The following is a 144,179-nucleotide window of genomic DNA, read 5'->3' on the forward strand; positions in this document are numbered from 1 at the left end:
TACATGGATATAGTAGTATTGCCCGAGTCCGACTTAGGAAATCGTTATGGTCTGGTCATGCAAGACGACCTAACTAGATATTTAACTGTCGCACCTATGGAAAACCAAGAAAGCCAGACGGTAGCGAGGACTTTTGTAGAGAATTATATTTGCAAATTTGGCGTACCGTTGGAGTTAGTTACAGATAACGGTGCGAATTTTGTAAGCACACTCATGAAAGATGTGTGCAAAATTTTGAAAATTAAGAAAATAACGACGAGTCCGTACCACCCACAAGCAAATTTGGTGGAACGATCTAATCGGGAGTTAAAAACTTACCTAAGGCAATTTATTGGCGGAAAACCGCACACGTGGGATAACTTACTCCCATTTTTTACGTTTCAGTATAATACTTCAGTAAACTCATCAACGGGGTACACCCCTTTCGAATTGTTGTATGGACGTACAGCACGCATTCCCACCTCCATTTACAAGCGAAATGGAGTGGACAATTTGACATATGAAACATATACACAAGAGATGAAAAAAATATTTTTTGACCTCCACGCGAACGCACAAGCCAACCTCAAAAGGAGTAAAGAGAACCGCAAACAAATTTACGACAGATCATCTAATGATTACAAACCCATGTGGGGTGAACAAGTATTAGTGAAGGCCGTAGCGACTGGTGCAGGCCAAAAGCTTCAGAACATATGGAGAGGACCATATGAAGTAGTGGACATTCCAAGCGAAATGACCACAGTAATTAGAAACGGAAATCGTTTAGAAAAAGTTCATAATAACCGGCTTAAGCGTTATTATGACTGAATATATGAACTTAAACTATGCTTTCAAGGTTAACGGACAGAATATATTTAATGAAATACGATATTGGAGGGCATGAGTTATAATAGCAAGCACCTAAAACTGTATGAAAAAGTAAGGTGGAAGTAAAATATAGGCGTGAAAAAATACGAAAAGTCGCCGAGAAAGATGAATGATTTTATTGAAGAAGCAGAACCAAACGAAAAAATATACTGAAGTTAAGGCGTGAAGAAATAGAAAAAGTCGCCGAAAATATCAAGAGCCTTTCAATGACAGGAATCAAAAGGCGTAACAAGGTTTAAAAAAAGGAAATGACGTGAAAAAATACGAAAAGTCGCCGATAGAGATATACAGCCTTTGAGGATACCGGTCAAATGGCATAACACAATTGAAAAAAATTAAAATACGAATGTTAAATAAATAGAAAACTTGGGGAATTTGAATGACTAGAATGACCTGGAATGTGGTGATGGAAAATTAAAGAGTTAATAGAAATTGAAACAGCATTTGTTTGTTTTTTGAAAAATGCAAATGTAAACATGGGAAAATTATATAGTGAACAAAGACCTCATGAAAACGAGGTTTGATTAATTTAAAATAGCTAATGGCCCAATAAGAAATAGAAGAAGAAAATCGATTGATGATGTATTGGGAAATTTTGTGTGATGGAGATAACTTAAATGACGGAAAACAATAGAACTAGGAGAGACTTTGGACAAGAAGGCAAAACCTACCGAACAAGGAGACTGCTGACTTTAGGAGATTCAGACTATTCTAATTTTAGTTAAGGACGAGCGAATGTAGACAACGGGGTGGTTACCCAGAATGATTGGCGGGAGTGCAAATTGGGTGAAAGAAAAACAAGGGAATAACCGGCCCAGGATGATTGAGTGTGCGAGTTTTCGTTTATTTCCTAACCTTCTTATCTTTCAGGAATCTCTAAAGCGGGCGGTCGCACCTTCGGACGGAAGGGGGAGAGGTATTATGCAGGCAACTGCATACTAAGGTGAAGTGTAAGTAGTGTAAGTATGACAGTATGACAGTAGCAAGAGACAAATCGAAATTTAAATAATAACAGATTCAAAAAGAGATGCAAAAGATTAAAGAATAAAGCAGATGAGAAAGTGACGGGACATTTTAAGTGCACATAGAAGATGATATGAGGTGTTAAGAACACGCCAGTTATTAGACGAACATTGTAAATCAAGACAGAAGAAAACGATAAATATTTAATCAACGCGGTTTGTACAATGAAAAGATTTATTTATGAATCAGACAGGAAATACTTGACAAAGGACAAGAAAAGATTGAACCAATGCGGTTTGTTCGATGAAAACATGATGAAACAAAAACAGAGAGATGAAAAAATAATACATTGTGCGGAAACAGATTTATTTTATTGAAAACTGTTATTAGAAGAAGGAGGAAAATATTTGGAAAGAACGCAAAATGATGAAAATATGTAACCAAAGCAAAGCTACTTGATAAAATTGAAGAAAGTTATTTGAAGAACATAAGCACATTTGATGAGAAAAAAGCTAATAATGAGCCACAAGACAAGTTAAACTGATATTTTAACGCGGAATAAAGAATAAGAAAGCCTAATACAGATAAATGGAATTGATACGTGACGCAATGATTTGTAATGTCAAACAAAAAAAAAACATCGAATACCAAAGTTAGAGAATGTATGATAAAAAAAAAGTAAACGATGCACATTTGAAATGTTATGTTTGTAAAATTGAATACTAATAGAGATGAACAACTTAGTAGGGGAAGAGAAACCAGATTATGTCATCCGAAAAGAAGAATAATACGGGCCTAGATTGTAAGCAGAAGCGTAGGGTAGAAAATAGAATGTAAGAAGCCCGTACGCGAGTGAACAGTAGTTTTAAACAGCAAGTGGAAAAAGTAACGAAACCAAAAAAGAATTGATAAAATAATGGCAAAAAAATAATGCACCACTTGCTAAGTAGGGCAACTAGCATCTAAGAATTGACAACGAGACGAGTTCCTGATCATCGAAGACGACCGGGGTGATTACAACGGATGTCGAGATGGGGCATACCATGATGCCCAGTACAGCGCGAAAAAGGAAGCAGACGGTTGCGAGGGGAGTTGAACGGCGGGTGTCTATGGTCGAGATGGAGGTAAAGCCAAACGATATTACCAAGAGGAGACGAGCAGTATCCAGTTTTTGAAGAGGCCAGATGTGCAACAGAATTCAATCAAAGCGGCTCATGGTCGAACCTGAATCGAGACTTCAGCGCGAAGACGAATACATCAAACTATGCAAAGAAGGGAGTAATAATTTGCTCCAAATATATATTACTCATAGAGAGTTATGGACTTCTACAAATAAGGATTCGAGGTCAAAGCCAAACAAGTAAAATGACGCTATAAAATTTTGCTCGTGTTTAATCAACTATGTTCTTTCCGCACTACGATCTGAAAGTGTGCGCACATATGTTAGCGGGTAATTGGACACCCCGCGCAGACAGTTAAAGATGATAAACCAAGTGACTGCATTATGCAACAGAGCCAGTGGCAATCGCAAATCTTTTCGCCACACGGCGCGTAACAATACTATCAGCCAAACAAAAATACAGCCGATCTATGTCAAAGGGACACGGCTAACCCAACATTAAAGTTCAACAACACATTCTGAACAATCATAAAACAACCAGCTGAACTGCAGCCTTAAATTAAAGTTCAATGATAACCATTGAACTATTGCAAATAACCCGATGAAGCCTTAAAGATGAGTTCGCGAGGATTACATCACAAACAACCGATGAGAACCTCTACTGCCAGACGCACCCTCCCGTTTCAAACCCCCTATAACCCGTCGCTTGAATCCGACAGCCAAGCAGCGGATATCTACAAGGCGCAGCGCACCAGGCGAGCGAACATTTGTCAATTTGTTATGACAAAAATCCATGTCTGAAAACGTTAATTTATGTAGAAATGATATGTATCACTATTGTAATTAATTGATTTTTACGTGCAAAGGGAAGAAGGAATATCATGAAAACGAATATGTATATAGTAGCATAAAAACGCGAAAAATATTTGTTATGAAAAACACACCTATCGGCCGTCAGAACGGACCATGTGTCCATTGTCTCTTCTAGATAATGGCCAACTAGGCGGGGTGGCAGATGTGACGTCACACCCTGCGAAGAACCCAATGCTCCGTCACGAGCCTTATAATTAAAGTTTAATTTTGTTCCTAGGAGGGCATAGCCTTCTGCTATGCTTTAGTCAGGCGAAACATTTGGTTCCCTTGACAGAGGACCGCGAACGTCTCTGTCAACACTCTATGTATCAACAGATTATGCCACAGGTGGCAAAGAACTTCGCGCAGCCTTCTGCTGTGCTACAGGCAAACAAACTCGAATAAAATAAACAAGTTTTGTGTTATAAACAAAACAGAAGTCGCCGGTTCAACGGTGTTGATGCTCTCGCATGCGTTCTATCGTACATGCGGTACTAGATTATAGGTTAAGAGATTAGTAAGGTAAACAGAGAGTGGAGAAAGTCTCTCTCTCTGAGTTACCGGTAGGGTATATTTAAGTAGTGATGTACGAAAATAAAGTCAGTTAGTCCACCGTTATCTTGTGTATTAATTCCGCGCCAAAGGTGCGTACAGGGATATTTATTAGAAGAATTCCCTGGTAGGTTATAACCTACACAATAGTAATAGTAATAGTAATAGTAATAGTAATAGTAATAGTAATAGTAATAGTAATAGTAATAGTAATAGTAATAGTAATAGTAATAGTAATAATAATAGTAAGAGTAAGAGGACAGGTTGGATTCGATTATCGGAAACATCAAAAAAAATTTCATTCCGGATAATAAAGTTTTCCGGATAATCGAATCACACAAAAAATACTGAAATTTTACGATTAACGAACATAAAATAAATATTTCTTTTCTTAAATTCACTTGTATGATGCAGTGGCGTAACCAGAAATTATTTCTGAGGCGAAAAGCGGTAAAATCTTGAGAAGCAAATAAAAATAAGTTGGACATTGATTATTTTCACTTAATTCGAACATTTAACAAACATGCCGGAAGTGACTTAAATGGTAACAAATATGCCAGAAGCGATGGTAAAGGCAAAATTTCGGAAAATAAACTGAAAACGGACGCCAAAAAACTAAAATTCCGGATAATCGAGTCTAAAATTCCGGATAATCGAATTCCGGATAATCGAGTTTCCGGATAATTGAGTCTCCGGACAATCGAGTCCGACCTGTAATACTAATAGTAATAGAAAAAGTAATAGAAAAAGTAATAGTAATAGTAATAGTAATAGTAATAGTAATAGTAATAGTAATAGTAATAGTAATAGTAATAGTAATAGTAATATTAATATTAATAGTAATAGTAATAGTAATAGTAATAGTAATAGTAATAGTAATAGTAATAGTAATAGTAATAGTAATAGTAATAGTAATAGTAATAGTAATAGTAATAGTAATAGTAATAGTAATAGTAATAGTAATAGTAATAGTAATAGTAATAGTAATAGTAATAGTAATAGTAATAGTAATAGTAATAGTAATAGTAATAGTAATAGTAATAGTAATAGTAATAGTAATAGTGATAGTAATAGTAATAGTAATAGTAATAGTAATAGTAATAGTAATAGTAAAAGTAATAGTAATAGTAATAGTAATAGTAATAGTAATAGTAATAGTAATAGTAATAGTTATAGTAATAGTAATAGTAATAGTAATAGTAATAGTAATAGTAATAATAATAGAAATAATCATAATCATAATCATAATCATAATCACAATCATAATCATAATCATTATTATAATCATAATTATAATCATAATCATAATCATAATAATCATAATCATAATCATAATCATAATCATAATCATAATCATAATCATAATCATAATAATAATCGTAATCATAATCATAATCATAATCATAATCATAATCATAATCATAATCATAATCATAATCAAAATCATAATCATAATCATAATCATAATCATAATCAAAATCATAATCATAATCATAATCATAATCATAGTCATAATCATAATCATAATCATAATCATAATCATAATCATAATCATAATCATAATCATAATCATAATGATAGTGATAATGATAATGATAATGATAATGATAACGATAATGATAATGATAATGATAATGATAATCATAATGATAATGATAATGATAATGATAATGATAATGATAATGATAATGATAATGATAATGATAATGATAATGATAATGATAATGATAATGATAATGATAATGATAATGATAATGATAATGATAATGATAATGATAATGATAATAATAATAACAATGATAATAATAATAATCATAATAATAATAATCATAATAATAATAATAATCATAATAATCATAACAATCATAACAATCATTACAAACATAACAATCATAACAATCACAACAATCAGTAACCTCCCGTTAGGCTACAAAAATAGTTTTCTAGAATATTTAATTAAATACCATAGGATACATCTTATTATTGCAACTTTTCATTTATTTTTAGAATATTACTTGTTCATTTCATAATAACTGTTATACTTTCATCCAGTAAAATTAGATTTTGAATTTCTCGTATAAAAATTCCCAAACCCCCTTGATCCCTATTTATCACTTTCCTATCCCTCGACCGTAAACATTAACCATCACAAGCTGGGCGCATTTCACGTGCGTGCTGTCAAATCGTGCTCAGATGTCAGCTCGGCCCAGCAAGGACATCACGGTATATATTACCCTGGACAGGCCGAGGACCGGCCTCTCATATTATCTACTCTTGGCCAAGTAGCATCTCCGGCTGATTAAACCTTCGGGATTAGTATCCCCGCTCGCTAAAGTGAAAAGTTAAGTGAACCGTTGTTGGAACAGTGTGGTAAGTGTCCCCGCCTGTGGACGCGTGAAGCGCTGGGATCCCCAGCTGGACCGTTCTGGGTTAGAAAAGGCGCTTCTGTCAACGTCCAAGGGCTGCGTACGTCAGCTGGATCCTGGGATCGTTCCGGACAAACTCCCCATTCGAACCTCGACGAGACTATCCAAGCGGAGTTAATTGCCAGGTGCTGTGATCAGCGCTTCCGACCATGGACAACTTGCGGAGAACGGCGGTGCTTATTCCGTCTCAATAGTGGACCACAACCAAGCAACTCCAAGATGTCTGGTGCTATCATCGTAGAGCCGGCCACTAGGGTGGTGCGCGGCATCATCGACAAAATGTAAAGCGGTTCGTAAATCCTTGATTATATTATCCAAACCATTCCTTTCCAATTTTGTAAAAGTAATTAAAGTAAAAATAAAATGATTTTGTAGTGAAATGAACATAAGTTTAGCTTTATCTAATCAAAGGCCACGTGATTATAATCTTCCTCGTATTGATTTCTTCGCCCTGAGTGGTTCCTAAAGGAAAAAAAAATACTTACAATTGGCGCCTAACGCAAAAAATTCTAACAAAAGATTTTCAATTTTTGGTCAAAAAGTTGAACATCTTTTTCCCGTAACTCCGGGAGGAATCGTAATTAGAAGACCTAATTCCTATCATATAACTATTTTTCGATTGTGAATTGCATGCTTTGAAACACGTGTGTTAAGCTATTATTTCGGATGATGAGAATAGATGATTGTATGATTTTTGCATTACCCTACAGTGACTGAATTCTATCAACAACGCAGTGATTAACTAACCAATAAGTGGAAATAATTAAATATTTAAATAGTTTACTAGGTGCTACAGAACATAACGTTTAGTATAAAGATAGTATAGTGTAGTGATTCGGGAAAATTTAAACATGAGTGAAGCAGTGGAAAACTTGATCCCAATGGCGGGAAAAATTCTAGCGTGGTAACATGACATACACGTGGACCACTTACTAGAAGACGAGCTTTTATTTGAGCTCTCAATACGAAACATTATTATTAATGACGACCCTTCTTTTAGCCGGAGGCGGCGAAGCCTAAGAGAACATATAAAAACTGAAATAGTAGATAAAAAGTTTATCAATGCCGATCTTAACGTCGATCTAGACCAAGAAGTAGAATCCTGTGAGGAGAAATTACGGGAAATTTCTAATCTCGTTATTAGTGGAGATAAATTTACGAAAGCGAAATGCAAATCCAGACTTTTGCATCTAGCTCATAAGTTGTATCATTTGGTACGTCATGCTCAAGAACAAGATGTAGTTGAAATTTTAAATTCTTTGCTTAGTAGATGTGTTATTAGATTAAACAGTTTTTATTTAGAACTTTGTGATGTTGATACCCAAGTTCAAAACGAAGGTTCGGTGGATGATGAACCATTAGCCGACATCAACCCGACTGACGAAGATAACCCAGACATAAATCCCAGAATTCTAAACCTGATTAGCGATTACAACCTCAAATCAAGGAACTAGAAAGAGAGGTTACGCGAAAAGCCATTGGAAAAGACATTTGTTCCCAAACGGAACCGTTTCAAACGCAAGACTTTAGTCGTCCCCATACGACACGTTGTTCCACAAATTTAGGACACAGTTCTCTCAACCAAACGCTTTTCGATACTGATGCTGGTGATTTCTACCCAGTGTCAGTACACAGCAATCCGATGTTGGCTACTCACCCTCAAGCTAACGCTACTGTCTCGGCTCCCATCAAGAGTACAGCGCCCATCACGAGCTCAGCTCCCATCACGAGTACAGCTACCATCACGAGTATTCCAGACAGATTTCATAATTATCCCGCGGCTAATCTGTATTACCCGCCACAACCTTGGCCATCTCATAACTACCCAACGTTCTCAGCGACAGCTGGAAGAACAAGTTTCATGAGCATGGGCAACGTGAACCCTGTATCTCAGTCGAATACCTCTCAAGCCAACTTTAATCCATTTCCCAACCCAATACAAACTCCAATCAATCAAGTTCCACAGACAAATCAAAGTAGGAGAAGTTTACCAGTTTCGAAATGGTCTATAAGAAAGTACGATGGTGAAGATCAAGGTTTGAAGCTGAACGAATTCCTTGAATTAGTACAGGCTTTAGCGTTAACCGAACAAACCAGCGAAATGGAACTGTTTGAATCAGCGGTGCACCTTTTCACTGGTGCAGCTCTCAAATAGTACATGACAACGCGTACTTCTGGGCTTCTTCTTAATTGGCAGCATCTAGTGTCGGAGCTAAAACGTACGTTTATGCATCCTGATTTAGATGCGCTTATAAAGAAGAAAATTTATCGCCGTAATCAGAACAAAAACGAATCATTTCATGAGTTTTACTATGAGATAGAAAAGCTTATTTTCGTTATTATCGCATATTTTTCACACAAACTAACTACACCACAACGTAATTATCACGCGGCCGAAAAAGAAGCGCTTGCGGCGATACTCGCGATAGACGCGTTTCGCGGATATATTGAAGGGTATCACTTTACACTTATCACCGATTCTTACGCGTTGACTCATATATTGAACACTAAATGGAAAGTGGGATCGAGGTGCAGCAGATGGAGCTTGGACCTGCAACAGTATGACATGACGGTTGTGCATCGTAAAGGAAAAAGATAATGTGGTTCCTGATGCACTATCACGTAGTATTGCAATGGTCCAATCGTCCACTACTTTTTGCTGGTACGATTCTTTGAAGCAAAAAGTTTCCAAACAACCAGATAAGTACGCGGATTTTAAGGTGGAAATGAAATCTTATACAAATTCAGAACCGCTAAAGATGAACCGTACGACTGTCGTTTTGAGTGGAAGCTCGTTTCACATCCCGATGAAATTCCCAACATTATACAAAGTACGATGGTGAAGATCAAGGTTTGAAGCTGAACGAATTCCTTGAATTAGTACAGGCTTTAGCGTTAACCGAACAAACCAGCGAAATGGAACTGTTTGAATCAGCGGTGCACCTTTTCACTGGTGCAGCTCTCAAATAGTACATGACAACGCGTACTTCTGGGCTTCTTCTTAATTGGCAGCATCTAGTGTCGGAGCTAAAACGTACGTTTATGCATCCTGATTTAGATGCGCTTATAAAGAAGAAAATTTATCGCCGTAATCAGAACAAAAACGAATCATTTCATGAGTTTTACTATGAGATAGAAAAGCTTTTTCGAACCATGAGTGTGCAACTCAGCGAGTACGAAAAACTAAAAATATTGGAACAAAATATGAGACTAGAGTACAAAAAACAGTTAACCTTCGTCAGCATTACGGACTTAACTACCTTAACTTCAGCTGCAAGGAAAGTCGATGCCTTATTGTATCCCGCTTATAACAAAGTTTACGGAGACGAAAGAACGGTTCATTTACTGGACACTTCTGAGTCAAAGAATAAGAAAAATTCTAACCAGCGAACTAACCGAAAACCTTCAGAAACCGAAACACAATCCGTAAGAAACAACCCCGCGAAATTTCGCACGCTCAATCAAACCCAACTTCACAATCAATTCCCAACTCAGGCCAAACCAGAGCTCAACTTACTTTGGAACATCTCATCGATACTCACTGCCCACCTTCAAATCACCACTGCTATAACTGTGGCAAATATGGTCATCAAATTAGTCAATGCAGACTGCCTAGAGGCGTGGTATGCGAAAGGTGTGGCTTCAGAGGTTATCCAACTAACAACTGTCCATACTGCATAAAAAACTTATTACCAGCGAACGAAAATCGCCGTTTGCTGAACTCAAACCATTAAACGCGTGCCCTAAAAATAAAAAAATACTTACCATATTTAAACCAGCCATTGATGAACTTTATGCTAAAGACCCTAGTGTAATTTCGATTTCTTACCCAATCGATAATGATAACAGACCCTATATTACCGTTAAAATTTATGGAATAAAAATCCGCGCATTACTTGACAGCGGAAGCAATTTAACTATTATTAGCAGCTCACTTTATTATAAACTTAATTCAAAAAAAATTACAATCGTTACGCACACCCATTGTGTTACGAACGGCCAATGGAGTGCAATTAAATATATTGGGTCAGATAGACTTACCTTTTTCTGTAAATAATAATATCAAAATTATTTCCACAATAGTAGTTTCGGATTTAACTATAAGTTGCGTGTGTGAAATGGACTTTTGGAATAAATTCAACATTCACCACACCGTGCAAAGTCGAGATTGCTGACGAAACCATGATAAACCCGCAACCACCCACCGTTTTGACCAAAACGGAGGAAAAAGAAATAACTGAAATTAAAAAGCTTTTTCTCTCCTCTCGCCAAGGTCAGTTATCATTAACTTCTCTGGCCGAGCATAGGATTGAAATCCAGGACGAGTGGGAAAATAAACCCCCAGTCCGACAATTTCCCTACGTGATGTCTCCAAAAACCCAAGCTTTAGTTGCCGAAGAGTTGCAAAAACTACTAAAGGCAGGGATAATTGAACGCAGTTATTCTGATTGGTCCCTCAACTGTGTACCAGTTATAAAACCTAACAAAGTTCGCTTGTGCCTCGATGCACGAAAAATCAATGATCGCACCGTACGCGATGCGTATCCCCTACCTCACCCTTGTCGAATTTTGGGCCAGCTTCCTAAGGCCAGATACCTCTCGACTATAGACTTGTCCGAAGCATTTTTGCAAGTGCCGCTGGAAAAGTCTTCCCGAAAATATACAGCTTTTAGCGTTCAAGGCAAGGGGCTCTTTCAGTATACCCGCATGCCTTTCGGATTAATGAACAGCCCAGCTACATTGGCCAAGCTTATGGATAAAGTCCTGGGTCATGGGGCGCTGGAACCTTTCGTCTTCGTATATCTTGACGACATTATTGTAGTCACTGAGACGTTTGAGCACCACGTGCAACTTTTGCGCGAGTTTGCTCGTCGTCTTACCGAAGCGAATCTCTGCATAAATTTAGAGAAATCTAAGTTCGGAGTTGCGGAAGTTCCATTCCTAGGGTATCTTCTAAGTACGGAGGGTCTTCGTACTAATCCTGACAAGATAAAACCGATAGTAAAATACGAGAGACCCAATACCATCACCCAACTTAGAAGATTCCTAGGGATGGCTAACTATTACCGAAGATTTATACCCGACTTTAGCGGTACAACCGCAGCTTTAACAGATTTATTGAAATCATCGAGCAAAATAATCAAATGGAATGATGAAGCTGAGAAAGCATTTTATGCTATTAAAGAGCTTCTCATATTCGCTCCGATATTGAGCAGTCCCGACTTCCAGAAAGAATTTACAATACAAACCGATGCTAGTGATGTAGCTGTAGCTGGAATACTTACCCTACAGCAAGACGGCGAAAAAGTTATCGCATATTTTTCACACAAACTAACTACACCACAACGTAATTATCACGCGGCCGAAAAAGAAGCGCTTGCGGCGATACTCGCGATAGACGCGTTTCGCGGATATATTGAAGGGTATCACTTTACACTTATCACCGATTCTTACGCGTTGACTCATATATTGAACACTAAATGGAAAGTGGGATCGAGGTGCAGCAGATGGAGCTTGGACCTGCAACAGTATGACATGACGGTTGTGCATCGTAAAGGAAAAGATAATGTGGTTCCTGATGCACTATCACGTAGTATTGCAATGGTCCAATCGTCCACTACTTTTTGCTGGTACGATTCTTTGAAGCAAAAAGTTTCCAAACAACCAGATAAGTACGCGGATTTTAAGGTGGAAATGAAATCTTATACAAATTCAGAACCGCTAAAGATGAACCGTACGACTGTCGTTTTGAGTGGAAGCTCGTTTCACATCCCGATGAAATTCCCAACATTATTCAACTTAATCATGAAAACATGCACATAGGCTTTGATAAAACCCTAGCTCGAATCCAAAAACGCTATTATTGGCCTAAAATGAGAGCCGATATTCGTTCGTACATAGAAACTTGCCAAACATGCAAGGAAATAAAGCCACCATTTGTCATGGTTACACCTGAAATAGGACAAATGCGCTGTGCAAAAAGCCCTTGGCAAATAATTTCTATCGACTTTGTAGGTCCACTCCCACGCAGCCGAAAAGGAAATCAGCATATGTTGGTAATCTCCGATTATTTCTCAAAATGGGTTATGATTCAGCCTGTGAGAAAATTGGACAGTTCAGTCATGTGTAGCATTTTGAAAGATCAGTGGGTCTATCGAAACTCCGTGCCAGAAATAATTATTTCCGATAATGGTACGACGTTCACCTCGAAAGAGCTTAAAGCACTGGTTGATCGTTTCAAAATAAAACACTGGCTGAACTCCCGATATCACTCACAGGCGAATCCTGTTGAAAGAGTTAATCACACCATTAACACTGCGATTCGATCGTATGTAAAGGATGATCAGCGTTCTTGGGACACTAAAGTTCCTGAAATTGAACTTATGATTAACACGACGGTTCACTCGGCGACCGGTCTCACGCCGTTTTTCATTATTCACGGTTACGAAATTTCCGAGTGTTCTTCAGATCACATCGGCCTCCAAAAACACGAACAGCTTTCCGCAGAAGAAAAGGAAGAAAAACGTAAACAAACTCTTGGCCAAATTTACGAAATGGTCCGGAAAAACTTTGCTAAATCCCACGAAAACACACGCGAGCAATACAACCTCAGGAGTAGGAAGTTTGCAAAGCTCTTCACGATTGGGCAACGAGTGTAGCATAAAAATATGAAGCATTCGGATGCTGTGGAGCATTATAATGTCAAATATGGCCGTCAGTACATCCCATGCACTGTAAAAGCAAAGATTGGGACCTTGAGGATTTAGCTGGCAAAAACAAATGCCAGCTTCCCACCTCAAACCCGGTTAAAATAAAACACTCAAGCTTAGCAACATCACATTGCTTAATTTATTTCCACTTATCAGCTTCCGATAAACCTAAAAATAAAGAAAAAGGACCAATTTAGCGCCAGAGTAACATTTACCACGAGATCATCTCAGCTTTCCCGCCACTGAATAACGAACACCGTCTGACAGTTTGACAACGTCAACAAACCACACGAAAAAATTCAAACGTCAACAAACCACACGAAAAACTCGTACAGCTTTGTGAACGCTCCCCTTTTAGAGCTTGCGCATCGTTAAAAATGAGTCTCGAGCAGAATAAATTGTTGTTGCGACGGTAACAAAATTAATTATAAGAACAATTACGTTAGGGCGCCCTAGAATTTTAAAACTTGTAGCATAAGTCCAGTGTGAATGATGCGTATGAATGAATAGCGTGACTGGAGTTGGTACCTATGAATGGACAGGAATGGAAGGTTTATAATTAAATTTCTTTAATCCAAGCAAACACATTTGCTGGAGATTGTACGGTGTATACAGAAACTTAATGATTAAACAAATAGTTTTGCCTTAGGAAAGTTGGCAGTAAATCTCCGGTTGTTGATAGAAATTCAGTTAGTGGAGCTGCAAAATGTATTCATTTTTTGGACCAACTCTGATAGCTAAATCACCCAATTTCAAAGCATGAAAATTTTCACATAAGAGGGTGGCGAGTCTCACCCTCAAAGTTTAGCCAACATGAAGAGGAAGATCCTTCGGGAAAAATCACCGCTTCTTGTTGCGACATAACTTTGAAAACAGCAGGCCCATCTAACATATCCCAATTTTTAGAAAATGTGGCGAGTCTCACTCCTGAAGATTGGCCAATATGAAGTGGAAGATCCTTCGGGAAAAATCACCGCCTCATGTTGTAGCATATCTTTAGAAGCAGTAGGCCCACAAAAGCCTATGGCAATGTAATTCCCAAGTGGCGAGTCTCACTCCTGAGGACTGGCCGATATGAAGAGGAAGATCCTCCTGGAAAAATCACCGCTTCATATCGTAGCGTGTTCTTAGAAGCAGCAGGCCCACAAAAAGCTATCCCTGGTGGCGAGTCTCACTCTCAACGATTGGCCAATACAAAGCGGAAGATCCTACGGGAAAAATCACCACTTTTTATTGAGACGTATCGTTGGAAGCAGTAGGCCCATCAATCCTTACATGTCTCTCTTCCAAAGATTGGCCGACATGAAGAGGAAGATCCTTCGGAAAAAATCACCGCTTCTTGTTGAGACATAACTTTAGGAACAGAAGGACAAGTGTATGAAGCGTTATAGCGTAATTAATGAGTAGATCTCTAACAAACAATATCGCACGCTTAGCCTTGGGGCTAACAGCGGTCTCGATCAACTAGATTAGTTGAGAGAATTCGTTATCGATATTGTTTTTGGCACATTTTGCATGTGTAGGATAAGTACAACGATACACCGTGCCCCAGTGCTGAGTCGAGAAAATTTCCAGCTCGAAAAGATTCTCGACTCGATCGGGAATCGAACCCGATATCACAACCGTGTGGGAGAGCTAGCCGATCGACATCGCCAACCACAGAACCACGGGGACGGGAGTAGATCTCTATTAAAAGCATAAATATAAAATTGATTCCTGTGACGAGTCTCACTGTTAAGGTTTAGTCCACGCAAAGAGGAAGATCTTCCGGGAAAAATCACCGCGTGGTGGAGGAACGTAACCTTGAGAGAAGTAGGGTTTGAAAACAAAAAAAAATATTTTAACATTTTTTTTTATATCGGCTCGGGGAAGATTGTAACCTCCCGTTAGGCTACAAAAATAGTTTTCTAGAATATTTAATTAAATACCATACGATACATCTTATTATTGCAACTTTTCATTTATTTTTAGAATATTACTTGTTCATTTCAGTTCGTGCTCATCTTCCAGCCAGAACAGACGCAAGTGCTCTTGATCGCGAGAACAATACGCATTCGATACCCTTTTGTTCGATTAAGATTGCCGTACGTTGCTATATTTGCTATTATTTCGCAGTGGTTTGCTCACCGCCTGTGACTTATGGAAGTGAACAATAGTCAAAAAATGCGCGGGGATACTGTCTGTGTCGATTTCAGAGTATGCCCAATACGACCGCCAATTAAAGAGGTAGAAAAACTCCTCAGAGACAGAATGAAGTTGGATTTTAGTCTGTGCAAGGCGATACAGATGCACCATGTACGGCACTGTATTCTGATAACGTTCCACGGGGGACGTGAAATAGCCGAACAGTTCGTGAAGCAGAATAGCTTTAAACACGCTATCTCCCATCAACAAACTCGATACACCATCCCAGTGCACATTGAAGACGATGCCATCGAGGTTCGAGTGCACGATTTGCCGATTCATGTCGAATCAAACGCGATTTGTAAGCAAATGGCGGCATACGGAGAAGTTGTATCTACTAGATACGATAAGTGGAAAAACTTTTTTGGTGGTGTTTACAGCGGTGTACGTATTTTACGAATGCGCTTACACCGACCAATACCGAGCTATGTTGGCTTTGTATTGAATGATTTCTCGGAGCCATTTCTGAGTCGAGTTTCCTACGAAAATCAGATAGCAACTTGCCAATATTGCACTAAGGAGGTGCATTTTGGAAAATCCTGCACTGAAGCAGCGAAAGGCAATTCACCACTACCATCCAATGTGCAACCGCACACCACTTCAACCGCTCCCATTCAACTAGCCGGTACCAACAACGAAGCCGATGCTCCAACCGCGAAGTCATCAGCAAAGACACCACCACTAGCGGAGACACCAACAATGACGAACGTAGCAGAAGCAGCAGCTGGAACGAGCCCGTTACAGCTAACCGACAAATTCACCACCGGGGACAAAAAACACAACAGACCAAAGAAGACACAAGGGCAAGAGCAGAAACCACCGCAAATCGTACCAGAGAGCAGTGAAGATGAAAGCGTTAACTCGGATATCCTATTTTCTGAGGAAGTAAGGGCAGAGGCTGCCTCGCCACCCCGGAAAAAAATTTTAGCCCGTTCGAATAAACAGCAGCATTCTTTATAATTTTGTATCTGGCACCGTTAAGCCGAGTTGCATTGTGCCGTGTCAAATAAACAATTTATTAAAAAAAAAACTTGTTCATTTCATAATAACTGTTATACTTTCATCCAGTTAAATTAGATTTTGAATTTCTCGTATAAAAATTCCCAAACCCCCTTGATCCCTATTTATCACTTTCCTATCCCTCGACCGTAAACATTAACCATCACAAGCTGGGCGCATTTCACGTGCGTGCTGTCAAATCGTGCTCAGATGTCAGCTCGGCCCAGCAAGGACATCACGGTATATATTACCCTGGACAGGCCGAGGACCGGCCTCTTATATTATCTACTCTTGGCCAAGTAGCATCTCCGGCCGATTAAACCTTCGGGATTAGTATCCCCGCTCGCTAAAGTGAAAAGTTAAGTGAATCGTTGTTGGAACAGTGTGGTCAGTGTCCCCGCCTGTGGACGCGTGAAGTGCTGGGATCTCCGGCTGGACCGTTCCGGGTTAGAAAAGGCGCTGCTGTCAACGTCCAAGGGCTGCGTACGTCAGCTGGATCCTGGGATCGTTCCGGGCAAACTCCCCATTCGAGCCTCGACGAGACTATCCAAGCGGAGTGAATTGCCAGGTGCTGGATTAGCGCTTCCGACCGTGGACAACTTGCGGAGAACGGCGGTGCTTATTCCGTCTCAATAGTGGACCACAACCGAGCAACTCCAAGATGTCTGGTGCTATCATCGTAGAGCCGGTCACTAGGGTGGTGCGCGGCATCATCGACAAAATGTAAAGCGGTTCGTAAATCCTTGATTATATTATCCAAACCATTCCTTTCCAATTTTGTAAAAGTAATTAAAGTAAAAATAAAATGATTTTGTAGTGAAATGAACATAAGTTTAGCTTTATCTAATCAAAGGCCACGTGATTATAATCTTCCTCGTATTGATTTCTTCGCCCTGAGTGGTTACTAAAGGAACAAAGAGAATACTTACAAATCATAACAATCATAACAATCATAACAATCATAACAATCATATTAATCATAATAATCTTAATAATCAAAATAATCATAATAATCATAATAATCATAACAATCATAATAATCATAATAATCATAATAATCATAATAATCATAATAATCATAATAATCATAATAATCATAATAATCGTAAGAATCATAATAATCATAATAATCATAAGAATCATAATAATCATAATAATCATCATAATCATAAGAATCATAATAATCATAATAATCATAAGTAGAGGAGCCAGCAGAAGAGATGGCTACTCCAGAACCAACAGTGAACCAGGAACAACAGCTACGAGACGAACTAGCTTTCCATATGGACGCGGCGGTTACACAGTTTCGGGGAACGGATCCCTTATCCCGACACAGGATACCAAAGATTCAGTATACCTACCGGCTGACGAATGCAGTAAGCATCCTTAACCAGGATATACTGCCACAGTATTCGCACTCGCCCCAGCAAACAAAAGCCTGCATGGATGCGACGATTGGGATCCCGAGTTGCATCACTACGGACAAAAATTGGTCGGTTAACGCAATACACCAGGGGAAACCGATCAAGAAGGCTGGTTCGTCAAGTAGCTGAAATTGTTAAGCCCGCAGAGCTCCGTGATCTCAGTGAACCTAACCTCACAGAGATCCTCGACACCCACGTACAGCGGTTAAGTGCTCTTGCTAAACGAATGCGACGTTATAGTGAATGTTCGAAGCGGAAAGAACAAAATCGGATGTTCAGGACTTACGAACGAGAGTTCTGCAACCGCATTCAGAACAGAAATCCGGACTACAGCGAGGGACTCGCTGAGATTGGCTAAGTAACACAGTCTTGGGCCAATTTATGGGAGAACCCCGCTCAACACAATAACGACGAGATGTGGTTAGTAGACGAAGAGAAGTACAATGGTGGAATTGAACGCATGCCCGCTGTGGCAGTTTCCGCTCAGGATATTCGCGAAGCTACACGGTACACCAGGAACTGGGCAGCACTAGGACCTGATTTTGTGCACAATTTCTGGTATAAAAAGTTCTCCACAGACCATGGACGCATAGCGGATTGCTTCAACAGGGTGCTGAGAGATCCCCAAGAGCTCCCTGAATTCATCACTAAAGGAGTAACTTTTCTTTTACCCAAGGACCCTAATACAGCTGACCCAGCCAAGTACAGGCCAATAACCTCTTTGTCAAGCTTGTACAAAGTGCTCTCGTCGGTAATTACAAGAAAAATACAGGACCATTGCGACGCCAACCAGGTGATGACTGAAGAACAGAAAGGCTGCCGGAAAAACACGCAAGGCTGCAGAGAACAAGTCATCATTGATGCAGTAATTGTTAGTCAGGCAAGCCGGAAACAGAAAAACCTTGGTATGGCGTACATCGACTATAAGAAGGCATACAACTCGGTACCCCATCCGTACCTCATCAAGGTACTTGAGTTGTATAAAATAGACGACGGCGTCATCAGGTTTATGCAGCACGCGATGAGACGATGGAATACGTCGCTCCACGTTACCGACGGGGCAACGGTGTTGCGGTCCAGAACTCTCAACATAAGAAGGGGGATTTTCCAAGGCGATACCCTTAGTCCGCTTTGGTTTTGCCTTGCGCCGAACCCCCTTAGCAGAGCACTCAACCGATGCAGCTATGGCTACCAATTGAAAAGTGGGACAACGAGTACAACAGTAACCCACACTTTCTACATGGATGATTTGAAGCTGTTTGCGGAAACTAAGGAGAAACTGCAACTTATACTACTGGTATCGACGTTCAGTAACGATATTTGTATGAAGTTTGGTATCGATAAATGTCGACTAGTCAACCTCCATCGAGGTAAAGTGGTGGACGCCGACAGTTTCCGCATCAACGAGAGAGAGGAGATACGATGTATGGTTGAAGGTGAATCGTACAAGTACCTTGGATTCCTGCAACTGAAAGGTATTCACCACACGGTGATCAAGAGAGCTGCAGGGTAGGTTCTTGCATCGTGTCAACCGTATATTGAATTCCCTCCTCTCCGCCGGCAACAAGATAAAGGCGATAAATACGTTTGCCATGCCCTTGTTGACATGCAGCTTCAGGGTGGTCAAGTGGACCAAAACGGATTTTCGCCTCCAAATCGAGCGTTACGAGTGTCGCTCACCAAACACCGTTCGCACCATCCAAAATCAGCAACCGAATCGCACTGTTTGTCGAGCAGATCATGGATTCAGCGACCTGCATCTGGCGCAGGAGAAATATCAGCTGAACTGCGACCTGAAAACCGTAGAAGAGAAGGTCGCATCGTGGAAGCAGAAGTAATTGCATGGGACGCACCACCATCAGTTAGAGCAAGCGCATATTGATAAAGTGGCATCAAATACGTGGCTGGTGCAAGGTGAGCTCTTTTCGGAGACAAAAAGTTTCATGGTAGCTATCCAGGACTGAGTCGTCGCGACGAAGAACTACCGCAGGTATATATTGCACGAAAGCATAGAAGACCGCTGTCGTAAGTGCAATTTAGTAGGAGAGTCGATCGAGCACGTCGTCGCAGGCTGTCAAGCGTTGAATGAGATAGCCTATCTCGGTCGGCATAATACGGTTGCCAAGATTGTGCACCAACAACTTGCACTGAAGCACGATCTGGTGAACCAGTACTTGCCCTGCTACAACTATCTGCCAGACCCGGTTTTGGAAAATAGCTGCATCAAACTGTACTGGAATCGCGAAATCATAACGGATGTCCTCATACATGCCAATCGCCATGATATTGTAGTCTACGACAAAAGAATGAAACGGGTAACCATCATCGATATCGCTGTGCCGTTAGATCGCAATTTTCAGTCGACGTTCTCAACCAACATAACGAAGTACCACAATTTGGCTGAGGAGTTGAAGCAGATGTGGCAACTTGAGGAAGTGCGTATAGTTCCAGTTATTATCTCCGCCACTGAAATATTTCCCTGTACTCAACTGCGCTCTCTTGATGAGTTGGAACTGCGAAGAGAACTACCCAACATCCAAAAAGCGGTGATTCTTGGGACCTGCAACACAGTTCAAAGGTTCCTGAATCATCATAACTGATCAATCGAAGCAAACGGCGTTAGGATGTAAGTTAACTGGTCAATGAGATCCACAGAGCCTAACCCCTTTGGCATAACAGATAGCCTGGGGTAGATTAAATTTCCAGCAAATCTGCTGAGAAGTGTCAAAATTCTATAACAATAGTAATAGTAAGAGTAACAGTAATAGCAATAGAAATAGCAATAGCAATAGTAATAGTAATAGTAATAGTAATAGTAATAGTAATAGTAATAGTAATAGTAATAGTAATAGTAATAGTAATAGTAATAGTAATAGTAATAGTAATAGTAATAGTAATAGTAATAGTAATAGTAATAGTAATAGTAATAGTAATAGTAATAGTAATAGTAATAGTAATAGTAATAGTAATAGTAATAGTAATAGTAATAGTAATAGTAATAGTAATAGTAATAGTAATAGTAATAGTAATAGTAATAGTAATAGTAACAGTAATTCGGCAACATTGTTGTTTGGTTGGCACGAACTCTTTTTACTGTCCGCGAATTGTTGTTTAATCGTGTTTATTTACCAATAAATTAATAAAAAAGTAGTCTGTTCGATAGTGATAACGTTACTCGCGGCCAAGTGATGCTGTTGTGAAATTATATTTTTATAAACACACAAATAATCAATTTTAATTCTCTTAGTGCGTTTCCAGAACCGGTCTATTGTTTGAGCTCTTGTCAAGCTGTGATGAAGTGAACGAGTCTATTGGTAAAATTGAATTGAATTAAGTAGAAGTAAACGTGAGTACACCTATAGATGCTTTGCGACATCGCAAATTCTCTTGAGAGCTTTTCGTGCTATCCACTGCCGCCAAAACGGTTACTTGACAATCGTTAAGCAATTGTTGGAACGCTTGCAATAAGTTTGATATTTTGTGATACATACCGCCGCCCAAACGGTCACTCGACGAGCAATTATCACGTTATTGATTTGAGTGAGTTTGTCTGGTAGGTCGGAAAACACACTTCAACGTTCTGTCTATGAGTAACAGGCGAATTTAGATCCGACTCGCAGTATCATCTTAAAAAAGGTTTGCTAGGTAATTTATTGTTGATTGCGACAAATTTTCTCGCGAAAAATTCTTGTAGAAGTGCGCGGTTACGTCCAATCGCGGAAATATCTTCTACCAAAAGTGCGGAAATTGAATTTGCGCACTTTTTGTAGAAGACACCAACATGATTGGTAATACCCGAGCACTTCTACGGCGTTTTTCATGCACCTTGCGAGATAAATTCTCCCGCAATCAACAATACTACAAATTTCATACCAGTTAGACACAACAACGACTGTTTTTGGATTCGTCCCAATCCGCATCTTTAACTTTTGTTATTTTTGTACTGCAATTCCAACCAAATCATCTTGGTCGTGTCTTTTTTCTTTTTCCTGTGTGACTGTGTTGCATTTAATACAACTGTTTTGTTTACATTCCTGTTCCAGCTTGCTTTTAGTTTTTTTTTCACTCAGAATGGATGATGAATATTTTTGTGTTGCTTGTAATACTAAAGAGTCTGATAGTGCTAAAGTCTTGATGTGCTTGTACTGCTTCTCGAGTATTCACTTCAAATGTAAAAAATAGTGGGAAATGCCATTCGTCGTATGAAAGAAGTAGATTACTTTTGCACACCTGATTGCTCCGCGATATATCAAAGAATTGTTATGATGCAGATTAGCAATAAAACCATGTTGTCTTCTTTCGCTGAGGAAATGAAAGTAACCATTTCAGCCTCGGTCACGAAGGAACTACAATCGATTTCTAATGACGTCAAGTTGATTACCACCACTATTGAAAAATCTCAAGAATTTTTGTCCGCTAAATTTGATGAAATTGTTGTTGATTTTAAAGACCTTAAACTAGAAAATGAAAACTTAAACACCGAAGTTGAGCATTTAAAAAGGTCACAAAGTCATCTTTAGAACACGGTTCATAAGTTGGAAGCTAATGTCGATCGGTCAGACAAAGCTGCGTTGGGGAATAATGTAGTTGTTTGGGGTATCCCTACAACTAACGATGAGAACATGAAGCAAATCATAGAAAAATTATTTTTCTCCCTAGGACTTACAGATAAATTTAATAGTGTAGCATCTGCTGAGCGGATCTTTTCCAATAACAAGCGTAACAATGCTTTGATTCCCATTAGAATTGTATTTCATGATAGGAAAACAAAAGAACTGGTTCTTAACAAAAAGAAACAAATTGGAAAACTTCTCTCAATTTCAATTGACTCGAAATTCGTCATTAACGGAAAGGCAATGAATATTACCATGCGTGATGAGTTAACACCTTTATCGTTGGAATTATTAAAAGAGCTTCGTGAATCTCAGGAGCTACTCAATATCAAATTTGTCTGGGCCGGTGAGAGTGGCGTCGTGTTGATTAAAAAAGATGAAAATAGCAAGCCCGAATTTGTAAAAAATAGAGAGGATCTAAGTCGTGTGATGAATCATTACATGAATCCTGTACATGCATTGGAACTTCCGACTGCTTCTGCCAATTCTCCTTCACCCAAACGTAGAAAGAATACACAATAAAACTATGCTTATCGATTATCGCTTTATACAGTAATCTTGGGAATGTACATGAATTAAAAATGGATTCTGTACCAGTTACTATTTTGAATAAATATCATGATAACTTGCACGACTTTAATACAAACTTCGATGCGGTAGGAGCAACCACGTTGAATATTATTCAATGGAATGTAAGAGGAGTCAATTTTTTTTTTTTTATTCTCGCTTATTTTCCGTCGGTCTAGTTCCGCCACTGTTGTGGCCAATCACCGACGCCCAGGGAGGCGACTCCACACCCAGGACCCTAACTCACGACCCGTTTATTAACGGACCGGCGCCAACGGCTTTACTTCCTCATGCGATGGAAGGCGTGATCCCAGAGATTTTTCGCCTCAGAAAATCTCCCGGTGTCGACTAGGATTGAATCTAGACCAGTTGAGTTGGTTGTGAGTGGATCACGCCACCTCACAACCATCGACACCTATGTCGGCGGTGGGATTCGAACCCAGTCGAGCGTGGTTGGCGGAGACGTTACCAACCACACTAGGCCCCCGCTCGGAAGAGGAGTCAATGATTTTGAAAAATTTGATGAAATTGTATACTTTTTAAAAGAATGTAAGATGAATATTGATGTTATAGTTGTTGGAGAAACTTGGTTAAAGTTGGAGAATAGCTGCATTTACAATATTCCAGGTTATCACGCATACTTTTCTTGTCGAGACAATTCTTCGGGAGGTTTGGCTGTTTTTGTAAAAACATCTTTAGAGAACAAATTGATTGATATAAAAACCGTGAATGGTTTGCACCATATTCGCTTAGAAATTAAATTCAGCGGTCGTTTCTATAACATCATTGGCATTTACCGTCCTCCCTCGTTTGATTATAATGATTTCCAAAATATTTTAGAGGGATGGTTGTCTGCTGCTACTCCCTCTAAACCTTGTTTCATTGTTGGCGATGTGAATGTTCCAATGAACCTGCAAAATAATAACGTGGTTACCAGATACAAAAATTTATTACATTCCTATGGCTATATATGTACTAATACGTTCCCAACTCGTCCAGTAACATCGAATATATTAGATCATTTCATCTGTCCGATCGATTTTGCTGCTAAGGTTAAGAATAATACTATCTTCAGCGATAGTAGTGACCACATTCCTATAGTCTCGTCCCTTGCTCTGGGCGACAAGAAAGGGCAACAAGAACTGAAAATAAATATTGTTGATCACTTAAGACTCCATGATCAATTCACAGTGTTCCTAAATGGTTTTGAAGTCACTGATGATATTGATACTTCTTTAGAGACAATTATTACAACATACAACAACTTGATAGCGGATTGTACTAGATCTTTCACTAAAACAGTTAAATTGAAGAGCGAGCTTTGTCCCTGGATGACCTATGGGCTTTGAAGATTAATACAAGTTAAAAATAATTATCTCGAAAAGGCTAAACCAACTCATGCAAAGGAAATGCTCAAGCATGTCTCAAATAAAGTTCAATCGCTTAAGAAACGTTGCAAAAAAACAATTTTATGAAAATATAATTCAAAACTCAAGTCTTTCTAATGTATGGCAAAAGCTCAATGAAATCTTTGGTCGTTCTGAATCTTGTGAACAATTCAAGCTGAAAATTGATGGCAGGAACCTAGACACAAATCATGAAGTTGCCGAAGCGTTCAATCACTATTTCTCCACTATAGGGAATAATTTGGCCAGCAAAATTCCGAATAATAACTTTGACTATCTAGAATCTGTTAAATGCGTTAGAAATTCTATATTTTTGAGACCCGCTAGTGTTGGTGAAGTCTGCATCCTAATAAGCAAACTTAATAGTAAGAAGAGTGAAGGGCATGATAATATTCCCGTTGATTTGTTGAAAAGACACGTTAGCCGGTTTTCCGAGATTATTGCAAATCTCTTTAATAAAATAATAGCAACCGGAAATTAGCCAAATGTATTAAAAATTGCTAAAGTCTCACCTGTTTTTAAATCTGGTGATAGATGTGATCCTTCCAACTATCGACCAATTTCGACATTATCTGCCCTAAATAAAATTATAGAGAAACTTTTAACCTGCCGTCTTGTGAGTTTTTTGTCGGCTAATGATGTTATGTACAATTTTCAGTACGGCTTTCGGGAAGGCTTTGGTACATCGACTGCTATTACCGAACTTGTTGATGAATTGATCTGCGAAGTTGATCAAAAGAAAATCGTGTGTGGCTTATTCATCGATCTCAAGAAGGCTTTTGATACTCTAAGCCATGGTATACTGCTTAGGAAGCTTGATCGCTATGGGGTAAGAGGAGTTGCCAGCGTTACTTATCAAATCGACAACAATTTGTAATAATTGAAGGTGTGCGTAGTAGTTTACGCCCGATTGATATAGGAGTACCTCAAGGAAGCAATATCGGTCCTTTATTATTCTCAGTTTTTATCAACGACTTCGGAAACCTAAAGCTTCATGGAACATCAAAGCTTTTTGCAGATGATACAGATTTGTTTTATCCCAGTTCTAGTGTTCAAACGGTTGTTACTCACATGGAATCCGATTTATTTACGAATATTTTGATGGCAATTATTTCTCTCTGACCCTCACGAAAACAAAGTATATGATATTCCATTCGCTGCGCAAAAAAATTCCTCAACATCCCGATCCATGTGTGAAAAATTTGTTCATCTAAAAAGTGTCTTCTTTCAAATATTTAGGGCTTCACTTAGATTCCTGTCTTTCATGGGGAATTCATCTTGGAAAAGTGTCATGTAAAATTTCCACTCTATGTGGCCTTATGAAAAGGGTACGACGGTTTGTGCCTATTAAAGCATTATTAAACTTTTATTATGCGTGCATTCATTCTATTATCCAATACTTAATTATTGTTTGGTCATGCTGCTAAATCAAAACTTAAAAAAATTCAAATACTTCAGAACAGGTGTGTAAAAGTAATTTTCAATTTGCCTCACTTGTACCCAAATGAATTACTCTACACAAACTTAAACCATAGAATAATTCCTATTTTAGGACTACGTGATTCTCAAACAATTATTTTTGTCCACAATACATTACACAAACAAAATTTTCATCACAACATAACTTTCACAGCTAGGATTAACCATCAAAACACCAGAAATGCATCTGAACTCTTGAGAAGTAGAGCTAGCACGAACTTGGGTTCAACACGAATCATGTGTTATGGCCCGTTAAAGTACAATTTGCTGCCTTACGAACTAAAACTAATATCTAATACACTCCTGTTTAAAATCAAACTGAAGCAACATTTAATAAGAAATGTAAACGAATTTATATTTTAGTTGCGCCAACCTTTTTGTAAATGTAGGTTTTTCTGGCTCCTGCTGGTTTTTTCCTGCATCTCTAATTGTTAACTTGTTTAGTTTGTCCTTATCATTGTAGCCGTAACGTTTATCACTACATCTTAAATTTTTGTGTTATAGTATGTGATTCCCTTCAAAGGAACTTAGTTCCACTGGGTTATCACCTAGTTGTTTGCTTATAATTAATTTCTCCGCGTATTGTTTTTCTTTTTGCTATAAGTCAGTGTCTACTACCAGGGGGCTCCTGTGTGAGCTTTTTGGTGTGGGGTCAGTGGAGGGTATTATAAAAAAAAAATAGTAATAGTAATAGTAATACAGGCGAACTTCGATATAAGGTACCCTCGTTATAAAGTACCTTCGATATAGCGTCACTCGATATAAGGTACATTTAACCTCGATATAAGGTACATATTTTTATTATGTTACAAATAACTCCGAAATTGGTATAGAAACTTCTATAAACAATATATTGGTTATCTTGTCAACGTCTCTGGTTACTATTGATCATTTGAGGAGTGTCCATAAAATACTCCAGACATAGCGGAAGTTTGAAAACCCGTCCGAAAAGTTTAATGTTGCTGAAAAAACATGATATAGCATGGTTTAACATGGATGGGAACGGAGGAGCTGATAAAAAAAATTAACTTAAAGTTTGATCCCTGGAGAATTTGTTTGAAATTTCAAAAGACAAAATTTTATTAGAACTCGGATTGCTAGAAATGTTTAAAAAATGTGCATTTTTTTATCAAAAACATCATAAAACCTATAAAAATGTGAAAATATGCTTAAGGTATCGGCAGAATGATGTATTTCTCAAATATGTAAATATGTTCAGAATTTTGGGCCTCTGAAATCACACCCAAAAAAGTTGATTGGTATTTTTTAATTTCCAAACATTTTAGGAATGTGTGTATAAAACTACCTGTATGTGATCAATATTCAAGAGATAGCATCAAAGCGTCTCCAGCAAAATTTTTCTGCATAAAATAACCTACAACTTTGCTAATGTCTTAACTTTGATTTAAGGTTTAATTTAGTTTATTTGACACGGCACGATACATTTTCTGTTTTACTGAGCCAAGTACAATTCGTATCAATTCTACGTTAGCAGGGAAAAGCGGGAGGCCTTTTCTTTATTCTCGCGGCCGACTACGAGCTAGTGGGGATTTAAGGTGAGAGGAAGGGAGATACAATTTTGACTTAAAACTATTTTGGAACTTTGTTTTTCAACTGGTAGAGCAAGTGTTTTCTTGTTTGTTGTGGGTTCAAAATATTTGTGTAAGCATAGATGCGGGCTCTTCGTTTCCGTGTCTTCAGCATAGCATATTTGTATCCTTAATCTGACAAATAGACAAAGAAAATTTTAAATTTTAATGCCAGCGTTTTTCAGAAAGCAGTATAGCTGTGTCATGTACTGGAGATCACCGCTTCCCAGAATGTCTCTAACGGGTACGTTCGGTTGTTTTCCTCGGGCCCGAAGGGAATCTATAAGCTCGGACCTAACACCACAGTATTCGGTACACGACCAAACAACATGCTCGATGTCATGGTAGCCATCGCCACATATAAAGTCTGGACATCACGCGAATGAAGTTCCGACCGACATCCAACCCCTTGAACCATGCTTTCGTCGATACCTTAGGAAAAATGGAATGTAGCCACCGTCCCAGTTCATCTGAGTTCCATGATGATTGCCAACTGTTGAGTGTTCTCTGACGCAAAATGCTATAAAATTCATCATAAGCAATTGGTCTTTCATAAATATCGCCATCAGTAGCACCCACCTTAGCAAAAGAGTCAGCCTTTTAATTACCCGGAATCGAGCAATGAGAAGGGACCCACGCTAAGGTAACCCGGTAATTTTTATCTGTTAAAGCACTTAAAAACCGCCGTATTTTCCCCAGGAAATACGGGGTGTGCTTCACAGGCTTCATCGATCGCAGAGCCTCAATGGCACTGAGACTATCTGTGAAGATGAAGTAGTGGTCTGTGGGTAGGGTTTCGATGATTCCAAGAGAGTACTGAATAGCAGCAAGTTCTGCGACGTACACGGAAGCAGGAGCATCGAGTTTGTAGGAGGCGGTAAAATTTTCGTGGAAAACACCGAAGCCAGTGGACTCATCTAGATTAGATCCGTCAGTGTAAAACCTTTTATCATAACTAACATGTTTGAACTTATTCGAAAAAATCTTAGGGATCTCTTGGGGTCGCAATTGATCCGGGATACCAGAAATGTCTTGTTTCATGGTGGTGTCGAAGAATATAGCATTATTAGAAGTATCTAAAAGTGCGACATTGGAGGAATCGTATGAAGAAGGATTAATATCTTGAGCCATATAGTCAAAATATAAAGTCATAAATCTGGATTGAGATTGAAGGTCGACCAACCTCTCGAAATTTTCAATTACTAATGGGTTCATAACTGTGCATCGAATCAGCAACCGGTAAGAGAGATTCCAAAAACGATGTTTCAACGGAAGAATACCCGCTAACACTTCAAGACTCATCGTATGGGTCGACTGCATGCAACCCAAGGCAATACGCAAACAACGATATTGTATTCTCTCTAATTTTATAATGTGCGTGTTCGCGGCGAAACGAAAGCAGAAACAGCCGTACTCAAGAGCTGACAATATCGTTGTTTGGTAAAGCCTTAGAAGGTCTCCTGGGTGGGCTCCCCACCAGGTTCCGGTAATCGTACGAAGAAAATTAATCCTCTGTTGGCATTTTCGTGTCAGATACCTAATATGACAAGCCCAGGTGCATTTAGAGTCGAACCAGACCCCGAGATATTTAGCGACTAAAACCTGAGAGATCGTTTTACCCGTTAGTAGGAGCTGCAGCTGAGCTGGGTTATGCTTCCTAGAAAAAACGACCAACTCAGTTTTCTCCGGAGAGAATTCGATACCCAGCTTAAGAGCCCATTCAGACAAATTGTCTAAGGTATCTTGCAATGGTCCTTGCAGATCGCTAGCCTCGCTACCAGTAATGGATACAACGCTATCGTCTGCAAGTTGCCTTAGCGTGCATGAATTTGCAAGACATTCATCGATGTCATTGACGTAAAAATTATATAAGAGAGGACTTAAATATGAGCCCTGGGGAAGGCCCAGGTAACTAATTCGGGAAGTTGTCGAATCGCCATGTGAAAAATACATATGCTTTTCTGACAACAAATTGAGCAAAAAGTTATTCAGATTTAGTGAAAGTCCCTGCGAATAAAGTTTCGCGCTTAAAACTTCTACAGAGACAGAGTCAAAAGCCCCCTTAATATCTAAGAACGCAGAAGCCATTTGCTCTTTTCGAGCAAATGCGAGTTGAATTTCAGTAGAAAGCAACGCTAGGCAATCGTTCGTCCCTTTGCCCCGGCGAAAGCCAAATTGAGTATCTGAAAGTAACCCGTTTGTTTCGACCCATTTGTCTAACCGTAAGAGGATCATTTTCTCCATTAATTTCCGGAGGCAAGAGAGCATCGCAATCGGCCTATATGAATTGTGATCAGAGGCAGGTTTCCCGGGTTTCCGAATAGCAATGACTTTTACCTCCCTCCAGTCATGCGGAACAATATTTAGCTCAAGAAACTTGTTGAACAAGTCCAACAAGCGTCTTTTTGCAGAGTCGGGTAGATTCTTCAACAGGTTGAATTTTATTCTATCTAACCCTGGAGCCTTATTGTTGCACGACAGGAGAGCCATTGAAAATTCCAACATCGAAAATGGAGGCTCTTCCGTAGTTACTATAAACGCGTCGCGAAAGGTTTTCTGTTCCGGTACAGAATCCGGACAAACCTTTTTGGCAAAATCGAGTATCCAGCGATCTGAATACTCCTCACTCTCATTCGAAACGTCACGGTTCCGCATGCGCCTGGCGGTATCCCAAAGAGTGCTCATCGCTGTTTCCTTCGACAACGCGTTTACGAACCGCCGCCAGTACCCGCGTTTTTTCGCCTTTACTAAGCTCTTCATCTGCCTGCCCAGTGCCTCGTACTTTCGTAGTAGGTTGACAGTGCCGTACTCCCGGTAGTCCTTATACGCCGCGGACCTTCGCGCGTACAGCTCAGAGCACTCTTTGTCCCACCATTTGTTGGGAGGGCGTTGTCTAATCGTTACCCCGGGTATCGGTTTCGTCTGAGCTTGCGTCGCGGCGTCGATTATCAAGCCAGCTAAGAACGCGTATTTTTCCTCCGGAGGAAGTTCCTCGTGAGTCTCGATAGATTCCGCTGTAATAGAATCATAACGCTTCCAATCAATATTACGTGTAAGGTCGTAGGAAATATTGATTTGGTTCGGGGGAGTTGAACCATTAGCAATTGATATAACGATTGGAAGATGATCACTACCGTGGGGATCGTTGATTACTTTCCACCGGCAATCTAACGCTAGTGATGTCGAGCAAAGGGATAGGTCAAGCACGCTTTCACGTGCTGGAGGATTAGGTACACGTGTCGCTTCCCCAGTATTCAAAAGTGTCATATTGAAGTCGTCGATCAAGTTACAAATTAAAGAAGATCGGTTGTCGTCGTACAGCGACCCCCATAGCGAACAGTGAGAGTTAAAATCTCCCAAAATCAAAAAAGGTGCGGGAAGCAATTCTGCTATATCAAGGAGTTGCTTCTGTTTAATCCGCGCGGATGGGGGAATATATAACAAAACAAAGCAAAGGTCTTTTCCATTCATATTCGTTTGAATGGCAACAACTTCAATATTCGAGATCGAGGGGAGGTCGATTCTGAAAAAAGAATAGCACTTTTTGATCCCTAAAAGTACCCCTCCACCGTGTGAGTCTCGATCTCGACGAATGATGTTAAAATCGTGGAAATTAAGTTGGTCATTTGAATTGAGAAAAGTTTCACAAAGCGCGAACGCATCACAATTGTATGTGTTTATCAAATGTGAAAATAAATCAAATTTGGGGATGATACTTCTGCAGTTCCACTGTAACACAGTGACAAAATTCCTAACCTCTTTCATCGTATTAGTCATCGAAAGAAACGATAGCTGAAATGAGGGGCCAAGTTGCTGTGAGTTGCTTCAAAAAGGTTTTCACTGTTGGGAGAAGGGCAAGAAGAATGTTTTGAAGGGGATCTGGTATGTTGAATGTTTTAAATATCCAGTCCACAATATCAGAGAATTTTATGAACCCTGTTTCTTTTTTTTTTCTTCACCGCTTCCTTTTTGTGTTGTCTTATTGGTCATTCCGCTAGGGGTTATCTTACGACCTTTACGAGAAAGATTAGGAGAGTTGAGCATTCTCCTCTTCCTAGATCCCTCTGGCAAGGCATAGGAACACCCTTCGACGGGATCGTCAGATGTACTCTCATCGGTTGGCAAAAAGGAAAAGATGTTTCCTGTCGAGGGTGGCTCAGCCCTCTTAAGCATTTCTGCAAAAGAGCGCTTTGATCGTTCCTTAAGGGAACGCTTAATTTTTTCCTCGCGCTGTTTGTACGCGGGACATGCCGGATGGTCATGCCGAGTTCCCTCGCAATAAAGACACTTTTCAGTATCCCCACTGCAAGTGTTCTCAGCATGATTGCCTCCGCACTTGCTACAGCGTGCCTTGTTGCAGCAGTAGGTGGCTGTGTGACCTAACTGCTTACAGTTTTGGCAATGCATGACCCGCGGTACGAACAGGCGTACAGGTAGACGAACCCTGTCCAAGCGGACGTAGTTCGGCAGTGCGGATCCGGCGAATGTTACTCGGAAGGAATCCGAAGGGAGGAATTTCTTCTTCCCTTCTTCGATGGATACTGAATGCAATTGCTTGCAATCCAGTATCTTTACACTTTGCATCAAGGGGTTTTTGAAACAGCCAACTCCATGACGCAAAATGTCATCGACAGTGAGATTCCCCTCGGTAACCACACCGTCGATTTCTACATCCTTGGCAGGGATGTACACGCGATACTCTCTCGTGAAGAGCTCGTAGCCAGCAATTTCGTTTGCTTGCTTCAAGCTACTCACGACAACTCGCAGTTTGTTCGGCCTCACCTTCGTAATCTCGGTTACGGCCGAAAAATGTTTTGCCAGGTCTTTGCCAATTTGAATAATATTCAATGGCTTCTCTATGGGCCGGAAAAAAACAACGTAGGGACCACCAGCGGCATCTGGGTAAGCTTTTACCCGTACTTCCGGTACTCTTGGTACAGGACTTGGCAAAGGGGAGGGCACAGGGGAAGGTAGGGGTGAGCTGATGGGAGAAATTTCAATTTCTTCCCCGTTTGTTTCCACCTCCAGGAAAAGTTGCACTTGTATGTCGTCCATTTTGCGGGAGCGTTACGCTCTACCGCACACAAACGATAATTATTCGAATATGAGGGGGGGGTTCAAGTAGTTGATATTAAATTTTAAAAACAATTTTTCAATCTACAATGGATCAAATAAAAAAAAAGACAGTAATACTAATTCTAATAACAATAGTAATAATAATAATAATAATAATAATTATAGTAATAATATTAATAATAACAATAATAATATCAATAATAATATTAATAATAATATTATAACATAGTAATAATATTGATAATAATAGTAAAAATTCTAAAGGTAATACTTCACCGAACGTCTAAGTCACGACCTCACGGCTGATAGTAGAATTAATCGAGCGTCTCCGCAGAACAAACAATGACGATCCAGCTTCGTGTTGAGACGCAGTGGCCGTGTCCTACACGCGACCTTGTAGATGCCACTTGTAGTTGACTTCCACTCGCTCGATCGTATGATGGTCCGTGCTGCTAGCGGGGTAACAGCGGTGCGGGAGAATTATTCTTGCTGATATATCAGCTGCGTATCGAATCACTGGCGGGGTAGCCTGCCCCTACCAGTGTGCAGATGTTTCTGCCGATATATAACAGGCTATTGTTATCGCGCAGCACAAGAACTAATCGACAAAAAAACACCCGTACGATAACTCGTGTATTGTTATTTTGCGAACTCAAACGGAGATAAACAATTTGCGTCTAATCGAGACGAAAGCAAAACAACGAATGATAACTTTGATTTGATAAGTTACTAAAAAAATTAAATTCATTGGACTTTTAGGCAGGTTAATAAAAAATCTATTTGCATCAGAAGTTTCCCCTTAAGATAAACAAAAACTTTGTCGAATACACTATAGCATTTAAATAGCAATTTCACACTCAAAAGGTTGACGACCACGTTTTTCACGTTTTAAACCAGTGTGCAAAGTGCAGCTTTAGGTCACCCTTATGTGTAAAGAAAAGTAAGTTCAAACGGTCAATTTTAAATGCAATGGAGAAAAATGCACTTCAGAAATCCTGAAGCACGAGGTAATTATTGTAAAGTTGTCAACCCTTAAGCAGATATTCATTGTTCTTATACAGCGGACCAAAAAATAAGTACCAACGAGAAGTAGAAAACAAGCGGTTTAATAAATAGTCTATATGAATGTAAATAAATATTGAAAAAAAAGTAATAATAACGTAACGGCTTGATTTTTTTCTTTTTTTTTCTAGATGACATACTTTTTGGAAATAAACTATCACACGCGGCTACAGGTCTCCTAAAAAGCCAAAAAACTCTGTGTTTCAAATTGTACTTAAAACAATTTGATGATCACTTATAGTTGGATTCTATTTCCAAAATAAACTATACTTAGACAAATGACAACAAAATGAAGTATTTGGAGCCCTATTGTTGAAATTGTTTCATGATTCGATATAAGGTACAATTCGATATAAAATACAACTTGTAAATCTAAATGTACCTTATATCGAAGTTTGCCTGTATTTATCTATAATCCATGTTTTGAGGAGTTTTTGAAATTTCTACAGGACAGATGCGATGCACTGGAAATCTTTTCTGCTCTAGCAACAAAATCGTCGCACGTTAATTTGGATAGAAAGGACAAGAGTGAACAACAAAGGCAGCCACCAGCAAAGAAAAAAGCCTTTCAAAGTTTTAAAACAGTTTTACAACAGTGCGCGAAATGCGAGGCAGAAGATCGTTCGATATACAGTTGTCCAGTCTTTCGGACCCCCGACAAAACTTTTCGAATGTTTTGGGAAACAGAGGAGTTACGAATGGCGAAACCTTTCACAGTAGAGGAACAGTGGGTGGTAAACCATTTTAAATCGACTTGCAAACGAAATTCAGACGGGCGATTTGTGGTGCGACTACCATTTAATGGAAGTAAGGATATTGGCGAGACTTTATCAGCAGCAGTTCATCGATTACGTGCGATGGAGCGCAGATTCGAACACAATACAGACTTGGGAAAACGCTATCCAGATTTTATGCAAAAATACATAGATATGGGTCACATGGAACGCATTCTTCTATCGGACATTGATGTGGGCAATAATGGTTTTTTAGCCTCATCATGCAGTTCTAAAAGAAGAAAGTTTTACAGCAAAATTACATGTCGTATTCGATGGATCGCCTTCTTCATCTACTGGCATTTCACTCAATCAAACGCTACACGTAGGGCCCAACATTAATCTAGATTTGTTGGCAGTGCTCACGCGTTTTCGATGATATTCAGTGGTGTTCGTGGTGGATGTAGCCAAGATCGACAGGTGCTAGTCGGTCGTTCTGACACAGATTACCAGCGAATCGTTTAACGTTCAAATGCAAATACTCCAATAGAGCATTCTCGGTTACTGACGGTAACGTATGGAACTGGTTGCGCTGCATATTTGGCAATAGAGGCAATTGTTCATGCAGCAAAACACGTCGAAGAAACATAATATATAATAATATAAAAGCGATGAAATAATTATGAAATCTAATTATATCCCGAAGCCGCAGAGTGCATTATTAAGGATCGTTACGTCGATGATTTATTGTCCGGTGCAAACGAGCTGAAGAAGGCAAAGCTTTTGAGATGTCAAAAAAGCGATATTTTGGAGAACTCTGGATTTCATTTGCGAAAATGGGCCACATATGTGCCTGCTTTGCTTGATGCTGTGTCAGAAGTAGCTACCGAGTCAATTCCTTTGCAATTGAATGGTGAACCATGTACAATGAAAACACTTGGAGTACAATGGTCCCCGCGAGAAGACGTGTTTACATTCAAGATTTCGCTTCCAGATGAAGCTGGTGTGACCAAGTGACAGCTTCTTTCTGAGTCGTCAAAGTTATTCGATCCTAATGGATGGTTGGCACCAGCGATTGTCAAGATAAAGCTCTGTTATCAACAAACCTGATGTATGATTTGGAGTTCGATGACCCACTCCCCCAGGCTGTTCTTCTAGAATGGCACGAGCTGAGAGAAAATCTTCACCTTTTAGAGCAAGTACGGATTCCACGATGGATACCAAATCACAAAGAGCGTTTGCAATTGCATGGCTTTTCCGACGCGTCGGAAGTTGCATATGCTGCTGTAGTCTATGCAAGGTCGAACACCGACAGTAGAAAGGTGCAAGTGCAGTTATTTGCGGCGAAAATCAAACTTGCACCAGTAAAGCAGAAAACTCTTCCGAGACTGGAATTGGACGCGGCAGTTCTTTTGACTGATCTTATGGAAAGGCTTTGCACTGGTTATCATTTGTACCTGAAAGATGGAAAACATATGTGGCAAACAGAGTCTCAACCATTCAAGAATTCCTTCCAAGAAACGTTTGGAATTACGTCTGGAGGAAAACCCTGCAGATTGTGCGTCTCGTGGGATTTTCCCGGCAGAACTGGTGAATCATAGCTTGTGGTGGACAGGGCCGTATTGGCTCCGTGAAAGCTCAACGGCATGGAACATACCGACACCTGATTCGGTAACAGAAGAAGAGTTACTTGAAACACGTGATAATCAAGTGGTTGCTCTTCAGTCAACCAAGTCAAGTCAGTAAATTACATAGGGTCTACTTTCTAATTTAAGAGCAGCATATTAATGAAATTTTCACGGCTTACTAAAGCAACTCTCATATTGGCTTACACGTTCAAAGCATTGCAGCGGAGATGGCGTTCATTCGAATGGCCCAACACGATGAATACAGTGCCGACATTGAACGATTGAAACACGGAAAGAAGGTTTCTCTGCGACGAAGTCATTTGAAGGAAGTGTACCCTTTCATTGATGGTTACGGGGTATTAAGAGTTCTAGGACGGCTACAGAATTCAGACGTTTGCTACGATATGAAGCATCCAATAATATTGCCTAAGAATTATCGTTACACTTTGTTACTTTTAGAAAGGATTCATATCCATAATTTGCATTGCGGTCCAACCTTGCTTACTGCAACAGTCAATCGAACAAGATGCTTTTGAAAGCTAGATGCTTTTGAAAGCAGTGCCAAACCCTGCCGTCTAAACTTAAAACGGTTAGTTTTTTTAGTTTTAAATAGTTTATTTGACACGGCACGATACAATTTATGTTTAACTGAGCCAAGTACATTTTTTTTTAAATTCTAAATTAGCAGGGAAAAGAGGGAGGCCTTTTCTTTATTCTCGCGGCCGACTACGAGCTAGTGGGGATTTAAGGTGAGAGGAGGGGAGTTACAATTTTGATTTTAACTATATTGAGTTATACGATTTATTTATTTGTACATGGCTAAGCAGTGATGTTCTATTTGAGCAGTTTGGACTGAGGTGTCTGCGTGAACATAAAGATGCCGAGTCTTCGTTTGAGTGTCTCCAGCTTAGTGTGTCATCTTCTTTCAGCGGGTAGCGGGAATGGTAATCTAACAAATAGATAGAAGAGTTTCATATTTTAATACCAGCGTGTTTTATGAACACGTATAGCTGTGTCATGTACTGGAGATCACCGATTCCCAGAATGTCTCTAACGGGTACGTTCGGTTGTTTTCCTCGGACCCGAAGGGAATCTATAAGCTCGGACCTAACACCACAGTATTCGGTACACGACCAAACAACATGCTCGATGTCATGGTAGCCATCGCCACAAACGCAGTGATTACTGTCTACAAGCCCTATACGAAAGAGATGCGTGTTTAACGTATAGTGATTGGACATAAGTCTGGACATCACGCGAATGAAGTCCCGACCTACATCCAACCCCTTGAACCATGCTTTCGTCGATACCTTAGGAAAAATGGAATGTAGCCACCGTCCCAGTTCATCTGAGTTCCATGATGATTGCCAACTGTTGAGTGTTCTCTGACGCAAAATGCTATAAAATTCATCATAAGCAATTGGTCTTTCATAAATATCGCCGTCAATAGCACCCACCTTAGCTAAAGAGTCAGCCTTTTCGTTACCCGGAATCGAGCAATGAGAAGGGACCCACGCTAAGGTAACCCGGTAATTTTTATCTGTTAAAGCACTTAAAAACCGCCGTATTTTCCCCAGGAAATACGGGGTGTGCTTCACAGGCTTCATTGATCGCAGAGCCTCAATGGCACTGAGACTATCTGTGAAGATGAAGTAGTGGTCTATGGGTAGGGTTTCGATGATTCCAAGAGAGTACTGAATAGCAGCAAGTTCTGCAACGTACACGGAAGCAGGAGCATCGAGTTTGTAGGAGGCGGTAAAATTTTCGTGAAAAACACCGAAGCCAGTAGACTCATCTAGATTAGATCCGTCAGTGTAAAACCTTTTATCATAACTAACATGTTTGAACTTATTGGAAAAAATCTTAGGGATCTCTTGGGGTCGCAATTGATCCGGGATACCAGAAATGTCTTGTTTCATGGTGGTGTCGAAGAATATAGCATTATTAGAAGTATCTAAAAGTGCGACATTGGAGGAATCGTATGAAGAAGGATTAATATCTTGAGCCATATAGTCAAAATATAAAGTCATAAATCTGGATTGAGATTGAAGGTCGACCAACCTCTCGAAATTTTCAATTACTAATGGGTTCATAACTGTGCATCGAATTAGCAACCGGTAAGAGAGATTCCAAAAACGATGTTTCAACGGAAGAATACCCGCTAACACTTCAAGACTCATCGTATGGGTCGACTGCATGCAACCCAAGGCAATACGCAAACAACGATATTGTATTCTTTCTAGTTTCAAAATATGCGTGTTCGCGGCGGAGCGAAAGCAGAAACAGCCGTACTCAAGAACTGACAATATTGTTGTTTGGTATAACCTTAGAAGGTCTCCTGGGTGAGCACCCCACCAAGTTCCGGTAATCGTACGAAGAAAATTAATCCTCTGTTGGCATTTTTGTGTCAGATACCTAATATGACAAGCCCAGGTGCATTTAGAGTCGAACCAGACCCCGAGATATTTAGCGACTAAAACTTGAGAGATCGTTTTACCCGTTAGTAGGAGCTGCAGCTGAGCTGGATTATGCTTCCTAGAAAAAACGACCAGCTCAGTTTTCTCCGGAGAGAATTCGATACCCAGCTTAAGAGCCCATTCAGACAAATTGTCTAAGGTATCTTGCAATGGTCCTTGCAGATCGCTAGCCTCGCCACCAGTAATGGATACAACGCTATCGTCTGCAAGTTGCCTTAGCTTGCATGAATTTGCAAGACATTCATCGATGTCATTGACGTAAAAATTATATAAGAGAGGACTTAAACATGAGCCCTGGGGGAGGCCCATGTAACTAATTCGGGAAGTTGTCGAATCGCCATGTGAGAAATACATATGCTTTTCTGACAACAAATTGAGCAAAAAGTTATTCAAATTTGGTGATAGTCCCTGCGAATGAAGTTTCGCGCTTAAAACTTCTACAGAGACAGAGTCAAAAGCCCCCTTAATATCCATGAACGCAGAAGCCATTTGCTCTTTTCGAGCAAATGCGACTTGAATTTCAGTAGAAAGCAACGCTAGGCAATCGTTCGTCCCTTTGCCCCGGCGAAAGCCAAATTGAGTATCTGAAAGTAACCCGTTTGTTTCGACCCATTTGTCTAACCGTAAGAGGATCATTCTCTCCATTAATTTCCGGAGGCAAGAGAGCATCGCAATCGGCCTATATGAATTGTGATCAGAGGCAGGTTTCCCGGGTTTCCCAATAGCAATGACTTTTACCTCCCTCCAGTCATGCGGAACAATATTTAGCTCAAGAAACTTGTTGAACAAATTCAACAAGCGTCTTTTTGCAGAGTCGGGTAGATTCTTCAACAGGTTGAATTTTATTCTATCTAACCCTGGAGCCTTATTGTTGCACGACAGGAGAGCCATTGAAAATTCCAACATCGAAAATGGAGGCTCTTCCGTAGTTACTAATAACGTGTCGCGAAAGGTTTTCTGTTCCGGTACAGAGTCCGGACAGACCTTTTTGGCAAAATCGAGTATCCAGCGATCTGAATACTCCTTGCTTTCATTCGAAACGTCACGGTTCCGCATGCGCCTGGCGGTATCCCAAAGAGTGCTCATCGCTGTTTCCCTGAACAACGCGTTCACGAACCGCCGCCAGTACCCGCGTTTTTTCGCCTTCACTAAGCTCTTCATCTGCCTGCCCAGTGCCTCGTACTTTCGAAGCAGGTTGACAGTGCCGTACTCCCGGTAGTCCTTATACGCCGCGGACCTTCGCGCGTACAGCTCAGAGCACTCTTTGTCCCACCATTTGTTGGGAGGGCGCTGTCTAATCGTTACCCCGGGTATCGGTTTCGTCTGAGCTTGAGTCGCGGCGTCGATTATCAAGCCAGCTAAGAACGCGTATTCTTCCTCCGGAGGAAGTTCCTCGTGAGTCTCGATAGATTGCGCTATAATAGACTCATAACACTTCCAATCAATATTACGTGTAAGGTCGTAGGAAATATTGATTGGGTTCGGGGGAGTTGAACCATTAGCAATTGATATAACGATTGGAAGATGATCACTACCGTGGGGATCGTTGATTACTTTCCACCGGCAATCTAACGCTAGTGATGTCGAGCAAAGGGATAGGTCAAGCACGCTTTCACGTGCTGGAGGATTAGGTACACGTGTCGCTTCCCCAGTATTCAAAACTGTCATATTGAAGTCGTCGATCAAGTTACAGATTGAAGAAGATCGGTTGTCGTCGTACAGCGACCCCCATAGCGAACAGTGAGAATTAAAATCTCCCAATATCAAAAAAGGCGCGGGAAGCAACTCTGCTATATCAGTGAGATGCTTCTGTTCAATCCGCGCGGATGGAGGCATATATAACGAAACAAGGCATAGGTCTTTTCCATTCATATTCGTTTGAATGGCAACGACTTCAATATTCGAGATCGAGGGGAGGTCGATTCGGAAGAAGGAATAGCACTTTTCAATCCCTAAAAGTACCCCTCCACCGTGTGAGTCTCGATCTCGACGAATAATGTTAAAATCGTGGAAATTGAGTTGATCGTTTGAATTGAGAAAGGTTTCACAGAGCGCAAATGCGTCACAATTGTATGTATTTATTAAATGAGAAAATAGATCGAATTTGGGGATGATACTTCTGCAATTCCACTGTAATACAGTGATAAAATTCCTAACCTCTTTCGCCGTATTAGTCATCGAAAAATATGATAGCTGAAATGAGGGGCCAAGTTGCTGCTAGTTGCATCAAAAAGGTTTTCACTGTAGGAAGAAGGGCAAGAAGAATATTTTGTAGGGGATCTGGTATGTTGAATGTTTTAAATATCCAGTCCACAATATCAGAGAATTTTATGAACCCTGTTTCTTTTTTATCTTCTGATCGAGAAATGGGTGCACGAGGGGTTTTTGGTGCCCCAGGAAGCGGTGGGTACTCCTGGTTTGATTTAAAATTAAAACCGGGAGGTACTTGCTTCGGTTTTTCTTCACCGCTTCCTTTTTGTGTTGGCTTATTGGTCATTCCGCTAGGGGTTATCTTGCGACCTTTGCGAGAAAGATTAGGAGAGTTGATCATTCTCCTCTTCCTAGATCCTTCTGGCATGGCATAAGAACACCCTTCGACGGGATCGTCAGATGTACCCTCATCGGTTGGCAAAAAGGAAAAGATGTTTCCTGTCGAGGGTGGCTCAGCACTCTTCAGCATTTCTGCGAAAGAGCGCTTTGATCGTTCCTTGAGGGAACGCTTTATTTTTTCCTCGCGCTGTTTGTACGCGGGACACGCCGAAAGGTCATGCCGAGTTCCCTCGCAGTAAAGACACTTTTCAGTATCCTCACTGCAAGCGGTCTCAGCATGATTGCCTCCGCACTTGCTGCAGCGTGCCTTGTTGCAGCAGTAGGTGGCTGTATGACCTAACTGCTTGCAGTTTTGGCAATGCATGACCCGCGGTACGAACAGGCGTACAGGCAGACGAACCCTGTCCAAAGAGATGTAGTTCGGCAGTGCAGATCCGGCGAATGTTACACGGAAGGAATCCGAAGGGAAGAATTTCTTCTTCCCTTCTTCGATGGATACTGAATGCAATTGCTTGACATCCAGTATCTTTACATCTTGAATCAGGGGGTTTTTGAAGCAGCCAACCCCGTGACGCAAAATGTCATCGACCGTGAGGCTTCCTTCGGTAACCACACCGTCGATCTCCACGTCCTTGGCAGGGATGTACACGCGGTACTCTCTCGTGAAGAGCTCGTAGCTAGCAATTGCGTTTGCTTGCTTCAAGCTACTCACAACAACTCGCAGTTTGTTCGGTCTAACCTTTGTAATTTCGGTTACGTCCGAAAACTGTTTTGCCAGGTCCTTGCCGATTTGAATTATATTTAGAGGCTTCTTTATGGGCCTGAAGTAAACTACGAACGGACCTTTCGAAGCATCTGGGTAAGCTTTCACCCGTGTTGCCGGTACCCTTGGTACGGGGCTAGGTAGCGGGGAAGGTAGAGGGGAATTGATGAGGGAGATCTCAATCTCTTCCCCATTTGTTTCCACATCCAGGAATAGTTGCACCTGCATGTCGTCCATTTTGCGGGAGCGTTACGCTCTACCGCACACAAACGATAAATATTCGAATGTGGGGGGGGGGGGGGGTCAAGTAGTTGCTATTAAATTTTAAAAACAATTTTTCAAACTACAATGGATCAAAATAAAAAAAAGGCAGTAATACTAATACTAATAACAATAGTAATAATAATAATAATAATAATAATAATAATAATAATAATAATAATAGTAATAATAATTATAATAATAACAATAATAATAATACTATTAATAATAATGATAAAAATTCTAAAGTGAATACTTCACCGAACGTCTAAGTCACGACCTCACGGCTGATAGTAGGATTAATCGAGCGTCTCCGCAGAGCAAACAATGACGATCCAGCTTCGTGTTGTGACACAGTGGCCGTATCCTACACGCGACCTTGTAGATGCCACTTGTAGTTGACTTCCACTCGCTCGATCGTCCGTGCTGCTAGCGGGGTAACAGCGGTGCGGGAGAATTATTCCAGTGTGCAGAAGATGTTTCTGCCGATAAACTGCCGGCTATTGTTATCGCGCAGCACAAGAACTAATCGACAAAAAAAAACACCCGTACGATAACTCGTGTATTGTTATTTTGCGAACTCAAACGGAGATGAACAATTTGCGTCTAATCGAGACGAAAGCAAAACAACGAATGAAACTTAAAACGGTGTTTTATTCAAAAAATACGTTTTTAATTCCGCCTAATTTTTTTGAGTATTGCAATGATATTATACATTATCCAATGATGAGGATTTGTTCTCCACTATTTAACAGACAACTTTTCCATAGACGTCATCAAGATACAAGTTACCCTTGAGGCTCCAGCAAATTTCGCAACATTGCATTTTTTTCAAGAAAAACGCTTATTCAGTACACTTTGAAAAATAAAAGAAAATTGAAATTTTGTCGTAATGCTCTAAAAATTTGGATTTTGACACTTCAATAGTATACAACTATAGGGAAAATATAATTGAAATGAAATTCGCATTTTCATTTTTGGGTCGATGGCCAGCGATTCTCCACTGTGGCGTTGTCCGCTGCCAGTTGTTCACCGGAGGAATACTTTAAAATATTGTTTCTGTTTCAGCCGCGAAAAAAAAAACAAACATTTACATCTAAATCATTTATTCAGAACCCAAATAATTAATTTAAGTTTAAATTGCTAGAACATTACAGAGATGTGCCGTAAGCGACTAACACTAGGAATGCTGTCGGAGGTATCTTACGCTTACCCTCGTCCATTGAGAGTGGTTATACCTATGCGTTATTTGAGGCCATTACTATATCACAACTCGAAAACCACTTCTAGTCGTTCAGGATGCTGAAAGCCATACCCGGAAGGTAAGCAAACGAGTCTCAAAATATCAGCAGCAACGCCGGATACTACGCTGGATGTTTGAAGTCGAACACTTCGTTGACAAAGATCTGAATTTACTTCCAAGACCCATACAAAGACCTGTGAAGTGAAAATAATGAATTATACACTTTTATCTAGAATCTCGTTTCTAATGCAATGAAAACTGGGGCATTCTGAATTGAATGAAACGATTATTTAAATAAAACTCAGGGCTTATAACTATATAATGTCAGTTCTTGCACTAATACCATCTGAAATGTTAGTAATCATGATTTATTACTTTAATTCAAGTTGTACTGCTACTGAAAATAATACACATACGAGTATTTTGTTTAGAAATTCCAATATAGATAATGCTCCGACATTAGCTCTAGATTCTCCGAGCTTTTCTATAGCAAACGATCTAAAAATACAATTGTGTTTTATTTGAATGTAACTTTGCACACGTATTTGGCTAAGCAAATTGAGTATTTTTCAGAAATAGGGGAACTTTTTAGAATCAAAGTAATTTTCAAAAAGGGTAAATGTTTTTTGGCACAGATTTCATAAGGTTCACCTCTAGTTGTCATTGTCATTGTTAAGTGTATAGCCCGTGCTTTCCGCTAGGTCAGCATATCTAGGGACTAACCCCCTGGTCTATACACTTATTTTAATCCTTCCCGTTGCACGTGTCGGCATGTGCGATACTCTAGATCATCGGTTCTCAACCTGGGGTACGTGTACCCCTGGGGGTACTCGAAAGCTTTCAGGGGGTACGCGAAAGAAAAACCAGTAATGGCAGACAAAGCAATTTTTTTATAATACTTCATTTGTTGTTCAATTTTGCTTCTAAAACATGACTGTAGCAATCAAACAAACCATAGTTCATTTTGAAACCTGAACTAAACTAACGGGTGACAACTAAAAATTTGGAATTTTTTTCTACAGCTGTCAAAAGAGGTGGAAGAAATTGAAGAGAAACTGATTTAATTCTCATGAAGATACATTCACTATGAGATAACAAAAAATATTGAACATTTGAGAAAGGTCCGTTATCGACCTCCCGACGAAGCTTTCTTTTGCTGCCGAAACAAGAGCGTTGTACGGCCTTCAAGTCCGCTTTTTGAATGCATCTTTTGATTTTACCAATCAACTGTTCACAATTCGTTGATTTCCAGGTATTTTTGCACCAAAGAAACTCAAAATCCCAAGGAAATCTTCGATTGAACGACACTGGGGTGGATTTGTTGGGTGGCGTATTTGAGGTATAAATGGAGTCGAGTGGTTGCTAGGAACGTTTGTGTTTTTAACGTACTGTGATGATATTTTTCCTGGCTGAATCACATACCCAGTTCATCTGTATGATGTTTTAAAAGAAATGGTACCATAATGTTGTTCAAACATTCGTTCTGGTATAAATTTTAATTGATAGCCGAACCACTAGGCTTGAACCATAATTTAACAAAAAGGGAAAAGTCCTTTTCTGTTCACTACGCAGGCTGGTCTTTAGCTTTCTGCCTGGCGGATTATAGTTGAGGTTTGCAGGAAACTATAAACAATAGAAACCGGAAGATTTTCGCTTTCAAAATGGTTTACTCACCTCTTGTCAAAATTGTTTTGCAGTTCATACCGAACCGTACAATGCACTTGCGGAATGCTCCTTGTTTGGACGCCATTTTGAACCGAATTGAGCATGTGTAAACAAAACACAAAATACTGACATAAAGAGGAGAGATAGAGCTTTCATATACATATTTTCATTTCTCTCTAAGTGTTGTTGTGGAGTAAAAGAGCCCCCCAAAAATTCCAGGTTTTTAGTTACCACTACTCTCTCCACTATGCGAGAGCATTCCGAGCCAGGGGGTACAATCGATATGAAAAATATCGTCAAGGGGTACGCGGACAAAAACAGGTTGAGAACCGCTGCTCTAGACTCACATGGGTGGTCGTATCCGGGTCCTCCCGGATATTTTGTTTGTATATTTTGTGTGCTTTTTGTTTTTTATTTTTAAGGTTCTTCAATTGTGGATTAAGCCACACTGGATATTTGTTGGTGTTCGTTCGTCTTCTTTTTTTAGTGGTACATTTTCTGAAATGCTTCATTTTTCCAGATGGGGACAATGATGCATCTACACAGAAGTCTTCAGTGCAGTTTGTGAATAATGGGTCTAAATATGCATTTTGTTTGTTTTTGACATGATTGATTTGGTATAGACCGAGTTCTGAGGATTTGCCAAAAAGATACTGAAGTGTTTCGTTTTCGCCTACGAGAGGGAATGAGATAGATTCATTTTCAATGTCTACAATAAAGTCTGCAGTACGTTGGTTGAAGTCGCCATAGACATGCAGTTTTACTTCTGGTTTCATGTTAGACATAATAGATTCTAGAGTTTTGAAAAATAATTCATATGAATGTTTATGAGCATGTTCCGGTTGAAAGTGCACGGAACAGAAGATATGTTCTTCGCCAGCAATAAATGCTTTGGCCCATACGTGTTCAAATTCTTTATATTTGTCGGATATTATTTCTTCAAAAAATAAAGTTAATGGCAACGAGGACTCCATCGCCTGACTTTTTTCAACTGGTAGACAAATTCCGGTCGTGCCGGAATACATTATAATTGTTTCCAAATACATCTACGCTTCTTACGCTTTCGTCCCAGCTACTTTCAGTTCCTAAAATTATTTTAAAAGATAATAGGTTTCGCTGAATTTCATTCATTTTGCTTGGGCTTTTCATGCGATCTAAATTCTGACAGTAGATAAGAATTTCAGTCGCATTCGGCCGAGGAAGCTGTTGTGAATTTGAAAGTTTTTGGAAAAATATTAGGATTATAATAGGGATTATTATATTTTCTTCTTCCGCAGAGGGTGTCAGTCTAATTGAAAGTTCAGCATTCTGTTCATATTCCTGATGAACTTCGATGAAAATGTTCCGTAGATGGTCGGGAGATGTGGGAAGACCTTCCGATGCTAAAAGCATTCTGATGCTGGTTGGCGTTAGCCCTTCTACACATACTGATGACGGTTGGTCGTTCATCAATGCCAGGCACAAGCGCAATATTTTCATTCTATGCGGGTCGCGAAGTCTCACGTTCAAGAAGCGCCCATCGCCGTTTGTTGATTGCTGCGTTAAACGCACTATAGGAGGCCGCATTGGATCAAGGTCGAATTGGCTGTCGTGCGGTGATGATGACGATGAAGGTGTACTATTGTTGTTTTTTTTTTCTTCATCTATAGTTTATTTGACACGGCACAAATACAATTCAATGTTTAACGGCGCCAATTATATCTGGTAGCTTACTTTCTAAAGTATCTTAATAACTAAAAGCAAATTTTTTATCCTTGCTGCCGACTACGAGTTGAAACTAAATCTAACTTAAAGCTAGAATATTTTGCATTAAAAGCACAGGTTTGCTGTTTGATGGTTTTCATTGCCATAGGTAAGCAGCATATTAAATTTGTTCCGCTGCTGGGCCAAGATATTACGGACTGGCATATTGGGTTGTTTCCATCGGGCCTTGAGAGTATCGTGCGGGTCTGATTGCTGTTTCCGGATCCGGGGTCTTAACGTGTTCTTGTCGTTTGGTTGGATGTAGGCGGAAGGGGATAGGACTAAAAAGGGGCGTGGATGGATTTCAGGAAAACGTATATAAGGGACATGTAGGATAGGTCACGGCTCGCCAAGACATCACGAACAGGAACAGCCGGCTGCCTACCTTCGGCCTGCAGGGAAGCTATTAATCTAGACCTGGCGTCACGGTGTACAGGGCATGACCAAACAACGTGCTCTATGTCGTGATAACCTTCACCACAGGCACAGATACCACTCTCCCCGAGCCCAACACGACGGAGATGCGCGTCAAATCTATAGTGATTGGACATAAGCCGGGACATCACGCAAATGAAATCCCGACCTACATCCAAACCCTTGAACCACGGGTTCGTCGATACCTTGGGGATTATGGAATGTAACCACCTTCCCAGTTCCCCCTTGGTCCAAGAATTTTGCCAACTGATGATCGTATTCTGAAGTACAAATGCGAAAAATTCATTAAAGGCAATTGGTCTTTCATAAATATCACCGTTTGTTGCGCCCACCTTAGCCAGAGAGTCCGCTTTCTCATTACCCGGTATCGAGCAGTGAGAAGGGATCCACGCTAAGGTAATCTGAGTAGATTTTTCGGATAAAGCACTCAGATGTTCCCGTATTTTCCCCAGGAAATACGGAGAGTGCTTAACATCTTTCATCGAACGGAGAGCCTCAATGGAACTGAGACTGTCCGTAAAGATGAAATAATGGTCCTTGGGCATTTTTTCGACAATCCCTAGGGTGTACTGAACTGCAGCTAATTCTGCGACGTAAACAGAAGCAGGATTATCGAGCTTATGGGAGACGGTTAAATTGTTATTGAAAATACCGAAGCCAGTGGACCCATCAAGAAGTGATCAAATGTGTGTTTGCTGCGGAGCGGAAGCAGAAACACCCGTACTCAATAACAGACAGTATCGTTGTTTGGTAAATCGCCGTGCGTTTGGTTGCCAAATCGCCGTGCGTAAAATGCATGTGCTTTTCGGACAACAAATTGTGCAAAAAATTGTTCAAAATTGGAGAAAATGCTTGTCGGTGAAGTTTACCCGAAAGAATGTCAATAGAAACGGAATCAAAAGCCCCCTTAATGTCCAAGAACGCAGACGCCACTAGGCCCCCGCTAGACGCCATTTGTTCTTTGCGAGCATACGCCAGCTGAATATCTGTTGAAAGCAACGCAAGACAATCATTCGTCCCTTTGGCACGGCGGAAGCCAAATTGAGTATCTGATAGTAGACCATTGGTCGACGGAGTATCATTTTTTCCATCAATTTCCGGATACAGGATAGCATTGCAATCGGCCTATAAGAGTTGTGATCAGAAGCTGGTTTCCCTGGTTTTCGGATGGCGATCACCTTCACTTGCCTCCAATCCTGCGGTACAATGTTTTGCTCCAGGAACTTATTAAACAAGTTCAACAAGCGCCTCTTGGCATTGCCAGGTATATTCTTCAACAAGTTGATTTGATTCTATCTAACCCAGGCGCGTTATTGTTACAGGACAGGAAAGCAACTGAAAATTCTGCCATCGTAAAAGGTGATTCTATCGCGTCGTGGCCCGGAGACGCATCGCGAACAATGTTTTGCTCAGGAACAGAGTCCGGACATACTTTCCTGGCAAAATCAAATATCCACCGACTTGAAGACTCCTCGCTTTCGTTGACCGTTACGCGATTCCGCATTTTTCGGGCTGTGTTCCAAAGAGTGCTCATCGATGTCTCCCCCGACGTCTCGTTCACGAACCGACGCCAATATCCGCGTTTCTTTGCTTTAGCCAAACTTTTAAGCTTGGTATCAAGCTCCGAATACCGTAAATAGTCGCCAGGTATACCTCCCTTCTGGAAGGCCAAAAACGCGTCGGATCTTTGCGTGTAGACATCGGAGCACTCTTGGTCCCACCACGGAGTGGGAGGCCGTTCTTTGATCGTTACGCCGGGATATTTCTTCGTTTGGGCTTGCAACGCGGCGTCGAGAATCAAGCCCGCGAGGAGGTTGTATTCTTCAAGTGGTGGATGATGTTGAATCGACTCGACCGCTTTTGAAATCATTTCCTCGTATAACTTCCAATCGACATTCCGTGTGAGGTCATACGGAATGTCAATTGGTCGCATGTGAGTTGACCCGTTATTAATTGAAATAAGAATAGGCAAATGGTCACTACCGTGAGGATCGAGGATTACCTTCCATGTGCAATCCAACCGTAGCGACGTCGAACATAAGGATAGATCCAAAGCGCTTGGGCGCGCTAGAGGTTTCGGGATACGTGTCATTTCACCGTTGTTTGAAATAGTCATGTCGAAGTCATCGCAAAGGTTATAGATTAAAGAGAAGCGGTTATCATTGTAAGGGGAACCCCAAGCCACACCATGAGAGTTGAAGTCTCCCAAAATCAAACGTGGCGAGGGAAGTCCTATTAAATCAAAGAGCAGCCGTTGCCCAACCTGTGCTCTGGGAGGAATATATATTGAGGCAATACAAAGCTCTTTACCTTGTATTGTCATTTGACATGCGACAACTTCGATGCCTGGAATCGAGGGGAGGTTAATACGATAGAAAGAATAGCACTTTTTAATCCCTAAAAGTACTCCTCCATATGGGGTGTCTCGATCAAGGCGAATAATATTAAAATCATGGAAGTTGAGAACAATATTTGAAGTAAGCCAAGTTTCACAAAGGGAAAATGCATCGCATTTGTTTTTATTCATCAAAACTTTAAACGAATCAATTTTTGGTAAAATACTTCTACCATTCCACTGTAAGACAGAGATAGAATCCTTCATATACGCAGTTGAATTAGGCATCGAAGGATACAATCGCTGCAAGGAGGGGCCATTGGGCAGTCAACTGCTTCAAAAATGATCTAACTGTTGGGAGAAATGCTGTAAGAAAAATTTAAATTGGATCGGGTACATTGAAATTTTCAAAAATCCAGTCCACAAGGTCCGGAAATTTTACTAATACAGAGTTTGTTTCATCAACTGGATGTGCAAAAGGAACAACTGGGGTTTTAGATGTTCCTGGCAGTGCTGGGAACTCCTTCTGGGCTTCAAATTTGCAAGCCCAGGAGGAGTTTGCTTCGGTTTTTCCGCAGCACTGTTTGGTTTGTTCGTACTTTTCATTACACTTTGGGAAATCTTAGGACCTTTACGGGGAAGTTTAGGAGAAGAAACATTTTTCCTCTTCCTAGACTCCCCAGGATTGGCATAAGATGTTCCCGCTGATGAATAGTCAGAATCGGTTTCATCAGAGGACAACAGATCAAAGGGGTTCGATGTTATGGTAGAAGTGGTCACGGTCTTCTTCAGCATCTCAGCGTGAGAACGCTTTGAACGCTCCTTAAGTGACCGCTTGATTTTATCTCTGCGCTGCATGTACACCGGGCATGTGGAGAGCTCATGCTGGTTTTCCCCACAGTGAATACATTTTTCAGCATTAACACTGCAAGAATCTTCCGCATGAGTCTCTCCACACTTGCTACATCGTGCCTTATTGCAGCAGTAGGCGGCTGTGTGGCCTAACTGCTTGCAATTGGTGCAATTCATAACAAGGGGTACATACAATCGCACAGGCAGACGAACCCGGTCGATCGAGACGTGGCTAGGGAGTGCAGATCCGGCAAACGTAACGCGAAACGAGTCTGACGAAGTGTAAACTATTTCACCGCCGACGAGAGACATGGACCGCAATTGCTTACAATCCAAAATCTTCGCCTGTGTTTCGGTATTTTCGAAGCAACCGGTTGCGCTTTTTAGAATACACTCGACAGACAGACTCGAATCGGTTATGACACCGTCGATCTCCACGTCACGTGCGGGTATGTAAACGCGATACTCGCGTGTGAAGAGCTCAGAGCAAGCGATAGCATTGGCCTGTGCCAGATCACTGACCACGACACGGAGCTTGTTAGGTCGGACCTTAAAAATTTCGGTCACGGCCTTGTACCCCTTCGTCAGGTCTTTAGAAATTTGCAGTATGTTTAATCGCTTTGAATTCACTCCTGCCTTTGGACGAAAATAAACAGTATAGCTGCCCTGTTGAGATCCGTCCGGGTAAAGCCTGGGGCGAGGGGGGACTGGAGAATGAACAGGGGAGGGGGTAACAGAAGGGTCAGGGTCAGGGGGGTTCGGGGATGGTGGCACGGGAGGCGAGGGATCTATATCCATCGCGCTAAATGTAGCGCACTAGCGCACTTGCGCCGACAAGAACACGTACCTCTTTACTTCTTCCTTCCAGCAGTGGTTGTCCGATCGTTCGAAGCTGCACCCAAAGCAGCCAGCAGCACCAGTACAGCAGCACCAATACAGCCACCAGCAGTGAGCCGGGTGTGAGATCACTCAGCACAGCGACACGACTCGACTGTCAACTGATGGCCTTGAACTCTAAAGATCTATTCACTGTGCACAGATCAAAACTGCAGCTGGTATTTTGCACCAATACAGCCAAAGTTGCGAGCCGGGTACAGAACGTAGCGACACAACTCACAATCTAGTTGGCCTTTAGCGCGAATAATACACTCTTTTGTTTGGCTATTCGTACACACGGACCGGATTGTAATAGAACGACCACTTTGCACGTCCGTTTCTGTCGAGTGTTCGACGCGGAATGACTATTGTTGTTGATGCTGTTGTTATTTTCTGTCTGGTCATTACAAGTCTTTTCAGTTCGGTACGCGTTGATAGTTTCGCCTTTTTGAAAATTGATGAATTTTGTTCTAATGTACTTGTTTTGTTGTCCAGAGAAATGTATGCGTGCTGAGGCCAATAATTCCTTGTCAAGAGGTAAAAGTGAAGGTGGTGTGTTGCGCTGCGTGATGGTTCCAGTTTCGTTGCTGTTGCTGTTACTGTAGTTGATGATATTATTGTTGCTACTGTTGTTGTTATTCATGCGGATGTTACTGTTGTTTCTGCTACCAATAATGTTATTATTGTTGTTGTTCCACATCAATGGACTATAAGACTTGGGTTAGAAACGTGAAACCCGTGACACTCAAAGTTTGTTCACGATTCCCTGGCTGGATTAATTTAGAATGGACTGTATACGGTTGATCGATCGATGGAATACACGTGATTAACACTTAGCAAACTACCTTTATTAAATTTAAATTATATTTATGATCGCGCGGACTACGAACTGAACACTTCAATGGTCGTACATAGAATGAATGGGAATAGAATCGATAAAACGGTGCTCATTCTATTGAGCTGATAGGTAAAGAGGGATGTATGTACTCATTTTGCCTTGTCTATGTATTCGCGTTCTTATTGTTGCTGTCGTGACGAATGGAACATTCTCCTCCCGGTTGAAATATTGTATCAACAGAAAGGACCGGGGCAGAGCAGACGTTGTCCTCGACTGGAATTATCGAGACCTTGTTGATTGGACGATGGTATGTTGCTCCGTTGGAAAGTACGTCAATGGCTCGCACTAAGCCGTCGTCACCAGGATACACTCCGGTGATTTTGCCCAGTTTCCAGCTGAGCGGAGGTTGCGTCTTATCGTGGAGAAGAACGACCATACCAGGTCGAACATCCGACGTTGCTCTGGTATTTTTCTTACGTGGTTGGAGAGAATTAAGGTAGTCCCTTGACCACGCTCGCCAAAAATGCTCACGCATGAGCTGGAGATGTTGCCATCGATCGAGTCGGCTGACCTTGGTGTCTTCTAAAGATGGCTCAGCTGGTCCAGACAACGGTCGACCTATGAGATAATGAGCTGGTGTTATTACCTGTGAATCGGCAGGATCGTTGGACAAACTAAACAACGGACGAGAATTTAAAATTTAAATTTCTATTTCGGCTTGAATGGTTGCCATTTCTTCGTAAGTGAGATTTGCATTCCCTACGACTCGCTTCAGATGAGTTTTCGTCGCCTTGACCGCCGCTTCCCAGAGACCACCAAATTCCGGTGCGTCTGTTGGGATGAAATGCCACTGTACTGTATTTTGTGAAGTACCCGAGTACTCCACAAAACTGCTGAATTTTCTTCACCTCTTGTTGATTCTGAAACTGTCGATACAACTCGTGCAGTTGGTTTCTTGCTCCATGAAAGTTGGTCGCATTGTCAGAGTGAATTTGCTGCACCATTTCTCTCCGACTAATGAACAGTTTCAAAGACGCCAAAAAGGCATCCGTCGTTAAGTCGGACACGATCTCTAAATGTACAGCCTTTGTCGCCATACATACGTAAACTGCGACGTAGGACTTAACAAGCTTCGGACGATAAGAACCTTGCCTCACAATACATGGACCGGCATAATCGACGCAAGTAACTGCGAACGGTGGTGATGGCACAGTTCTCGAGGTAGAGTTTTTCCATTAGCTGTTTGGTTTCAACGGGTTTTGTTCGGAAACATGTAACGCACGATCGTGTTACTTGTCGCACAGTTGATTTAGCGTTTAAAAGCCAGTACCTTTGATGAATGATGCTGATCAAACCGGCCTGGCCGACGTGAAGATACTCCATATGCAAGGTTCTAATGAGTTTTTTCCGTACAGGATCTTTATCGGGAAGTATTAGCTGATGTTTTGCAGGAACGGTAGTACTGAGCGATCCAATCGCCCTCCAACTCGTAGTAAGCCGTTTTCATACACTGGACGCAGGTTACCAAGACGCTTGCATATTTGGTTGGAAATCACTCGCTTACTTTCGTCCCCAAGATGTGCTTGTTGAATCGCCTTGACGATTGCTTCGGATGCTTGACGTAGTTCTTCGATGGAAAGATGTATTTGCTTAACACGATTAGACTTTGGCTTTTTGCAATTTCGAATGACCCGTAGAACGTAGCGCATCGTGCGCTGGATTTTCCGGAAAGAACTGAATTTTTCGAAGAATGGAAACGAATCGTGAGCTGATACGGATATGACGTGGACTTTCAGTTCGGGAAGATTATTCTCCAAAATCTCTTCGGTGTCTTCAACGTCATATTCTACTTCACACAGAAACCTTGGACCGCTCCACCAGAGAATGTTTTGTTTTAAATCTTCTGGCAGCTTTCCTCGAGAAACGATATCGGCGACAGCGGAGGAAACTTACGCCCGACTGAAAGCCGAAGCTGGACGGATCGGACTGCGGATAAATGCGTCGAAAACAAAATACATGCGAGCGAGAGGCTCCAAGGAGAACAACATCAGCCTCCCAGCTCAAGTCTCTGTAGACGGTGATGAGCTTGAGGTGGTCGACGAGTTCGTGTATTTGGGGGCACTGGTGACCGCCGACAATAACACCAGCAAAGAGATCCAGAGACGCATCCAGGCAGTAAATCGTGCCTACTTTTCACTTCGGAAGACACTTCGATCGAATCGAGTGCGACGACGCACGAAGTTGACGCTCTACAAAACCCTGATAAGACCGGTAGTCCTCTACGGGGTCGAGACAACAACGCTTCTCGCGGAGGACCTTAACGCTCTTGGAGTTTTCGAACTAAAGGTGCTGCGGACTATCTACGGTGGAGTACAGACGGACGACGGAGAATGGCGACGGCGCATAAACCACGAACTGCACGCGCCTCTTGGAGAAAATCCCATTGCACACCTGGCGAAAGTCAATAGGTTGCGGTGGGCCGGTCACGTCGTAAGGATGCCGGACGACAACCCTGTGAAATCACTTCTCTTCAGCAACCCTACCGGCACCAGGAATAGAGGGGCGCAGCGTGCACGATGGCTCGACCAGATCGAAGGAGACTTGCGGGTGATGAGACGCCTGGGGAACTGGCGAAACACAGCCCAAAACCGAGCAACATGGCGACAAATTCTTGATACAGCATGAGCCACCACGGCTCTCGTCTAATTGGTAAGGTAAGGTATGCATATTTTATCAATGTTGGACGCTATTTTTAATTTCAAGGTAATGATTTCTGGTTTTATGAGAGCTGGATAAATACAGATGAATTAAGCCTCCCGGAGCTAACATGATGCCGAGTAACAGAAAATTGATACCTTAAGCTTTTTTCAAATTCAATTCGAGACTTCCAGTTTGTGGTCTAGATTCAATCCTAGCCGACACCGGGAGATTTTCTGAGGCGAAAAATCTCTGGGATCATGCCTTCCATCGCATGAGGAAGTAAAGCCGTTGGCGCCGGTCCGTTAATCAACGGGTCGTGAGTTAGGGTCCTGGGTGGAGTCGCCTCCCCGGGCGTCGGTGATTGGCACAACAACAGTGGCGGAGCTAGACCGACGGTAAATAAGCGAGAATAAAAAAAAAACTTCCAGTTTGTGCAAGGCAAACAATTGATTTATTTTAGCTGCCACCACTTATCCCTTTCCGACCGAGCCCACACAATTGTTCAGGTAAAAAATGACGGATAACAAAACCTAAATCGAAACAATTCCTTAATAAAAACACTTGCTTGTTCCAGTTTTTTTATTTTTCGTAGCAGCTGCGATGTTGACACTAGCGTTGTGAGCAATAAAACAATGAATGTGACGTTTAAAAAGCGAGAGAGAAGGTTTAGTTTAAGTCACCTTCAACCTACGCAATTATATGGGCCCGGTCGGAAAGAGTTATAAACACGTTTCATGATCAATTTCTCGCATAATTTGATAACGGATACTCCAATGGTGGGAAGAGGAGTCGATGGCTAATTTGAAAGAAAGTGTTTTGGCGAATAGTCGGTGGAGCGTGGGCAGGGTGGCGACTACCGGGAAAAACCGGGATAATCAGGGATTCAATTTTTCGATTAGGGAAATCAGGGAATATCAGAGAATTTAAAAAGTCATCAGGGAAAATTTCAGAGGCTTGAGAGTTTTTTACAAAGTTAGTTTTGAATTGAATTTATTTCAGTGCATTCGATGTGGACGCCCACTAGCAACCCTACAACAACACTCAATAATAATTGTGTTACTCAATTTGCTCTTTCCGACGCGAAAACGAAAGTACCAATCAATGCCAAATGAATTGAAAATATGCAAAAAATAATTGATCATTTTTAATTGACTGAAACTATGCACTCGTACTTGGCTCAGCAAACTAAGTATTTGTTCCAGGTAGGAGAATTTTCCTGAAAAGTGATTTTCCAGAAGACCGTATCCATTTTAGCATAGGCTTTATTTAACCCTATTTCCGCGGAGTGATAGGGTATCCCCCGATAAATGACCTTCAAACTATTCTTACTTAGCAATAACATGCACAATTTGCACAAACTCTAATAAAAATTAAATAAATTAGAGATCAATCTGTTCTCCAACCGTTCCTTCCTTGAAAAGTATAATATATACGTATATTTGTTAAACAGCAATCAAAGTTTATATTTCAGTTGAATTCCTGCGGGGAATGGATAAAAGCATTGTATTTTTTTTTTATTATTCTCGCTTATTTTCCGTCGGTCTAGTTCCGCCACTGTTGTGGCCAATCACCGACGCCCAGGGAGGCGACTCCACACCCAGGACCCTAACTCACGACCCGTTTATTAACGGACCGGCGCCAACGGCTTTACTTCCTCATGCGATGGAAGGCGTGATCCCAGAGATTTTTCGCCTCAGAAAATCTCCCGGTGTCGGCTAGGATTGAATCTAGACCAGTTAGGTTGGTTGTGAGTGGATCACGCCACTCCACAACCATCGACACCTATGTCGGCGGTGGGATTCCAACCCAGGCGTCGAGCGTGGTTGGCAGAGACGTTACCAACCACACTAGGCCCCCGCTCTTAAAATCATTGTAGTACTGGAAGTTTTTGTTGTACAGATAAGCTTTTTGAGAATGAATTGCAGGGAACTGATGATACCTTGTACAGGGCTTAGACGCTTAGACAATGCAACAGTAGTGATTTAGTGACCAAAATATCAAGAAATAGTGACTTTAAATTTTTTTAAAAAGTATTCACCAATACTTAGAAGTCATCAAGTAGTGCGCGCATTTTATGCTAATTACTAGGTTTTGCCTTTCTCCTAGAAAGGTATAGCAATCACTGCAAAAACCAAAGGTATAAAAGTGCTCCAGAGGGTCGAATCTCGTATATCAATCGACTTAGTTCGACGAGCTGAGCATTTTCTGTATGTGTGTGTGTGTATGTATTTAACGGTCTCCCAATCTCACTCGATTTTCTCAGAGATGGCTGGACCGATTTTCATGAAACTAATTGCAAATGAAAGGTCCAGTTGCCCCATAGAACTCTATTGAATTTTATCGTAATCGTATTTTTAGTTTCGAGGTTATGTATCAAAATGTGAAAATCACAAAACTTCAATAGCTCAGTAACTGCACAACCGATTTGAACAAAACTGGTATCAAAAGAACGGGCTTGTTTTTTGAACCATTTGTAAATTAACTTTTCAGTGTTTGAACATGTAGTTCGAAAGTTATTCAAAGAAACGTGTTTCGAAGACTGTTTAATCTCACTCACTTTTCTCAGAGATGGCAAGACCGATTTTCACAAAATTAGTGTCATATGGAAGGTCTTGTTGCCCCATAATATGTATTATGTATAATAATGTGAAATCAGGCTATGAAAAGAAACATTATCCTGAGACTGCTTGAACTCACCCACTTTTATCAGAGACGGCTGGACCGATTTTTACGAAATAAGTTGCAAATGAAAGGTCTAGTTGTTTCATAATACCCTATTAAATTTTATTATAATCGGACTGTACCGTTGTCTTTTATGTAACGAAATGTTAAAATCACGAAACTTCATTATCTCAGAAACTACAACCGATTGGAATAAAACAGGTATCAAATGAACATGCTGTCTTTAAAACCATCGATGATTTTTACAATGAATAAACATGTGGTCCAAAAGTTATAAATATAAATGTTTTCCGATGAGTATATATCATTCACTAATTCATGCCTTTCTTCAAGGAAGGTATAACTATCACTGGCAAAACCGAAGGTATAAAAGTGCTCCAAACGGTCGAATGGCATATATCACTCGACTCAATTTTATGAACTGAGCATTTTCTGTATGTGTGTGTATGTGCAAATTTTCAACCTCACTCGATTTTCTCAAAGATGACTGGACCGATTTTCAAAAAAATATTTTCAAATTTGCCCCATAAAACCCTATTAAATTATATTGTATTTCTAAATTTACGGGCTACTTAAAAAAAACCCTTAACATTCGAATTTTATAAAGAATGGACATGTGGTTTGAATGTTATGGTAAGAAATGTGTTCTGGAGACTATTTAATCTTACTCATATTTCTCAGAAATGGCTGAATTTTTATAAAATAGGTAGCATATGGAAGGTCTAGTTGCGCCATAAGACTCTATTGATTTTTGCCTTTCTCCTAGAAAGGTATAGCAATCACTGCAAAAACCAAAGGTATAAAAGTGCTCCAAAGGGTCGAATGTCGTATATCAATCGGCTTAGTTCGACGAACTGAGCATTTTCTGTATGTGTGTGTGTACCCGATCAGAAAGACAAAACAAAAATGTAACAGAGGCTGTTAGTTTGTTATGTGAAAAGCTTTTCAGGATGTGTTTTGATTTTGATCCCGGTAGGTGTTAAAATAACAGAAATCATAACAAAAAATATTCTACTTATATCAAACCCACATCAAACCTTGCTACTAACGTACCAGTTTTCTAACAAAATTAGATAGCACCTAGAATAGTATAATAACAACCATTGTTATGAACAACAGGTTTTGATGAGACGAAAAAAATGTTAGATTTGTTTTAGAACAACTCCATTTCATGATTTGTTATCATAACTCATTCAGATTCAATTTTGTTATCAAAAGTAGATGGGAAAATACAAAATCGTATCAAAATATGTTATTTGTATCTCCCGTTGATAGAATTTTGTAATTTTTTAGTTATGCCCTTCTGATCGGGTATGTATGTATGTAACGCTCTTCCAATCTCACTCGATTAGCTCAGAGATGGCTAGACCGATTTTCATGAAACTAATAATGCAAATAAAAGTTCTAGTTGCCTCATAAGACTATTGAAAAATGAAAAAATTATGTAACTTCATTATCTCAGAAACTACACAACCGATTTGAACAAAATTGGTTTTAAATAAACGGGCTACCTAAAAAACCCTTAACTTTGGAGTTTTATAAAGATTGGACTTGTAGTTCAAAAGCTATGGACAGAAGCGTGTTCTGGAGACTATTGAATTTCACTCATGTTTCTCAGAGATGGTAGGACCGATTTTCATAAAATCAGTGTCATATGGAAGGTCCAGTTGCCCCATGATACCCCGTTGATTTTTTTCTGCAATCGGACTATTACTTTGCCTGTTGTGTTCAAAAATGTGAAATCCAGCTAAGAAAAGAAAAAATATTCCGAAGACTACTCAAACTCACTCGCTTTTCTCAGCTTCCTCATCACACCCGTTTCATTTTAACTGTAATCGGACTTTAACTTGATCTGTAATGAATCAAAATGTGAAAATCACGAAATTTCATTATCTAAGAAACTACACAACCGATTTGAACAATACTAATTTCAGATAAACGGGCTAGTTAAGGGTTAACTGACGAATTATTATGATTGTACACGTGGTTCAAAAGTTATTGAGTTATTCGATAAAAAAATAATCTTACTCTAAACAATCGAATCAAAAATTATATTTTAACGAATGGTATATCGAGTCTACATACAATCGAGTCCAACCTATATATGAGTACAGTGACATTTCGATTATACCACGATAAAAAAAAATTTCGCGTTATATATTTGAAACTTATTTATTTCATGTTATTCGCATGTGTTAATGTATATTTATATATGTTTGAAGATTATGTTTTAAATATCCGGTATGGTTTCACTGCTACCAATGATTTGTTATTTTAGAGTGATGAATAAATCCAGCAAATATTATCAAGGGGTATTTTTTCTAAAATGAAGTGTTCGTGTAAATTTATTTTAACAAATAATAAGTAGGGGTACTGGGGGTAAGCCCGGCACTGACGGTAAGACGGTCACCCCTAGGATTTTACTAGAAAACGCTAATTAACTGTGTTTTGGAATATGTGAAGTGTTGGTATTTAATATTTTAGACATTTTAAGACACATCGAAACCACCGTGAAACGTCAAACGTCAAAATAATAGACAAAACATACGCTACTGCAGCTGATGCGTAACGATGTAGTTTTTCGTGAGTGGAACTTGAGCTTTCATTCATTTGAAAAGACTAAAATAATTTTTCGTTACTCTACAATTTATTGCCTGTATTGTTAGCAATCACAGGAATTCATTCTGAGGTAAATTGAAGCGATAAATTTGTAGAAATATTCTTTTTAATAAAATGTGTGCTGTCGGGGTAACACCGCACAGTGGCCGGAAGCCGGACAAAACTCAAGTTCTAACTATTGATATTTTATATTTTTTTCAAGTTCTACTGTATTGAAAAACGTGTTTTCCAAATTTCAAGACAATTGGATTAAATTTGAATTTTTGAGAGCACTTTGAACGTTGTTAGGTCATGTTATTTCAATGATTTTTTTCGCTCAGAAAGCGCATATTGGGGTTTACTTTAACCAGTAAATACTCACCTAATTCTTATTCGAATTCAATGCGATAGGTTGCATTTTGAAGATAAATATTCAGAATTGTATTTCGTGTTGAATGTTTTTATGTAATTCATCATAACTTTTGTAAAATGTTTGAAATACCTTTTGAGTGGTCTGAAAAAAACTTTTTTTTGCGCAAATGTATGCTGTACGATCTCACCCATCGGTTGCCACAGGTCGCATAGTATGCATTTCATAGGAAATTTTCTCTACTTTTCGAATATTAAGGTCCCGTTTTGCCCCTTTCTGCCCCGCTGAACAAAAATTTCAATTGAAAATAAAATAGTTTGAATGAAGGCGCATGGTGATTTGTGAAAGTTACGTTGTTTTACTGAAGTAGTTAGTAGTTTAATTCAATTGTTCTAGAAAAACATCATCGTCTTACGTTCAGATGTGAAAACAAGGTAAAAGAACACATATAATTATATTAAATTTACATGAATATTTATTTTTCAAACCAATGCATTTGGTTTTAACATTTTACTCGTCATCGTCAGTATCATCATGACTGAAAATTAATGAATCTTCCACCTTTTATGTGAAAGTGCTTTTCGATTTGTTGTTGTGTCTAAAACTCGGAACTACCGGATCTGACGCAATTAGCAGCTCACGAAACATGTCACCGATAATTCTTTCACGTGATCCTTTCCAGGCCTTTATTTTCTCTTGTTTTCCGGATTGCTTAATTCCTGCTTTCTTGGGCTCCTTCCGAAAGTTTACCAATAGGATTCGAAGATTAAACGATTATTTCACATCCTTGAATTAGTAATTTGTGTACTGTTGTTGAACATCCATACAATCTTACATAATAATGAGCGATAGCGTTGGACTTAAATTTTGATGCATCAATTCTTTCGCCACTCAATATCGTTGCTAGCGGCGTCTGAAATCGCTGAATTAAATTTAAATCGACTCCTGTTATCTCCAAAGAAAATTCTGCATTGGAAAAAACGTATTGCTGTAACACCGTTATTGCTATTGCCGAAGCCAGCGTGCGGTTTGTCGACGTGTAGACCAAGTTTGACAAAAAATTCTTTTTGAATTCGCTGTTTGATGCTGCTGAGCTGATCGATGTTACCTGTTTTCAAATATTGAGAATAGGTAATATTTCCATTTAATTCTACTCCGAAAATTTATTATGAAATTTAAGTTCAATGTTCAATATTAAATTTAAATGCAATATGAAATCTGCTCTCTGAAAAAACTGCAAATATCGACAAACCAATAAAAGTCTGCACACGGACTCTAAAAATCTTCATTTTCAGATAAATGTGCATATCTGGTATCCCTGATTACTATAATACGATGGTGACACGTCACAAATTATGCACTATCGTATATAGACACTGTATTTTCACTAGTATGAAAACACATAAAACTGGCATACCCCCTTTTGACCATGTTAAACGATAAATTTTTACTTAGACTCAAGTTTTCTAAATCTATTAAATTGGGACCATTTTGCATATTTCAACATATAATATACTGTATAGTTCGTTTCGAATACACGTTTTTCTTAAAATAGTATAGCGTGAAAAAAGCCAGAACAGTTAATTAATGGCAGTGGATTTTTTTTAAAGCTAATTACACACAACATTGATTTAATATGAATGAACATTTCTTTGTTTTCTACTCACGTATTTAGTTTAACGTATTAAACATTTTGTTTCCTAAATTAATGCGATGTATTAATTGAGCCATACTACATAGTCGCAGTTTTCCAACTGCGAAATTTGGCACACAACCGGCTGGTTCACATTTTGACAGCTTATACTGGTTTCCTATATTCGCTTCGCCAGAAACTAACTATACTGACACCTTACTTATTTCAATCATATTTATAATTGAAATTTTAAATTATAATTTTAAAATAATTCATTATGATTAAAAAATTTATATTATATATACTATCTTCAGTTTCGCTGATGACTACTGGATCCTCAAACATAACAAAAGATGGGAATATAAATGAATAATGATATACATAAAAACACTACGACGTTATTCTGGCCATAAAAAATTTTAATTGCCCTTTAGGGAGATATTTTCCCAACTTTTTGAATTTTTGATACCAAAATTGAATTTTTCATAAAAAATCAACCTAATATGGATTTTCTGTTTTTTAAATGAACATTTTGGGTTTTGTCCGACTTTTGTTCGGAGACCCGCCACTGTGCACCGTCACCCAGTGAGTGGGGTAAGCCCGACATGGTCTGAGGCTAGTTGGATGTTACTGACACATATTTCTCATCTATTACCGATGTCTCGCTAATAAATAAATTAATTAATCGACTTAGAACCATGCACTCAAGCTTTTCTGTGATTTATGAATGATTCCAAGGGTTATTAGAGGTGTCAAATGTACTGAATCAAGTCACAAAACTGACGGCTTTCCCGGAGGTATTTGAAATATGCTCCGGTGTGGTCAATGTGATACTGACTTCAATGAAACTAGTTAATAATATAATTTAAAGTGCCACATGATAGGCTTGCCGACTATCAAATTGTTTCATTGTTTATACATAATGTTCACCGAAACTTGTTCCGGCAATCTGCCCAGAACCAGCTAACCGACAAGAACCAAATTCAACAGTAACATACAGAAATGTAAGATTTGCCATTCGGTGGTTTCCGAATTCAAATTGGTTCAGCTAATTCGAGTTAATTCATGAACAAACATAGGTGCCGGTTTAGAAAATCTATACCGAGCGTCTTAGCAGAGTGATTAATGAATCAAAGAAATAGTTATCGGTTTCCGTTATACTCTACTAGAAAATTTTTTGGAAATAAATATTAGGGGTCTTCACATCGAGCTCGTATACGAATACCGAGCCGTAAACTGCGTATCTTCCATTACTCGTCAATGGAGGTGAGTATTTTTACGGCTGGGTATTTGTTTACGAGCTCGACATGAATCCCCCTATTGAAATTCAGTCCGCGCAAATATATATTTCGACTGTGACATACAGTCTTCCTCAGTGCTTATGTGGACTGGTAAATAGCAAAGCCTAAATCCTGTTTTTTATTTGTAGTAGGTAAAAATGAAAATTTAGCACTCTTAATTGGAGTTAGGTAGGGAATTATGCGGTCGATTGTGCCGGTGTTACCCCCAAGGAGTGCCGGTTTCACCCGCACTGCTTGCTAAACGTCATTTTTATCTTAGTTTCAAAACTTCACTATTCCTTGTAAAATAACAGTTTGAAAGCACTGAAAACCTTCATATCTTGTAGAAAACAATCTGGGCAATGATTCTGTGAAAGGAAAATAACAATATTCGCCATCAACTGCTGCTAAAGAATCATTTTCCTTAGGGGGCCGGGCTTACCCCCAGTACCCCTACGAATGTGAAGGGCTTTGTCTGACCGCTAGGTGGATTAATTTAGTTTTTTTTTTTGGTAAAAAACAGTGGTTAAACGAGATTTTTTCTTCGGTTTCTTGCACTTTATCATCATCACGTTCACAATTGCTTCCGAACTATTGACGCACCTTATAACATCGCCTGAGCAAGCTTCACTATCGCCATTGTCATATTTCAGTTATCAAAAATGGTGATTACTTTCTTGCAACCAATTAACTGAAGACTCAAATACTTGCTCAGTAGTTTGAATGTGTTCATAGCTCGAAATATAGTGAGTCTAATTAAAGACGAAGTCACACGTTAATGTTATCAAATTTCTACCCCGGAATTTTACCAGCAGAATTAATTGAAACTAACTTAAATAAGAATAAATCTATCATTAAAATTTCCAAAAGTATCATGACGATGGGATTTTAAACATTTTTTTAAAGTTATTCTTATGAAATTCTCAGGAATAGTTCCAAAATGAATATTTTGCCCAATTATGGTAAAATGCCAAAAATACTCAAATTTTTAAACCGAATAAGAAACCCGCTGAGGTTTCAAGTTGTCGACTAATCAATTTATGATGATACGCGCTAATAAATCTGAAGTTTATTCAAGTGGAGCTGCTCTTCTTTACATAGAAAAAGCATTCGATGGTGTTTAGCATGAAATTGTTAATTTCTTATTTTCTGATTTTTAAAATGAAGATTTTAAAACAATTATTCAACTGATCCAACCAGAATTCCAAATCTGACTGATTTTCTTGTCAAAGCCTTGTCGGAAATGCCTCAAGAAGTCTTCAGAAACTTCAATAAAACTTTCCCGTAAGTAAACGGAAAAAAGATGAACACGGCTATTCATTACTCTTCTCTGCGGCCTTTTCTGCATTTTTTCTGCATTCACCAGGAGCACCAAATGAACAGGTTAAAAAGCTATAATAGGGAACTTATTTGAGCTCTGGGACAACTTTTTTTAACTTTTGTCGACCAGTGTAATTTTTATTTTCAATTCTATCAAACTGGACGTGTTTCTCAACAAAAAATATTTTTGTTCAAAATTCAAGTTAGCAAAAGCGAAGCCAACCTGTTTTCATTACTGGTGAGAATTTTAGCAGGAACCAGTTTAAGTCTGATCCATTTTAGCTTTAAGATTTAAGATATTTTTGGGACGCCATCTTTGACCTATTTTTGGGTCATGACCTATTTTTGGGTCAGGAAAAAAAGAAAGAAATATTTTTGCTCTTGTTTTCAGACATAAATTGACAATTGCATATGAGAATTTGCGTAAGTGCAAACAGAAAACATCTTTCACTTGTGTCAGGACCAATTAAAATCTAGTTTCGGGAAAAAGAGAGAAACTAACAGAGATATTGAAATATATCTATTTTCGAGTTCAACTACGGAACTCCTGTATACTTCCATTATTGTTCCAGTTGAAAATCGAACAGGGTGGCGACTAAATTTCCAAAAGTAAATTCCCTGAAGTTTCAAATTTTTTTTCCCTGACTGTTTAAATTTATTTTAAACTGATTTATGTTACGAATATCATAGGTTTTCCACCTGAATCTCAAAAGTCAAAACTAAAAAGGATCAGACTTAAGAGGTAATATCTACCAAATTTTTTTTTCTTGTCATTTTTTTATTGGCTTAAATCATGCTAAAACTATCCTAGAATCAAAATCTACATCGCCCAAGTACTGATCTATATTCAAAATTCGTTTAAACCAATTTTTACCGAACAACTTTTATGCTCCAAAACAAAATTTTTCGTTTATTTTGCAATGCTCGTTTTTCTTTTTATTTCGAGACTTTGTAAACTAGCAGAAATTACCTATGATCGTTATCGTGCTTCAAGTTTGAAGTATAGAGGTCGCTGCATCAAGTTTCGACCGTTAAGCCTGTATCAGACTAACCGTTGTAGCGGTTGACCGTTACCGTTCCGTTCCTTTTCGACCAATCAGAGCACAGCGGTCGACCGTCGCTTGTTGTTGTTGTAAAAAATAGAATTATTTCTATTTTTGCCGCCAACCGTTCCCAACGGTTGGCGACTGCTGTCATTGACATGGCAAAGGCAAACGTGCCTCTTCACACCTACACAAAGTCACATATAGAGTCTTATCGAATAAAAATGAGTGCTTCTCTTTTTGGCACACACGACAGCCAGTCAAAACATTAATAGCACCGGCAACGCTGGTTGGCGATGTCAAATTTCGACCAACGGGAACGGGAAGGAAAGAAAAAGAAGTTTTGTTTTGATCGTGCGCTAGGAACTTGTTTTTATTGAATCTGTGTTTCGTTTGTTAGAAATAGTTCCAGTGCAAGTGAAAAAAAACTTGGCCGTTCGTGCCTCTCCGGAGGAATATAGTCATACGGCGTTTTTGTCGTGTTCGCGTAGTGTTTGTTTGGTGATGCTGATTCACTTAACCAGCGAACAAATTGGATACCATGAATCCGTGTTCGGAGCACGGCATCGGCGCTGGTATCGACTGCACGATCATCTCCTTCGCTATTATACCTATATTGATGATGAAAAATACAAGCCTCCGATCGGAAGCATTGATTTGCAGAAGTGCTCAGAAAGTAACTATTGCACCCAGATTGGTATGCTTACGATTGAACAAATTGTTCTTAGAATTCCGACGTCCACCACCACCGGATGATGTTGAATCGCTGGTGCTACCAAAGCAAGGCAATACTGCTATTCAGCGGTAGGTTTGCGTGAATATATGGCTTTCACCGGGTACTAATATGTCGTTTTATATTTTTTCAGGAATTTGCTGTCTGCTAATTGTTGCGACGAGTGGTGTGTACATCTTAATAAAACACTTGCTCTGCTTCAAGCCTGGGGACAGACCGATAGCAGAAGTTCGAGTTGCTAAATGCTAAATACTATCAATCTGCTTCATATCGGTTTTCTGTACAGTTACCATTGTTAGTAGTATTATTATTAGTTAGTTAGTTAATAGTAGTATTATTAGTTAGTTATTTATTGAAATTATGAATTCAAACGTCCCAAGCAGATAAGGATTAGTGTTTTTTTTTCAAATAGGATGTTTTGAGATGAATTAAATGTTAACTAATATTTATTTAGAATTTATTTTGTGTGTTCTGCCATGAACGGAGACATCAACACTATTACATACATTTTATATTTTATTATATTAATAGTTTGTAGTTGCTTTCGCAGTTAAGTGAAAATGGCAAACAAAAAATGAATTGAAATAAAACTCAAACCTAATCTTACATTTATCTTTTACTGACTATAATTGAGAATTGCATGATTTTTTCGGAACTTATTCGACATATTTTGTAATGTTTACACATTAGTAAGCCTATGTACAAGGGTCAAAATAAGTAGGATAGGCAAGTGCCGGTAGGTAGTAAATCTGCTAATTTTTGGATGGATTTTATAATTGATGACCTGATAAAAATGCTTATTTGCATCATTGGCATAGATGAAAAAAACATTTCTAAAGTGAATGTTTCAACAAGATCAGGAATCGGCAAAAAGCTCATCGAGAAATGGCTATTTTAGAAATGAAACAGGGCAGGCAGTGGGGAAAATATACGGTTGTGACGCATACGCTGGTTGGTCGATTATCCGAAAGCATTGAGGCAAGATTCAACACACAAAAATTTCATGAGGCCAGCCGTGTGAACTGGAGCATTGTCATTCTGAAAAAAAAACCTTCACCATTCGGGAATAATGCTATAGATGAAGGAAAAAAAAAAAAAAGATTCGGGAATAATGCTTGCATCATTGAGAGAATAATTATTAAGAATAATTTCACAATACTGTTCAAGAATCAAGGATTGTTTCGAAAGTGACTAAAACAACCAATATTCAAAAATATGTGTTTTGGAAGATGCCTGATAATCCTGAAGATAGAAGTGTCGCATGCTATATTTTGTTGCAGAAATGTAAATTCTCACATTCTGTGCCGAACACGCATCAGTACTGGACGTGTTTGGTGATCGGTCCGATAGAGTATAAAACAAAAGACGTGTGAACAAGTGTTGGCATTGTTTGCCTGGTCGAGTGAAATAAATCCGGGTTCAAGGTCGTTCCTTTGTGCAACTGTTTCGCATCGTGACTGCCAGCTGGTGCGTAAGCCGATTTGGCTGCTGGCTGGATTGTGCTACAGCAGTGGACGAGACACAAACGAGGAAAAAGAAGAAGCCATCAGTGTCAGCGAGTCGTATCGCTGTGTGGAGTGATCTCACACCTGGCTCGCTGCTGGTGGCTGTTTGGTGCTGCTGGCTGTAACGGCTGCTACTTCGAACGATCGGACAACCAACCTTACTGGAAGGGAGAAATAAAAAGGTACGTGTTCTTGTCAGCGCTAGTGCGCTAAACATAGCGCGATGGATGTAGATCCCTCGCCTCCCGCGCCACCATCCCCGAACCCCTCTGACCCTGACCCTTCTGTTACCCCCTCCCCTGTTCATTCTTCAGTCCCCCCTCGCCCCAGGCTTTACCCAGACGGAGCCCAGGGCAGCTATACTGTTTATTTTCGGCCAAAGGCAGGACCGAAATCGAAAAAGTTGAACCTCTTGCAGATTTCTAAAGACCTGACGAAGGAGTACAAGGGCGTGACCGAAATTTCCAAGGTCCGGCCTAACAAGCTCCGTGTCGTGGTCGGTAACCTGAAAGAGGCCAACGATATAGCTTGCTCTGAGCTCTTCACACGCGAGTATCGCGTTTACATACCCGCACGAGACGTGGAGATCGACGGTGTCATAACCGATTCGAGTCTGTCCGTCGAGTGTATACTGCAAAGTGCCAAAGGGTGCTTTAAGAACAAAACGTGTCCCGAAGTAAAGGTGCTCGACTGCAAGCAATTGCGGTCAGCATCGATCATCGGTGGCAAAACAGTATACACTCCGTCAGACTCGTTTCGAGTTACGTTCGCCGGGTCTGCACTACCAAGCCACGTCTCGATCCACCGGGTTCGTCTCCCTGTGAGGCTCTACGTGCCCCGCGTCATGAACTGCCTGAATTGCAAGCAGTTAGGCCATACAGCCGCCTACTGCTGCAATAAGGCACGTTGTGGCAAGTGTGGGGAGTCTCATGCGGAAGATTCTTGCAGTGTTAACGCTGAAAAGTGTATTCACTGCGGAGAAAATCTGCATGAGCTCTCGACATGTGCGGTGTACATGCAGCGCAGGGATAAAATAAAACGGTCTCTCAAAGAGCGTTCAAAGCGTTCCTACGCTGACATGCTGAAGAAGACCGTTACCACTTCTCCCGTTACTTCGAACCCCTTCGATCTGTTGCCCTCTGAGGAAACCGATTCTGACGATTCACCAGCGGGAGCATCTTACGCCAATCCTGGGGAGTCTAGAAAGAGGAAAAGTGTTTCCTCTCCTAAACTTCCCAGAAAAGGTCCTAAGATTTCTCAAAGTGAAATGAAGGTTACAAACAAACCAAACAGTGCTGCGGAAAAACCGAAGCAAACTCCTCCTGGGCTGGCAAATTTAAAGTCCCAGAAGGAGTTCCCAGCACTGCCAGGAACATCTAAAACCCCAGTTGCTCCTTTTACACTCCCAGTTGATGAAACAAACTCTGGATTAGTGAAATTTTCTGACATTGTGGACTGGATTTTTGAAACTTTCAATGTACCCGATCCAATTAAAATTTTTCTTACAGCATTCCTCCCAACAGTTAGATCATTTTTGAAGCAGTTGACTGCCCAATGGCCTCTCCTTGCAGCGATTGTATCCTTCGATGCCTAATTCAACTGCGTATATGAAGGATTCTATCTCTGTCTTACAGTGGAATTGTAGAAGTATTTTACCAAAAATTGATTCGTTTAAAGTTTTGATAAATAAAAACAAATGCGATGCATTTTCCCTTTGTGAAACTTGGCTTACTTCAAATATTGATCTCAACTTCCATGATTTTAATATTATTCGCCTTGATCGAGACACCCCATATGGAGGAGTACTTTTAGGGATTAAAAAGTGCTATTCTTTCTATCGTATTAACCTCCCCTCGATTCCAGGCATCGAAGTTGTCGCATGTCAAATGACAATACAAGGTAAAGAGCTTTGTATTGCCTCAATATATATTCCCCCCAGAGCACAGGTTGGGCAACGGCTGCTCTTTGATTTAATAGAACTTCTTCCCTCGCCACGTTTGATTTTGGGAGACTTCAACTCTCATGGCGTGGCTTGGGGTTCCCCATACAATGATAACCGCTCCTCTTTAATCTATAACCTTTGCGATGACTTCGACATGACTATTTTAAACAACGGTGAAATGACACGTATCCCGAAACCTCCAGCGCGCCCAAGCGCTTTGGATCTATCCTTATGTTCGACGTCGCTACGGTTGGATTGCACATGGAAGGTAATCCTCGATCCTCACGGTAGCGACCATCTGCCTATTCTTATTTCAATTACTAACGGGTCAACTCGCATGCGACCAATTGACATTCCGTATGACCTCACACGAAATGTCGATTGGAAGTTATACGAGGAAATGATTTCAAAAGCGGTCGAGTCGATTCAACATCATTCACCACTTGAAGAATACAACCTCCTCGCGGGCTTGATTCTCGACGCCGCGTTGCAAGCCCAAACGAAGAAATGTCCCGGCGTAACGATCAAAGAACGGCCTCCCACTCCGTGGTGGGACCAAGAGTGCTCCGATGTCTACACGCAAAGATCCGACGCGTTTAAGGCCTACCAGACGGGAGGTATACCTGGCGACTATTTACGGTATTCGGAGCTTGATACCAAGCTTAAAAGCTTGGCTAAAGCAAAGAAACGTGGATATTGGCGTCGGTTCGTGAACGAGACGTCGAGGGAGACATCGATGAGCACTCTTTGGAACACAGCCCGAAGAATGCGGAATCGCGTAACGGTCAACGAAAGCGAGGAGTCTTCAAGTAGGTGGATATTTGATTTTGCCAGGAAAGTATGTCCGGACTCTGTTCCTGAGCAAAATATTGTTCGCGATGCGTCTCCGGGCCACGACGCGATAGAATCACCTTTTACGATGGCAGAACTTTCAGTTGCCCTCCTGTCCTGTAACAATAACGCGCCTGGATTAGATAGAATCAAATTCAACTTGTTGAAGAATCTACCCGGCAATGCCAAGAGGCGCTTGTTGAACTTGTTCAATAAGTTCCTGGAGCAAAACATTGTACCGCAGGATTGGAGGCAAGTGAAGGTGATCGCCATCCAAAAACCAGGGAAACCAGCTTCTAATCACAACTCTTATAGGCCGATTGCAATGCTATCTTGTATCCGGAAATTGATGGAAAAAATGATACTCCGTCGTTTAGACCACTGGGTCGAATCAAATGGTCTACTATCAGATACTCAATTTGGCTTCCGCCGTGCCAAAGGGACGAATGATTGTCTTGCGTTGCTTTCAACAGATATTCAGCTGGCGTATGTTCGTAAAGAACAAATGGCGTCTGCGTTCTTGGACATTAAGGGGGCTTTTGATTCCGTTTCTATTGACATTCTTTCGGGTAAACTTCACCGACAAGGATTTTCTCCAATTTTGAACAATTTTTTGCACAACTTGTTGTCCGAAAAGCACATGCATTTTACGCATGGCGATTTGGCAACTTTTCGCATTAGCTACATGGGTCTTCCCCAGGGCTCATGTTTAAGCCCCCTTCTTTACAACATTTATGTAAATGACATCGACGAATGTCTGGCAAACTCATGCACGATAAGACAACTTGCAGACGACAGTGTAATCTCTGTTACAGGAGCCAAAGCTGCCGATTTGCAAGGACCATTGCAAGATACCTTGGACAATTTGTCTGCTTGGGCTTTACAGCTAGGTATCGAATTCTCTCCGGAGAAGACTGAGATAGTAGTTTTTTCTAGGAAGCATGAACCTGCTCAGCTTCAAACACAATTAATGGGTAAAACGATTTCTCAGGTTTTGGTACACAAATATCTTGGTGTCTGGTTCGACTCTAAAGGCACCTGGGGTTGTCACGTGAGGTATCTGATGAAAAAATGTCAACAAAGAGTGAATTTTCTTCGTACAATAACCGGACAATGGTGGGGAGCCCATCCAGGAGACCTTATAAGGCTTTACCAAACAACGATATTGTCTGTTATTGAATACGGGTGTTTCTGCTTCCGCTCCGCAGCAAACACACATTTGATCAAACTGGAGCGAATACAATATCGTTGTTTGCGTATCGCCTTAGGTTGCATGCAGTCGACCCATACGATGAGTTTGGAGGTTTTAGCTGGAGTACTACCATTGAAAAACCGCTTCTGGAGCCTGTCTTCTCGTATTCTAATCAAATGTGAGGTCTTGAACCGTCCCGTGATTGAAAATTTTGAAAGGTTAATCGAACTTAATTCTCAAACCCGTTTTATGACATTGTATTTCAATCACATGTCCCAAAATATTAACCCTTCTTCGAATATTCCAAATCGTGTCGACTTATCAAATACTTCTGATTCTACTGTGTTTTTCGATACATCCATGATAGAAGAAACTCGTGGAATCCCGGATCATTTACGCGTGCAGCAGATCCCTAAAATTTTTTCCAATAAATATCGAAACATCAACTGCGACAATATGTACTACACTGACGGATCACTTCTTGATGGGTCCACTGGCTTCGGTATCTTCAATAACAATTTAACCGTCTCCCATAAGCTCGATAATCCTGCTTCTGTTTACGTCGCAGAATTAGCTGCAATTCAGTACACCCTAGGGATTATCGAAAAAATGCCCACGGACCATTATTTCATCTTTACGGACAGTCTCAGTTCCATTGAGGCTCTCCGATCGATGAAAGATGTTAAGCACTCTCCGTATTTCCTGGGGAAAATACGGGAACATCTGAGTGCTTTATCCGAAAAATCTACTCAGATTACCTTAGCGTGGGTCCCTTCTCACTGCTCGATACCGGGTAATGAGAAAGCGGACTCTTTGGCTAAGGTGGGCGCAACAAACGGTGATATTTATGAAAGACCAATTGCCTTTAATGAATTTTTCGCACTTGTACGTCAGAATACGATCATCAGTTGGCAAAATGCTTGGACCAGAGGGGAATTGGGAAGGTGGTTACATTCCATAATCCCCAAAGTATCGACGAACCCGTGGTTCAAGGGGTTGGATGTAGGTCGGGATTTCATTTGCGTGATGTCCCGGCTTATGTCCAATCACTATAGATTTGACGCGCTCCTCCGTCGTGTTGGGCTCGGGGAAAGTGGTATCTGTGCCTGTGGTGAAGGTTATCACGACATAGAGCATGTGGTTTGGTCATGCCCTGTACACCGTGACGCCAGGTCTAAATTAATAGCTTCCCTGCAGGCCGAGGGTAGACAGCCGGCTGTTCCTGTTCGTGATGTCTTGGCGAGCCGTGACCTATCCTACATGTCCCTTACATACGTTTTCCTGAAATCCATCCACGCCCCAGTCTAGTCCCGTTCCCCTCCGTCTACACCCAACAAAACGACAAGAACACGTTTGAACCTTAAGCACAAAACCAGCAACCAGACCCCGCACAATAGAACCAGGACCCAAGGACTACGAGCCTCTGTCCCAACTCACGACATCGTGGCTCAGCAGAACGAATCCATACATGCCATTCGACGATTATCAGACGACCATTGAACAACAAAACACTGATTGGAAATCCCATGCTAGTTTTAAGTTAGACTTAATTTCAGCTCGTAGTCGGCAGCGAGGATAAAAAATTTGCTTTAGTTTTTAAGTCATCAGATATAATTGGCGCCGTTAAACATTAAATTGTATTTGTGCCGTGTCAAATAAATGTTATGTGAAGAAAAAAAAAAATGTAAATTCTCGCACTAGGACTTACTTCGGGACATCCAGTATGTTCCGAAAGTGGCCAATGACACCTAAATTTAAAAATATGCCTTTTGAAAGATTCCAGATGAAAAATTCTGGAGATATAGGTGCCACACGCTATATTTTTACGCAGAAACATAAATGTCCCCTGAGACAGGTTCCTCTGGGGATATCCAGATGAGAAATAGCCATTCATCGATGGGCCCTTTACCGATTCCTGATCTTGATGAAACATTCACTTTACAAATGTTTTTTTCATCTATGCCAATGATGCAAATAAGCATTTTTATCAGGTAACCAGTTATCAAATCCATTCAAAAATTAGCAGGTTTGTCATGCCTACCGGCACTTGCCTATCCTACTTATTTTGACCCCTGTACATATGCTTACTAATGTGTAAACATTACAAAATATGTCGAATAAGTTCCGAAAGAATCGTTGCAATTCTCAATTATAGCCAGTAAAAGATAAACGTAAGATTAGGTTTGAGTTTTATTTCAATTCATTTTTTGTTTAAAAGCAACTACAACTATTAATATAATAAAGTATAAAATGTATGTAATAGTGTTGATGTCTCCGTTTATGGCAGAACACACAATATAAATTCTAAATTTATATTAGTAAATAATCAATTCATCACATAAAATCCTATTTGAAAAAAAAAACACTAATCTTCATCTGCTTGGACGTTCGAATTCATAATTTTAATAAATAACTAACTAAAAATACTACTACCAACTCACTAACTAACTAATAATACTACGACTAACTCACTAACTAACTAATGAGCCAACTAACAATGGCAACTGTACAGAAAACCGATATGAAGCAGATTAAACGTATTTAGCAACTCGTACTTCTGCTATCGGTCTGTCCCCAGGCTTCAAGCAGAGCAAGTGTTATATTAAAATTAGCACATCACTCGTCGCAACAATCAGCTGACAGCAAATACCTACAAAAAATATAGGACGACGTATTAGTATCCGGTGAAAGCCATATATTCACGAAAACCTACCGCTGAATAGCAGTATCGCTTTGCTTTGCTAGCACCAGCGATTCAAAATCATCCGGCGGTGCTGAACGTCAAAATTGTAATAATAGTTTGCTCAATCGAGAGCATATCAGTCTGGACGCAGCACTTCTGCAAATTCATGCTCCCGATCGGAGGCTTGCATTTTTCATCATCAGGATAGGTCCAATAGCGAAGGACATGACCATGCAGCCGATACCAGCCCCGATGCCGTGTTCCGATCCCGGATTCATCCTCGAACATCGTCGATACCTTCCAGAGGACGACTGGACTTTGTGTCCAATTTGATCGCTGGATTTCCTACTTGCAAGTGAACCAGCATCGCCAAACAAACACAACGCGAACACGACAAAAACCCGCAATTGCAGCAGGAAAAAAAACTGAGTCTTCCCGTTGGACTATATTTCTCCGGAGACACGAACGGTCAAGTTTTTTCCACTCACACTGGAACTAGCGGTAACATACGAAACACACAGATTATTATAAGAACAAGTAGCGCACGATCAAAATAAAACTTCTTTTTTTCCTTCCCGTTGGTCGAAATTTGACATCGCCAACCAGCGTTGCCGGTGCTATTAATGTTTTAACTGGCTGTCGTGTGTGCCAAAAAGAGAAGCACTCATTTTCATTCAATAAGACTCTATATGTGACTTTGTGTAGGTGTGAAGAGGCACGTTTGCCTTTGCCATGTCAATGACAGCAGTCGCCAACCGTTGGGAACGGTTGGCGGCAAAAATAGAAATAATTCTATTTTTTACAACAACAACAAGCGACGGTCGACCGCTGTGCTCTGATTGGTCGAAAAGGAACGGAACGGTAACGGTCAACCGCTACAACGGTTAGTCTGATACAGGCTTTATAGCGTCTCTACAGCTGTTTACTCACAATTTCCCTTTGTTCAGTCGATCAGCCGTTCTTATTATGTACGTTCTTTGTTCGAGTTTTTCTATCCTTTTTAACTGTGAGTTATATTCAAAAGCACTTAAATATGAGTGACAAGTTTGAGTTTTGAGGATCCGACGCCAACCGCGTCAAACTCACTGAGCATCGCATGTCTGATATCGCGAAAGAGGCTAGGCGCAGCCTTACATCAAATAACAAAAAGGAAGAAGGGGAAAATATAGCCCAGGAAGGACAACTTTACGGCGCAGCGAGAGCAGACTGAAGGTAAAAATACTACATGTTATACAGCCCTAGGGTTGTATGAAATGGTGACGTGGGACTAAACACTGTAATTAGGGGATTTTTTGTTCCAAAATAGACAGAGTCCGCAGTCAGAATCAATGTGTTTGCTCGGTAACTTACTTTAATTTTCAGCCTTAGAATAAAAATATTGTTTATATTTGGCGATCAAAAACCAAATCCAATAATACATACGTTAACATAATAATTGGTTTTGTCTTATTTAACTCTGATTGAATCAAATTTATAATATGAATCTTACTTTCAAAATAATATGGGAGCCCTTACGAAAGCTCATTAATTGGCAAACATAAGAAAATATTTTAAACAAAATTATCAACAAGTTTCAGCATGAAATCGTAGCAACCAACAATTCCATTTTTGTTTTTTGCTTGACATTTTTTTTCATTTGCCTACAATTACATTCGCTGTATTACGAAGACAGCTAATAAACGTTTATTATGGAAAAGTTTAAAATGTTAAAATATCATATAACAATTTTAAAAAGTGAGAAAAAATTCGGAATGAATCTTAGTCAATGGACCAAAAATTCACAAGCATTCACCGGCTCTTACTCTTCTATAAATTTGCATATTTGTAGAAGTTAAGTTAAGTTGTAGTTGTAGTTTTCGATACTATCCGGTCACGATTATTTAGTAAATATCGAATATAAAATATAATGAATATGACTAATAACCGTTGCAAAAATGTACAATTCTTGTTGAGTAATTTATGGTAATCATATTCATGAGATAAACTGTCAATCGCCATCAGCAGCAGCATTGCAGTTTTTCCTCGATTGCACACGAATAGAAATGTACTAACAGAAGTGTACCACTGCAGTACAAATAGTACCGCGCACTGCAGTACGAATGGAAGTGTACCGCTGAAATGTACGAATAGAAGAGTACCGCTGCAATCATAGACGACGAGAGACCTGCTGCTTTCTGCTCCACTGGTACTGTTGCTTATACCAGCATGTTTTCATTCAAGACATCAGTTTTTGTTACGTTCTGACAGCAGGTTCAGGAATTGTTCAAGGATGAGGCTTGTTTCAAACTGTTCGGAAAACTTTTACCTTCAAGACATCACATTAGTCTAAGCTCATAGAAGCAAAAATAAATTGACCTATTGGGACTCTGTCAAATTTTTTTCGATATTGATACAGAGAATAACACAGAGAACGGTTGGTGTCCATTCACGTCGTCTGTTCGCGTAAATTTGTCATTGAAACTTATAATCAATTTTACCGCTTAGCAATGAAATTAGAGTGATAACTAGCATATAGCAAAATTGTTCTACATTTTATCTATCCAACAACGTATTGGTTATTGTTATCCATCAAGTGGTTATACTGTTATTAACGTTTGAAATCTGACGCAACATTTGCCAGTTTCATTTCCAGTTTTACAGAATGCATCTCAGTATAGTGAACAAAGACGTAGTCCCACGTCAAAAATATTAAAGGGCTTTATTATTGCGATTCTAAGATTTATAGCAATTTGAAAGTTTAAACGCGTTTTTCTCAAAACCATGTTTTCAAAATCGGCGAGCAGTAGAACCTAAAAAGTTTACAGTTAAAAGTTTAATTGTAGCTTCTTCATTAGATTATCTAGTGAAGTACACACGTTTTCAGCGATTGATTAACAACAACAAAAGTTATAAACAATTAAAGTTGATTTTTTTTGTCGAAAATGTTTTTTTTTCTTTAAACCGTTGCCATTTTGCGGAGAAAAATTCTAGAACTAAAATCATGTGTACTTCACTAGCGACACTTATGTAGATAATGAAAATAATTCTGTTTTGAAATCTAGTTTCGGGAAAAAGAGAGAAACTGGGGAGAGAGGCTGGCAACAAGGCCAACTAAGTGCTGTGCGCGTTCTGCCTCTACGTAAGTTTTTAGTCATAAATACAGTTTTCTTGAATGTAATAATAGTACAATTAGTTGAATCCCAAAGTTTAAGTTCTTCTGCTACCCGCCATAGTGAAGGAGAAAACCAGTGGATCGTTCGGAGCATGATAAGTATCATTTTATTTTTAAGTCTTGTTTACTTGAGCACAGTCGGATCAGTTACGAAAAGTACCGATTATTTTTAACGCTCGCAGCGCCACCGCCGTTCGGTGGCGGGTAGATGATTTGACAATTGGGGCTGTTCTGGTGTGAATGAAAAATCGATAGTTTCAGCAGTTCATTAATAGATGGCAATATATAAACAGTTGCGCTCACTGATGTGATTTGTTAGCAAAATTAGCGGCGGTGTCCCATTAATTTCACGTATAATGTCTCATAACGGTGTATAACATGAAGAAATTCTTAACTTAATCTTTGAGAACTTCACGAGAAGTAAGTCAATTTTTCTTTCATATATTGATACATAAAGACTATAAATACTCACAGAAATTATTGGAAAAATCAATTAAACACTTTAAGTACTTTGAGCTTGTGTTTTTCGATTTTCAAGCTTTTGGTTATATGTTTCAGCTAAATTGTTTAAATAATTATGATTAAACTTTGTGGCGGCGTGACATGAATTCACGACAACTGTACAATGATAAATTTGGCGGTTTGAGCTGAAATTTATAAATATGTTTGGCGTGTCTGTATTTTCATAAATTTTTAGGATTTGGATGCATGAAATTTCGCCAGTTTTTCAATTTTAATAGATAGCTTTTGCGTTCCTGCCTAACCCACTCAATCCAACTTTGTAGTACTTACGGAAGTGTCACTGAGTCGGTGGCCTCTCATTAAGTAAGTGTTACATCATCAATATCCTTTCTAATATCCCCAAGCTACGGTAAAGATGGGCGTGGCCAGCAATGACCAAATGGCCTACTTCATCTCAGATTGGTTTAAATGTTACTCCCAAACATTGTACCTCATTAGGGATACCATCCGTCCTGATTTAGCAGGACATGTCCTGATTTTGACGTCCTGATTTATTTTTCATTTTCTGGCATTTGTCCTGATTTTCATAAGATTTTCAATTTTGTAGTGTGATAATAATATGCAGAATTTTTCAAAATCAATAATTTTTTTGATTCCAGAACACAACGGTCACTACGGACGATTTTGTTTTTTCAGTTGAATCTTAGTTAAGTGACGAGAGAAATCTTTTAGGTATTGTAACCGTTAAACATTTGGCTTAACGGGGGACCCTGCTCTGTAAGGTCGAAAATTATTTTTTTTTCCAATGTTTAGAGTAAAGTAAGGTGTTCGGCTATTTTGGCTATTGATTAGGGTTCATGTGAAGATTTATTTTACATGTCGTGGTTGCACATATAGTGTATTAAGTTGTTGGCAGCTGGAAACGTGAATGCCCTCCCTAAATCGGAGGTAGGTTTTTCTCAACAAGTACTGAACCGATTTGGCTGAATTTTTTTTAGCATGTAAGAATGGATTATCTAACTTGTTATATAGTCGTTTTTGAAATTTAAAAAAATTGACAAAACGGCGGCCATTTTAGTAAAAAATTAGCTTTTTGCTTTTCTCCTAGAAAGGTATAGCAATCACTGGAAAAACCAAAGGTATAAAAGTGCTCCAAAGGGTCGAATCTCGTATATCAATCGACTTAGTTTGACGAGCTGAGCATTTTCTGTATGTGTGTGTGTATGTGTGTGTAACGCTCTGCCAATCTCACTCGATTTTCTCAGAGATGGCTGAACCGATCTTCGTGAAATTAGTTGCAAATGAGAGATCTAGTTGCCCCATAAGACCCTATTAAATTTCATTGCAATCGGATTTTTAGTTTAGAGGTTATGTTTAAAAATGTGAAAATCACGAACCATCATTATCTCAGAAACTACTCAACCGATTTCAATAAAATTGGTATCAAATGAACGGACTATCTTAAAAACCCTTAACTTTTAAATTTTATAAAGATTGAACATGTGGTTCAAAAGTTATGAAAAGAAACGTCTTCTGAAGACTGTTTAATTTCATTCATGTTTCTCAGAGATGGCTGGACCGATTACCACAAAATCAAAGTCATATGAAAGGTCTAGTTACCCCATAAGACCCTATTGTTTTTTTGCAATCGGACTATTGCTTTGCCTGTTATGTTTAAAAATGTGAAAACTAGCTATGAAAAGAAACATATTCCGAAGAATACATAAACTCACTCATTTTTCTCAGAGATGGCTGAACCGATTTTCACGAAATTAGTGTCAAATGAAAGGTCTAGCTGACTCATAACACCCTATTGAATTTTACTGTAATCGAACTGTAACTTCGTCTGTAATGTACCGAATTGTGAAAATCACGAAACTTCATTATCTCAGAAAGTACACAACCGATTTGATCAATAGTATTATCAGATGAACGGGCTAGTTAAGGGTTAACTGATGAATTATGATTTAACACGTGGTTTCAAAGTTTGGCTGCCCTATACGTTCCCATTTCATTTGATTATAATCGAACTAAGCAACCGTTATGTATTAAATTGTTAATAAAACAACGAAAGTCTATTATCTCAAGTATTACACGACTTATTCGAACATAAGTAGTGTCATACGAACGAGTCATCTCTCAAACTTACAAATAACAAACAATTTGATATGTGGTTCAAAAGTTATGGAAAGAAAAGAAATTCAAAGGCTATTTAAAACTATACCTGCTTTTATCAATATATGTGGCCTCAATATAATTTAAATGTGGTATCGTACCATTTGAATATTCCCGGTATCGCTCGTGATTGAATTGTTCGAAATTAAGAGTCATTTCTTTTATCTCGCAATTTCTTGAGCATTTACATTGCGTCAAATTTCATATTTTATACTTCAATTACAACATCATTATTTTAGAACCCAAAAAGTGAATACACATTTATTGGATTGAAGCGTTCATGTAAATCTATTTTTACAAATAATAAGTTTGAATGAGAAAGGCTGGGTCTGACCGCTAGGTGGATTAATTTAGGTTTTCATAAAAAAATCGCTTTAAAAAATCATAAAATATTGAAAAAAAAATTAAAAATATTGAAAAACGGCTATGTAACAAGTAAGGTAATCCATTTTTACATGCTGGAAAAAAGTTCAGCCAGATAGGCTCGGTAGATGCTGAGAAAAACTCACCATAAGTTAAAAAAAAAAAAAACATTGTTTCGCGAAAAACGCTGCCAATAGCATGATACTAACTATACTTGCACACACGACCAGTGAAGGAAATGAAATGATTTTGAGCTGATTGTTTTTTCATCTTAAGTTGTGCACATCATGAAGTGCACAGTTCATGACTAAAATTGTATCCTCACAATACGTAATAAAATGTTGGTGCCTTGGTCACTCGGAGATGACAAATACAACAGTTGACTACATACAACTCTAAGAATAGAGTGATGCGCGTTGCTCCGTTGTAATTCTCTCTTCGTACGTGGCGCATCGTAGGAAAAAAACGATAGCAACCAGCAAAAGAATAATTGAGAGACCCATAAATGTTGGTTGGATTGCATCTCGCATCGCAGTGACGCAGCAGCGATGATGCGGTGCGGTGATGATGGGAGGGAGAGTAAGTAGTTCGGAAGGTATTTTTTTCAGCAGGTTTTCTATAGCAGCCAAACAGATACCAAAATGTGCTATGTTTGTTACCGAGAAATCATACGTTTGTTGTATTGCGTTGCGATTTCGTCAATGACATTACTCACTAGTTTTTGTTATGATTAGTGAATGGAATATTTTCCTCATACTAATTTGGGTAGTAACGTTATGGAAGAGTGAGAGGGGATGGAGTTTTGAAAATCTTTGAATAATGCTTGACTTGCTTTCGAACTGGTTTTGGATGCATTATTGCAGATTTTGATACTGCATTTTCACGTTTCAGTGCTGCGATTTTCAGGTTTTAGTGCTGTATGCCAATTGTGTTGAACCGAATATATTTGTACAGAAGTACAGAAATAACACCGAGAGGTAAAATAAGACTTCTTTAGCAAAATCTTTAGCAAAAATTTGTAGAGGTTTGTAGAATTATCATTCTTATTAAACATATGCTGGCAACGACATTTTTATTATCACTGGACTTGTTTATTCATACTAAATTCAACAAGGAACTTGGAACATAAGCATAACAACTCAGATCTTTTTTTCCCTTCCTTTTCAATTTTCTATATTTCTGAGTACAAATGACATAAAGTATTTACAGATCAAATTTGTAACGGCTAATTTAACAAACATATTTACCCTAGTAAAAATGTTATGCAACTTAAATCCAAACAAAATATGGCAAGTGTTTTTTACGTCTAATGCCTGATTAATACCTGATAAAATCTGCAATATTTTGCAAATCATTAAAACTTTTTCTATCTTTCACAACAGTTCGAAAAACATAGAGGAGAAACAATTGGTATGATAAAAAGCTCATCGAAGCTTTTTTCCTGATTGGTCTGATTTCAATTAGTCGAATGTTCGCGGAATACCAGTTTAAGAAACACTATTCAGGGCCAACAATAGTGGTCTTAGAAGGCTTCGCGCTCATTCCACAGCCCTCCGACCGAAAAGCATTGCCACAACGATTATAAGGTTAGTTTCAGAGCTATATGCTCTGAACTGAAAACAGTTACAGTTTGAACCTTTGTTTTTATTTGTTTTGTAAATATTCGAACTGTTATTAAAATTTGTATACACTTGTAACAGTAAGGAAAAAATTCTTAATACATATTTAGAAGAAATTTGTTTTGTAAGTTCTCCGTACGTCACAATTGAATCAGTTGTAACACACCCTGTAGACACAGTGCGGTTCGATGGTTCGATTTTGGTAACATATTTATTTGCTTTCATTGACCACAGGGGGTTTGTTTCTGAAAAGTTGGTTGGGTTTGTAACGACAGATGTTGTTTGGCCATAATGGGTCAAGTAGGAGAAACATGCTGTTAGTGATAAATTAAACGGGCCCGTAACATCAAAATTGCACAAAAGCTTGAAAACTCCGAAATTCAAAGAGTAGTAAATCTAGAATTTGTTTATATTAAAATGTTGATCTGACTTAACACCAACTAATTATATGTAAGGAATTACCCATCGTGAAAAAGTTGAAGAGGTTGTTTATTAGACACGACCGCAGAGTTAACCTAGAATACGACAGCCTGTCTTAAGTCAATGTATTTCTTGCAATAGGTTTGGGAATACACTCAATGGGGTTAATCAATTTAATGGTCTCTCTGTTCCAGATGAAGTTTACCTCTACAGACGGCACCGGTAACGACAAAGAACAACAGCAGAAGCTATGTGCAGCTAAGCAGTTTCACTTGACGCCATATCCAAAACAAGAATGAAATTGTATTGTTTTGTGGCTGTCTTTTGTATCAAGTTACACTGAGAAAGCTTAATTTAGGCAGTGGCTACGATGAGGGCCAATAGTGCATTCCCGGTAACCTAGGTTTAATACGAACAATTTTCTGCAGTTTGCAGTAGCGTAGATAATTTTAAAACTGATCGCTGCAAATAGTAGGACTTGAGCGAAAAATTATGTGATTCAGGTTCACTGGCGCAAACATTCTTCAAATAAATGTTAAAATACACTCAGTCAACTTTGAGGCTTAGCTGAAGTCAAAAGAGGTTAATAATGTTTGTCAATGCCATTTATTGACAACTGAATAATGTTTTTTGACATGGCAAATTTTTGATTTAGTTCTGAATGATTTACTGTGTAAAATCAACATGAGATGATTTATTTGAAACTATATATGAGAATTTTTATCGCTATACTGCTAGTCACGCACGCTATATAGCTAGCCACGCACGCTGTAGATATGCACACACGCTATATAGCTAGCCACGCACGCTATAAACATGCACAGACATGTTATAGACATGCACAGACACGCTATAGACAAGCACAGAAACTATATAACCATGCACACGCAAACCACGCACGCTATAGACATGCACGCGCTATATAGCTAGCCACGCACGCTAGCGACACACGCTATAAACATTCACACACGTTATATATGTGCACACACCCTATATATATACACCCTGGAAGATGGTGGCTTCTCAAACCACCCGGTCTCCACCGAGACTGGCCGATGCCGGTAAAGGCGGCGCACAGGTTGGTACACCTTTTGCGACACCGACAGGGGAGTTCCGAGTTGGGGCAAAGGCGGGCACGCCTAAGCCAGCACCAACCGGAACGGCGAAGACTGGTGGCAAGGTGGAAACACCTAAAACCGCCAAGGAGCGGGAACAGATATCTGGGGCTATGCTACTCTCTGCGGTAGAAAGCCACATGAATAAGTTCCCAAGCGTGGAGGCGGTGTCCGTACAACTTGATGAAATACTCAAGTTCACGGACGAACGTAGCAACATTTCAAAAGACCTGAAACAATGTCTTCTGTTGCTACGTATGAACGTATGCAGCGCGAAGTCCGAGCTTTCGCAAGCCCTTAAACGGGCTAACGATGCTGAAAGCAAGGCACTTGCGCTAGAGGCGAGGCTCAACCAGCCTAAAAGAGGGAGTGCTGCAGCTGTGTCTAAATACACACAAACAGCTGCAGCATCGTTTACCGAAGTCTGTTCAACCGAACCGACTGGCAAGCGTGCGAGGGGCTCTCCGGGGGAAAAGGCCCCCAGGACGCAACGAAGGCGGTTGTTCGGTGACAGCCATGAAGCTGGCTCGTCGGTCCAGCCGAGCAAAGAACCAGCAAACGGCGAACCGGCAAACGGCGTAGCCACGGATTGGACCACCGTGGTGAATAAGAAGCGGCAGAAGCGGGAACGACGCGCGAAGCGCGGCGACCGCAATAAGAAGCCGCAAGGGGCGAGTAGGCGGAGCAAGGGTGACGCCCTCATTTTCAAGACCGATGCGTCTAAGTACGCCGAAGTCTTGAAGGCCATGAGAGGCGATCCCAAGCTCAAAGACCTCGGCACGGACGTCAGGACAATTCGTCGGTCACGCACCGGCGAGATGATCCTCGAACTCCGCAAAGAGGCGAAGGGCAAGGGCTGTGCCTATAAAAAGACGGCCCAGGAAGTGCTAGGCGAGGAGGTTAAAATCCGAGCCCTCACTCCTGAAGTGACTCTCCAGCTTAAAAACCTGGACGAGATCACCGAAGGGTGTGACATAGCACAAGCCTTCGAACGTGAGTGTGGAGTGGTAGTAACCGCAGAGGCAGTTCGTCTCCGCAGGGGCCCGGCCGGCACCCAGGTTGCCACCATAAAGCTTCCACTAACGGAGGGTAACAAGGCCCTGAAGAAGGCCACGTTGAAGGTGGGTTGGTCAGTCTGCCCTCTGGGCACCTTCCAACAGCCCGACGTTTGCTTCAGGTGCTTTGAGCGGGGGCATAAATCCTGGTCGTGCAAAGGGCCCGACAGGTCCAATTTATGCCGCCGCTGCGGTGGCGCAGGCCACAAGGCACGGGACTGCGGTGCACCTCCCAAGTGTCTGGTATGTACCGGTAAACGGGACGCCAAACACGCCATGGGAGGCCCCAAGTGTCCGGCTGCACGGCCGGCTACTAAGCCGCAGGCCTGAGGGTGATACAGTTAAACCTGAATCACTGCTATGCGGCGCAGCAGCTGCTACACCAAGCGGCTGCTGAGTCGTTGTCGGACGTGGCCATCGTCTCGGACCCATACCGTATCCCAACCGGAAACGGTAGCTGGGTATCGGACAAGTCTGGGAAGACGGCCATTTGCACGACAGGCAGGTCCCCGGTTCAGGAGATTGTGTCGACCTCCAGAGAGGGGTACGTTATTGCCAAAGTGGATGGAGTATTCTACTGCAGTTGCTATGCTCCGCCAAGTTGGTCTACCGAAACGTTCGCGCAGATGGTCGATCAAGCAACCGTGGAACTGACGGGCCTACGGCCGTTGGTGGTTGCGGGTGACTTCAACGCTTGGGCTGTCGAGTGGGGGAGTCGCTGTACAAACCAGAGGGGCCAGGTCTTGTTGGAAGCTTTGGCAAAGCTCAACTTAGACTTGGCTAACGTTGGTACAAAGTGCACCTACAGCAGAAACGGTGCCGAATCGATTATCGATGTGACGTTCTGCAGCCCGGGACTGATCACGAACTGGAGGGTAGACGACAGCTACACGAATAGCGATCACCAATCGATCCGCTATGAGGTAGGCGTGCGGAAGCAAGCAACGAGTAGGGCCAATATTCCATCCTTCTACGGCTGGAAAACACTGCATTTCGATGCAGATGTTTTTGGGCAGGCAATTAGATGGAAGCACGAAGGGGGTGAACTGCTCCCGGATGTGGACCATCTAAATTCGATGCTGTCATGGGCGTGCGACGCCACGATGCCTAGGTCTCGTCCGCCTAGAGAGGGTAGGCCACCGACATACTGGTGGAGCGATACGATAGCAGGCCTGCGCAATGCATGCCTCCGTGCAAGACGGAGGATGCAGCGCGCACGTTCCGACGAGCAAAGAGCGGAACGCGGTGTCGCATTCAGATCCGCTAAGGCAACGCTTAAGAGCGCAATCAGAGCCAGCAAACGAGCCTGTTTTGAACGACTCTGCGCCAGTGCCAATTCGAACCCGTGGGGTGACGCCTACAGGATCGTTATGACCAAGACTAGAGGTGCGCTAGCCCCGGCCGAACAATCACCAGCGATGCTAGAAACGATCATTCAGGGCCTCTTCCCAAGACACGAACCAAGTCCCTGGCCTCCGGCTGACGAGTCACCACCTACCGTGAGTGACGGCAGCCGTGCAGAGGCTGACGATGCGGTAAGGGTGACGGAAGATGAATTGATCGAGATCGCAAACTCCCTGAAGGTAGGCAAGGCTCCGGGACCAGACGGAATCCCGAACTTGGCCATCAAGACGGCCATCAAAGAAGCCCCCGGGTTGTTCAGGGCGGTCATGCAGAAATGCCTTGACGACTGCCTCTTCCCGGACGTGTGGAAGCGCCAGAGGCTGGTGCTGTTGCCGAAGGTTGGGAAACCACCAGGTGACCCATCGGCATACAGACCAATCTGCCTGCTGGACACGGCGGGCAAGGTGCTTGAGAGGGTAATCCTCAATAGACTGGTGAAATATACAGAAAGTGAAAACGGTCTATCAAGCAACCAGTTCGGTTTTCGAAAAGGTAGGTCCACGGTGGATGCGATTCTCTCCGTCACTAGAACGGCTGAGGTTGCAATCCAACGCAAGAGGAGGGGCATTCGTTACTGCGCGATCGTCACGCTTGACGTGAAGAACGCGTTTAACAGTGCCAGCTGGGACTCCATAGCCTTAGCGCTACAGAGTCTCAGAGTGCCGACGTCGCTGTACGAAATTCTAGGCAACTACTTTCAGAATCGAGTGCTAGTGCATAACACAAACGAGGGTCAGAAAAGCGTTCCAGTTACCGCAGGTGTACCGCAAGGTTCCATCCTGGGTCCGGTACTGTGGAACGCTATGTATGACGGCGTGTTAAAACTAACACTCCCTCCAGGGGTGGTGATCGTGGGCTTCGCCGATGACATAACTCTTGAGGTCTATGGCGAGTCTATTAGAGAGGTAGAGTTAAAGGCCGCGCTATCAATACGCGTAGTGGAAGACTGGATGCACTCCAGGAAACTGGAGCTAGCGCACCATAAGACTGAAGTTATTGTTGTTAATAACAGAAAGTCTGAGCAGGAGGCATCGATTAGTGCCGGTACATGCGCTATCGCCTCAAAACGCTCGTTGAAGCTTCTGGGGGTTATGATCGACGACAAGCTCACGTTCGGGAGCCACGTCGATTACACCTGCAAGAAAGCTTCCATGGCTGTGGCAGCGCTGTCTCGCATGATGGCAAACAGCTCAGCGGTTCGTAGCAGCAGGCGCAAAGTCCTTGCTAGCGTGACCACGTCCATACTCAGGTATGGAGGACCAGTGTGGTCCAAGGTATTGGGTACCTCGTGCCATCGCGGCAAACTCGAGAGTACGTACAGGCTAATGTGCCTAAGGGTCGCGTGCGCATACCGAACAGTGTCGTACGAGGCGGTTTGCGTCCTGGCTGGCATGATGCCCATCAGCATCATCGTCAAAGAGGATGTAGAATGCTTCGACCAACGCGACACGAGGGGTATTCGCAACACCATACGGTCATCCTCAATGGCCAGGTGGCAGCGGGAGTGGTCCAACACTACAAAAGGTAGATGGACACACCGACTCATTCCAGAGTTAGCAGGCTGGATTAATAGGCGCCATGGGGAAGTAACCTTCCATCTGACACAGATCCTGTCAGGCCATGGCTGCTTTAGGCAGTACCTGCATAGGTTCGGGTACGCCGAGTCCCCTATGTGCCCCGCTTGTACGGGTGCGGAAGAAAGCGCAGAGCATGTGTTCTTCACATGTCCGCGCTTCGAGCGTGTACGGTACGAAATGCTGGCAATAAGTGGGATGGACACCACGCCAGAGAATATAGTGCGTAGGATGTGCGAAAATAGGGAAATCTGGGATGCGGTCATCACGGCAGCATCACAGATCGTTAGTATTTTGCAGGGCACCAATCGACGGGAAACCATCGACGTGCCCCAGTTAGTTAACGGTTAACTAACTGGCCTGTATAGGCTGCTCTGCTACCCATAGAGGTAAGTGCGATAAGCACGACGGGCCCTCTCCCTGAAGTAATGCCTAACGGCGGTCCCGGGGAGACAAAGGGCTTTAGCTGTTCAGCTTAGGTTGCTCAGCATGGGTAAAAGCAAACCACCTGGCGGTACGAGTCTCATTTAATTTCTGGCTGTATTTACCCAACGATATCTGAATTGAATTACCACTAGTGGGGTCTAACTCAGATCAAAAGGGAGCCGAACTGAAAAAGTTAGGTTCTGCAGCTAACCACTACCGCCGCCGCTGTTGCCCGCTGCTGCTCTACGCCGCGTTTGCCCACTGCCATCGCTGCTACTGTTCGCCGCTGCTGCCTGCTGCTAGTAAACTGAGATTGCTTGAGGAGAAGCAGTCTCTTATATAGCCCAACGAGTGCATTCCTGGCTAACTAGGTACTCCATTCTGTCGTCCTTTTTAGGGAAAGGCAGTAAGCAACCAATCAAAGGTCGACATTTACGTTTCGACAAGGTTCAACAATTTTCAATAGTACAATAGCTCGAACAGTCAGATTACAATTTTCTGCATTTGGACGGTTGCTTAAATGATTTTCCAATCGATTGCTGCAAAAATGACGGAAATCGGTTGAAAACTGACTGAGTTTAGAACGTTTGAAATTGGACAATTTTCGTGACGCTCTCCATGTTTTCGGTTTTCGAAATTGGATCCCTGTATTGAAGTTGAACCCCTATATATGTTGCCGTAAGACGTATTCTACGTCAAAAAAATCAATTTTGTCAATGATCAAGGAACAACTTTATTTGAAATAAAAAAGTCTCTCTCTCGCTCGGGGAAAACTAATAGTGTCAGAAGGATCGTAGCTCTAGCCCCGCAATTGTCCTGTACACTCAACAGTTGGCTGCGAAGTCTGTGTATAACAAACAGAAGTTCAAATTTCAAGACGGAATGTAGCACCAAGGCGTTGCTTTACATTATCAATACACAAAATTTAAAATTGTTAAAAAAGTTGTTTAAGTTAATATTTCCGAAATCTCATTTTTTGTTATGAAAACACTATAAACGGTTAGCTAAATATTTGTTGTCTGATCATGGCAAACTAAGAGAGAAAAAGTTACGATGGCAGTTCGTAACGTTAATGACTTTTGGCCGATAGCTACAATTTTCCACCGCCGTGCATCGGAAATTGCCATTCTCCGCCACAAACATTTGCCGAACTTTTTCGGATACATTATTTTTTCTTAGCCCTTTGTCCATCTTGACGCCTTATACCGACAAAAGCTTCTAACCAACTAGCAATTTGCACTTGCGCTTGCACCTACCAGCTACCACCAAAAAAAAAAACCCCGTTGAGTTGAGTGAGAGTAGGAAAACACGAACTCTCTTTCTTGAAAAAAAATCCCCATCATTGAGTAAATATTTACGATCCAATTTCTCTTATTCATTACTTGTTCATAACGCGACTAACTTTATATTCTCAGCTGTGCACATAGAGAATAACATATATTGCGTGCTCCCACGATGAAAAGCACATCGTAAGAAGGAAGGCGGAGAGAGTGCACCAGTAACGATTTTTTTTATATGGTGCTCTTTTGTGATCTTCGTTATTCACCTACCATGGAGGTCTGTTTGCAAATGTGCGAAGAATAAGAATAACTCGCACACTGACGACGATGTCAACGCATCATAGGCTTGGTTTATACGTATTGATTAGTCGCTAGAAGCGATTTTTTTCCATCGGTGCACACGACACACAAAATACATCTCCAAACATACCTTAATCAATACCCAAAATATCCGAACACTTCATTTCACCCTAAACATCCAGAAAAAATCACAATTTTTATTTTTCGACTTTCCAGTCAGCCCCATCTAAACGGTAAGTTTAATTTGAAAAAGTTTACATGTGCTGAGCATCTGCCTATACATCCAAAACTGCTTAATAATATTAGATCGTTTGAGAAGTATGTTGAACAGGAAAAGAAGTATCTTGGTGTTTTTGAAGTGCAAATCACATTTAACGTGGTATATTATTTTAAACTTCGAAGAACAGCTTAGCTCAAGATTGTACCGAAAAAAAGGTGTCCTGATTTCTAATTTCAACCAGATGGTATCCCTATACCTCATTCTATATTTATTTATTTATTTACGTCAATCATAGTAGACTACATCTAAAAACTATTGCTAACATCACAAATATAGTTATCTAATTATAGTGTTCATTTTTTTCTAAGAGCATTTCGCGACATCGTTAAATCAATAACTTCACAATATTTATTAAAAAGACTTATCATACTATTAACTGGCCCGGCCATGGCATATTCTGTTCTATAAGAATTTAATACAAAAATTTTTCGTGTTCTTAATGAGCATAAAAGTTTACTTTTCCTAGCAAATTTACCGAACATATGAGTTGTGAAACTAAATCGTTGACAAGAGTTACCGAAGCAATTTCTCTTCTTTTTTCAAGCGTTTCTATATTAATGAGCATGCAACGCGATTCATAGCAAGGGAGAGGAAATGAGTTCCAACCTAGTTTTCTTAGTGCATATAACAAAAACTGTTTTTGTACGGATTCGATTCTATTGGAATGGACGTCTTGATAAGGCGACCAAACAACACTACAGTATTCTAAAATAGATCTAACATATGTAACAAAGAGAGTTTTTATAGTATACGGGTCTACGAAATGATAACTGAACCTTTTTATAAAACTCAGCATACTGTTGGCTCTATTGATGATCGTATTGTAGTGATCAATGAATGTTAACTTAGAATCCATAATCACTCCTAAATCTCTAAGTTGATAACACCTGTCTACAATTTGATGTCCAAGAGTGCAACTGGAATGTTCAGGATTTCTCTTACTTGTGTAGGATATAATATTGCATTTCTTTACGTTAAGATCAAGAAGACTTTTTTTACACCAAACGTAGAAAATGTCAACCTCTTGTTGGAATTGTTGGATGTCTGATTTGTTTCTTATTTCCATGTACAATTTCATGTCATCGGCATATATCAATACTTTGAGACGATTTAACACAAGGGTAACGTCATTAACAAATAGAATGAAGAGCAAAGGGCCTAAATGGGAGCCTTGTGGAACTCCAGATGTCACTTTTACTGGTACAGAGAGGTGTCCCTTGAACCTAACCGTTTGTGTCCTATTCGTCAAATAAGATTCAATCCATCTAAGTAGGTCTGTCTCAAATCCCAGTTTTTTTTAATTTGAACATAAGCATGGAAATATCTACTCTGTCAAAAGCTTTGCTAAAATCCGTGTATAGGGTTTACGCGAAGTTGCCTCTGTCCATAGACGCAAGAGAGAAATCTTATTTCCATGTACAATTTCATGTCATCGGCATATATCAATACTTTGAGACGATTTAACACAAGGGTAACGTCATTAACAAATAGAATGAAGAGCAAAGGGCCTAAATGGGAGCCTTGTGGAACTCCAGATGTCACTTTTACTGGTACAGAGAGGTGTCCCTTGAACCTAACCGTTTGTGTCCTATTCGTCAAATAAGATTCAATCCATCTAAGTAGCTCTGTCTCAAATCCCAGTTTTTTTAATTTGAACATAAGCATGGAAATATCTACTCTGTCAAAAGCTTTGCTAAAATCCGTGTATAGGGTTTCCACGAAGTTGCCTCTGTCCATAGACGCAAGAGAGAAATCAACAAATTCAAGTAAGTTGGTAGCCGTAGACATTCCTTTGTAAAAACCATGTTGGTTACACGTTATGCGGTTCTTTACCTGATTAAATATTTTTTGGTTTACGATAGTTTCAAAAAGTTTGGGGATACATAATATTATTGCAATGCCACGATAATTTTTGATGTCAGATCTCTTACCTGACTTGAAAATCGGTATAAGAAGAGGTTTTTTCCAGACTGATGGAAATTGTCCGGACGTAAGGGATAAGTTGAAAAGCCAAAACAATGGTTTTACGAAAACAGGAGCAAGATTTTTCATAAGTGAGGGTGGAATTCCATCTGGTCCTGGACCTTTTGAAGCATCCAGTTCTTTTAGTGTTGCGAGGATTTCTTGAACAGTTATTTGTTTAACAGATACGTTATTTATTTGTTCATGCAAGTGCGAAAAGTACTCAAAGTCCCTGACTTCGTCGCTATTTTTATAAACGGTTTGAAAAAAAACTCGCAAACTTGTTGCAGATTTGCTTTGAGTCAGTACTGGCAAAGTCTTCATATTGCATGCGAGAAGGGAAGTTATTGGACTTCATTTTATCGTTTGCAAATTTAAAAAACTGTTTTGGGTCTGATTTAATGTTATTTTCTACCCTTGTGTTGTAATTCTCATACACTATAGATATTTTAGTATTCAGTTCATTACATATGTTCAGATATCTGTCTAAATTTCCTTGGTCTTTAAGTTTTTTGTAAGTTTTATGAGCTTTTTGTTTCCTATTCTTAAAATTTTTAATTTCTCTGGTAAACCAAATGGGATCTTTTGAGATAGCCATTTTCTTTTTTGATTTTAGTACAGTTGAGTCTAAAACTCGGTGCAGTGATGATAAAAAATTATCAACCGCTTTTTTAGAAGTGACTGCCAGTCGATGTCAGTTAATTTACGATTGATTAGTTCAAAATTTGATATCTCGGTATCAATCATTAGCGAGTACTCAATTGCAGTATGAAATTTTTCATTTTTCCATAGGGGATATTCTGCTTTGTCAACACTAAAATCTTCCGTGCGATTGGTGAATAAAAAGTCTAAAAAAGCTCTGTTCATTTCGGATTGAGTTAACCTGATGTAATCCAAGTTGACTAAATCCGTCAAAAATAAATTGCAGAGTTTCGTTTTCTCCTACTACAGGAAGTAAAAGCGATTCGTTATCATCATTTACAATAAAATCAGCATCATTTTGATTGAAATCTCCATATATATGAATTTTTGAGTTAGTGTTGGACTCATCATTCACTAATTCTACCGTCCTTAAAAATTTTTCATATGATTGCTTTTTGGCAAAGTGGGGTGGAAAGTAAACTGATACGAAAATATGGATTTCACCCTTCAATAAAACTTTAACCCAGACATCTTCAAATTCAACATGTTTCTGGGTTATAATTTGCTCAGAATCATGCTGAACTCCAACAGCAACAAGCACTCCTCCACCTGATTTCTTATTAGATAGCGATAAATCACGATCGCTCCTGAACACATTAAAAGAACTGTTGAAAACTTCTTCACTTTTAATATCTGCGTTCCAGCAGGGCTCCTGATTCCTGCATTGAATCTTCATTCGCTTCGTGGACCGTTCGCTGTGGACTAATGTCAATGTAACACGACCGCATACTTCATCGGGCGCGTACATGTGTTCGGATGAACTGAAACGATCGATTCGTGTCTTTCCCTTTTCCTGCTGTTTCTCATTATTTGCCGATTGGATACGGTTCGAAATCGCATCGATGCAACTCAGTAAATAGTTGTATCGGTTCACCTTGGCATTGATAGATTCATCATGGCAAATAAAATCGGGACGAAGACAAAATAGCATTCGCCTCGAATCGTTCACTGAAGCTTACCAGAATTTCTGAGCTTGTTCGTACATTTGCTGGTGCTATGAGACAATAGGCCGTATGAGTTAGGCCGAAAATATACTGGCGGGTCTTGCACTGCGGAGACGGTTCGCCTTGCCGTGGGTTAGCTGAACATTAACCTGCGGCAGGGCTTTACTTAGGGCTGTACATTAGCCTATGGCGCTAGTATGTTCACGGCCTTAAAGCGTTGGCTTTATTCGCCGCTGCAAATACTACGAGACAAGCAGGACAAACTTTTTTGTTCATACAGCCAGGATCAAAAAAGCTTTTATTTTTGTATCTATGTCGTGAAGATTCAATAAAACAGCGAGCATAGTTTCTTAAGAAAACAATTAATGTTGGAAATCATACAAAATTTAGTTGAATTTATTATGATTGACGACGGGGAACATATTGTTCATATTTTTCTCGGTTTTTGAAGGTGCATGGCAGCGCCGTGTTAGTTGTGTTGTAAATTAATACAACTAATCATTTGCTTGATTTGCGAGGTCTGTCGCATTTATTTAGAATTTTTAAAAATATTCCAATCCGAATAACCAAATTTTTGAAATAACCGAACAGTTAGTGTGCTTACTAATAATTCTTGTACTCGGTAAAAATGGTTACATAAATATTTAAAAATTATTTTTTAATCGATGTTTGCAATATACGGTAAATAATTAAATTGTAGCTTTAATTTATTTATCTTGGAGATGAAAAAACGAATTTGCAACCAACAGGTTTTATTTAAAAGGTATAGCGCTTTCTTCAAAGTGTTCTCATTGCTCAGAGGTGGGTTTTCTTAGTTTTATTTTCGGGGTGCAAATGCGATATAGCGGAACAATCTTTTGCATACGCTTAAAGATAGGTTTGGGCATAGGAAAATGAATGTTGATTAAAAAAACGCAAAATGGCATATTTTAACAATCTTGTGTGCTGGATTGGTGTGCACAAATAAACTAAGGTTGCTTTATAGGCGTTTATTTAACGCGCGTTTTTTACGCGAATTCTGGAATTTACGCGGTTTGTTTTACGCGACACGTATCTCTCGCGTAAAAAGCGACTTTAGTGTATAGAAAAATTACTTAAATACAAATTTACATTTGTTGCAAACCCGATCAGAAAAAAAAAACAAAAATGTAACAGAAGTTGTTAGTTAGTTACGGGAAGAACCTTCCAGGCTGTGTTTTCAATTTGGTCCCGTTAGGTGTTAAAATAACAGAAATTATAACAGAAATGATTCTACTAGTATCAAACACATTAAAATTTGTTACTAATATATCAGCTTTCTAACAAAATAAGATAGTATATAATACAATATAATAACAAACATTGTTAGAAACAACAGGTTTTAAAAAAACGAAAAGTTAGTTAGACTTGTTTCAGAACTACGTCATTACACGTTTTGTTATTATATATATTCAGATTCAATTTTGTAATCAAAATTATATGGAAAAATACAAAATTGTATCAAATATGTTATTTGTATCTCACGTTGATAGAATTTTGTAATGTTTTCGTTGTGCTCTTCTGACCCGGAGACAATTAATTTTACCACAGTTGAGAAAAAAAATATTTCAACGTTCAATACTTCTATTGCTACATAGTAGCAATAGCATAGTAGACAGACAGATTTTCACAATGATTATGAATTGCATGATTACGAAATTGTGAATATGTCCGCCATTTTGTTTGTTTCTTTTGTCGATATTTTTTTCTTAACTCTTAAGTTACGTTTAAATAAATACAAATGATTGTTTCTTTGTGTCGCTTGAAAACATCTCAAAAAAAAAATCAAGAGAAAACCATTTCTCAAAAGTGAAAATCTTTTCTATTTATTTAAATGGAACAATTTGATACCCTCTACCTGTATCTTCTTGGAGACTGTTTCCGCGTCCTGGCCTAACAAGAGCCAACTAGATAAGCTACGGATCAAAGCAAATGACTAAGGCCGTGAACATACTACTTATTCAATCAGAAGCAACCTGCCCCGGACATAGTCATATATATATATATATATATATATATATATATATATATATATATATATATATATATATATATATATATATATATATATATATATATATATATATATATATATATATATATATATATATATATATATATATATATATATATATATATATATATATATATATATATATATATATATATATATATATATATATATATATATATATATATATATATATATATATATATATATATATATATATATATATATATATATATATATATATATATATATATATTAATATATATATATATATATATATATATATATATATATATATATATATATATATATATATATATATATATATATATATATATATAAATAAATATATATATATATATATATATATATATATATATATATATATATATATATATATATATATATATATATATATATAAATAAATATATATATATATATATATATATATATATATATATATATATATATATATATATATATATATATATATATATATATATATAAGCAATGATGCTTCGGGGCGAATCCAAACGAAAAATAAAAATTGCCGAGGAAGGAGCTTATACTGCCGTGGGCTAGGATTTTGACGTAAGCGCCAAAAGCACAAAATCGCTACAGATCTAAATCGTTTGCAAATTAACAGAAGCGCTTTATTACGCAAACTGATCTGATAGAATCTGAGTAAATATGATGTAAAACATACCCCATTGCTTTAACACTTTTATTTATGTAAACGCATTGTTTTAATGCCAACGTCACTTCTCTTGCAAAACAGCAAAACCATTTCAAAGTTTTGCACTAAAAGTGAGGTCGCGCACAAACATCTCCTTCGTTTCTATATGTTTAGACCGTTTACCAATTCGCTCCGAACGCACGAAAGCGATGCACGATTGATTGTCCTCATATATTATTGTAGGCCCCTTTTGTTCGAATCCTAAATCAGCTAGTATTCTTCGACCCAACAGGACCTTCTGTGTGGCTTCACTAAGCGCAATGTACTCCGATTCCATCGAAGAAAGCGCCACGATATTCTGCTGCTTGCTCTTCCAGGCTACTGCAGTGCCGCCTACCGTGAATACAAATCCTGATGTTGACTTGCGAGTTGTATGATCCCCAGACCAATTTGCGTCAGAATATCCCAATAACTTTGGTTCAGATCCGCTGTAATGTAGTTTCCAATCAATTGTTCCGCGTAGGTATCTTACGACACGTTTTGCGGCCGTCCAATCCGCCTCCAACGGTTGTAAAACTTTCCGAGCAAGGATAGAGGTAGCAACTGCTATATCAGGTCTCGCGTTCACAGAAACGTATAACAAGGCTCCCACTAAACTTCTGTAGTCCACATTATCCGGAAGCGGTGGACTATCTAAATCACCACGAGCGTAAGCTTCATCCATAGGTGTGCGAGAAGATTTCGCTTCACCTAGACCGAAACGTTCAGCAATGCGTTGAATATACCCCGACAGACACACACTGTAGTTTCCGTTGATTCGTTCAATCTGTAGCCCGAGGAAATACTTAAGATCTCCTAATCCGGTAGTTTCGAAATACTTTTGGAGCTCTTCGTGGACCCGATCTATTTCCTCTTCCTCTTTGCATCCGATGACAACATCATCTACGTATAGCATTATATTAACTTGCTTACCATCGACACATCGAACGTGCAGACATGGGTCTGCTGAGCTTGCAGTAAACCCCAAATGGTTCAGCACTTCGTTCATCCGTTGATTCCAGCAACGAGCAGATTGATGGAGACCATATACGGTTTTCAAGAGTTTACAAACTTATCCTTTGCTGTCTGGATTGGTATATCCTGGCTACCTTTTTGCTTTCAAAATGATCTTCTGAAATTTGTGGAATAGGAATATTTTCCGCTTTTGAAACATCTTCAACAAACTTTGCATCTCTACTTATAATCACCGCATCCGTTTCTGAATCGAGAAACCTATATGCCTTCCTTCCATCCGCATAACCGACGAAAATCATTCGGTTACTCTCTAGATCGAGTTTCTTTCTCTTTTCTTTAGGTCCGTGGACATACGCAATGGATCCAAAGATACGCAAATGTTTGTAATCCGGTCGCTTTCCGAACCAAAGCTTAAATGGCGTTTTACCAGTCGCGGAGCTAGGAAGTCGGTTTAATAGGTAGTTGGCAGTGTTTATAGCCTCACCCCAATACCTTTTGTCCATGTCAGCGTCACGTAGTAGGCAACGGGTCATTTCGATCAACGACCGGGGCTCAGCTTTGCCGTTTTGCTGTGGGCTGTACGGCGCAGTCTGTTGCAGCAAAATGCCTTCCTTCCGCAAAAAGGACTTAAGTGATTCACTCGAAAACTCTCCCCCTCCATCGGTGCGAAGAATTTTAGGCGTTTTCTCAAATTGCGTTTGAGCCAAATGAACAAATTCCCGGATCTTTTCTTCGGCTTGAGATTTGCGTTCTAGGAGATAGATTATGCAAAATCGGCTAAAATCATCGATTAACGTCAAAACATAACGGTTTCCGCTAGGGGTTTCTACTTCCATTTGTCCACATAAATCGGAATGGATCAAATCAAGAACTGCTTTTGATTTAGAATTTGATTGTGAGAAAGGCAAACGGGAAAGCTTACCCTCGCAATAGATATCACAAACCGATCGAATTCCACAGTCCGACATATTCAACCCTGTTCCCAAAGCATCACGTACAATCTTGATTATATCTTCTGGGTTACGGTGTCCCATGTGACGATGTGGGCATCCGTCCCGATGATTCGCTTTTACCAGCAACGACTGCTCATTTTCACGCTTCAGTTGGTACAAATTGCCATCCCGTAGCCGGTTACAACAACATTGCCATTCCTAATTATTTGACACTCACTTTTGTTGAACGTGACTTTATATCCTTCGTCAGTGATTTTGCTCACAGAGAGCAAGTTATTTTTCAAGTCTGGCACAAGCAGAACGTTTTTCAGTTTTAGATTCACTGGGTTACCACCACCATCACAAGCATCTACGCGACAATCGCCAACACCTCTGGAGTGCACTTTATTGCCATCGGCCAAACAAATTGTTTGTTTATGCGAAGTGTTCACTGACATGAGCTTCGAAACGTCCCCAGTCATATGGGAGGTACACCCCGAATCTAAATACCAATTTTTATTTTCATTCTTCGACAGCGCACTAAAATAAATTTCTTTTTCTTCTTGGACTTTATTCACTTTCTGCTTCGTGCTACCGTAGCCACGATTAGTTCCATCGCCGTTATTTCTCCGTTGTTGATCCTGGCTCCACTTTCGGCAATCCCTTTTAAAATGGCCCTCCTTGCCGCAGTAATGGCACTTTTGTTTTGATTTTGTGCCAGTCTGCAGTGCACGCTGAGGCTGTTCCGAACTTCTGCCGCCATAAATATCTCCACCATTATGTCTACTCCACTCGTCCAACAGTCGGCCTCTAACAAAATCCAATGAAAGTTCTTTTCCGGACGAGACTCAAATGACATAATGAGAGTATTATATGATTCTGGTAGACTGGAAAGAATTATCGCAATCAGCCACTGGTCTGTAATCTTTTCTCCTATCCCAGCGAGACGATTGTGCAATAAGGTTATTTCGGAAAGATGGTTGGTCATACTGCCTTTTTCTGGCATATGCAGCGAAATCAACTTCCGCATCAAACTTTTCCGCACATCGACTTTCTCTCGTGGTGTGACTGTAGTGCTGCCCACATTTCTTTCGCAGTGGTTTTACCCATGACGTGGCATAACTGTGTGTCCTCTAGCGCTAACCCGATTACGGATCGTGCAATTCCGCCCTTCAGAGTCCAGTCGTTCGTTGGTTCTGCTTCTCTCTCGTTTTTAACTATAGCAGCAAGACCCTTCTCACCGAGAATAAGGTTGATCTTAAACTTCCATAGAGGCCAGTTGTGATACCCTAACTTTTCGATCGAAACCTTTTCCGCCATTTTGTTCACACGACAAAATACAATTTCCGCCTGATTTACCCGGCGATGAATTCTTAACTAATTCATACCGATTTCTATGCAAACCGTACTAATTTCCACCACTCAACGTATCTGGGCACATAACCTGTTTGTTTATATAAGACGAGTGGGGAAATTGACTTTAAATTGACAGATAACTATATTTAATCATCAAACACGTTTTAGTTTATTCAACCGTAAAAAAGGAAATTCTTGACAGAGTAATAGTTGTTCTCTTCTTCTCTGGTCATTAGCAGAGTTGCCAGAAAGTACAGAACGAATGAGGCAAATGATAATTGAATATAAATGATGACGTCAACAAGCGTCACTGATTTTGAAAACACGAATGCTTACAAAAACATCCATCACATGGGAAACCTGTTGACCTGTTGACTGTTGTTGTTATTGTTGTGGCCACCAACCAAATGGCAAAGACACAGTACAGCTGAAGAGGTCCCAGGAATCGTCATGTTGAACGGGCGCGTTGAGGCAGTAGGTGTGAAGGAGGATAATTCATAACTTGCCGGGTACGGATTCAGTACTTCACCACGTTGGAAAGGAATAAGCTGAAGATTGGGTGGAGGTCGGAAAAACTGGTCCTTCGCTGCAGCGAGAAGCACACGGTCAGGCGGTAGTCGGTTGTAATTTTCATTGAGGTTGCGATTGTAATTCTGGTTGTTGTTATAGTTGCTATTGTTGTAGTTATTAATATTGTAGTTGTTATTTTTGTTGTTGTTATTGTTGTTGTTGTTATTGTTGCTGTTGTTTTTGTTGCGATTATTGTTGTAGTTGTTGTTATTGGTGTTGCGGTTGTTGTAGTTTAATCCGAGTGGAAGCGTTAGTCATCAGTTTGCAATCTACGAAATATACCGTGCTTGCGCTACACTACGCTAGTTTCGGAAAAAAGAGAGAAACTAACAGAGAGATGGAAATATATCTATTTTCGAGTTCAACTACGGAACTCCTGTATACTTCCATTATTGTTCCAGTTGAAACAAAATAACGACTCGCGCCTTTTGATTTTTTTGCCTTAAACACAATGCGCATAATGTACATCAAATAACAAAAAGGAAGAAGAGGAAAATATAGCCCAGGAAGGACAACTTTACGGCGCAGCGAGAGCTGACTGAAGGTAAAAATACTACATGGTATACAGCCCTAGGGTTGTATGAAATGGTGACGTGGGACTAAACACTGTAATTAGGGGATTTTTTGTTCCAAAATAGACAGAGTCCGCAGAAAGAATCAATGTGTTTGCTCGGTGACTTACTTTTATTTTCAGCCTTAGAAAAAATATCGTTTATATTTGGCGATTAATGCCTGCAGAATTTTTTGTGCAAACAACAAGTATTTGACAAAGCACAAGCTTATCGTTCTTGTTGCAGAAGCACCAAGAATTTCTCGTAATGCGTCAAAGTCAGAATTAACTCTATATCCTCAAAAACCAAATCCAATAATACATACGTTATCATAATGAATGGTTTTGTCTTATTTAACTCTGATTAAATCAAATTTATAATATGAATCTTACTTTCAAAATAATATGGGAGCCCTTACGAAAGCTCATTAATTGGCAAAGGGGCCATCCACATACCACGTGGACAGATTTTTTACCGATTTTGACCCCCCCTTCCCCTCCGTGGACAACTGCCCATATAAATTCTAAAAAAATTGTATGGACCGTGGACATTAGCCAAACCCCCCCCCCCCCCAAAGCTGTCCACGTGGTATGTGGATGGCCCCAAACATAAGAAAATATTTTAAAATATTTTAAACAAAATTATCAACAAGTTTCAGCATAAAATCGTGGCAACCAACAATTCCATTTTTGTTTTTTGCTTGACATTTTTTTTCATTTGCCTACAATTACATTCGCTGTATTACGAAGACAGTTAATAAACGTTTATTATGGAAAAGTATAAATGATAAAATATCATATAACAATTTTGAAATGTGAGAAAAAATTCGAAATAAATTTTAGTAAATGGACCAAAAATTCTCAAGCATTCACCGGCTCTTACTCTTCTATAAATTTGCATATTTGTAGAAGTTAAGTTAAGTTGTAGTTGTAGTTTTCGATACTATCCGGTCACGATTATTTAGTGAATATCGAATATAAAATATAATGAACATAAATAATAACCGTTGCAAAAATGTACAATTCTTGTTGAGTAATTTATGGTAATCATATTCATGAGATAAACTGTCAATCACCATCAGCAGCAGCATTGCAGTTTTTCCTCGATTGCACACGAATAGCAATGTACTAACAGAAGTGTACCACTGCAGTACAAATAGTACCGCGCGCTGCAGTACGAATGGAAGTGTACCGCTGAAATGTACGAATAGAAGAGTACCGCTGCAATCACAGACGACGAGAGACCTGCTGCTTTCTGCTCCACTGGTACTGTTGCTTATACCAGCATGTTTTCATTCAAGACATCAGTTTTTGTTACGTTCTGACAGCAGGTTCAGGAATTGTTCAAGAATGAGGCTTGTTTCAAACTGTTCGGAAAACTTTTACCTTCGAGACATCACATTAGTCTAAGCTCATAGAAGCAAAAATAAATTGACCTATTGGGACTCTGTCAATTTTTTTTTCGATATTGATACAGAGAATAACACAGAGAACGGTTGGTGTCCATTCACGTCGTCTGTGCTAGGAATGCTTGCATGTAATTGGTTCATTGTTCGCGTAAATTTGTCATTGAAACTTTTAATCAATTTTACCGCTTAGCAATGAAATTAGAGTGATAACTAGCATATAGCAAAATTGTTCTACATTTTATCTATCCAACAACGTATTGGTTATTGTTATCCTTCATGTGGTTATACTGTTATTAACGCTTGAAATCTGACGCAACATTTGCCAGTTTCATTTCCAGTTTTACAGAATGCATCTCAGTATAGTAAACAAAGACGTAGTCCCACGTCAAAAATATTGAGGGGCTTTATTATTGCGATTCTAAGATTTATAGCATTTTGAAAGTTTAAACGCGTTTTTCTCAAAACCATGTTTTCAAAATCGGCGAGCAGTAGAACCTAAAAAGTTTACAGTTAAAAGTTTAATTGTAGCTTCTTCATTAGATTATCTAGTGAAGTACACACGATTTCAGCGATTGATTAAAAACAACAAAAGTTATAAACAATTAAAGTTGATTTTTTTTGTCGAAAATTATTTTTTTTGTTTAAACCGTTGTCATTTTGCGGAGAAAAATTCTAAAACTATAATCATGTGTACTTCACTAGCGACACTTATGTAGATAATGAAAATAATTGTGTTTTGAAATCTAGTTTCGGGAAAAAGAGAGAAACTGGGGAGAGAGGCTGGCAACAAGGCCAACTAAGTGCTGTGCGCGTTCTGCCTCTACGTAAGTTTTTAGTCATAAAGACAGTTTTCTTGAATATAATAATAGTACCATTAGTGGAATCCCAAAGTTTAAGTTTAAGTTCTTCTGCTACCCGCCATAGTGAAGGAGAAAATCGGTGGATCGTTCGGAGCATGATAAGTATCATTTTATTTTTAAGTCTTGTTTACTTGAGCACAGTCGGATCAGTTACGAAAAGTACCGATTATTTTTAATGCTCGCAGCGCCACCGCCGTTCGCTGGCGTGTAGATGATTTGACAATTGGGGCTGTTCTGGTGTGAATGAAAAATAGATAGTTTCAGCAGTTCTTTAATAGATGGCAATATACAAACAGTTGCGCTCACTGATGTGATTTGTTAGCAAAATTAGCGGCGGTGTCCCATTAATTTCACGTATAATGTCTCATAACGGTGTATAACATGAAGAAATTCTTAACTTAATCTTTGAGAACTTCACGAGAAGTAATTCAATTTTTCTTTCATATATTGATACATAAAGACTATAAATACTCACAGAAATTATTGGAAAAATCAATTAAACACTTTAAGTACTTTGAGCTTGTGTTTTTCGATTTTCAAGCTTTTAGTTATATGTTTCAGCTAAATTGTTTAAATAATTATGATTGAACTTTGTGGCGGCGTGACATGAATTCACGACAACTGTACTATGATAAATTTGGCGGTTTTAATTGAAATTATAAATATGTTTGGCGTGTTTGTATTTTTATAACTTCTTTGGCTTTGGATGCATGGAATTTCGCCAGTTTTTCAATTTTAATAGATAGATTTTGCGTTCCTGCCTAACCCCCTGAATCCAACTCTGTAGTACTTACGGGAGTGTCACTGAGTCGGTGGCATCTCATTAAGTAAATGTTACATCATCAATATCCTTTCTAATATCCCCAAGCTACGGTAAAGATGGGTGTGGCCAGCAATGATGACTATCGGGCCTACTTCATCTCAGATTGGTTTAAATGTTACTCCCAAACATTGTACCTCATACAATCCGAACAGAAGCGTTAGTCATCAGTTTGCAATCTACGAAATTTACCGTGCTTACGCTACGCTACGCTAGTTTCGGGAAAAAGAGTGAAACTAACAGAGAGATGGAAATGTATCTATTTTCGAGTTCAACTACGGAACTCCTGTATACTTCCATTATTGTTCCAGTTGAAACGAAATAACGACTCGCGCCTTTTGATTTGTTTGCCTTATACACGATACGCATATCGCCTCAGTGCGCTGTATGGCGTATCAGATGCGCTTAACAGCGCATTTGATGCGACATTATGCGCATTGTGCATTAGGTAAAAAAATCAAATGTCGCAAGCCTTTTTTTCGATTTTCAGCTTTAACGTAATACATCCGTAGAAGTGAAAAAAATCCGTAGATCTACGGATAAATCCGTAGGGCTCTATTACACTCTTTGACCGAAGCCTGTATTACACTCTTTGACCAATGGTCAAATACTTGACCTTCTAACATAATGGTCAAATTTAATCGACACCATATTTGTTGTTTGCCCCATGTAAAAATTGAAGAGTGACAAACAATTATCTTTGACCAAATTTTTATGTCAAAAAGTGACAAATATTTGACGCTTGGTCAAAGAGTGTATTAAGCCTCTGCCAGGCTGAACGCCAACGGGCGAGATTTTTGCCGTAGGTTAATTAACAGCTCTACTTACGGCTGTTTATTTACCTACGACAAGAATCTCGCCCGATCGCTCGCGTTGGCATTCAGCATGGCAGGGGCCTTAGAGCCTCAAGCGTCAAATATTTCACTTTTTGACAGATAAAAATTTGGTCATTGTAATTGTCACTGTCTAATTTTTATATGTGGCAAATACGGGAAAACAATCAAAATTTCAAATAAATTTGACCATTATGTCAAATATTTGACCATTGCACAATGGTCCAGAAACCAAATTTAGGGGGAAATTTGGGTCTAGAGCTCCATAGCAATATTTTAGAGAAAAACTTTCTTCTACAAAGTTGTTACATATAATAAAGCACTCATTGAAAAAATATCAAAAATTAGGGTGACCAACATTTTCGATGCAATCAAGTATCTAACTTTTTTATCTTTGTAGATAGAAGAAAAATTTGTTCTACAATGTTATAGCTCCATTAATTTGAAGTAACTTTGTAATAAAAAAAAGTTTTTCTCTATCTTTGAAAACAACTGATTTATATTGAAAAAACATATTTTACGCTCTAACTTTTTTATTTCAAGTTTCATCTCAAAACTGTCTTTGAACGACTTTTAGAGCTTTTTAAGAGAAACAATCTGCAACGCTGACATCGTAAATATCTCAATTTTACTCAAAGTTATTATTATTTTTCATCAAAAATATGCGTTTTTCATTTGTATGTCATTCATTTTGGGGCAAACATGAAAAATATCTCTTGGTTTCATTTTAAAGGGCATACTTGACTCTATAAATGGAGGAACTTTTAGAGATATGTTATTTTTTAAATTTGAGTAAATTCAATTTAAAAAACAAGCCGAAAATTTCAATAATTTTATACATTATGCATATAAAAGCACCCAGATTTATTTTTTGGTATTTTTTCTTATAACTAGACGTAATTACCTTTAATTTGACCCAAAAAGATCGAAAATCGATCAACTGGTTCAAAAGTTATGATTTTTTTTTAAATTAAATACAACTAACACAGTCGTTTTTTATGGTCACCCTATTTCGAAGTTGGTCACGCAAAGTGCTTCAATTATGCTCAAAATCGCAGGGATGCATCTATGTTGAAAATAATCAAACCCGTATTGTTTCGTTGGGTTGTTAAGGGGACCTACTTCAAATTAATGGAGCTATAACATTGTAGAACAAATTTTTCTTCTATCTACAAAGATAAAAAAGTTAGATACTTGATTGCATCGAAAATGTTGGTCACCCTAATTTTTGATAATTTTAAATGAGCGCTTTATCATATGTAACAACTTTGTAGAAGAAAGTTTTTCTCTAAAATGTTGCTGTAGAGCTCTAGACCCAAATTTCCCCCTAAATTCGGTTTCTGGACCATTGTGCATTGGTCAAAGAATGTAATACATGCTGTAGATCTGTCAAGCCTGAGTTCAACACATCGTCAGTAAATTTTGAACCACCATAACATCAAGATCTAATGTTGAACCCTGAGCAACATCGGATACTCAGCTAGTATACTATAAAGTTCTCATAAAAAATCATTTAATATTGAAATCAAAAGAGCAGGACCAAAGTTACAGTAATTTGAAGTGAACTGCAACTTGAAGAAATTGGAATTTTATGATTTTATAATTACCCAATCAATCCTTCTGTGGCGTTTCCTTCAGCGTTGTAGAATATAACTGCAAATCTTCAGAGCCTTTAGGTGTTAAATGGGACATTCGGTCACTTTTCATATGTGTCGAAGCAGAAAAATCAGGATAATAAGTTTGAGAAGGGTAGGCTGGCGGGTAAGTATTATGATGACCGTTTTTAAGATGTGAATAATTAAGAAATGTAGGGAAAGCAACAAACTCGTTGTAATTGATAGAATAGTTTTTAACCTGTGTGTAGGACTGTTCTCTGCACATTAAATCTGTATTCTGGGTTTGATGGATGGTAGTGTTATTCATACATTGTGCTTTTACATCTGTTTTGCTTTCAATACTTTTACCAACAAAACTTTTAACCTGTAAATTTTTAGTGCTGCGAAATGATCGCGCGTATTCTGCTTTTTTTCGATTGCGCTCGGCTCTTTCTTCAGACGTTTCTGATAAAAATTTATGGCGGGCTCTTGCTGCCCCTTTTTCTAAACGAATCTTTCGTTGTTCCGGTGTTTCATTAGCCCTTACCTCTCGCATACGCTGTGCTAATCTTGCCTTTCTAATTTCTTTTTGTTCTGGCGTCTCCATTGCTCTCCTCAACCTTTGCCTCATAGCGTTCCGCATATGCCGTAAAGATCGCTCGGTTTCAGTTTCATTTTGTCTTCTTTTTCGGTTGCTCTCAGCGTTTTTAGCTAAGCGAAGTTTGTATTCATCAAATGTTTCTGAAGCTCTTTTTTGTCGCATTCGTTCAGCGTTTTTAGCAAGCCTTTTGACTCTAGCGGCTTCGCTCTCACCAAGCATACGTCGCTGGGCTTTAGTTAAATTAGTATGGAAATTTATATCTGTTAAAGTTTCTGCAACAGCTTGTGCTTGCGGTTGAACAATATTGTATAGGTTTGACGTTGGCGTTGTAAAATGAGAGTTCATTGTTATTTATGAAAAATTTTAAAATACTAAACAAACTTTTTGATGCAACTGTAATATGGGATGTATGAGAAAACTCGCGACTGCGAAGTCAAGAGATTTTAAAGGCTGTTTTCTCCTACGTGTGTATAATGTCGCGCAAAGAGAATCTATCAATCGTTTCGGCAACACAGTTTTTGTGTCATTCGTTGCCAAGAACTATACAGTTCTGATTTTCACCATGCATAAGCGAATATCATTTTTTGAAATTCTTCACAAAGTACACAGTTTTGAAAGATTACACCAGTGATGCTTTGCTGAATTTAACAAAACCAGTGTACAGGTTTAATGTTGGATTTAAAATGAGTAGTAAAACTTCGGAAAAACACATATTTTTTTATCACGCTTAATTACAACACTTTTAATCCACTCCCAACATTATCACTTTGTTTATTTACATTGCTCGATTGGTACCCTCGTTTGACACTGATTTGGTTCCTTTGGTTTCATCTTTGCGCGACGCTATATCATATAAACACAGACTCTGTCATATACGATAGACCTAGAGTGCCTGTAAATATATTGAGTGGCGACACTGTCAAAATTGGAATAAAAATTATCTGTCAGTGTCATTCCAATTGAGCAAACAAACACGTGTGGGGAGCTAAGAGGAGAGTGGCCAAGTGGCTTCTTTCTCTTCTTCTTTGCTATGAAACATATCCCCGGTTGAATATTATTTTTGTCTGCCTTACGCAAAATCCAGTGCAACCAGAACAATTTATTTATTTGATATTTTTATTTAACAAAAAACACAACAATGAAAATTGGATTACAAACAACATATAAAACAAAACAACAAAACTTCGTCCATATTTATATCATCATACTACCACTTCCAAACTTTTTTTTGTTTTTCTGACTTCGGACTTTTTATAGAGAGCAGTATGAAAAATACTTGGCGAAACACTTAATTCCTGTTGCAAAATCAAGGGGAAAATTGCTTGTTTTCAAGAAAAGCTTGATTTCACGTTACCACGAACAACTAAATAAACAACATAATAATAAAAAGAAATACCTTCACTGCATTTTCGACTATTGCGTGAGATTTTAAAATTTGGAATATCTTTTTCAGATTTTTCGCATATTTTTAGCCACTGTCGATAAGGTTCTGCATTCTTGGGAAATCGATAAAATTTTACGACCAAACTCTTGGCACTTCATTCAAATTCTTTTTTGCTTTTTTTGTCCCACGAAAACAAAATTCTCGCCAAACATGTGAAAAGGGCCCATGTGCCATATGTAAACAAGCCAAATTTTCTCGTTTTTTGATTAATACAAGCGAAATCTGCCCTTACCAATAAGCTTTATTGATAAAAGAATTTACTCTTAATCAAACAATCTTATTTGTACGGGTAGATTAAGCTTGTATTTATTGAAAAACGTGAAATTGTGGCTTGTTTACATATGGCACATGGGCCCTTTTCACATGTTTGGTGAGAATTGTGTCCACAATATTTCACTTTTACTTACTCAATGACTGGGTCGAACACCAGCTGTTTAGCAACACGGCAAGCTGAACCCCTTTTGAATATTGTCACACAAGCGTGCTGTCAAAATCAACCAATCACGTTTGGAGCAAAAAACCTGGAGCAAACCGAGGTATCATCTTGGCCACTCTTCTCTTAGGTGGGGAGAAGAGAAAAGACCCGTTAAAAAATTTTGACAGATGGTATTATACGCGTGTATCAACTAAATCGGGTGTTTGTGCAATCGACATATTGATCAGTCAATTTCGTCAAACCACGTATGTTGACTATTTTTGTCACCTGATTTCTTGGATAATTAAATCAGTTGTCGTAAGATGTGAATTTAATCTGTTATAAGATCGCTTTATTATATAAAGTAAAATCGGATGATATTTTTTATGTTGATTAGTAAGCAAACAAAAAAGAATTTCGTAGTGTTTTTCAAAATGGTTCCGGGAGTAGAAGCAGCATAAGATTTTTCGTCGGATAATTCTATATATCTCTGGTAAATAAAAGCACATTTTTGAGTATTTTACAATTACTCACAGTTGCATGAATCGTTTTTGTGACTTCTTTAATCATTAACAGATGATAGCAACTGTTTTTAACTTTCAGACAAATTTCCTGTTGCACTTCTACATTTCGCAAAAGATTTATTTTGTCTTTCATCTCAGGTAAAAGAATTTATTATATAATGATAATGAGTAAGATTGTGATCTATTAATCCAAAACAAAAACAATCTGAATATTTGGAAACCTTTGATGATTCTTTAACCGAAAATGTTTTGTTCCGTTCAGATGCTTGGAACAGAAACCGTTTATCGACAGGGCACTGGAAGGTTACCGGGATCGGAGCCGATTCAAAGCCCTTATTCAACTCCCCGGCTGTACGAGCAACATCTAAAGCTTAACCGGCTGGTTCGATACCTTTAATAGGAAGATAACGCTGTCCAGATGTGCCACTGAAGGTATGGATCGGCTGCGATGTAAGTTAAAATATAAGTTCAAATTAAAACTTAACTTTCAACTTTATACATGGATTAATCAGCCTATTTAGTATGCTTGAATAAAAATAATCTCTCTACTAATCTGCATATTTAATCTGATTTAATTGGATTTAGAAAATGATCCACCGATTTCTCAACCTATTTCGTATGGATCTGGCAATTTCATCATCAGACTAATCTCCCTGTTTCGTCTGGTTTCGTAAATAGGCTCGAACAAAATCACCCTAAAATCACTCGATTTGGTTGGTTTTCGTCGACCGATTTCGTATACTGATCAATCGGTAAACCCCCCTGTTAAACTCCCATAAGAGTTGTTGCAACAATCAGTTGATTCGTCGGAATCGAAATCGGGCAATTGTGCCTATGAGAATGTACTAAATATGGGAAAAAATAGGAGGGTCTTTTTAACGGGGATGTTCAGTGTTACCAGTGTTACCAGCGTTACTTTGGATGACACGACGCCACTCTATAGTACACGCTCATTCTGGATAACCCAAAACTGAGTCAAAACCTAATCAGTTTCGCTAAAACCGTACACTCAAAATAATTTTCACGTCACTCTTACATGAAAATTCCTGTAATTTGAAATCTTCTATCATTTTGCATGATTTATGTGATATCGATAGCATCGACGTGAAAAACACATGAGCACTATGTTTTATCACGTACTTCCTACGTGAACTCGACAAACGTCAGACAGAATAAAAAATAATCACATCAATGTTACGTGAAATCTCAGGTAGTTTGAAGGCTTTAATTTTTCATGTGGACATGATGAATTGTATACAAAAATCCCTTGAATCTTACGTGTCCATCACGTACATTTAAAACATTCATCATGTCAAATTTACGTGAAACAACAGGTACTTTCATTTTCACTATAGTATTCAATTTTTCATGTGACTATAGTAAATTGAATGTTCATATCCCCTAAATCTTATATGTTTATCACATGCTGTGTACGTGATGTCGACAAACGTCAGGCAAAGAAAAAAAGTTACGTGAATTTCAGGTGAGAAAATTTCAAAATTCAAAATGGCGAAGCAACTGACTGACTACAATCCCGAACAGGTAAAAACTCCTAAGATTTTCACAAGAACGCAGACTTTGCAATATATTTTATAGGATACCAGTGTCATTGCCATTGAAGCATCCGACGAGAACATATTGGTGGAATACCTCAATTACAGCCAAGAACCGAGCGAAGAATTTCCGGCAGGTGAATTTCAAAAAAATGGAAGATTTTTTTATGAATTTTGGAAGATTTTTTAGAAATATGGTATGATTTTTTTTCAGAGCCCACTGAAGTGCTCGAAAAAACATTTCAAGGCTTCACTCCATATAAATTATTGGAAATTCTAAAGCGGACCGAAACAAAAATATTTTACGCAGAGCTAAACATACAGAATTGTCAGAGGCGTCACAATTAAAGTTAGCTGAAATAGTAGCGAAGCATCATATATCTCTAGGAAAGAAGACGACAGCGGAGGATTTGGAAAAATACAGTCTGGCCATCGTTACGCTCTTCAAACTAGAAAGAAAGGTAAAATAGTTTTTTCAGACATTCGGACTTTTCGAATATTTGAAAATAATCTCATTGCTTTTTAGGAGAACTACTATATCCCACGCGGTGGTGACCGGAAGAATCCCGGTGGCAAAATTGCCAATAAAATTGGCAATTTAAAGCAGAGCAAAAGAAGAAGTGATTTAAGGGAAGAAGAGCACGTAAAGAAAATAAAACAAAATCGTGTTGTTGACGACATACCGGATACAGAGGCTACAGTGTGGCTCAGCCTGAATCTACAGTCTTAAATAAATGGCCTACAAGTTTTTCATCCAGAAAACACCTACTACGTAACCTGAAAGCCGTCCCCCAATTATTAAAAAGTTTTCCTCATTACCGGGACACATTTGGCTATCAGCTGGTAAGGACCAAAGAATAAATCAAAACATATGACCAGATTATATCTAATTTACTTTTACCGTAATGTTGACATAAAATCTTAACGGTTAATTTTTTTCATTTTGTTCCAGATTGACACAGACTATTCTCAACTTTTTTTGGATTTGCCCAATGGACTGCAAAAACTTATGACGATTGGTGAAAGCTTGAAAGTATATTTCAAAAAGCGTTCGTACGATCCATCAGCAGTCGATCTGATGAAATATCTTGATGGTTCCAATGAAGGTATGTTCAAACGCACACGAAAGTATGTTCAAATTGTTAGACATCACCAGTAAGTTGGTTTTAATCAATAATACGTATACTGCTGCTGATTAGTATTTTTGTAATACTGGCAGCTTTGCCACACAGCTGCATTTGTTTCGGTTCGTTCAGTTCGTGTTTGTTGTTTTCTGTCACTTATTCATTTCGAGAATCTGTTATTGTAAATTGTGGATAGAATGTGCGTAATCGAGATTATTAAGAATATGGCAAATGCTTCCAACTTATCATTTCTTTTCCTTGGACAATGCCAGGTAATTAAAAGATATTCTCCAGTTATGTGGTAATCAAATATATTCGTAACACTAGAGTGGATGGGCAAATTCTATAGATCATGAGAGGGAGGAATTTGATGTTCATTTGATGTTTGTATCACTAAAGCGAAGTCTAACTGGTATGAGTGATGAAGAATGAATATGTCTCTATTTGATTGTTTTATTTTGTTACTCTGAGTTTAATTTTTAAAGAATGCATCATGAATGTCTGGTATAAGCATTTTGGAAAAGCTGGTTGTCACTAATCTCGTAAATGAAGAAAATAATTCTGCAACCACTTTTGGTACTATCTGTTGGTACAAAAATCATTATTTGAATATCACTTGTCGATTGTTGCCTTCATTAAATAATGGCGCTAAATAGGAAGCTATTTAGTTTTAAGAGAATGTTTTTGTCATCGATTGCAACTAATTCTAATCTTGTTATACTTTCAGATGCCAGGATCTGCGCTCTACTGCTTTTGTTGAATACTGTATTACCACCTATTTCCGCTGCTGTTCGCTATAAACTGTAGCCCAGGAAGACACAATAATTTTTGTTGAGAACGAAAAAGAGGTTATCACGAAAATTGAAAACGTTAATGCCGGGTACAAAGAGCGCGGACTACCAGTTGCACCTAAGTTAGTATTTTTTGGCAGTGGGATAAATAATCTCAGTGGTAAATATATGGTGGTATTCGGTGATCTGCATTACGAGCTTACTTCGGCTGCGAGAGCGACGGATGTATTAGTCAAACTGACCGCAGTCCTCAACCTACCGTACGCGAAGCTGTCCAAATTGGTTTGGCATTTCCTGAGCGGCGTTGTATATGAAATTCCACAGCGAGAGTCTTACGCCAGCATTAATCAATTACGTAATTTTGTGGATACATCGTCATAGTTTTTAAACAACCATGTTCGGTTGCATGCTGGAAAATTGCAGCAGGTCATTCAGCATTGCCAATGAATATCTTCATCATATTAAAATTCAACATATGGTACCAACAACATTCAAATACATATGTACAGTACAAAAATGCGGTCAGATTTTTTCCAGCTACTTTCCCTTCAAAAAACATATCGTAAAGCATCAATTAACTTCTTTTAAAAGCGAACATGTTATGGATACTATTACAAATTTAGTCATAACTGCCAATGATACATCACCAGATGATGTGTCAATCAAAAAGAGAAAAAAAGAGAACGAATCACAAGAACCTGGTTGCTCATGGAATAGTTTGAATCAAATCGATCGATCTGCATTGAACTTTACGCTGAAACAACATGCAAAAAGCAATTTCAATAGGAAGGATGTTTATTCGGTGCAAAATGATGTAACAGAACTGCTAACGAAACTATCAAATCACATCGTTAGTTTGAACGTGGCCTCATCCGACATAGATAACACTTTCATATTCAACAGTACAATGGAACAAATAAAAGTGATGTTTAAAAATGTAAACTCAGATTACAAGTTATTTAAATACATTGAGTCTACTATAGGTTTACAAACACCATCTGTAATAACTGTTGAAAACAATGAACGATCGGTTTTTCCAATTCAACAACTAGAAATAGATAAAGAGCCTGCAAAAAACTTTCTTATTATCATGCCAATCTTATATCAAATTAAAACCTTTTTTGAGAGTGAAAATATTTTTGAACAGACTATTGAAAATCAAACCCGCTTGGAAAAATCATCGGTAATCGCAAACTTTATCAATGGTTCCAAATGGCTGCAAGTGAAAGAGAAATATGGCAATGAGATTGTGATCCCAGTTTGGCTGTATGGGGACGAATTCGAAGTCAACGACTCCCAGAGCTCACACAGCAATCGACATTCAGTGAGCGGAATCTATTTTAGTTTCCCAACCATCCCAGAAACTTACGCTTCGAAGTTGAACAATATATTTGTAGCAGGAATGTTGAAAAAGATTGACATTAAAGACGTCGGTATAAACAAACTGTTCGGAGCTATAATAGAAGTGTTTACACACATAGAAGTTGAAGGTATAAAACTAGAAATTGAAGGAAAAGCAGTGCAAGTAAAATTCGTATTAAGCTTGTTACAAGGCGACAATTTGGGAATTCATTCCATACTTTCGTTCTCCAGCGGTTTGAATGCAACTTTTCACTGTAGATTCTGTAGGAGACCCAAAGAGCTTTTTAAAACAGATGTAGTTGAACATGCAGATTGCGCCCGTCGTAGAGTGGATTATGAAGAAGATGTAGAAATAAATAAGCTTTGTGAAACTGGTATTGCAGGATGTTCCATTTTCAATAATTTACCTTCTTTTCATGTGACAGAAAACAGAAGTGTAGATGCAATGCATGACTTGTTCAGCACTGGAGTGTGTAAATATGGACTCGTTTAAGTGTTGAACAACTTTATCTATACTAAAAAATATTTCACTCTGAAAATTTTAAATACTCGTAAGAAGGACGTCGCGGAGTTATCAATTAATAATGAGCTCTCTCGAATGCCCGATATAACCGAATCATTCAACAGTAAAGACAAACGTCGATCAGTTTCGTTCAGAACAACATCAAACGAGATGCTCGTATTTTCTCAAAATTTTAGTTTAATAATCCAGTGTGGAATTATGCCATTACGTTGATACAGATGGTTGATCTATGTTTGAGTTCATCGTTCTCTCTTGAAAATATCGATGAATTGAGATGTTTGATTGCATCTCACCACACCTTATACAAAGACTTATTCAAAAGAGATCTCACCCCGAAACATCACTTCCTAGTGCACTATCCTAGCATAATTCTCTCATCAGGACCAATTTATAAGATGATGTGTTTCCGTAATGAGGCTAAACACAGAGGATTCAAGCGGTATGCACATGTGATGGCTTCTAGGAAAAACATATGTTATACATTGTGCGTCAAATCATATCTACAATTTTCAAACGATGTTCTTAATAACACCTTTTTCAAAACTAATGAGTCCAACAACTTTTATTTGTCAGATTTGAGATTAAGGAACTACTTTCATAAGTTAATTCAACCCTTAATAATTGCCACGCAGTTCCATGTTTTACTTTCCAGTTTTTTTACTCATAAGAATACAAATTATAAGACTGGTCAGTTTGTAGCGAAGTTCTACTCTAATAACATTCTGTTGTATGAAATCATAGAAGGATTATCATTCGAAAATAAATATTATTTGGTTCTTCACAGGTGGAAAGCTGGAGACTTTCACGAACATTATCAAGCTTACGAATGCTTAGTTAGGACCGAGATAGTTGAGATTATGAAGCAGATTTTTTTTCTAGCCCTCCATTTTCAATCATAATTATTGATCGGATCATAAATGATGAAATCGCAGGTAAAAAAATGTTGTTTAGAAAAAACAGATTATTTAACAGCACTGCAGAACAATAAACGTACAAAATAAGTTTGATGCCTGTAATACAGAAGCAATAAAAACGTTTACAAATACCTTGTAACTTGAGCGATTTCGTTTTTGTGCATTTTACAAGATTTAAGTGAAATAGGATTACCCCTTTATTATCACCGATCTCTTTTCTTGCTTCTTCCAATGACTTACATCAAGGCTTTGTATTTCCGATTGGTTGATCATACTACAAGCTAATATTACTCGTACAAAGTTACCCGAATAATACGGCAAGAGGTACAGAATAAATAATATGTTGGTGCTCATACACGCACATGTTTACATAACATTTTCTTCTAGTTTTCTACCAAATCTGTGGCATGACGTTGACCGCAACCGTTAGCAACAATCCGTAAGAGCAATTTAGTTTTAATGGTTGCGATGATCTAAAGGGGACCTAGACCTAAAATAAAAAGAGATTTTTTCCATTTGAAAACCATCTCCATCATCTATTGAAAACTATCATTACAAACTGTAAAATTCAATGGATTTTCGTATAGACATCATGTTACTGACAGATAGTTTTTACGTGAAAGCCCGCTAAAAAGTATTAGAACACTATATAGCCATTACTGGAAAATACACTGAGTCTGTAAATGGCTTACTCATGTGAAAGTCATATAAAATTTACGTGAAAACTTGGGTGGAAAATATTCACATAACTTTTCCGGTAACTATAACGTGAAATATATTTTGAGTGTATGTACTCAAAATTGAGTAGAAGTTGTTTTACTCATTTTTGAGTACCACCGAATGTTATAAAAATTGAGTAAATATTACCCATATTATACCTGATGCGCGATGCGTAAAAGTTACTCATTTTCGTCTCAAAAATGAGTACTTTAAGCTTCAATGAGGGAATTTCGGAAAAATTATCATTATTGCCCGTTGCAACAATGTTCAGACTCTCACGCAACTTCGTACTGATAATTTATTTTCCCGTGCTCACCAATACATTGAAACGATAATTGTCGATGGTAAATATTTGTTTATGTTTACAATAGTTTTGTTTTTTTATCTTCTATCAGTTTCAACTAATATCAACTTATATATACTGAATTCAACTAATATATAATAATGGTTTATTTATTTTAATAAAATGGATAATATTCTACAACACGTTTCTGGAAAGCGGTCTTCCGTTAATACAATATATCATGTATTGTACGGATACTTCTTCCTTGGACTGTCGAAGTCGAAACTGGCCGTTATTTATAAGAAACACAAGTCAACCATAACAAACTGGATCCGTAGTTTCCACCAAAATGGATTTTTCTCACGAAAGGACTACGAAACGGATACGAAAAAATTCGGAAGTGAAAAGCGGACGTGGTTGGTCGAGCTATATTCTTCTCAGCCTACCCTTTACCTCGATGAATCCAAGAAACTCTTTGAGCGACATTTCCGATTGTCGATTTCTACCTCTTCCATATGCCGTATTTTACACCAGGAGGGAATGACGTACAAAGTTCTGGAACGGAGGGCCATACAAATCCGATCAGAAGAAATAATTCGGTTCTGAAAGGAGCTTCAGCTTATCAGGTGGGACTATCATAATCTTATTTTCTTAGATGAAGTAAGTGTTGACAACCGATCAACGCTTCGATCACGCGGATATGGAGTTCGCGGCCAACGGCTGATTTGCAGAGGTGAATTCATCCGACAACCGAGAATGTCCTTGCTTTGTTTCCTCGGAGGTAATGGAATCAAGGAAGTTTACAGTACTGAAGGTACTTTCAACAGGGTCAAATTTTTCGAATGTGTTCGCAAGTTCTGCCTAGAATCCGAAGACATATATCGATATCCCGGATACCACTCTGTCTGGATTTTGGATGGAGCGCGTATACATTGTGACGAAATGATTTTTTCTTATTTGCGCTCTTTGGGAATCTACACCGTATTTCTTCCGGCTTATTGCCCCTTTTTTAACCCTATTGAGGTCGTATTCGGAAATGTTAAACGGGCAATGAAGAAGGATAACCTGGAGAAAGGAAAGCGTGATTACAAACTGTGCATTGCAGAGACTTTTCAAGCATATTCCAGTATTGACGTGACGGCTCTTTTCAAAAAATGTGGATATATTCGTGGTGGAAGATTTGATCCCAGTTTGGGACTTGAACAGGATCTCATTCGACTCGGATTTGAAGACAACGCAGAGAAAAAGCGTAATTTGTAATGTTTTTCTATTAGCTTACTTGCTAGAATCGGTCATCATAACCAAATCAATAAAAACCATGATAAAACATTTAATTAAAAAAAACATCTCTGATATTACAAACAAGAGTCCTGAAATAGTTAACAATACCAATCCAATCAAAGTTAATTTTTTCTACTCTTAATTCAACCATTTTCCTCCGTGTTCATAACATGTGGTCCACATCCTATGCGTCTATAACTTTGCTAGCCAATGAAGCACTAAAGGAAGTTTCATCGACTAGCACCGCCTGCTCCGCCGCTGATATGAATGATTCTCCCATTGCAGCTCGCGATTCCATCAACTCGATTTGGTTCTTCAGAAGTTTCATTCCTTTGTTGACATTCGATAGCATGCCTTCCAGCTGGTCATAACTACGCCTAATCACCAACACATCGTCCTGGTAACCTTGATTAACACTGTGAGCCATAGAAAAATTCCTGGCAACAGATTGTAAACGTGGCTGCTCCTTCGTTTGAAACAGTTTGATTAAATGAGCAGGGGGTGCTTCGTGAATCATCGTTTCTTGAACGTGCGATTCCGACACTGAAATTACATTGGCCCACATTATCCACGCAATATGATGGGCTTCCCAATGACCATGTATATCACGTAGCTTTTTAGCAAGAGCATCTATTGTGGAGTTGGATGCAGCACCGGATTTGTCAGCTGAGCCTTTTCCCAGCAAAAGTTCCTGAACAGATTGAAATACAGCTTTGTTGTTCACAGATGTTGAATAAACATGAAGTAGCAAGTGTATTTCCTTAGTTCTCCAGTTTTGGAGAATTGTCTCTGTTAGTTGATCAGGACGAAGGGTTCTGTGACTGGTTTTATCGTTAAAAAGGGCAAATTCCACAAAATCTTTTTCTTCCGGGCCTATCTTTTCACTCCAAACTGGTTTTCCAATGCCACTTTCATCACACTTAAACAAAACTTCCCGTTTAAGGAATTTCTGTGACAGCTGCCAGCAGTTCTGGATGAATTCTATAACAGAATTACCAGCGACACCCCATCTTCCTACCTCTTTTCCCGAACTGTGTCCCTTGAAATTACGTGTGGCCACTAACAGCCAGCAACCATAAAGGCCAGAAGGTAATTTGTCTTGGGCGAATCCTTCACGCAGCGGCTCGTTCTCTTCCTCATCCGATTCTGATTCCAAAAACTCCGGATCGTAGTCGACGATAGTTGAAACTAAAGGATCGTTAGTTATCTCTTCTGCCTCTTCAAGGTAATGTTCATCGAGAAACAAAATTTTTTTGGAAACGGAAGTGGAGCGGCTGCTGGGTCCAGCTGCTGCTTCCTCATTTTCCAACCGTTGTTTTTTCGAGCTCATTTTTCTAAAAAAAGAACAACTGCCGCTTGTAAATTTATAGTACAACACATTTTGTTGTATACTTACTGTTATAAACTAAGTAAAGTGCAGCAATCAACACTCATTTACAAAATTTTTATTACCTTTAAAAACAGCACGACTAGCCCGGTTAATGCCATCGGAGAAACGTCAAACAACTTTGTGTGCAATATGCAAACAGCGCATGTGTGTGTGACACGCGGAAAAAATCACGCTAATAATTCTCGCGGTGGAGTCTAAAGAGGTGGAATTTGCGCAATATTGACTCGATATTATTATATTTTGCATTTTTAATGAATTTTATTAAAAAAAAAATTTTTTTATTTCAAGAATTTTACCTTTGTTTGCCGGGCTACGGGAGATCTTTGAATTTATTCGCCGTATATCCAACCAACGAGTCCTGGTGAAAAAGAAAATTTTGCATTAGTTACAGTCAATTATTTCAAATTATGAATTACCATGAATTACATTTCTATTTCCTCCTTTTTTCAGACGGTTTGCTTGGTTTGCTGTTTGCTTTTAATTGCAAAATAAAATAACAAGAACAACACGCAAGCACCAGTTACCCAATTTTGAGTAAATTTGCCTCCATGATCAATTTAATTCTACTCATTTTTTGACGTCTTCGAACAACTGAAAAAAATGATTAAAATTCAACTCAGCCGCTGAGTAGCCCAGAGTGAGCGTGTACACTTGGGGCAAACACGGGCAAACAACAACCATGATGTCAATTATATTTGACCATTATGTCAGAATGTCAAATATTTGACCATTAGACAAAGAGTGTACTACAGGCCTAAGGTTTCAGCGTTATCGATACACTCAAAATATTTTTCACGTTATAGTTACCGGAAAAGTTATGTGAATATTTTCCACTGTCATTTTCATGTAGATTGTACGTGATTGTCATTTGAGTTTATCATAAACTTGTGAGATGATTTATCCTGTGAATCTTATTCAGTAGACATATGCATTTCATGTGAGTTTCACGTAAAATTTAACTACCGGTGAAGTGAAAAGCATTTGATTGTTTGATAGGTTCTACGTTTTGTACAACGTATAATTTTCAATTGTGGTTTCCCAAATTCTTGAGAGACTAGGAATGGTTTTTCAGAAAATATCCAAATATGTTGCTTGATAAGTCGCACGGGCATGCAAAATCGCCAATTCGTAAATGAATTAAACGACATACAAAATGGCAAAATGATATTGCGACATTCGCTGGTGATAATCACTGTTAGCTGCATCTGTTTATGTTGATGAAATTCCTCGCAATTTGAACTGAATCTGTGTGATATCTCGATGCCGGATTCTTATGATTTTTTCTAAAGCTCACTTATTGGGAAGTCATCGAGGAATGCTTTTCATGTTCAACGACAACATCAGACAACAGCTTCGCCATTTTTATTTCTGTGTATTTTCACACGGAGAGTTCACGCGATACTTTATTCTGTTTGACGTTGCCAAGTTGACGTAGATGCTGCATGATAAAACATAGTATGCATCTGATTTTCACGTAGATGTTATGTTTGTCACCTAAATCATGCAAAATGACAGAAAATGAATAAGTACAGGAAATTTTACGTAACAATATTGCCCCTTGCATGACTATTTGGACTTCTGTGATAATCATTCATTGCCCAATTTCTTATTTCGCTCTATCAAATAGACATCTCAGTAGCGCAGTGGCAGTTTTTTTGGGTTCATTGTTTGTTTTGTTTTTCATTTGCAACATTAAGTATATATTTTTGAGCAGCTTTAGTTGAAAATTAGGTTGAATATCGAAACAAAACTAAGGGCATCTTCAGCGGTGGTCCAAATCGTTGTTTTGATCTATTTTTCTGGAGCAAACTCAAATTCACCGGTGGTGCAAATTTTGTTTTATACCAGATCTAAATTGAAAAAATTTGAAACTGGTATACGTTTTGGTCTATTTTTGTCACTTTTTGGAACAAGAAATAGATCGTTCTAAAACCCTTTGTACGCTGCCAGTAGGTGGGTAAAATGTCATATTTCAATTGAATACTTCATTTTTGGCTATTTCCATATAAGCGTTTTGCGAGTGTTGGGGAATAAACAAAACAAAGATTTTTTATGACAACTCACAATTCATTTTTGTGGCTTTTCTGAAGCAGAATATGAACAGGTTCAAGGAAACCAACCAGAAAAAGGAGGAATTCTGAAAGACCATAACTGTCGCCTTAATTGTATTGGGACTGAAGGAGAACTTAAGAGGCCAGAAAAATGTTCCTTGAAGACACTGAACTAAAAACGTTCAAAATACTGGGGTGACATTGTGCATTTCGTTTCGAGCAACTCGAACAAAACAAAATGATCGCTGGGGGCGTTATGTTTCGTTTTTGGTATTTTTCGACTTTGCGGGTTAGATGAGCCGCAGGACAGGACATCTACGCGATCAAATATTTTTCGCTATCCTCCGAAACCCTACTAGTAGCAGAAATTTTAGATCATACCAATCCATCCTGAGAAATGTCATTGACGCTCGGGTCAAACCGTCAAATCCATAAAGTCTTGTGGATATAAAGTGTCTTGCCAAAGTAATCGTTTAATGTGCGTAAAAATTATCGAATTCCCGTTTGTTAAATATTGAGCGTTTTTTATTATAACAAGTCTCATTAACTAACAGATGTCAGCGGTTTTTAGGGTTTAAATTAGTTTATTTGACACGGCACGATACATTTTCTGTTTTACTGAGCCAAGTACAATTCGTATTAATTCTACGTTAGCAGGGAAAAGAGGGAGGCCTTTTCTTTATTCTCGCGGCCGACTACGAGCTAGTGGGGATTTAAGGTGAGAGGAGGGGAGATACAATTTTGACTTAAAACTATTTTGGAACTTTGTTTTTCAACTGGTAGAGCAATTGTATTCTTGTTTGTTGTGGGTTCAAAATATTTGTGTAAGCATAGATGCGGGCTCTTCGTTTCCGTGTCTTCAGCATAGCATATTTGTATCCTTAATCTGACAAATAGACAAAGAAAATTTTAAATTTTAATGTCAGCGTTTTTCAGAAAGCAGTATAGCTGTGTCATGTACTGGAGATCACCACTTCCCAGAATGTCTCTAACGGGTACGTTCGGTTGTTTTCCTCGGGCCCGAAGGGAATCTATAAGCTCGGACCTAACACCACAGTATTCGGTACACGACCAAACAACATGCTCGATGTCATGGTAGCCATCGCCACAAACGCAGTGATTACTGTCTACAAGCCCTATACGAAAGAGATGCGTGTTTAACGTGTAGTGATTGGACATAAGTCTGGACATCACGCGAATGAAGTCCCGACCGACATCCAACCCCTTGAACCATGCTTTCGTCGATACCTTAGGAAAAATGGAATGTAGCCACCGTCCCAGTTCATCTGAGTTCCATGATGATTGCCAACTGTTGAGTGTTCTCTGACGCAAAATGCTATAAAATTCATCACAAGCAATTGGTCTTTCATAAATATCGCCATCAATAGCACCCACCTTAGCAAAAGAGTCAGCCTTTTCATTACCCGGAATCGAGCAATGAGAAGGGACCCACGCTAAGGTCACCCGGTAATTTTTATCTGTTAAAGCACTTAAAAACCGCCGTATTTTCCCCAGGAAATACGGGGTGTGCTTCACAGGCTTCATCGATCGCAGAGCCTCAATGGCACTGAGACTATCTGTGAAGATGAAGTAGTGGTCTGTGGGTAGGGTTTCGATGATTCCAAGAGAGTACTGAATAGCAGCAAGTTCTGCGACGTACACGGAAGCAGGAGCATCGAGTTTGTAGGAGGCGGTAAAATTTTCGTGGAAAACACCGAAGCCAGTGGACTCATCTAGATTAGATCCGTCAGTGTAAAACCTTTTATCATAACTAACATGTTTAAACTTATTCGAAAAAATCTTAGGGATCTCTTGGGGTCGCAATTGATCCGGGATACCAGAAATGTCTTGTTTCATGTTGGTGTCGAAGAATATAGCATTATTAGAAGTATCTAAAAGTGCGACATTGGAGGAATCGTATGAAGAAGGATTTATATCTTGAGCCATATAGTCAAAATATAAAGCCATAAATCTGGATTGAGATTGAAGGTCGACCAACCTCTCGAAATTTTCAATTACTAATGGGTTCATAACTGTGCATCGAATTAGCAACCGGTAAAGAGATTCCAAAAACGATGTTTCAACAGAAGAATACCCGCTAACACTTCAAGACTCATCGTATGGGTCGACTGCATGCAACCCAAGGCAATACGCAAACAACGATATTGTATTCTCTCTAATTTTATAATGTGCGTGTTCGCGGCGGAGCGAAAGCAGAAACAGCCGTACTCAAGAACTGACAATATCGTTGTTTGGTAAAGCCTTAGAAGGTCTTCTGGGTGGGCTCCCCGCCAGGTTCCGGTAATCGTACGAAGAAAATTAATCCTCTGTTGGCATTTTCGTGTCAGATACCTAATATGACAAGCCCAGGTGCATTTAGAGTCGAACCAGACCCCGAGATATTTAGCGACTAAAACCTGAGAGATCGTTTTACCCGTTAGTAGGAGCTGCAGCTGAGCTGGGTTATGCTTCCTAGAAAAAACGACCAACTCAGTTTTCTCCGGAGAGAATTCGATACCCAGCTTAAGAGCCCATTCAGACAAATTGTCTAAGGTATCTTGCAATGGTCCTTGCAGATCGTTAGCTTCACTTCCAGTAATGGATACAACGCTATCGTCTACAAGTTGCCTTAGCGTGCATGAATTTGCAAGACATTCATCGATGTCATTGACGTAAAAATTATATAAGAGAGGACTTAAACATGAGCCCTGGGGAAGGCCCATGTAACTAATTCGGGAAGTTGTCGAATCGCCATGTGAGAAATACATATGCTTTTCTGACAACAAATTGAGCAAAAAGTTATTCAGATTTAGTGAAAGTCCCTGCGAATGAAGTTTCTCGGTTAAAACTTCTACAGAGACAGAGTCAAAAGCCCCCTTAATATCCAAGAACGCAGAAGCCATTTGCTCTTTTCGAGCAAATGCGAGTTGAATTTCAGTAGAAAGCAACGCTAGGCAATCGTTCGTCCCTTTGCCCCGGCGAAAGCCAAATTGAGTATCTGAAAGTAAACCGTTTGTTTCGACCCATTTGTCTAACCGTAAGAGGATCATTTTCTCCATTAATTTCCGGAGGCAAGAGAGCATCGCAATCGGCCTATATGAATTGTGATCAGAGGCAGGTTTCCCGGGTTTCCGAAAAGCAATGACTTTTACCTCCCTCTAGTCATGCGGAACAGTATTTAGCTCAAGAAACTTGTTGAACAAGTCCAACAAGCGTCTTTTTGCAGAGTCGGGTAGATTCTTCAACAGGTTGAATTTTATTCTATCTAAACCTGGAGCCTTATTGTTGCACGACAGGAGAGCCATTGAAAATTCCAACATCGAAAATGGAGGCTCTTCCGTAGTTACTATAAACGCGTCGCGAAAGGTTTTCTGTTCCGGTACAGAATCCGGACAGACCTTTTTGGCAAAATCGAGTATCCAGCGATCTGAATACTCCTCACTCTCATTCGAAACGTCACGGTTCCGCATGCGCCTGGCGGTATCCCAAAGAGTGCTCATCGCTGTTTCCTTCGACAACGCGTTTACGAACCGCCGCCAGTACCCGCGTTTTTTCGCCTTTACTAAGCTCTTCATCTGCCTGCCCAGTGCCTCGTACTTTCGCAGTAGGTTGACAGTGCCGTACTCCCGGTAGTCCTTATACGCCGCGGACCTTCGCGCGTACAGCTCAGAGCACTCTTTGTCCCACCATTTGTTGGGAGGGCGTTGTCTAATCGTTACCCCGGGTATCGGTTTCGTCTGAGCTTGCGTCGCGGCGTCGATTATCAAGCCAGCTAAGAACGCGTATTCTTCCTCCGGAGGAAGTTCCTCGTGAGTCTCGATAGATTCCGCTGTAATAGACTCATAACGCTTCCAATCAATATTACGTGTAAGGTCGTAGGAAATATTGATTGGGTTCGGGGGAGTTGAACCATTAGCAATTGATATAACGATTGGAAGATGATCACTACCGTGGGGATCGTTGATTACTTTCCACTGGCAATCTAACCCAAGTGATGTCGAGCAGAGGGATAGGTCAAACACGCTTTCACGTGCTGGAGGATTAGGTACACGTGTCGCTTCCCCAGTATTCAAAAGTGTCATATTGAAGTCGTCGATCAAGTTACAAATTAAAGAAGATCGGTTGTCGTCGTACAGCGACCCCTATAGCGAACAGTGAGAGTTAAAATCTCCCAAAATCAAAAAAGGTGCGGGAAGCAATTCTGCTATATCAAGGAGTTGCTTCTGTTCAATCCGCGCGGATGGGGGAATATATAACGAAACAAGGCAAAGGTCTTTTCCATTCATATTCGTTTGAATGGCAACAACTTCAATATTCGAGATCGAGGGGAGGTCGATTCTGAAAAAAGAATAGCACTTTTTGATCCCTAAAAGTACCCCTCCACCGTGTGAGTCTCGATCTCGACGAATGATGTTAAAATCGTGGAAATTAAGTTGGTCATTTGAATTGAGAAAAGTTTCACAAAGCGCGAACGCATCACAATTGTATGTGTTTATCAAATGTGAAAATAAATCAAATTTGGGGATGATACTTCTGCAGTTCCACTGTAACACAGTGACAAAATTCCTAACCTCTTTCAACGTATTAGTCATCGAAAGATACGATAGCTGAAATGAGGGGCCAAGTTGCTGTGAGTTGCTTCAAAAAGGTTTTCACTGTTGGGAGAAGGGCAAGAAGAATGTTTTGAAGGGGATCTGGTATGTTGAATGTTTTAAATATCCAGTCCACAATATCAGAGAATTTTATGAACCCTGTTTCTTTTGTGTCTTCTGATCGAGAAATGGGTGCACGAGGGGTTTTTGGTGCCCCAGGAAGCGGTGGGTACTCCTGGTTTGATTTGAAATTAAAACCGGGGGGTACTTGCTTCGGTTTTTCTTCACCGCTTCCTTTTTGTGTTGTCTTATTGGTCATTCCGCTAGGGGTTATCTTACGACCTTTACGAGAAAGATTAGGAGAGTTGAGCATTCTCCTCTTCCTAGATCCCTCTGGCAAGGCATAGGAACACCCTTCGACGGGATCGTCAGATGTACCCTCATCGGTTGGCAAAAAGGAAAAGATGTTTCCTGCCGAGGGTGGCTCAGCCCTCTTAAGCATTTCTGCAAAAGAGCGCTTTGATCGTTCCTTAAGGGAACGCTTAATTTTTTCCTCGCGCTGTTTGTACGCGGGACATGCCGGAAGGTCATGCCGAGTTCCATCGCAATAAAGACACTTTTCAGTATCCCCACTGCAAGCGTTCTCAGCATGATTGCCTCCGCACTTGCTACAGCGTGCCTTGTTGCAGCAGTAGGTGGCTTTGTGACCTAACTGCTTACAGTTTTGGCAATGCATGACCCGCGGTACGAACAGGCGTACAGGTAGACGAACCCTGTCCAAGCGGACGTAGTTCGGCAGCGCGGATCCGGCGAATGTTACTCGGAAGGAATCCGAAGGGAGGAATTTCTTCTTCCCTTCTTCAATGGATACTGAATGCAATTGCTTGCAATCCAGTATCTTTACACTTTGCATCAAGGGGTTTTTAAAACAGCCAACTCCATGACGCAAAATGTCATCGACAGTGAGATTCCCCTCGGTAACCACACCGTCGATTTCTACATCCTTGGCAGGGATGTACACGCTATACTCTCTCGTGAAGAGCTCGTAGCCAGCAATTTCATTTGCTTGCTTCAAGCTACTCACGACAACTCGCAGTTTGTTCGGCCTCACTTTCGTAATCTCGGTTACGGCCGAAAAATGTTTTGCCAGGTCTTTGCCAATTTGAATAATATTCAATGGCTTCTTTATGGGCCGGAAAAAAACAACGTAGGGACCGCCAGCGGCATCTGGGTAAGCTTTTACCCGTACTTCCGGTACTCTTGGTACAGGACTTGGCAAAGGGGAGGGCACAGGGGAAGGTAGGGGTGAGCTGATGGGAGAAATTTCAATTTCTTCCCCGTTTGTTTCCACCTCCAGGAAAAGTTGCACCTGCATGTCGTCCATTTTGCGGGACCGTTACGCTCTACCGCACACAAACGATAAATATTCGAATATGGGGGGGGGGGGGTTCAAGTAGTTGATGTTAAATTTTAAAAACAATTTTTCAATCTACAATGGATCAAATAAAAAAAAAGACAGTAATACTAATTCTAATAACAATAGTAATAATAATAATAATAATAATTATAGTAATAATATTAATAATAACAATAATAATATTAATAATAATATTATAACATAGTAATAATATTGATAATAATAGTAAAAATTCTAAAGGTAATACTTCACCGAACGTCTAAGTCACGACCTCACGGCTGATAGTAGAATTAATCGAGCGTCTCCGCAGAACAAACAATGACGATCCAGCTTCGTGTTGAGACGCAGTGGCCGTGTCCTACACGCGACCTTGTAGATGCCACTTGTAGTTGACTTCCACTCGCTCGATCGTATGATGGTCCGTGCTGCTAGCGGGGTAACAGCGGTGCGGGAGAATTATTCTTGCTGATATATCAGCTGCGTATCGAATCACTGGCGGGGTAGCCTGCCCCTACCAGTGTGCAGATGCTTCTGCCGATATATAACAGGCTATTGTTATCGCGCAGCACAAGAACTAATCGACAAAAAAACACCCGTACGATAACTCGTGTATTGTTATTTTGCGAACTCAAACGGAGATAAACAATTTGCGTCTAATCGAGACGAAAGCAAAACAACGAATGTTGATGTCAGCGGTTTAAAACAACAAGATATACAACACCGGTGCGGAGAACGAAAAGTTGGTCTATATTAGCTAGTTCTATTCAGGTTTCGCTGGTTTCAAAAATAGACCACCGCTGAGATGCCCTAAGTGTTACATGATTGATTGCGTGATACACGGTAAGAGTCGAAAACCCATTAATGGGTACTTTTTCAACCATTTCGCCAAAAAGTGAGCCAACCCATTTAGTGGGTAAACTCGATTTACCCATTAACGGGTATACCGATTAAACGTCAAAAACTGGGTACAATTTCACTCATTTTGAGAAATGAATTTTCTCAAGGAAATGGGTGAAATTTTACCCATTATTAAACAAACGGAAATTTTGTGAAATTTTTGTCAAAAAAATAATAAGAAGGGAAAGTGAAATCAATTATTTTTAATTATTTGCAAAAATGAATCTTATTTATGAATACAGGAGTATTTCATCTGCTACCATCAATTGTTAGAATCGCTATTCTCTGCAACAAAGCCAATACCATACGGATAGTGAACATTCTTGACCTACACACTAAATCCAAAAAAAGTCGTTCGGTAATTTTCCATCGGTAAAGTGTATAATACCGGTATTCCTGCAAAAAAGCATCAAATTAACGACTGTTCTGTAAGATCTGTAAGTTTTACCAAAATTCTGTTAACTGTTACCAAAATATTTGCTTAATTTTACATTCACCGAAATTTGTATAACTTTTTACCGAACAACCTGTAGAAATGCCAAATTGCGAATGTGGTGGCCATTTTTCTCATACGTGCAACCGTGCAAGACGCGAATATTTTCTACTGGTGCTGCTGATTTGTTTTAATTGTTGTTGTGTGTAAACATAGGATATTTATAATTTGGAAAGTGTTAATGAATGTACGAGTCGCTAACATTTTTCGTAAGTGATCTGGTTGATTTAGTTTGATTTTAGACGGTACCGGCAGGCTCATTTATAACCGACTTTTCTGCCACCGGTATTTTTTACAGGTGCGTTCGGTATTTTTGTTCATTTTTAAAGTTTCTTTCGGTAAATTTTACTGGCTGCTCAGTTTGAAGCATTACCAAAAAGCTGCGAAAATTACCGACCACTCGGTTGGTGGTTTCACAAACTGTTCGGTAATTTTCGGAAACACCGAAGATTTCACTGAACGTTCAGCTGTTGAAATTCCGGTAAAATTTTACCGAATTCGGTGTTTTATTTTAAGTGTGTAATATAAAAAAATCTCACATTGTAAAATTTAATACTTGATATAATATACTCTTTACCTTGCAACTTCTTAAACGACGCAGTATCAAATCTCTTTTAAAGTCCTTCCATGGCAATTGTTGACAAGTAATAAACAAAACAGATCGTAGAAGTAACGCGTGCGAACAAATCGACAGTAGTATCGGAGTATTTTTTCACCCGTTAATGGGTAAACAAATGACCCATTTTTTTCTAAGAACATGTCTTTCTAATGCGTACAATTTTACCCATTTCACATTTTTTTTATTCTCGCTTATTTTCCGTCGGTCTAGTTCCGCCACTGTTGTGGCCAATCACCGACGCCCGAGAGGCGACTCCACACCCAGGACTCTAACTCACGACCCGTTTATTAACGGACCGGCGCCAACGGCTTTACTTCCTCATGCGATGGAAGGCGTGATCCCAAAGATTTTTCGCCTCAGAAAATCTCCCGGTGTCGGCTAGGATTGAATCTAGACCAGTTGGGTTGGTTGTGAGTGGATCACGCCACCTCACAACCATCGTCACCTATGTCGGCGGTGGGATTCGAACCCAGGCGTCGAGCGTGGTTGGCGGAGACGTTACCAACCACACTAGGCCCCCGCTCTATTTCACATTTTTAAATTTACCCATTTTTTTGACAGCCGCATATGATAGAAAAAAATGGGTACAACAATACCCATTAATGGGTTTTCGACTCTTACCGTGTAAGTATACTTTATTAGGGCATCTTCATGCGGTGGTCTATTTTTGAAACAATTTTATACTAGATTTACACCAGCGAAACCTGAATAGAACCAGTTAATATAGACCAACTTTTCGTTCTCCGCACCGGTGTTGTATATCTTGTTGTTTTAAACCGCTGACTTCTGTCACACTGTCCACAACTAAATACCCCATGCTATCAGTTTATGAGACTTGTTATAATAAAAAGCACTCAATATTTAACAAACGGAAATTCGATAATTATTACGTACATTAAACGATTACTTTGGCAAGACACTTTATATCCACAAGACTTTATGGATTTGACGGTTTGACCCGAGCGTCAGTGACATTTCTCAGGATGGATTGGTATGATCGAAAAATTTCTACTACAAGTAGGGCTTCGGAGGATAGCGCAAAATATTTGATCGCGTAGATGTTCATCTTCCATTTTTGTCTCATCAATCTTTCAGAATCTTGCAGTTCTTTAAACTTGGGTTCGGTTTTGAAGATATTGAAACAAGTCTGCATTTTGAACGTTTTCAGTTCAGTGTCTTCAAGGAACATTTTTCTGGCCTCTTACTGTCTCCTCTAGTCCCACTATAATTAAGGCGATTAACAAAATAGCCAACATATTTGTTATTCTAGTGGCTGATGGTTGCAAACCAAGTAGTTGAACCTACGGTTATGGTCTTCCAGAATTCCCCCTTTTGCTGGTCGGTTTCCTTGAAGCCAAAAACGACAAACCTGTTCATTTTCTTTTTCAGAAAAGCAAAAAAATGAATTGTGAATTGTCATAAAAAATCTTTGTTTTGTTTATTCCCCAACACTCGAAAATGATTATATGGAAATAGCTAAAAATGAAGAATTCAATTAAAATATGACATTTTACCCACCTATTGGTAGCGTACAAAGGGTTTCTAAACTACATATTTCTTGTTCCAAAAAGTGACAAAAATAGACCAAAACGTATACCAGTTTCAAATGGTATAAAACAAAATTTACACCACCGGTGCAGCAGTGAATTTGAGTTTGTTCCAAAAAAATAGAACAAAACAACGATTTGGACCACCGCTGAAGATGCCCTAAGGATATATATATATATATATATATATATATATATATATATATATATATATATATATATATATATATATATATATATATATATATATATATATATATATATATATATATATATATATATATATATATATATATATATATATATATATATATATATATATATATATATATATATATATATATATATATATATATACGTTGTATGGTGCCGCTAAGAACACTTAGTAGTCAACCAATGAGTATAAAAGAGAGGTGAGGAGGAAACTTACTAACACTTGCACGCGCCCCTCTGCCCAGAGTTGATGCCAAATAGTGACGTAGCTATTTGGATTTACCATTGAGTTCGTCTAGTTGTTTACATTTGAAGCATTTACTAATACTAGGAAAATGCACTCTCCTCCTCACCTCTCTTTTATGCTCATTGGTAGTCAACGATTTAATAAAATCGATAGTTTTACAGCTTTTATCGATATTATCGCAATAAGAAGGGTTGCGGTTTTTAATGTAGAAATTTCGAGCAGTCGTAATTTGTACACAATCGACAATTTTATCCCTTCCCAGCTTATATTTAAGATAAATATGTTTGTTTTAATGTTGATTTGAAAAAAAAAACACCCACCTTACAAAATCAGTGTTATATCATTGCAAAAACAGCGACTCTATAACCTGTGATAATATTCATGCGTCTGGCAGCTTAGACTGTAATCCGCGCTGCCATCACTAAACTGGTTAGAGTCGCAAGTTGCAGAAAGATGTCGTTAGCATTCCAAACGAGTAAAAGTTTGAAATCTTACACACGATTTCTGGAGTTTTATGTTCTAGCTTGGATGTCTGTTATCTATATATACTGAGTAAGGTCGTCATACGTCAAAAATTGAGTAGAATCTACTCTGTTTATGCAAACCAGAAATTAACGAAAATGAGTACAAGTTACCCCTAGGGGCTAGACAACTTTCTTTTTAAGAGAAATATTTCGGTAACATTATATCAAGAGATTTGCCCAAAACTGAACGCGGTCTAATCCAAACACCGCGCTTGAATCAAAGGCCGCGCTGAGTTGCCAGATGTATGCTGTTTTTATTTGCATCAACCTTCATTGGTAAAGAATCGGGAAAATCCTTGAAAAAATCACTGCTGGAGACAGTGGAGACTAAAAAGGATTACTAATCACCAGAGGAAAATCTATTGGATCATATACTTAATGTTAATGGTTTTTATACCATAACACGCCACCCTCTATCAGGTTGTCGAATAAGTCATTGATATGTTCGTTAGAAACTTTAGTAGTTCTGTTATTTGCATTAGTATAACCCGATGATCAATCATCATATGGAGGGTGCGGTGACGACATTTGTCGTTTGTAATGATTTTTTGGGTTAGTCAAGTCAATCCAAATTTTTGGTTTATGTTTTAAAATTCTTTCGGAAGGAAAATCACCTTCCTGTGTCAGGCAAGTATTTCTGTAATTAATTAAAAATAAATTAATCTGGTCTTCCAGATTTGAATGTTTGGTTTCAGGATCCAGTAGGAACTTTTTTAATACTTCTTTAACTGTTCTCACTCATGTGTGTACTGTAGCTGTAAACATAGCGCGTTTGATATTTGATTTTAAAATCGTTGTTTTTTGTTGTAAAATTCGTTCGATAATCGTATTTTTGGTGTTACTGTGTTATTTAAATCGATTGTGATCATTCTGTGCTGTGGGACATTGAAAATTGGATTGATACGCCGCTAAAAATCGACATTGAATTCCGCCAAATAAACTATTTCACTAGCCTCTACTCCAACGTTATTATTTGGTGCGAATCAACCGGTAACAATGGCAAAGATGTGCAAACAATGCCAATTGGATGTGAACGAGATCGAACCGATACGCTGTGGCTTTTGTGAAGCATACTTCCACATTAGCCAACAATGTTGTTCAGCTGCTAGCTGATGCGGTAGATAAATTGGGCAAGAAATTCGATGGTATTGCACTGTCTCATTCGAATGCAGGTGGTAGTTGTCGTGACGTTTTTCTGCCATTTTACAAAAACGCGTCTAATCGCGGTAACTATATGGCCAACAGAATGACGAACACAAAATCTCTCAGACCCATCAAACCCACGAGAGAATTTTATTTCATTTACCATTCTTTTTTGCACTGCTATTGAGGACCAAAACCCGCGCAAATCAATTACTCGTGCGAGCGAGACACAAACTCTCCGCTTGAATTTCTCTCTAATTGCCGATCAATCCCGAATCACTCGCTTCACCTTCTTCTTTTTTTCTTCGCTCTAGCTGGTAGCGTAAGAGCAATTCTGTTTTCAACCGTACCTTCCATTACGGTTGCCAACTTTTTTCTTCCGGTAGAGAATAGCGGATTGCGTTTCTGTATAGATGGTTGGCAAATGTTCATTAGATAATAACTCAGTAATGCCTGCACTGGAAAAATATCACTTTGTAAGTGTGACAGAAATTTAATAAGGACAATGGACTTAACTACTACAATATTCCTCTTCTCTACTCTCACAACATTAAAAAAAATTAATTTGAATTATTATTATTCTCTCATTTTTTTGAAGTAGAATACTTCTCTCAGGAAGTTCGGCTACATAGGGATGTGAAATGAAAATCTAAAACCGAAAAAAGTGAAAAATATGTCCAATTTCAAATGCTAATAAATCGGTTAGTATTCGATGGATTTCCTTCGTTCTTGCTGCAATAGATTGGAAAATCTTCTAAGATTCTTCCCAAAATAAGATAATTGTAATTTTATTATTCACACTATTGTACTATTGAAAATAGTCAAGCCTTGTCAAAACGAAAAATTCGACCTCTGATTGGTCGTTATATGCTTGCTTCCCAAGCACGGTCGACAGGATCATATACCTTGCAATTGAAAACATGCTATTTGGCCTATATAAGAGCCTGTTTCAGCCGGAGCCGCTCGTAATAGTTCTAGACAGCGACAACAGCAGTCGTCCTTCCTTAGCAGCAGCACTAGCTCTGTGGTTGGTCACGTCTCAGGAGCAGCGCGGTTTTTCTCAGCGTGTGTCGCCAGACAGCCATTATTCCCCCCGTGTTGGGGCAGCATGAAGATTGCCATCAGGAAATCCAATTTTGGAAATCAAAATGCCTTTTTGAAGGCAAATAAACAAGTCATTGAAAGTTAATATTTTTTGTCAACGCAAGCAAGCATTCTGTGTTGCATCCTAACAATTTAAATTTGTCGCACTCGTCTAATTCACTGAATGTGAAATAGCTTCCACAGTGCATGTTGTCCGTGTATCTTAGTTCCCCCAATGTTAGGGCAGCTCAAAGGTTGTAATTAGCAACCGATTTTGAACCGCAACATGCTTTTTTCAAGGCAAATAAAAAAATAATTGAAGGTTAATAATTTTCTGGCATCAACACAAGCAGACATTCTGTGCGGGATGCAATCAAATTCTGTTGTAGTTGTCTAATTTTCACTTTATTTAGTAAACCCCCCACTGTAGGGGCAGCGTAAAGGCTACGATCAGCATAACCGACATTGAATAATATACTGCCCTGTTAGTACGCATTCACAAAAGCAGTTAGTTCGACTATGCAGAGCTAATATGAAGTCGATTCAATCAATCAGCATAAACAGAATTTCGTCGTCTCCCAGCTGCCAAGTTGCAACATGATGCAACACGCAACAGCGAGCAAACGAAATCGCTTGATGTTACAAACCGCAATAAGATACGGGTTAAAACCGTTGCGTGTGTGAGAGCACCATCGGTGTTTATTCGCTGGATACGCTATCTACTGTCTACTGAACGCAATAATCTGCTTACATGCGACACGGGGACGGGAACATTTTCTTCAACGAAGCTGCGCAACACGACACAAAACATGTTATTTTGTTGCTTCAATGAGAGTGCTATCGGTCCGGTTCGACAAGAAATCATTTTTGTGCATCCGTGCTACGAAACTGAGGAAAAACTATAGAAACTGAAAAAAGAGGTGGAGCTTATCAAATGATCGCTTTGAACCAGAATGAAGTCACACATATTTTTCAAGTTATATCATTCCACCAAGTACGTAAAATAATTCATTTCTATTTTCATCCCTATATAAGAGCCTGTTTTAGTCGAAGCCGCTCATAGTAGTTCTGAACAGCGACGACAGCAGTCCTCCCTTAGCAGCAGCGGGAGCGAGCAGTGGGTACCATCGATAGCGGATGGCGGCCACAACTGTGGCATGGCTGCGAATAGGCGTAGCAGTTTCAGCGGATCTCACCATCGATAGCAGCAGGGCCAGCAGATGCAGGTACAGCGGATATCAATGGCGGCCACAACTGTGGCATGGCTACGGATAGCGTTGCAGTTGCTCAGCAGTTGGTCCAGCGTATAGCGGCCACAACTGTGGCATGGCTATGCATAGCGTAGCTGTTGCAGCGGGTATATCAGCATCGATAGTAGCAGGGTCAGCTGATGCAACGACACTCCCTTCACTAAAATGCTGTTTCAGTGTGGTAGCGGGAAGCATCAGTAGCAGGCTTGCATGAAGTGAATACATCAGCCAGCAACTTTCTCTAAGGCCTCTGCCATAGTAGACGCGAAAAGCGGCGCGAACCGATTCGCTCGGCCGTAGGTTGATGTACAGCTCTATACTGATGGCTGTACATTAACCTACAGCTGAGCGAATCGCATCACTTTTCGCATCTATTATGGCAGAGGCCTAATGGGAAAGTTGTATCAGTTTGTTCAGAAGAATATTATTGTCGGTAATATTACAGAGATGCGATTGCGTAAATCCAATTTTGAATTGAACAATTTTTCTTTTGAGAACAAATAACACCCTTATTTGAAGAGTTAATAGCTTTTGGTACCAATAGCAGTATAGTGACAGCCTCAGCGGTAGATGCAGATGCAGCCGATACTTCCCTGAGGCCGATGTAAAGGTAAATGGGAGCAGCACGGCGAAACAGTTCGGGTTATGCTTAGACGCGCGTCATTTTTCGTTGTTGATATTCCCCGCATGAAACGACGCGCTTTCGTATGATAGCGGTGGTATTAGCGGTAGATGCTTTTGCCAACACTTCCTCCAGTAAAGCCGTGTCTAGTTTTCAATGTGAAAACACCTTTCTCATTGTGTTGACCGTGCGCCTTAGTCCTCACTATCAATGATAAATTGAACAATTGTCCTTATAAGGACAACAAATGAATTAATGAAGATTTAATTTTGAATTAGAATACTTCTCTCAGGAAGTTCGGCTACATAGGGATGTAAAATGAAAATCTAAAACTGAAAAAAGTTTGAAAAATTTCAAATGCTAATAAATCGGTTAGTTTTCGATGGATTTCCTTCGTTTTTGCAGCAATCGATTAGAAAATCTTCTAAGATTCCTACCAAATGCTTCATGCAATTTTATCATTCGAACTATTGTACAATTGAAAACTCTTAAGCCTTGTCAAAACATAAAATTCGACCTCTGATTGGTCGTTATACCGCGCTTTCCCAAGCACGGTCGGCAGAGTTATGGACCTAGTAAATTGGGAATGCATCATTTGGCCTATATAAGAGCTTCATCAGATAATAAACAAACATTTCATCGGATATTAAATTGAACAACTGAAATTTGAAGAACACAAATGATTATTTGAAGAGTTTATATTTTCTCGTTTTGCGCTATAATCCAAAGTTAATTATCTTCATCTACATGCATACTCTGACTATTATTACGTGTTTGCGTCGCTTGGTGTTTGGCTGCGGTCATGCAGAACGCAAATAACGGCGCGATGCGATTCGGCAAGATGAAATCTGTTGAAATGTATAGCTCTACTTCGCCTTAAAAAGAGCTGTACATTTCACCACGGTAAGGCGAATCGCATCGCGCCGGCATTCGCGTTCTGCATAACCGTAGCCTTTATTCCGTTCCCGTTTAATGATGTCGTATTAAATGTGCATATTACAATTCGGCAGCACTTCAACTCCCATTTGCACAAAATTTAAAAATATCCAATGAACTTCATTCAAAATATCAGACAAAAAGAAATTACAATACTGCCAATGAACGGTCAACGTTTATTTACTAGAAAAAATGACTGACACGCAAGCAGCCAGGTTAACTTTCTTGTAAAAGTATTCTACTTCAACCTTGCGGTCGTGGCTTTGCATACAACCTTCTTGTGATTTTTTTTTATTTTTATTTTATTAGTTTTAGATTAATCATAAATGAAATTAACAAAATCATCATTATAACGGCAAGGTTTTCTAATTTCATCCCGTCGTCGAAGAGTCATGGTTCTATTGATTCCTCTTTGACCCGACTGACTTGTCTCTGTCAATTGTTTTGGGTCTGAAATAATTATCATCTCACTTGTAGTATCCGGGATACTTTCTTCGCGCTTCTCAACGACTGCATTTTTCAACTGATTTGCTGCTGTATTCGTTTCACGTTCCCTAATGAAAGGCGCCAATTTTACGTCTCGTACATTCCTGGCGTACTGAACTCCATTACGGCTCATGATGACAGCTTTGGCCCCTTGCCGCGCAACTACCGTATAACGTTCAGGTGAAAATGTTGGATCAGTCTTACCTTTTTTTGATTGACTTAGCAATACAATGTCGCCTACTTTGAGTTTACTTTCTTTCGCACCCCGTACCTCGTCTGCATAAAGCTTACTATTAAGCTTGGCTTCAGCGTCTTTTTCGTGAACATCCACTCGGTCCAAATCCTTTGAATTGGAACCGGTCCATAGGCTGGGAAATGTTCCCCGAAATTTCCAGCCTACTAGCAGCTTGAACGGGGTGACGTTTAGTCTTGTGTGTGGAACTAACGTATTATGGTTATGTACAAATCGCTCTAAGCTTGATCGCCAGTTCACACCTTCTATGTTCGCAGCGCTAACAGCTTTTATTATGGATTGATTCTGGCGTTCGACTAGTCCATTAGATTGCGCACTTAACGGTATAGCTTTCCTTACTTTCACTCCTTTATTTTCCCAAAAGGAACAAAAAGTGTGGCTACTAAAAGGGGGTCCATTGTCGCTCTGCAAAATGCGGGGACTCCCCATCGTTTAAAAACATCACAAAGAGCTGCATTCGTTGCTTCCGCGTTCATACGTTTCATCTCAATCACTGATAGAAAACGTGAGTACGTGTCCACTACTGTCAGAAATTCAACAGAACCAAACCCTGGTAGGGAGAGAAAATCAATTTGGATTATTTCCCAGGGTCCGTCTGGTAAATCACGAGGTGAGAGTGGCAGTGGAGAATTTTTCGTCGATAGCATACAACAAGTTTGACATTTGACGAACTTTTCTGTGTCTGAAGCCATTACTGGCCACCAGAAAAATTGTCGCATTATCCGCTTCATGGCAACCTCAATTATATGTCCACCATGTGCCGAAGACAATGCTTTTATACGCAAGGAGTTGGGAAGAACAATTTTATCGTCTTTGCAAACCAAAAATCCAAGATAATGAAGCGTCTTTTTCTGGGCTTTACATTTACGCAATTCACGCGGCCAGCAATCGTTTTGCAAAGCCTGTCGCAATGCTATCATTTCATTGTTTTCTTCCGCACAAGCTTCAATCTCTCCAAGAGAAATATCCATGGAGCCGGCATCCACCGCGAACAGAACATGATTATCGTCGCTATCCTCTTCGAACGACTCTGCGTCTTGAGAAAACTGTATTAATCGTGATAAAACGTCGGCCAAATTTTCTCCACCCGAAACTCGTTCAATAGTAAATTCGAACGGCTGAAGGCGCAGTGCCCAAGCCTCCGCTCGCGAAACTGCTCGCTTCCCAATTCGGTGATTTCCGCCAAATATAAACTGGTTTGCTTCGGCATCCGTTCTCACAGTAAAAGTTCGGCTAGTCAAGTAGAATGCGAACCTCTCCACTGCCCATACCACCGCTAGTGCCTCCCTATGCGTTTGTGGATATCGTTGCTCGGTTGTCGTAAGTGCTTTTGAAGCACATGCAATAATTCTGGGTACGTTATGGTTGTTGAACTGTACCAAAATAGCTCCGAGTCCAATTGCCGACGCATCGACAAACAGCTCGGTTCGGTCTGAAACACTGAAGTAACCAAGTGTGCGGATCAGGTTTAGAGCCTCTTTTTTGATAGCTAAGAACTCTGCATCCTCCTCCTGCGTCCAGTAGAAACTTTTCGCGTTGGCAAGTGCTCTTAACTTCACAGTCCTAGTGGCTCGACCAGGGACGAACTTGTCGACGAATGTCACTAAGCCCAGGAAGCTTTTCACTTCCGAAGTGATTTCTGGGCGACGAAAGTCTCGTATCGCAGACATTTTCTCGTCTTCTATTTGCCAGCCCTTCAAGGTAAGCATGAATACCAAAAACTTGACATTTTGGCTTCTAAAGGTACATTTAACTGTATTTATCCGAACATTGTGTTCTTGAAGACGTTCCAGCACAGCCTTCAGGTTTCTATCATGTTCTTCGACAGTTTTCCCGAAAACCAAAACATCGTCTAAATAGTTTCTTGTCCCTTCACATCCTCCGAGAATTTTTCTTTGAAGAACTTCCTGGAATATGTCCGGTGCGTTGCACAATCCAAAAGGTAACCTAACGTACCGGAACATACCAAACTCGGTACAGAAGTTTGTAAGGTGACGGCTATTTTCGTTCAGCTCAATATGGAAAAATGCGTTCGATAAATCTATTGCCGAAAACCATTGAGCTCCATCCAAATCAGCTAGAATTCCTTCTAACGTAGGCATGGTGAATGGTGATCTTCGTATGTACTTATTGGGTCCTCGAAGGTCGATCACGAGTCTTATGTCATTTTTCCCTTTTGGAATCGCTAACATAGATGAGCAGAACGATGCATCCATTTCATCTGTCACCCATTCTATAATATTAGCGGACAGAAGCTGATTAAGTCGTTGTTCTACCATAGGCTTTACAGTGATCGGAATGTTCATGAAAATGTTCCGGCATGGCGGCTTTGTTTTGTCGTAGCATATTTCTACAGGTGGGACATTAAACTTAGGAAAACTTTCAGCTGACCAAATCGTTGCGATTTCATTAGCCTGATGCCGATGGTAATTCATTAGATAACAACGGGAATTTTAACCCTAGCAATAAAACACTGTATCTTGTAGCTGATGCGCGACCAAGAAGGGATCGCAGTTCTTTTACAACGTAAAATTTCTCTAGTAGAACGGGTCTATCATCTGTCACGTGCAGAAAAGCTTCGAAAGTGGAAAGGACCTGTATGTTCTTTTCCGTAGCATATGCTTTCAAAGGCCTGTCGGTACCTTGTCTTAAGTTGAACATCCCTTTACGATATTCCTCGTTGTTGCAAAGTATTTGGAATCGATGTTCGGTTAATGTATTAACCTGTGCTCCGGAGTCGATCATAAACTCGCAAGGTAGACCAGCCACTTTCGCAACTATCAATTCATCATTTCCTGGCATGAAAGGAATCGAAAATGTTGCAATATTCATATTCTTATCTGCAGCTACTTCTTCTAGCTTCGTTTCGTTTTCCATATCAATTGTGGCGATTTTGCCGGATACGTTCGGTTTCTCGGTTTCAATCAATCGTCGATTATCTTTCTGCGTACTAGTCCGACAGGCTCTTTGTATGTGGCCCTTGCGACCACAGCTGAAGCACACCTTGTCGATAGCCAGACAGTTTTCTGGTTTATGGTAAACGCTATTACACCTTGTGCACCGATACGGATCAGTCTCCTGTTGGTTTGCTGTAAACTTCCTCTCATAAAATGGCCGAGTGCGTATTGCACCACGGCCAACATGTGAAAAACCAAACCGCCCGCTAGGCACCGAAGCACGAAAGGCTCCCCGACGAGAAGGACCAGCCACGGCATGTTGCGCACTAATAGCAGCGACCGTTACTTGAACTGACTTTCCGTGTTTTAGGCGATAGTACTCCTCATTCATATTCATAGCCTCGATTTCGCGAACTTTGTCTACGAGGTCCGTAAATGTTCCTTTTCTACTCAGCATCTTCAGTGCTGCTGTACGGACGTCTTTATTTCTTGCATGTTCGGCAACAGTAGTAACAATCTCTTCGAATTCTTTCCCTTCGGTGAGATCGCACAGACGAACAATAGAGCCGACTCTCATAATGAATGACAAGTCACTTTCCTCTGGCCGCTGAACCAACACTGCCAGCTTCCGACGTTGCAGCATTATATCTGATGCTGAACAAAAATAAGCCTTCAGCCGAAACAAGGCATTTGAAAATGGATATAGCACATCGTTTGGAGCTTCCGCAGTTGACTTTGTGCTCCTGTAAATGTCCAAAAGAACTGGACCTGCTTTTAGCTTAAAAACTACAAACTGAGTAGGTTCATCGTCTACACCAGCTAGCTTGAGCGAATCTGTGAGAAGGTCCTTCCATGCCTCAAAATCACGTCTTCCAATTTGCCCTGCTTCAACCGATGATTTGCACTCTGGCACGCTGATCGAAGAAATTGACATCTGGTTCATTGAAGACATGAACCGCGATAATCGAACTCCTGATTTATTCTCAGGGCCGCGTGTGCTTGAGGGACCGATATTACCTTGGAATTCGACACTAGCAACCTCTCCGCTTTCGCTTCGTGGTATTTGTAGACTGGCCTGCAGCGATAAGATTGTTTCTTGTGCCTTTTCAAGCTTTTCGCACAGTATTGCATTGGACGATTTCACTTCCGCCAATTCTTTTGCTATAGCGGCCATCTTTGAACTAGAGCTTTTTTTCTAATTTTTCTGCAACACAAAATACACAAACCAAGACATAAAAATTAGCCGTTTTTTTTTTTAAATAAAAATATTTGATTATATTCATAGCTACAAAATCCTACTGTCATTGGAGTCCATTCGCTCCTTGCTTAGTGAGTCCTTTCGCTCACATTTTAATTATTTATTAATGAGTCCTCTCGCTCCTTTCAAATATTGAGTCCTAACGCTCATTTTATTTCAATTAGGGTCCTCTCGCCCTTTTCCCACATGGGCGACACTTTTCATTCAACGTTTCACTATAAATTTTGTTTCAGACTTACCTTTCTGGAGCGTCCACTGCGCCATTGTCGTAACGTTTTTCTGCCATTTTACAAAAACGCGTCTAATCGCGGTAACTATGGCCAACAGAATGACGAACACAAGATCTCTCAGACCTATCAAACCCACGAGAGAATTTTATTTCATCTACCCTTCTTTTTTTCACTGCTATTGAGGACCAAAACCCGCGCAAATCAATTACTCGTGCGAGCGAGACACAAACTCTCCGCTTGAATTTCTCTCTAATTGCCGATCAATCCCGAATCACTCGCTTCATCTTCTTCTTTTTTTCTTCGCTCTAGCTGGTAGCGAAAGAGCAATTCTGTTTCCAACCGTACCTTGCATTACGGTTGCCAACTTTTTTTTCCGGTAGAGAATAGCGGATTGCGTTTCTGTATAGATGGTTGCCAAATGTTCATTAGATAATAACTCAGTAATGCCTACACTGGAAAATATCACTTTGTAAGTGTGGCAGAAATTGAATAAGGACAATGGACTTAACTACTACAGTAGTAAAACTAACCTATTGCTTACACCATCGCGTCGAGCTTGGCCTAAACCCGGAATAAAACGCCCCCGTGTGGAACAACACGACTCGACATCTTTGATAACGGATCGTGGAACATGATCTATCGACCTCAGCGATCTCTCCATCGGTTCTATTGTACCTGCTGCCAGTCCACCAAAGTTTTGGTTGTATTTGTCGGGATTTCAGCCACTTATCTTCTCCGATGACGTGCAACAAATTGTGGCTCGGTGTCTTTATATTTCTTCGACGTGCGACGTGATTCGTTTGGTACCGAAAGGGAAGGATGTTTCGAACATGTCGTTCGTTTCATTCAAAATTGGATTGGACCCGTCATTACAAGAACGAGCTCTACTTGCTTTGACTTGGCTAGAAGGAATACTGTTCAGGGAGTTTATGGACCAGTCAAAAATTCTCGTCGACCAGCAGCCAAACCGGTGGACAACGACCAGACGCCAATTTAATGTGCTGTACATTGGACGGTGGGAACCAACGGGTTCCCATCACAGGCGAGTACCCGTCTCAAAATTTTCCTTCTCAGCCACTCAATCGTCCTATGTTGCAGCCCGTCGCCATTGCCCCCGTTCTCGCCCCCACTGACTATGTCTGGATCTACTACCTAAACGTCCGAGCTGTAAGGACTAAAATTGACGACCTGCTTCTGGCTGCCATAGACAGCAACTACGATGTCATCATACTGACTGAGACCGGATTGAGTGACTGCATCGACTCCCTACAAATCTTCGGTTCATCGTACAATGTTTTTCGTTGTGATCGCAGTCGCATTAATAGTAATAAAACGACTTCTGGTGGCGTTTTGATAGCAGTTCATCATCGTTACACTTCCACTCTAGTACGTACTCGTCATGGCGAAATTCTAGGGCAGGTGTTTGTTAAAGCTGTGGTTGGTTGTAATCGATTGCTGATTGGAGCTGTCTACATTCCACCTGACCGCAGCCGTGATCCCCAGTTGATGGACGAACATGTGACATCTGTTAACGAGCTATGAGACCACGCCTCGTTTGCTGACCAGGTGCTGATATGCGGAGATTATAATCCACCTCGTTTACAGTGGTGTAAATCGACTGACGGTAACGTACTTCTGGCTGACACATCGACAAGTGCTACTTTATCAGACGGAATCGAATATTTGCATATGACTCAGGCTAGTTGGCATCGTAACGAATATGATCACACTCTTGATCTTGTGTTTTGCTCTTCTAACTGCAAGACAACTGTTGACATTGCTGCTGCACCTCTGCTGCCTATTGACCCACCTCATCCGCCGTTGGAAATATCTATTTCT

The 144,179-nt window shown here is 39.7% G+C and overlaps 4 protein-coding genes and 2 long non-coding RNA genes across 12 annotated transcripts; 3 read left to right on the forward strand and 3 right to left on the reverse strand.

The window, feature by feature from the left end:
- The first annotated feature begins 18,512 nt into the window (after positions 1-18,512).
- LOC129728715 (uncharacterized) lies at positions 18,513-20,697 on the forward strand. The gene is made up of 3 exons (XM_055687169.1): positions 18,513-19,606; positions 19,710-19,931; positions 20,088-20,697. Exons 1-3 carry the CDS (start codon positions 18,513-18,515, stop codon positions 20,695-20,697), a joined length of 1,926 nt encoding a protein of 641 aa, XP_055543144.1.
- A 3,578-nt stretch (positions 20,698-24,275) lies between these two features.
- LOC129729720 (uncharacterized protein C05D11.13-like) lies at positions 24,276-108,240 on the reverse strand. Of its 5 annotated transcripts, none has more exons than XM_055688505.1 (3): positions 108,054-108,229; positions 106,670-107,651; positions 61,103-61,726 (listed from the first exon to the last, which is right to left on the reverse strand). In XM_055688505.1, exon 2 carries the CDS (start codon positions 107,601-107,603, stop codon positions 106,674-106,676), a length of 930 nt encoding a protein of 309 aa, XP_055544480.1. In that variant the 5' UTR covers positions 107,604-107,651; positions 108,054-108,229; the 3' UTR covers positions 61,103-61,726; positions 106,670-106,673. The 5 variants fall into 5 exon arrangements, with proteins under 5 accessions (XP_055544481.1, XP_055544480.1, XP_055544478.1 ...); XM_055688503.1 differs by having other exon boundaries at positions 108,038-108,228; XM_055688504.1 differs by having other exon boundaries at positions 61,105-61,726; positions 106,670-107,683; positions 108,054-108,228.
- A 1,072-nt stretch (positions 108,241-109,312) lies between these two features.
- On the forward strand, positions 109,313-110,102 carry LOC129732952 (uncharacterized). Its single transcript, XR_008729392.1, has 3 exons — positions 109,313-109,610; positions 109,721-109,779; positions 109,904-110,102. It is a non-coding gene; the product is annotated as an uncharacterized LOC129732952 (long non-coding RNA).
- A 632-nt stretch (positions 110,103-110,734) lies between these two features.
- Positions 110,735-116,035, forward strand: LOC129729560 (uncharacterized). 3 transcript variants are annotated; one of them, XM_055688218.1, is made up of 7 exons: positions 110,735-110,851; positions 111,096-111,183; positions 111,238-111,331; positions 111,409-111,655; positions 111,721-112,037; positions 112,147-112,300; positions 113,046-116,035. In XM_055688218.1, the coding sequence occupies exon 7, from the start codon at positions 113,504-113,506 to the stop codon at positions 114,962-114,964; it is 1,461 nt and encodes a 486-aa protein (XP_055544193.1). In that variant the 5' UTR covers positions 110,735-110,851; positions 111,096-111,183; positions 111,238-111,331; positions 111,409-111,655; positions 111,721-112,037; positions 112,147-112,300; positions 113,046-113,503; the 3' UTR covers positions 114,965-116,035. The 3 variants fall into 3 exon arrangements, with proteins under 3 accessions (XP_055544193.1, XP_055544192.1, XP_055544191.1); XM_055688217.1 differs by having other exon boundaries at positions 110,789-110,851; positions 111,022-111,183; XM_055688216.1 differs by lacking the exons at positions 110,735-110,851; positions 111,096-111,183; positions 111,238-111,331; ... (1 more) ...; positions 111,721-112,037; positions 112,147-112,300 and adding an exon at positions 112,428-112,590.
- On the reverse strand, positions 115,974-116,712 carry LOC129729562 (uncharacterized). Its single transcript, XR_008728693.1, has 3 exons — positions 116,601-116,712; positions 116,465-116,535; positions 115,974-116,398 (listed from the first exon to the last, which is right to left on the reverse strand). It is a non-coding gene; the product is annotated as an uncharacterized LOC129729562 (long non-coding RNA).
- A 1,528-nt stretch (positions 116,713-118,240) lies between these two features.
- LOC129729867 (uncharacterized) lies at positions 118,241-120,273 on the reverse strand. The gene is made up of 4 exons (XM_055688732.1): positions 119,999-120,273; positions 119,879-119,940; positions 119,589-119,776; positions 118,241-119,526 (listed from the first exon to the last, which is right to left on the reverse strand). Exon 4 carries the CDS (start codon positions 119,520-119,522, stop codon positions 118,377-118,379), a length of 1,146 nt encoding a protein of 381 aa, XP_055544707.1. The 5' UTR covers positions 119,523-119,526; positions 119,589-119,776; positions 119,879-119,940; positions 119,999-120,273; the 3' UTR covers positions 118,241-118,376.
- Between the last annotated feature and the right edge of the window lie 23,906 nt (positions 120,274-144,179).

Source organism: Wyeomyia smithii, chromosome 3, assembly GCF_029784165.1.
Source record: "Wyeomyia smithii strain HCP4-BCI-WySm-NY-G18 chromosome 3, ASM2978416v1, whole genome shotgun sequence".
Lineage (NCBI taxonomy): Eukaryota > Metazoa > Arthropoda > Insecta > Diptera > Culicidae > Wyeomyia > Wyeomyia smithii.

Coding starts and splice junctions, on each gene's coding strand:
- LOC129729560 (XM_055688218.1), top strand. CDS start 113,504: ATGTTCGGTTGCATGCTGGAAAATTGCAGCAGGTCATTCAGCATTGCC.
- LOC129729867 (XM_055688732.1), bottom strand. CDS start 119,522: ATGAGCTCGAAAAAACAACGGTTGGAAAATGAGGAAGCAGCAGCTGGA.
- LOC129729720 (XM_055688505.1), bottom strand. CDS start 107,603: ATGAACTCTCATTTTACAACGCCAACGTCAAACCTATACAATATTGTT.
- LOC129728715 (XM_055687169.1), top strand. CDS start 18,513: ATGTGGTTAGTAGACGAAGAGAAGTACAATGGTGGAATTGAACGCATG. Junction 19,607..19,709: donor GTGATCAAGAGAGCTGCAGG/GTAGGTTCTTGC, acceptor GTTGACATGCAG/CTTCAGGGTGGTCAAGTGGA. Junction 19,932..20,087: donor GTCGCATCGTGGAAGCAGAA/GTAATTGCATGG, acceptor GAACTACCGCAG/GTATATATTGCACGAAAGCA.